At 39.8% G+C, this 144179-nt stretch overlaps 1 protein-coding gene across 2 annotated transcripts; it reads left to right on the forward strand.

The window, feature by feature from the left end:
* The first annotated feature begins 5624 nt into the window (after window positions 1–5624).
* CD47 (CD47 molecule) lies at window positions 5625–92617 on the forward strand. 2 transcript variants are annotated; one of them, XM_055125340.1, is made up of 11 exons: window positions 5625–5816; window positions 21420–21767; window positions 42907–42996; window positions 59185–59292; window positions 61078–61170; window positions 63116–63208; window positions 64751–64843; window positions 70191–70222; window positions 85823–85847; window positions 86640–86672; window positions 88587–92617. In XM_055125340.1, the coding sequence occupies exons 1-11, from the start codon at window positions 5771–5773 to the stop codon at window positions 88589–88591; spliced, it is 966 nt and encodes a 321-aa protein (XP_054981315.1). In that variant the 5' UTR covers window positions 5625–5770; the 3' UTR covers window positions 88592–92617. The 2 variants fall into 2 exon arrangements, with proteins under 2 accessions (XP_054981315.1, XP_054981316.1); XM_055125341.1 differs by lacking the exons at window positions 85823–85847; window positions 86640–86672.
* The last annotated feature ends 51562 nt before the right edge of the window (window positions 92618–144179 follow it).

Consider the following 144179-nt stretch of genomic DNA (forward strand, 5'->3'; position numbering starts at 1 on the left):
ATATGGCTTATAGGCGGACAACAATAAGGCTTGACTTCAATTACACCCATACCTCCAACAGAAGCACTTGGTCGCTTTACAGAGCTTAGGGTCAGGCCAGGCTCTTTGCCATCCGTTACCAGAACAAGTAGATGTAAATCCCAGGGTCTGTTAGGAATTCACCACAGGGTCTCTTCGGGATTTATACTGCCAGTGCAGATGATTGCTCTTACATTTGGGGGTTCTGACTCTTACAAGCTTTTAACTCTTTCTTGGTCCAACAGGGTGTGGATGATGTTTTCTTAGATTATAAAATATTATAGCAGATTATAACAAATAACATAAACCAGTACATAACATTGCTAGTACAAAGTGCCTGATTGGAAGTTACCCAGGATTACATGGGTCAGCATGTTTAAAATATAAGTATTCAGCCCAAGAAGAAAAAAAGGTATTTGGAGACATCAAGGAGAGCGAAAATATTTATTTACAATAATCAGACTGATGAATAATAAACCCAAACTTCGAACTCAGTAATGCTAAGAACCTCTGATCTGTCAGATTGTTTCAGGGTTAGTTCGATAGCTCAGTTCATAGATTCATAGTCCAGTTCCCTTTACTGCTGGATATTTTTCTCACACTTGAAGTTTCATCTGACTTTAGTAAATGATAGTGCCCTTGAGAGGTTTATTTACTTGTCCGTTCATTCTTTGAACAATCATGAGTTGACTATCTAGTATACATCAAGCAATAGGACATTCCTTAAGTCTGATGTACATTTAACAGAAAGATCGTCAGATAAGCAAATGATTTTAATAATAGCTGGTAAGTGAATGAAACGAACAGGGTGAGAGACTGTCTGAGTTCATCATGTCAACCATGACCATCCATGGTAACTCACAGTTCCAGAAGGCCGAATCTAAACATTGGACTTGGGAGTCTCCCAGTGGACAGTTCCACAATGAAATTGACCACATCCTATTTAATCGACGGTTTTGCCTGACCGATGTTGCTGTTGCCCCAAAATTCCAAGTGGGATCAGACCACCATCTCCTTCCTGCAAAATGCTACTTCACAGAGCAGAGAGAAAGGTCTGCAAAGTTTAAGTTTAAAGAGAGAACTCCCAGAATGACCACCAACTGGGAGCACGTTGGCACTACTGCGGCAACGTGGGAATATGCCATCATTGACAACATCAACGAGGAATATGATCAATTCAGCACCTCCATGACTGCATGAAGAATGCCGAGAGTGAGAAAGCCACAAACAGATGCCCATCTTCGGAAACTCTCGAGCTTATATGCCAACATGGTTTGCCATGAGCCTCAGGCAACCACAAGCTAATATTTGAGCTCTCAAAGCTGTGCAGAGAAGCGATAAAGGAAGACCTCAAAGAGAGAAGAGCATCATTGTTGGCCGATGCGGCAGAAGCTGAGAAAAGTATTTGCAACACTCGCCTGTCCTTTGCCAACTACAAGACCAAGATGACCGCCCTCTGACGTCTTGATGGATCTATCACATCTTCCAGAAGGGCAATGGAGAGGATTATACATGACTTCTAGTTGGATCTCTTCAACAGCCACATCCACCTGCCTGCATACAAAACTCCACAGGATGGATATGTCTGTCATTCCCAACGTCCTCCCTTCCGAAATCCAACATGCCATTTTGTCGGTAAAGACGTATACAGCACCCGGTCCTTACAAGGTCAGACCTGAACACCTGAAGAATCTGCTTCCAGTACTCGTCAATATACTGGCTTGGCTCTTCTCATGCTACTTGTCTGAAAGCAATCTTCTGTATCAGTGGAAAACCAGCAGGACCATTCTGTTGTACAAGAAGGGAGACATCCACAACATTGGCAAATATTGCCCAATCTGCCTGTTGTCTGTCATTTACAAGTTGTTCACTCGAGTCATCCTGAATAGAATAGGCAGAACACTAGACAAAGGACAACCATGCGAGCAAGCTGGGTTCCAAAAAGGATTCAGCACGATCGACCATATCCACACAGTGACCAAACTCACTGATGTTTCTCGAGAGTTCAAGATGCCACTCTGTCTAACATTCATTGACTTAAAGAAGGCCTTCGATTCTGTTGAGACTGAAGTGGTCATTGAAGCCCTAGCCAAACAGGGCATTCAAACTCAGTACATCAAGATCCTCCGCGAGCAGTATTACGGATTCACCACTAGGATCTCACTATTCTACAAGGAAATGATCATTGATGTAAAGAGAAGATTTCACCAAAACTCTTCAGTGCCACCATCGAGAATGTCATGCGATGACTGGAATGGGTAGGAATGGGAGTGAAAATAGTCGGTTGGCAACTACATCACCTCCACTTCGCTGATGATATTGTTCTAATAACACCAAACATTGGCCAAGCAGCACAAATGCTGGCTGACTTCGACCACGAGTATGGAAAGGTCAGACTGGAACTGAATCTCAACAAAACAATGCTCATAAAAAACGAACTAGTCTCTGACGTTCCATTTGCTCTCAATGGAACGAACATCTCTGAATGCAGCAGCTATGTGTACCTGGGTCGAGAACTCAATATGAGGAAATACTTGGCGCTAGAACTGCACAGAAGGAAGAGAGCAGCATGGAACGCCTTCAAGAGCGTCGAAGAAGTGTTTAAGAGGACAAAGAACTTCTGGCTCCGGGCACATATTTTCAACTCCACTGTTCTTTCTGCACTAACATTCGCCTCAGAGACCTGGTCCCTATGAAAATAGGATGAGAATGCTATTTGAATATTCCAAAGAGGAATCGAAAGAGCTATGCTTGGAGTATCATGTTTTACTCAAGTGAGAGAAGGAATCCAGAGTTCCGACATCCGTCGATGATCAAGAATCAGGGATGCATGCAAGTGGAAGCAAACATAAACAAATGGGACTACATCAAACTAAGAAGCTTCTGCACTTCAAAAGAAACTGTGACCAAAATACAGAAAGCGCCCACAGAATTGGAAAGAATATTTCCCAATCCTATCTGATAAGGGATTAATATCAAGGACATACAAGACACTAGTAGAATTGTATAAGAAAAAAACCTCCAACCCTATCAAAAAATGGGGAGAAGAAATGAACAGAAATTTCCTCAAAAAAGAAATACAAATGGCCAAAAGACACATGAAAAAATGCTCCACATTGCTAGTCATCAGGGAGATACAAATCAAAACAACAATGAGATATCATCTCACACCAGAGCCCTTCTAGCTTTGATCCCCAGCATCCCATAGGTTCCCTGAGCACTGTGAGAAATGATCCCTGAATGTAGTAGAGCCAGGAGTAAGCCCTGAGCACTGGGTGTGATCCCAAAACCAAAAAGAAAATAAAAGAAAGAAAAAGTGAAGAGAATAAAATAAATGAACATGAATAAGACACTAGTGGGAGAAATGAGAAGTGGGCGTCACATATAACCATGGGCAGAGTCCTCATTATCCTTTTCTAATTTATACTATTTAAAATATATATTACTCCCTCATAGTCCACCCCAAAAACTTAAAGGTAAGAGAGTTCAAGAATCCAATTAAAAACTTTTGGAAATTTTAAAAGAGAAACACAAACATAAGGTGGTTAGTGGAAGAAGGTACCCAAGGTTAACACGAAGGTAAGGTAAAACCTTGAGAGTTTTCACTGAGCCAAGCCCCCGCGATAGGCGTTGCCTTATCCCACAATCAAAACATATCCTAGCCAGATCCCCATCCTAGCCAGATTCCCAAGAATAGAGGGGTCACCCAGATAGCCTCTTACTCACCTAATTTAAGCCTAGTCCATTTTCCACACAAAGCTACTTAAGTTCACAGTCTCAGCAGCTCCCAGTATAAATCGGAGCACCACTAGATCTCTGTCTCTGAAGATGGGGAGAGCCCTTCCCAATCACTCTTCAGCTTTGGGGGGGTCGGTTGGTCTCAGGGACAGCTGACAGCCTTTTATAGACAGCCAGCTGCTCTGTGATACACAATGTCCCAAACTCTCAAAGTCTGGTGGATGATTCTTTTGTATCCATATAAGCAGCAGTTGGAGGAGAATCGATCAGTTCCTTTGGTGGCCTGAGGGTGTCAAGGCTGCCATTCAAATCACTGCCACCATAATGATTAACCATTGTTTTAGTGCATATATCTGCCAGGCAATTGCTTTACTTTCTTTCTTTTTTCCTTTCTTTGTTTTAATCATTAAAAAACAATCAAGTTTCACACTCGAGCAATGTTTGCTTCAAATCACATCAACATATTTATTAGCTCCCTTTAGCGCAACAGGAAGTCTTGGAAGAGGGGCTGCTTAAGATAACGCTCTGATTTTAAGGAATTGATGATGCTTTGGGGAAGAGGTTTACATGAAAAACAATTATAGGGGGAAAGTTACATAGTACATAAAGCACTACTTCAGTGTCACAGAGTGGCAATTTTACTTCCTGGATTTTATTACTGTGGGGATGGGGTGTAATAAAGGAGACACCGCGGGTAGAGATTCGGAAGTGAGATATTGGAGCGGGAAACTGGCTTGCTTTTCTGGCAGGTAACAGAAAAACAACCAAGGGGGTGGACAGGATGCCTACTCCATTAGAGTGGCCGCCAGACCCTGACTTTTTGACAAGAGAGTCCATCATTTAGGATAAATGTTAAAGGTGGTTTTAAAAGGGCTTTTGCTGCGGGATGAAAGATGTGGCCCGGGTGATTGAGTGAGATATTCAAAGGTCTTGTCCGTGCTGTGGCTCGGAGCCACATTTTAAACCCGGTTTTCAAGGGGGCTGACCCCAAACAGCCCCCAGGGCTGCCCACGGTAAGGTCGCAAATTAGGCTTTTCGGAAAGGCTGTCTTGGGGGTGGAGAAAGGGCTGATCTTTGCACCCAAGCCCGACATCGCGGTGGGGAGGGGGCGGGAGTCCCCTTCTCAAAATGTTTGCTCTCTCGGATGGAACTTGTTTGTTTCGCCCTGTGCAAAGAAGGCAAACACGCAAAGCCACCGGCGGGAAAGTGGAACCGAAACTCGGCGTCAGCCCGGGAAACGGCGGTTGCAGCCTGGAGAGCGCGGGGGGGGGGGGGGGGGGCCTCCCGGTGCCAGGCGCGCTGAAGCCGGGTGCGACCGGGTGGGCCGCGCAGACCTCGGCTGAAAGCCCGGGGGGCTCCGCGCAGCGCTAGAGGGGGAAGGGGAGAGACGCCCCCAAGCGGTGTGCTGGGGTGTAGTGGGGGTGGGGTGGGGGGCAATCGGAAGAGGTGAGAGGCGGGCGAACGGCGCGCGGGCAAGGTCGGAGCCCCGGGAGGAGCGAGATCGTTATAGGGAGGTGATGGCGGGGGAAGAGGTACGGGGGGGCGTGAGGCGCGCCTGGCGGGGATCCTCAGGCGTGAGCGCGGGGCGTGCAAGGCTACCGGAGAGGACGGGCGAAGGCCAGGAGAGGGGCAGGTGCGGGGAGGTCTGCAGTGAGCGTGGGGACACACACTCCGCCTCCTGGAGGCGTGGGGGTTGAGGGGCGCGCCCCCTCCCATTCCCGACCCTGGGGGGGCTGGCCCGCACTCCGGGCCGAGCAGGCGGGCGCGGGCCCCGGAGCCCGGGAGCTGGGAGGGCGCGGCGTCAACCGCGGCGGCGGCGGGGCGGGCGCGAGGGCGCGTGCGCGCTTGCGCGGGCGGGGTGACGGGAGCGCGCGTGCGCGCCGCCGGCCAGCCGGGGCGTCTGGTGCTGCTTGTGACGGGCGGCGGCGGCGGCGGCGTTCGGGGCTGCTGGCTGCCGAAGGCTGCTCCAGACACCTGCGGCGGCGGCGGTGGCGACCCCGCGGCGGGCGCAGAGATGTGGCCCCTGCTGGCGGCGCTGTTGTTGGGTTCGGCGTGCTGCGGTGAGTGTCCCCGCTCCCGGCGCTGCGGCTGCGGACTGGCCGCCCCCGCGGGCCCCCGAGGGCGCCTTCTCCCTCGCCGGGAGCCCCGAGCAGGGACGCGGGCGGGCCTCGGGGGCAGCCGGGCGCCCTCTTCCCTTCCTTTCCTTCCTCTTTCCCCTCCCCGGGGGCGAGGACGGGGCTCCTCTCCGTCCCCCTCCGCGATCCCCTCCGGACGCACACCCCGAGAAGCCTTCCTAGCCGCGCACCCCTGCGCACCCACCAAGCCGAGGCGGGAGAGGCGCGACGGGCGCGGAGGGCTGCCAGTTGTCGGGGACCTCCTTTCCTTTGCACCCCTCTTCTGCCTCCGTGCTTTGGCGGGGGGGTGTTGGGAGGGGATGAAGGCGGGAGAGTGGGAGGGCCCGGGCCTCTCGGCGATGGAAGTGCGCATTTTGGCCAAGTCTGCAAGACACGGTCTCTCCGGCGAGCCCTCGCACTGGCATATAGAAGTTAAGGACACAATGAAGTTTGATTTCCAACGCAGCGTTGGATCAGAGAATCTCTTGCCCCTCCTTCTCTGGGGCCCGAAAAATACGCTTCCTAGAAACTCTCCAGCTCTCCCCCGCCCCCGCCCATCAACCACTTTAATACGTTATGAATTGTGCGTTAAGCCTCCCCCCCCCCCCCACTTTATTTGGGAACACCGATGTGAAAGATGGAAAAAAAAAACAGATTTCGCGTGAAAATGAAGAGGATTTGATGTCTTGACGCCCAAGGCGCGTTCCCCCCCCCTTGTCCCCCTCCAGCTTCCACCTCCGCCCCCCCCCCCCCAGCTCTGGGAATCCATTTCGCTTGTTTAAAACGTGTGCTTCATCTGTAGAAACTGAGGAACAGCAGTGTTTACGGCTTCACAGCGCCGGGGATGCTGAATATCCACAGCGCCCTTTTGAACTTTTTGTAACGTTTAGAATTGAGTTTGAATAACAGTGACAGGCTGTTGTTTCATTAAATACAGAATGCCAAATTGATTAGGTTTTAAATTGATGATCATAAAGCCTTCCGACTTCTAGCTACATTCAAGATGCCCTTAAGCCACTTTTCCCACTCTGAAACATCTGGTGTGGCGGAGCTGTTGATAGTCATTATTTCTGTTACCTAAAGGGTTGGTGTTAGGTAAGGTAATGTTTCCTGTCATTGTTTTTAAGGGCTTGTATCCATTACTATCATTGTAGGTGAAAAAAAGAAAAAAGAGGATGCCTCCAGAAACCTGTTGTATGTTAAGAAAGCCTTCATTGCCCATTTGTAATTAAAAAATTCACCGATTCAGACTATCGGTATCAAATTGAGTCTGAAGAGCGAGAAAGTGTAAAAACCTGTACAGTTTCAAAAAACAGGGAGCCTATTTTCAAGTGGATGAGAAAGAACTGCTGGAATGGCACTTTAGGGGATAGGAATTCTATTAGGCCTCCTTTAGTAACATTTAAGATCATGTGTAATTAGCATTCATTTACATAAAATATTAATGCGCCCAAATCCCTACAGAAACATAGGATTCCGAATTTATGGCATGTTATTGTGCTTAGTAATAACCTGAAGAGACAAGAAAATAGAAGCACTATATATTTGAGTTGTATGAAGTGTTGACTATAACAGTGTTTGTGCTAAGAGATAATACGTTTTTTTGTCTTCTTCATATGTCACTTTAAAAGGACATGAGTGGACAAATATTAACAGTCTCAAAACACAAGTAATCATAAACCAAGGTATTTGGTAGACTATTTAGAATGTTGAATAAGAAAAGTAAGTTGTGGATTTGTATGTTTATTTGGATAGAAGTTTAATTTTGCTTTCAGTTGAATTGTAATGATTCATGATTTTAAAAGAATTCATGTACTGTTAAGCCACTAGAGTTTCAGTTGCCCTTTGTAGTAAAAGAGGTTATCTAAAATTTCCCTTCCATCTAATAAACACTGGCGAACTGCAGCCTCCTGTGTTGTTTTACAAGATGCAGAAGAGATACTATGCTCCTTTCAGCCATCTCCCCCCCAATATGTCTAATTATACCTTGTTTAAAAGCCCATCAACAGTCTCACTGGTTTCACTAACTGGTAAATGAAACCTTGCTCAAATCAGGACCATGAGTGATATGAACTGCCTTTTCAGTGGCTGAATGGTATTTCTTTGTTCAGAATGAGCTTGAAGAATCAAGAGTACAGATGATTAAATTAAAAACATTTTTTGCTTACTTAAGTGAAAATCTTTTATTTTTTTCTAAAGATTTAACTGCTTTTAAACCTAAGTTGCCATTTTTAAGCGATTAAATGTCTATTTGAAAGTACTAATTTATGGACCTCCCCAGAAGTCTAGAGGCAGTATGTTAGAACACTACACTAAACGTCTGCCATTAAGGACACTTGCTCATGCTGTCATCTGTATTTTGGCAGATGTTTTATCTTTGCCACTGAGTTGCTAATAGAGATTTGAAAGGGCAGGTTCTAAAATGAAAGATAGATGTTTTCCACCAATTTGATTACTATTCTAAACTCAAAATAATCATAATGGTATCACAACAAAGTGTGATTCCTTAATGTTATTCAACTCTAGGTATTTAAAAAAATATGTTGAAAAAAATATGTTGAAGTTCCTTCTATGACATAATTTTCAGGTAATCATCTTACCCATCTTGTAGGTTTTTACTGGCATAGCTCTTTATACAGATAAAAAATGTGTTTTTTTTTGTATCTTCCTTCTTAGCCAAATATAATGCACTCTTGGGTTGACATAAAGCTACTTTCACATTGTGTACTAGGGAAGATATTTCTTCTGTGATAAGAGAGCAAGAAAAATAGTATAAGGTCAATTTTGCTAAACTCATTGCAGTACTAAAGTAAAAAAAATATGAAGCCCTCAGGGAATTTGATTCTGATATACCTAGACTCAGACAGCAAACCTGACTTCTCCCCACCATTTTATCTGCCTACCTGGAGTTGAAACAGGAATTAGAAAATTGGAAATTACACATTCTTCTGAATATTTTATTCCATACCAGTGGAGTAGTGGTATAACACTCAGAATCTGGTCAACTTCAAGACATGAGTTTTAGATTAGAATAAATGCATAATTAAAAACATCACATGCTCTGGTTTAAAGGCAAGGAAAAGCATTTGGCAAGAGCAGGGTTTCTCCAAATTACTTTTTCCGTCCCAAGGAACTGTGAACGTATGTGCTGCTCTGAGCACTTTATAAACCCTCTTTGGCATATGGACAAGTTTTAGACTGTATGCATCTTAATAACTTAAAGTATGTAGAGATATGGATGTTTTTAATCCTTTGTTGGTACTAGATATCATTTAAGAACCTAAGACCATGATTTATCTTCACTTTATATAATATATAGATATATATATCTATATATATCTTAAGAATGCATTATATTAGACTAAGAAGGAAGATACAATAAACCATGATTATTATTATAACTAATATATTCATTATATATTATTATAATATTCTTATTACTGAATTAAGACTGTCTTACCCCGTGTAATTCTTGGTCAACTAATTCCATTCTTAGAAGGCTATTTTCAATCTAGTGGAGGAGAGACATTTTCTTTGAATCCAAGCTAAACTATATGTGGACATTCCACTTCATACCCTCTAGCACTGATTTGGTATCGTTGAAGAGACAACTGAACAAATGATCTTTGTTGTCTTGAATTCTAACCCAATCCAGTTGAGATTTCAGTTCTTTATATCAGAGCCTTGGTCTGATGGCAAAAGCTGGTAGAATTCATTTCTGGAAGCTGATTTTACTCATGAGCTTTGCTTCATTTACCTTAGTGCCTGCTGGGTTTCATACCCCTTTCCAGAACATCCATTCCAAGCAGATAATTAACTTCCTACTCTACTGCAAAAAAAAAAAAATGGTGATTTGAGGTGTGGACTTTATCAGACTTCCCTCCCACCTCTGCTAAATTTATCTAAGATACCTAAGCAACCTTCATCGCATTCCCCTTCCTCACCTCATTTCAAGAGAACACCCATTCGTCTTTCTAAGGAAAGGACCACATGTCTATGGCTCTTTTAACTTTCATCATTTTGCAGGCCTGCCCAATTAGCATCATTCCTTGGATCTTTCTCTCCTTATTGGCTCTTTTCAGCTTAACTTGCAGACATACTCAAGTTTTATTCCAAAGTAAAAACAAGCAAATAAGGAGAACCAAAAAAAAATATCTTGCCCTTGTCCTTGCCTTCACACTCAACTGTTTTTTGCACTGCCAAATTTATTGTAAGAGAATTATTGCCTTTTCTTTCTTCCCTCCCATCATCACCCAAATGCAACCTGACTTTTGATCCCATTAGTCTATTGACATTGCTACAGCAATGAAACTAATGATGTAATTTTCAATATAGAGGTTGTTTTTACCTATCCTACTTAACATCTATTTTGTTAATAATAAGACCTTTCTTGGTATTGGCCATGTTCTTTACTGCCTCATCTATTTCTCTCACTTCTTTTTCTTACTATCTTTGCTTCTCTTTAAAATTTGCTTCATGAATATTTTTGTTCTTCAATCTATTCTTCTCTGGTACCCATTCTGTTTGTAAGGATTCTCTGGGAAAAGTTGCTCATGTTCATAATTTCAGTGACCAGCTGTATTTTACACACACATATACGCGTCCCTGGTATCTACTGGACCTCTCTATGTCATTGTACTGTAGGCCTTTAAATATAAAAGTCCCTACTAAATGTCTTTCCTATTGTTAATCACTAGCATAACTACTTATACATACATATAAACTTAAGTAGCAACTCAGATTCTTCCTCCCTCTTCTTCGTTTCCACAGCTGACTGATAACTGGTTTTATCTCTTTGATTTCTTCATGACTGTAATTTTGGGGCTTTTAATTTATCTAGTTTTCATTTATCTAGACTGTTACAATGATTTCTCAATGGATTTCGGTACTCATTTCCTCCCCTGCCCACAGTTTACCCTTTACACTACATTATTAATTTTTAAAATGCAAATAAATCTGAGTGGTTTACTTTTGTTTATGTTTTCAAGTCCAAACTCCAAAGAAAGATATTCCAGGAAGCATTTATAATATTCTAAATCCTTTTTTTCTAGCCTTTTCTCTGGAGTTTGTTCATATGGTTTATCTTTTATTGTTTGGCAATTTAAAAAATTCCTTTAAAAATTCAAAATATCTACTTAAAGAGTATATAAGCTGTAGAGCTAGAACAATACAGTATCTGACATTTAAAATTCTCTAAATTTACCAGAATGGAGATAATAAAGGAAGACTCAGTTAGCTTGAAAATTAAGAGTTCCTATTTTATGGCTGGAGAGGTAGAGCAATGGTCAGGATAAGACTGACCTTGTATATATGTGGTTAACTTCAGTTTGACTCCTGGCACTGCGTATGATCCCCTGAGCATTGCCAGTGGTAATCACTGAGCATTTTCAGGTGGGATCCAAAAAACAAACAAAAAACCAAATCCTCATAATTGTTATCCCTGCTGCATTTTACATTTCTTAGTTATATTACTACTTCTTTTGATTTCTTTTTCTTTTATAGAAGTCCCTGTAGTATTTCCCAGAGGGTTGGTTGGGTGGCAAATTGCTTTAACTATTGCCTGTTGGAAAATATCTTTATTCTGTCTTCGAATATGATAGATAATGTTGCTGGGTATAGTATTCCTATTGGGAGATGTTTTTCATTCTGTACTGTGTGTGTATTGTGCCACTCCTTCTGACTAGAACTTCTGTTAAGAAATATGATCATCTTATAGAGAGTTCTTGTTTGTGACTGTTTTTCTCTTGAATGCTTTAAGGATTTCTATCTTTAATTTTGGCCATTTTGTGTTTTTTTGCCAGGGCAGAGGGAGGAAGTGGGGGGAGGGGGGAAGGAGCACACTCATTGGTGCTCAAAACTTATTCCTGGTTCTGCATTCAGGAATCTCCTGACAAACTCAGGTTACCATATAAGGTACCAGGATTGAACGATTGGCCGAGTGCAAGGCAAGCACCTTACCTGCTGTACTATCTCTCTGTGCACCCCTCTCCTTTTTTTTTTTTTTTTTTTTTTGCATTTTAACTTGTAAGGTGTGCATCTGTTTTATTTCGTTTGAACTTCCTTGAGATTCTTGGGTATGGCATCTAACTTTCTCAATTTGGGAAATTTCTTAGCTACTATTCAAATAAAAATTCTACCCCTGGGATATACAGTAACCAGTGAAAAACAGCCATGAAATTCTGCCAACAGAAATGAATCTCAATACGGGAGAGGAGGAAGTGAATTAGATAAATTCTTGGAGCAGTGGGGGAGGAATAACTGCACTTTGGCTGAGTATGGTGCAGTATCATTGTATGCCCCCAAATACTGATACAGTTGTAAATCATAAAACCTCCATATGGGGGTTAGGTGAGAAAAGAATATTTTCTCTTTCCTTTCTGGAAACCCTGTGATGTTATGTTTTAGCTCTTAATGCTGTCTCATTTAGCTTCTGTTGTCTTTATTCTTAATTATTTCCTCTTTTTTGTTGTCCTTTTTGAATGGTTTCTGTTTAGTCTAGAGCTCACTGATTAAATTGTTGGCTTCCCCCATCAGCTATCAAGCCCTTTCTGTTGTATTTTTAAGTGTTTTCTGCTTTATGATTTTGTCTGGATTTTCCTCAACATTTTTCTTTGCAGTCGCATGGTCTTACTCAAGTTCTTTTCCATAGATCTAGTCATTTCAGTGAGTATCACTAGGATTGTTGTTTGGAAGTTATCTTTGTGTTGCTTGCAGAGCTCTTTTGTGTTAGAAATTTCTCTGCTGTCTTCTTTATCCACTGATGTGGACGAGTTTCTGTCTCCATTTTTTGTATATGGTGCCCCCTATCAACCTAGACAGGCTTCAGGGATTAGAGTTTGATTGGGCCTGTGTGGTGGATAGGGCCTGTGTGCCATGTCCAAGAGGGCCTGGACAATGGCCTGGGACCCAGGGCCTGCAGTGCCCAGCAGCCACTGTATGACAGTTGGTCCCCCCTGTCCCCCCCCCCCCCCCACCTGACTATGGCTGCTGTTCTGGTGGTGACCAGCTGTGCACTCTAGAACTGGTGGGAAATATCACAGGCAGTGGGACCTTGGGAAATGCTTTGGCAGATCCACTGGATACTTGCTGTCTGTAGGAATTTGGTTTGCTTACTCGAAATCAGATGTGGAGTGCCAGGTGCCAGATCTATTTATCTGTCAAAAATAAACATACTTGATTGTTATCTCTCTGACTCCAGTAGCTCAACTAAATAATACCGGTGGGTGGAGCTACAAGTAGAGTCTGTTGTTGTGGGTATTGAGATTCAATGTGGCATCTACTTCTAGGTTTGCACGAGATCATCTAGATGGCATCTGCCAGCTGGTTGACCTCTGTTCACATCCTATAGTTTCTAGCCTTCCATTCTGGTGTTGTGAGTATAGAATGCTAGGATTGGGTTGCTGGGTATTAAGTGCATCCAGCCTGCTTTGCACTGTAAAGTTCTGTTTCCAGTGTCTCTGTCCCTCACTTGAAAGCTGTTTGTCAGGTCAGTTTCTCTTTGCTTAATCCAGTTCTTGGTATGGTTTTCGACCTCACTGGAGAAGGTAAGCACAAAAACTTATACTCAGCCCCATGGTTTCACCTGGCGAATCCTTTTCTTCTAGCTATTCATATTTTTTAAAGCTCCTCCATACATATTTCTTGCCCTGTCAATAAAATAATCCTTTTTCTTATTACTAATCTTTGAAGGAAAAATTTAAACATTATGGTAATTACTGGTAAAATTACATATTTATTTTTTGTATTTACAAAGATTTAAAAAAAATTTAATTACAGTTTAGTTAATATGGTTACAATGGTGTTTGACTTTGTAGTATTGATAGACAGTTACTAAATATCACCATTACCAATGTGCCATGACCCTCCATTACTGCCCTTAGGTAACCTCTGGTCTAATATTCATTCCCCAAGTTTCTATCTCCGTTTATTGATAAATTTTGTAATTCAAGGCCAGGGATTTGTCATGTTTGATGCTATCTATTACAGTATTTTATGCCTCTACATTTCATAGATGTGTGAGATAACCTGGTATTTGTTCCTTTTCCTCCAATACATATAATCATTTAATTCTTGAGGTACTCCATCCAGACTACAACTGACTTGATAAGAGATTTTTCCATTAAAATATGTAGCTTTATGATTCCATATCAGGTGTATAGAACTGAGAAGCAGTGGGGGATTTTTTTTTAAAGAAAAGGAATATAAACGTCTCTGATTTTTTTCATAATTTCCCCCCATTTTTATTCTTCAACATTTTTTATAGTCCTAACAGTGTATTCAGTTATACTTGCTATATCATGTATTTATCCATGGGATACCAAATGAAAACATTGTCCTGGATTGTCGTGGTCCTAACTGAAAGATTAATTAAGTAAAACAGTTACAGAACTTGAAAGTAAACACAGGCAAAACACATGAACCAGAAGGCAGTGGGAGCAATAAATAGAGTGAATGCGATTTGGTAGTGATAGATAGGAAATGAAACAGTATTGAATGGCTCAGCCATGCTTTAGCAGGAAGTAAATGTTAGCAAATACTGTAGCTACCATTTTTGAGTTTTTTGCTTAAATATGTGAAAGGAATTATAAGAAGGAAATCATGTTCATTATTTTATTAAATCCTAATAAATCTCTGTGAAGTATATGCTGTCACTTCATACTTCATTAACAAGTAAACTGAAGGGACGTGCCAAAGGTTCCATAGCAAGAAAGCTCTATGTCTTCAAACATAGTGATCATCTATGGAACCATTGAGGAACACACACACCTTCAGACTGGGGATCAGCAGATGCAGACTTGGCATTGAGGACATTTGGGTACTCATGGATTCTAAGAAGGTTATTATGATTGAAACTGAGTTTGGAAATGATAGTAGGTGGGACAGAGCAGTATCCTGAAGGACCATCTTGTATTGCATGCTAATTTACTTAGAATTTAGCCTGGGCCCACCTCCTGTGGCTGCTCCCTTGTGGACTCTTTGGCCCAGATAGAAATTCTGAAGTTTCTGTACTGTGTGGCTGTATGACATCTTCTAAGCAATAAACCGCTTAATAAATTCTTAGACATGGGCTTAGCAATCCTCTGATTAGATATATATAATAACTTTACATAACTTCTAGATCTATTGATTTTAATATTTCAACTTTGTTATTGAATCAGTATTAGTTCTAAAATGGTATCAACAGTTGTGACTTTTTTCTACATTAAAAAAATTATGTAACTTAAAAAAAAAGAATTTAGTCTGAAAAAAGGATGGGGTGTTAAAATAGTGTACATTTGCATTTAGAACAGTTATTTTGGAAACTGTAAAATACATTGGGACTGAAATGGGGAAATGATGAGTTTGAAGGCACGGAGGATACATATTTCAAGGAAGAAATGATGAATAGCTAATTCATTCATAAAATATATAAGAATGCCTTGGTTAAGTTTATCAAGAATTCTCCGTGGACTGCATGATTCTGGGCTGCATGATTCTTGGTCCAGACCTGGTTGACTGGAAAATGATAAAAACTTTAGGGGAGTGAGTGAGGATTTGGGAAGAGAATAAGGAAAGGGTAAAAAAGTTTTTGGACATAATCATTTTGAAGTAATTATGTTCAATGGAAACGTACAGCCAGCAGTTGGCTTTCCAAGTTTCTACTTAAGTAGACAGGGGAGCACCATTTAAATAAAAAGTATACAGGTAATTAAAAGCATAGGATAAGGGAAAATCATCACCCAGGGATAGGACTGAGGGCAAGAGAGCGTGCTGGATATGAAGACCTTGTTACTGTTATTGTTACTGTTTTTGGTATATCGAATATGCCACAGGTAGCTTGCCAGGCTCTGCTGTGCAGGCAAGATACTGTTGGTAGCATGCTGAGCTCTCTGAGAGGCACAGATGAATCAAACCCGGGTCGGCTGTGTGCAAGGCAAACACCCTACCCACCGTGCTATTGCTTCAGCCCATGAAGCCCTTAACATCACTAATACAGATTGTGAGTTAGGAATAGATTCTAATAAAGAAAGAAAGTTGGAATGGAGTGGGCACAGAGTTGAAGGAATTTCAGAATCAGGAAGTTTCATTGAGGCCAAGGGATGAGAGCAGAAATAAGCTGGCCCTTCGCTCAAGAACTATAGACCTACCCTAGAGGAGGGAAGACAGAGTGAAGCACGCACATCACTTTACATCAGGGATTGTTGGTGACTTTGACAAGAGCTAATGTGAGATATATAATTAGGTGAGAGAGAGATGGGGTCAGAGGGCAGAGATATAATTACTGAATAGGAGTGAAGAAATGCATCTTGATTTTTACATTTTGATTTTTTCCATTAGGATGCCAGGGCGGAATAGCATTTAAAAATACTTTTCCAAAAGAAAAAAACCCAACAACAACAAAAATACCAAACCACCCTATATGAGGGCCAGAGAGAGAGAGGTGCATGTGGTCTAGCCTGGTTAGATCCCTAGCAATATCGATGGGTTTCCAAGCACCACCAGGGTCAATCCCTGAGTCAGGAGTACACTGAGCCTTGAGCACAGCTTCCTGTGGCCCCTACATGAAGCAGAATAAAAACCAAAGATGAAAACAAACCAAAGAATAAAAACCAAGGATGAAAACAAGCCCATGTGAATGGAGACATTTTCAGAAATTGAATTTATAACGGGGAAAGTCTTTGAGATTGGTGGGTATTGGGACAGAAAGGGAGACATTCTGAGATGAATTCTGAAAAAGAGGAACTGAGGGTGGAGGAGGTTTGCATAGCTTTTAAAAGTACAAATAGGGACTATTGGAAGCCTCTGACTCCTGAGCTGAAGTTCTCAATTAGAATTAAGGCAAAGAGATCTTTGGGGAGTATAGAATAAAGTACATCAAGATCCTCCATGAGCTGTATTACGGATTCATCACCAGGATCTCACCATTCTACAAGGAAGTGATCATCGACATAAAGAGGGGTTTGGCAGGGTGATACCATTTCACCGAAACTCTTCAGTGCCACCCTCAAGAACATCATGTGATGACTGGAATGGGAAGGAATGCGAGTGAAGATAGTTGGTCGGCAACTACAACATCTCCACTTCACTGATGACATCGTTCTCATAACACCAAACATTAGCCAATTGGCACAAATGCTGGCTGACTTTGACCAAGAGTGTGGAAAGGTTGAACTGCAGCTGAATGTCACCAAAACAATGTTCATGAAAAACAAACTAGTCCTGGGGCTGGAGTGATAGCACAGCGGGTAGGGCATTTGCCTTGCATGCGGCCGACTCGGGTTTAATTCCTACCATCCAGTATGGTCCCCTGAGCATGGCCAGGAATAATTCCTGAGTGCATGAGCCAGGAGTAACCCCTGTGCATCGCTGGGTTTGACCCAAAAACAAAAACAAACAGACAAAAACGAACTAGTCCCTGATGTTCCATTTGCTCAGTGGAATGAACATCTCTGAATGCAGCAGCTATGTGTACCTGGGTCGTGAACTCAACATGAGGACCGGCTTGCACCAGAACTGCACAGGAGGAAGAGAGCAGAGTGGAACGCCTTCAAGAGCGTCAAAGAAGTGGTTAAGAGGACGAAGAACCTCCAGGTCTGGGTACATCTTTTCTGCTCCACCGTTCTTCTTGCACTAACATACATCCTATGAAAACAGGATGAGAACGCTATTCGGGTATCTCAAAGAGGAATGGAAAGAGCTATGCTTGGAGTATCATGTTTCACTCAAGTGAGAGAAGGAATCCAGAGTTCTGACCTCCATCAACGGTCAAGAATCAGGGATGCTGTCTATTTGCCAGGGTGTCAAAAATTAGATGGGCCGGATACATAATTCGATTCAGAGACGACCACTGGACTAGAGCTGTTACTGACTGGATTCCACAGGATGTCAAAAGACCATGTCGCTGCCCACCTACAAGATGGTCAGACTTATTCGTCAAAACCCTGAATGAACTGTTTGAGGCTCTTCGTGTTCCTGGAATGAGCAGATACCATTGGGCTACACTCACACGCAACAGGGATGAATGGAGATGTTGCTGGTGCCCACTCGAGCAAATTGAAGATCAACAGGATGACCAGTGACAAGTGATACAAGTGATACAATAAAATTGCAGAAGTGTAGTCACATAAGAGCTCTTACAAAGGGGAGATTTTTTTGTTGGTTTGGGACCACACCCCTTGTTGCTTAAGATTGTCCCCAGCTCTGCGCTCAGAAATCATTCCGGGCTATGTTCTGAGGACTATATGAGATGCCATGGGTTGAACCTGGCTTGGCAGTGTGTCAGGCAAGTGCCTTATCCACTGTACTCTCTCTGGTCCTAGGAGAGAACATTTAAATGGAATTTATGAAAAAGTTAAGATCGAAGTTCTGGATGGGTGGGACTGTTAGTACTCTTTTATTATGTAGCAGTGAAAAATTGCTCTGACATCTATCGGACTGATTACTCTGCTGCACATTCTTTTTGTGTTTAGTTCATACAGTAAGAAAAAGTAGAGGGCTGGAGAGATAGTACAGGAATAAGGCCTTTTATGGGGCTGGCCCTGGTATGATCCCTGATACCAGATGATCTCTTGAGCACCACACAGAGCTATCCTAGCACAGGACGGGGAGTTGCCCTTGAGAGCTATTGGGTATGTCCCACCCCTCCCCCAAAGTTGGCATCACCCCGCAAAATGAGAGTTAGAGGCTTCCAGAATAACTTCTCCATTTTTCATCATTGTTTCCCCACATCCTATTGCAGTGTTTCAGATCAGGTAATACCTGTTGCATTTTAAAATTTCTGAGTGGAATTTGTTATGCTATGTGTAGCTGCTTTCAGGACTGTGGTATAAAATGCTTTAAGTCAGTATTTTATATTCATAGAAATTGTTAGGGTCAATATTTTTGACATAAATAATTTTTTCATTTGATTTGTTGATTTAACTCTTAACATAACCATATTTTTCTATTCCTACCTGATTTAGACTACTGTAGATCTGTATTGATTATTAGACTCAGGATTTCTTTATTCATGTTATTATCTGTATTCCTTTGCTTGTTCTCTATATGTTAATCTTTAATTCACTTTACTCTCTTAATAGATGTCAGTGTGCAAAAGAGAAAATCCAAATCAGATGATTTTGCTAATTAGTAGTTTTTAGTAAATGTTTATAGAGAATAAAGTTAAAGTTGTTAACAGTGATGGGAGTCACTTTCCAACTCTATTTGTGAGAGTTGAGGCGACACTCAGCAGCGCTAGTGCTAGAACTTACTTTTGGCAGTGCTCAGTGCATCTGCAGTGCATGAATTGAACTGGGGTTAGCCATATGCTAGACAGGTGCCTTAACCCATGTAATATCTCTCTGGCCCCATATATATATGTATGTATATATATATGTGTGTATTTTAAGACATGATTTTTACAAGGTAAGATTTTTGACTCAATTATAAAATGAACATGTTTAAAAGATTTCATTCATTAGCAAGCAAACCAGCAAGTTGGTAAAACCTTGATTTTAAAGGAAAATAAGAATAGACTCATTGTAGGCAGTAAGGAATACTGAAATGAATTTCCTAATGTATATAGAATTGGTTAGTATCCTCAGGGCAATAAAATGTAAAGTTTTTGAAATCCTCTCTTCTACCTGGTAGGAATCAATTGGAGAACAAACCTCTTTTGTATTTCTGTGGACAAGAATAATTTGTATTATCATCCATTTTTCTGTAACTTATGAAATTATAAAATATACAAGAAACCACAGGCCCTTGTAGAATTAGATATTCCCAAAGCTTCTGTGAGACAATGTCTACTACATACAAAGAGCATCTAATAATCTTTTTCCATTTTGAAATCATTCATGATATTTCTAATTTCTTAAGTCCAGCATTGTAGTATGTGGTTTTTTTTTTTTTGTCTTTGTACCTATTCAGTACTTTTTTTCTCAGGGGAAATACTTCATATCCCCAAGATTTTGAAGAATGCAACTGGAAATCCAGGTTTTGCCCAGGGCTTCCTAATATTTGGATGGTTAGAAATGTAGAGACTGGGAAGAGTAAAATTTGGTTAGCTGCAAGCAATTTCACAGAAATAGAGTAATTTGGGCCTGCCAGGCAAAGTAGATACAGATCATTAAAATTATACATTATCTAGTTCTTAATAGTATCACCCTGCCAATTTATAGCATAGAATGAGAAAGCATTTGCCTTTATATATTTTTTTCTTTTGATGCTCACCACAGTTCCATGAAGTTGCCCAGTCTTCAGTTTTGATCCTCTTAGAGAGAGTAAACCAACGTTTAGAAAAGCTAAGGGAATTGCTTAAGGTTGCATACTGAAAAGTAACGGACAGAATTAGTACTTAGGCTTTCTAAATGTTGTCCAGCTCAAATCCTGCAAACTGTCCTAGCATTCAATTCAGTGGTGATTTACTGAATAACAATTATGTCCCTAGAGTAATAGCATCCTCTGCCCCTGAGGAATTTAATTTCCAGTTTATATAGAAGAAATCTTAGAGTTGATATTTAACTTTTTATTATATTAATAAAATATTATTTTAATATATAATAATAAATCTATTGTCTAGATTTTTTAAATGAAAAGCCAACTAGCTTAGGTGATTAATATCAGCATAGAAAGTTGATTGTTGATTGGAGAAAATGGAACACAACTACAGTATTTTTCACATTCATGCCCATTTTAACTAATAGATGAGTGGTTGCAGTTACTTTTCCAACCTTAGGGGAGTTGATAGAATGTATCCTACTATCAACAAAAACTGATCATTGTTGCCTCTGATTACTTAGGTTTATTTTAAGTGGCTTGATGATTCTAGGAGAAAGAAATACCTTTAATTCTTTGAAATTTGGAACATTAAAATTTGGACATTGTTGTACTGTAGTTTCAGAAAAATGTGGGTGTGGATAATACCTTTCCATTGTATATATAATCATTCATTATTCTTGCATATGAAATGTATTACTGACTGCACTTTCTGGGGAGATAGCCCCAGAGCCTGTTTTTTTTTTTCCTTAGTATTCTTAGATGTTCCATTCTAATGGAAAGATGTGATGTGATTCATTGGATTTAGTTATATATTAAGGCACAGTAGAACCAGCATCTACTTTAGTAATGCAACATAAAGGTAGAGGTAAATTTTATTCGGTTTAGTAACTTCTCTTAGGGGAAAATGTATGGAGGGATAGTCTAAATAGGATACTGGGTTTGATTTCTTGTTCAGCATTTCCCATGACACGAACAGTATGAATTTTGTATAAATTTAATATAAAGGTAATTACTTCAAAGCTTTCAAAGCCAGATCCTAAACCTTCATGTTTCAGCAAGGTTGCTGAATTTATTCCCAAGATGCTTAGCACTGTATACTTTTTGTATTGAGGATGAATAAGGAAAAGTTTCATTGTTTATTAGCTGTAGAGGTTAGTATTAAAGTAATTTACTTCTCTTTTTCACTTGCCAGTTTTACTTATAGTTGCATTGCCAACTTAATCAAAGCTCTGGCCTGTAGCTTATAAAGATTTGTAACATATGTAAAATCTTACAAATTTCCTTAATGAAATATTTTTCTCTTTTTTTCAGGTTCAGGTCAGCTGATATTTAATACAACAAAATCAATAGAGTATACCATTTGTAATGAAACTGTTGTCATCCCTTGCATTGTTACTAATCTGGAGCCAAAGGACATTGTTGAGATATATGTAAAATGGAAATATAAAGGAAAACACGTTTTGAGTTTTGATGGATCTAACCAGAAGACTGATACCTACACTGGATTTCAGAGTGCAAAAATCTCACAACCAGATCTGCTGAATGGGATTGCCTCTTTGACGTTGGATAGGAAAGAGGCCGTTGTGGGAAACTACACTTGTGAAGTAACAGAATTAGCCAGAGAAGGTGAAACAACCATAGAACTAAAGTATCGTGTTGGTAAGTCTTCCATAAAAACTGCCCTTTCCTCTTTTCCTTACAGCACCCTAGGCCATTGGAAAGGAAACAAAATGAAGCTAGAAACTCCTTTGAATCAAAAAGGAGGCCCTTAATAATAAAAGTTCATGTAATGTTTAGCAGATTAAAGATTTCATATTTTATCTTGTATGTTTTTCTCCATTGCCTACTTGCCATCCTTTGTTGTTTAGTTTGTATACTGTGTGTTCTTGAACTTAAGGCCTAAGGACATATCTTTGGGAATAAATGGGGTCATCTGAGTCTCCTGGGATCATCTACTCTGCATTTCTGTTTGCTGCCATAAAAAGTATTCTTTGATGTTACTTTTCCAGCATTCCACTCTCTTTTTTAACCTTACACTTTGAACAAGGGCTGGTAAGTCTGTGCAATGCCCCTCTGGGAAGAATAGATTGAAGGAGAATTGGGAGATTAAAAATCAGGTCATCATAGATGATTCATTGAGATTTTCTGTGCTTATTAACCTTCAGTATGCTTTTCTGTGACCAGTATGGGGTGTGGGGGGGCATAGGGATCCAGTTAAATCTATTTGAATTCTACTTTATTAGAGCAGCATAATCCTGCCCTGTTCCACAAATTAATTGGTGAATTGCATAAAGCTGTAAAGTGAGCTGAAGTAAACATCCTCTTTCCCTCCCTCCCTCCCTCCCTCCCTCCCTCCCTCCCTCCTTCCCTCCCTCCCTTCCTTCCTTCCTTCCTTCCTTCCTTCCTTCCTTCCTTCCTTCCTTCCTTCCTTCCTTCCTTCCTTCCTTCCTTCCTTCCTTCCTTCCTTCCTTTTCTTCTCCCTCCCTCACTTCCCTACCACCCTCCCTTTCCTTCTCTCCATGTCTCTCCCTCCTGCCCTCTGCCTCCCTCTCTGTGCCAGATGATTTCTTCAACCACATGCAATTGCACTCTGATTTTCTATTTTGAAAGCTCTATTTAGAATCACCATACATATTACTGATCTCAGGATTACACCACACTTTCAGATCCTCTGCTTTAGATGAAACAAGAAAAGTTAAATTGCATTGACTATTTACCATCTATTCTTGTAGTGCTCAGTGTTATGTAATGTCTCTTACTGGATAGAAGATGGGGTATTTAGTTTGATGGAATACCTTGACATTGCTTAGGATTAGGACTCAGGATATCCAAGTTATTTTTCTTATTCTGCAATTCAAGTATTCGCTTATATGATCTTGAGAAGCTGCTTCTCTAAGTTACCTCTTCTCTAAAATGGGGATGAAAATAGAGCTCTTCATTTATGCATTCTACTGCCTAATGAGTATCAAATGAGATCCTTTGTGAACAAGTTCCCTGAAAACCAGAGTGCTTTGCAAATGTTAGTTTTGTTCCTTGGGTGTTTATTTAATGAAGTGCAATATGAAGTTGCAGAAACTGGCTAGGGGTATTGTACAAGGTATTCTTGAGCGGTGATGTGTGGGGAGAGATGATTTAGAGTAGACTGTCAGAATTTTAAAGGTTTATTTGCTCTGAAATCTTTTGTACATTGTATCTTTTCTTAATTTGATATTAATTGGGAATTAGGAACTTTTTATTTAGTGTACCTTTCAGCAGGGGTCTAATCATTCAGTCATCTGCACTGAGTAACTAGAATCAGATCATCTAATTGTTGATTATAGTTCCTTGTTGAAATTTTTCTGAGGGAATGTACAGTTCCATGGGAATGAAAAACAAGATATGGGAGAGTAATAATTTTGGAATATAGTATAGGTCACTGAAAGGTAAACTAATAAACTCAATATATGAGATAAGGCCAGTAGGTAGAATAAAGATGGATGGAAAAGGAATACCAGTACCTAAGATAAAAACAGAATTTAAATTTCATGTGTGTTTTTTTTTCTGTATTTTCAAAGTACCAGGTAAAAATATGAGTAGTGCTAACCTTTTTATCCATTAGAATCAGAAAATATTATTTTGTTATGGAGGAAGTAGAAAATTCTACCACAAGTTTCAGACATTTGTTTTTACCTTTTGCACCACTTTCATTTTTTGAAATAATAGTAGACTCACACAGTTACAGAAGTAGAAAAAAGAGATGGTATGTACTTTCACTTCTTTCTCGCCAGTGGTTTCTTCTTATGTAATTCTAGTACAGTATCAAGACCAATTATTTGACAATAGCAGTATGCATATATGTATATAATTGCCATCACAGTCAAATACAGAACTGTTTCATTAAAGATTGCCCTCATGCTATATCCAGTTAGTTATGCTACTTGCTATCCCTAACCTGGAAAATGCTATTTCTATTCCATATCCAGAATTTTGTCATTTTGCAATGTTATGTAAGTATATAACCCTTTGAGATTTTTTTTTTTTTATTCGGAGCTGTACCCCTGAGATTGTTGCTTGTATCAAGAGCTCTTTCTCCTCCTTCACAACTGAGCAGTATTAAGTACTATGGGTGTATCACAGTGTTCATCTATTGTGAATATTTTCATTGTTTCCAGTTTGGGTATATTTAAGTGAAACTGCTACAGTGATACACAGGTTTTTATGTGGACTTTAGCTACCTCCATGATCTATTTCTTTCTTCAGACATTTAGTATTGTCACTATTTTGCACCTATACTTTGAAAAATTGAGGTCATGTTGCTTTTCAATATTTCATTTATTTAGCTTTTTGGGTCACACCTGGCTGTGCTCAGAGGTTCCTTCTAACTCTGAATTCAGGAAAGACTCATGACTGTTCAAGGGGGACCATAGAGGATTCTGGAATTGAACCTGGGATGGCCTTGTGCAGGGCAAGCACCCTACCTGCTGTACTATCCCTTTAGCCCTCAACATTGTATTTTATTTTAGGAGTAAGGTTCATAACTCTTCAAATGTATGCTGCCATACCATATCCACCACCAAAGTGCCAATATTCCTGCAACCTCCATAGTTTCCCACTCGACTCTATCCTATGATCCCAACCCTTCGCCCCAAGTCTTGTAAATTCAGAATCAGAATCTGTTTTGTTTCGGTTTGGTCTCTGTCTATGCTTTGGATCTTTATATCCCACATATGATTGAAATCATGTAATATTTATCTTCTTCTGACTCACTTTGTTTAGTTTAATCCTCTCCTATTCTGTTCTTTCTTTTTTTTTTGATAGCTGAGTAGCATTCTATTTTATATCTATATATCTAATACCAATTCTCTCATCTGTCACTGCCCATGTGGATTGTTTCCAAAGTGTGGTTATTGTAATATTTATGCAATGAATACTGGCATGCATATCTTAATGAATTAACATTCTTCAAAAAAGATGCCCATGAGTGGGATTGCTATATAATATATTCTATTTTTCATTTATTGAAAAGTCTGTAGCCTGGTTTTCATAGGGGTTGGACCAGCTGACATTCCTATGAAGAGTTGATGCGAACTTTTCTCCTCAGTTTCTGGCCAGTTTGATTTATGCCATTTTCACATGCATGAGGTGATGCCCCATTGTGGTCTTTGATTTTCATTTCACACATAATTGTTGATAATGGGATTTTTTTCCTTGTGTCTGTTGGATATCTGTATGTCTTGTTTTAGTTTGTTTAGCTCTTTTGCATATTTTTAATTGGAATTTTTAGTGTTACTGAGTTGGATGAGTTTTGTTATATGTATGAGAATATTTTATCTCTTTCACTCAAATGTCTAGATTTTCATTGTAGTGATAGTTTCTTTCACAGTGCAGAAACCTTTCAGTTTGATTTGTTTCCATTTGTTTAATTTTACTTGTGTTTTCATACATTTGGAGTGGAGTTCCAAGGACATTCCTGAGGCTATCATTGTTGAGCACATAAACATATTTTCTTCTATGTGCTTTAGGGTTTCAGGTCTGACTTCCAAGTCTTTAACATTTATTTATTTTTATAAGCACAGCGGGTAGGGTGTATGCCTTGCACACGGCCAACCTAGGTTCGATTCCTTTGTCCCTCTCTGAGAGCCTGGCAAGCTACCAACAGTATTCGGCCCAAACGGCAGAGCCTGGCAAGCTCCCTGTGGAGTATTCTATATGCCAAAAACAGTAACAACAAGTCCCACAATGGAGATATTACTGGTGCCCGCTCAAGCAAATCGATGAACAATGGGATGACAGTGCGACATCGAGATGGTAGAAGACAGTGTTTTGATTTTATTCTTTTGTATGTGACCATCCAGTTTCCCAATACCATTTATGGGAGAGATTTTTTCCTTTCTCCACTGTTTGCTCTTATGTTCTTTTTTTTTTTTTTGAATATTTACTGCATTTGTATGGCTTTCTTTCTCTAAGCTTATTACTATCCTGTTGGTCTATGTGTCTCTTATTTCTTTTGATAACAAGCTGTTTTGATTACTACTAGTTTATAATATAGTTTGTAGTTCAGACTGTGCTATCACTCTGGACTGGATTGATAGCACAGCGGGTAGGGCATTTGCCTTGCACACCACCAACCTGGGTTCAATTCCTCTGTCCCTCCTGGAGAACCTGGCAAGCTACCAAGAGTATTCCGCCGCATGGCAGAGCCTGGCAAGCTACCTGTGGCGAATTCGATATGCCAAAAACTGTAACAAGTCTCACAATGGAGATGTTACTGGTGCCCGCTCCAGCAAATAGATGAGCAACGGGATGACAGTGCTACAGTGCTGATAGTGTAGCTTGAAGTTGGGGAATATGATAACTCCACTTCTTTTTTCTCAGAATTCCTCTTTGATTCTATTTTTCATGGTTCCATATAAATTAAGCAATAATTACACTGTTTCCTTAAAAAAATGCCTTTGGGATTTTTATCAGGATTGTTTCCCCTGTATCTGAACATTGCTTTGGTAAAACAGCCATTCTAATAATGACACTTCCAGTCTATGAACACAGTATATTTTTCCCTTTCTTTATGTCTTTATTTTGCTACCAGTGACTTAACATTTTTTATATATAGGTCTTTTCCTTCAGTTTTTATTTTAATGTAGGGGTACTGCTATTTATTCATCCATTGATTAAGCTGATTGCATTGGGCATGAACTCCGCATTACTTTTTTATATTCAGAATATTAATTTTACTTTATTATTATTATTTTTTAATCACTGTGAAATAGTTCAAAGTTTTTTTGTTTGAGTTTCAGTTATACAATGATCGACCACCCAACCCTTCACCAGTACACATTCTACCAACAATGTCCCCGTATCCATATCCGCCCTCCCTGTTTCACCCCTTCTTCCTACCCCCTGCCTCTGTGGCAGACAATCTCCCCCACACTCTCTTTTGTGTTGCTTGTTATGATTAGGAGAAGATGTCCAGTGGCCACAAGAGCAGCCTTGTGCTCCTGGAATTCTAAAATTTAGATAATTAGAGTCTGGAGAAATCTCTGCAGCAAGTTGCTTGGTTTGGAGATTCTTTTGTGTGTCTCTGGATCGTGGCCGTTAAGGAGCTTAAGTAGCAGCCGGGGGCAGTTCCCTTCACTTTTTAAGTTTATTTTTAGGTACTTAATTCTGTGATGACATTGTAAATGCAGTTGTTTTCTTTTTTTTGCTTTTTGGGTCACACCTGGCGATGCACAGGGGTTACTCCTGGCTCTGCACTCAGGAATTACCCCTGGCCGTGCTCAGGGGACCATATGGGATGCTGGGATTTGAACCCGGGTCGGCCTCGTGCAAGGCAAACGCCCTACCCGCTGTGCTATCTCTCCAGCCCCTGCAGTTGTTTTCTTTGTGTTTTCTTCTAGTTGTTTCCATGTACAAATGATGTCTATTCTGTGTATTGATTTTGTAGCTGTGGCTTTTCTGATTTATTCTTTCTAATTAAAGAAATCTTTTGGGGGGGCTTCCCTAGAAGTGTTCAGGGTCTCTCAGCCATTCTTGTAATGATACTAAGCCGGTCAGGCTTGTTTAATGCTAGGACCCAGGGATGTGGCACTGCTCACATATGGTGGCGCTGGAGGCAGCCTGATCTTCCCGGTGGTCCTCGCCCGCCTCCAGGACTACATCTGGTGATATTCATGTCTAGTTTTCTTTTTAGTAGAAACTTTAGGGTATTCTCTTTATATGTGATTGGCATGTCATGCTGAACTTAATCATTTTCAAATTTGTTTTCACTTTATTAGCTGAATTGCTGGGGAGGACTTTAAATGCTGTGTTTATAGTGGTGAGACTAAATATCCTTGTCTTGTACCTGATTTAAAGAAAAAACATTGTTTTTTTTTCACTGCTGAGTATGATGATGTTAGCTCTGGTTTTGTCATATATGACTTTATTATGTTTCCCCCCTCTGTTTCCTTTTTATTGAGTTTTTGTGATAAAAGGATGTGGAATGTCAGGTTTTTTTCTGTATGTATATGTATAATATGAATTTTATCTTTCCTTTTGTTGATGTGTTCTATTATATTGATTGATAATTTATGTAGAAGTGAGCTTGGTATAAATTACACTTTGCACTGCTGTATGATCCCTATAATGCCCTTTTTATTTGTTTTGCTAAGACTTTATTCATGATTTTTGCATTTTGTTCAGTAGTTGTATAAATCTGTGTTTTACTTTTCTGTGTGATGTCCTTATCTACTTTTGCTATTAGAGTAATTTCAGACAAAGAATGGGTTTAGAAGTATTCTGTCTTTTGCAATTTTCTGAAAGAGTTTAAGAATCAGTTTTTTTTTTGGTTTTGTTTACTTATTTACTTATTTTTTGCTTTTTGGGTCACACCAACAATGCAGAGGGGTTACTCCTGGCTCATGCACTCAGGAATTACTCCTGGTGGTGCTCAGGGGACGATATGGGATGCTGGAAATTGAACACGGGTTGGCCGAGTGCAAGGCAAATGTCCTACCCACTGTGCTCTCACTCCAGCCCCTCGAGAATCAGTTTTAAGTCATCTTTGAAGGCTTACGGAAAGAAACTCACCATTGAAACCATTTAGTCCTGGGGTTTTGTTTTTGGGTCAACAGTACTCTTTCAGTTTCATTTTTCATAATTGTTTTGTTTTGGTTTTCTTTTTCCTCCTGATTGAGTTTTAGAAGGTTGTATGATTCTAATAATTTTTCCATTTCTCCTCACTTATCAAATTTGTTAGTTCTCTTTCATTTCTGATTATTAGAGCTTTCTCTTTTTTTCAATCATTATTTGTGAACCTAGCTAATAATTTATAATATTTTTCTTATTTCAAAGAATCAGCTGTTGTTCTCATTGGTTTTAATTGTTATATTTTTTTTTCACTCTGATTTTTACATTTACTTCCTTCTACTCACTTTTCATTCAAATGTTAGGTTTGATTGATATTTGTATCTTGATGTAGGCCTGTATGGCTATAAACTTTCCTCTTGCCATTGCTTTTGCTGCATTGCAAAAGTTCTGAAATCTCCTATTTTTTTGTTTATTTACAGGTCAGGTTTTTTTCTCTTTTGATTTCTAGTAGTAGAATTTTGTTTAGTCTCCACATACCTGAAATACTTTTGCATCCTTTTTATAATTGATTTTTAATTTTATACCATTGTGATCAGAAAAGAATCTTTATATATAATTTCCATTGTCATGAACATTTGTTTTATATCACAGTATGTAGTCTAGCCTCAAGAATTTTGCATATTGCACCCCTCCCTTTTTGCACTCCTTTTTTGTGATTTAAAAAAAAGATACCCAGATCCTCTGCAGAAAAAGTTAATTGAAAGATGATTCTTCTATGGAATACAAATTTGTTGTGATAGTGATCCTGTGTACTTTGTGAATTTAGGTAGTTGAAGCCAGTTTTTATTATGTTGTGCTTTTTAATTTTCAAGTGTAGCTATATGTGAAGAAAAGAAATTCCATCATAGAGAACTCCTCTTAGTAGATATTAAGTAAGGTTGGTCATTCTTGGTTTTTCTCTGCAAAGCTCTCAGACTTAAATGTGCAGATTATTTACTACGAGATGCAGTTTTATATACCTTGATAGTGTTTCCAGGAAATGTGGTAGCTTGTTCCTTGGTCCCTGTTCTCTCTGAGGGAGATGCATTCACTCAGGAGACAAATGGTAGAGTAGTGAGAGAAATTTCTTTCAGTAAGGTGTGGCAAGCTTGAGACTGGGTAGCCCCACTGAACGGGTTTGATCTGACCATTGCTTTTCTTTGTACCCAGTATTGGGTGTTCCTATCATTTCACACTGATGCACCAATCTGTAAGCTTCCTGTTTTGTTTTTTATTTTGTGTTCTTAGACCTTAAGATTCCACACCCCAGGGTGTCTTGGTTCTAGGCAGTTTCCCTGTCAGTGTCAGCGTTCTGGACAGCCCTGGGCAATCCCCTGTGATTACATAAACCTCCCACTCTTGCTCATGTCTGACTAACTGCCTACTCTAACAGAAGGAGCACAGGACTTGAATTTTAAAAGACTTTTCTATGCGTCACTGTTTTTCTAGTTTAAGAAGACTTGAATAAAGTAATTCTAGCTACTGAGTTTTATATCTATAAAATAGGGGCACTATTCTTTGATCACAGGATTGTTTGAGATGTAAATAGTACGTGACTTACTTAACAAAGATATATTGAAGGCCATGCAACTCGGCAATAGAACACCTATCTTGCACATGTGAAGCCCTACGTTGGATCTTCTGCAACACACAAACACACACACACACAGAGAGAGAGAGAGAGAGAGAGAGAGAGAGAGAGAGAGAGAGTTGGATGCTTATTATGTGCCAGAGACTGCTAAACATTATTGATTCACCAATGAGTAAAATGTGATTTATGCATTCAAGGAACTGATAGCAATACAAATATGACTAGTATAATAACCTAACATATGTTTGATCACATGCCAGATAGTTTCTGTACAGTGTATTGGTTTTACCATTTAATAGTGAGAAAGCAAGACATATTTAGGATATTTTTTCAGTGCCAGTGTTATGGTAGGACTTTAATTTTAATCTATCTCTAAAACCTAGTATTTTTTCCACAATAATATATGGTCTCTGTGAAAATATTTTCCAAACAACCAAATTCTAAGTCTTAATTACCATAGTTACACAGTTTTTAATTAATATTTTATAGTAGTGATATAAAGCTTAAAAGTTTAAGCTTTTACTATCAGTGTTTTGTTCTAAAAGTTCAGTTCAACTGAACTCTCCAACTGAGAGTTTCCATTTCTATCATTATCAACACATATACATGTGTGTGTGTGTTCATAATATTCACAGGTATTGCAGGGCACTTGTGTTATTTTTATAGTGCCAAGTAATAAATAACCACATATGTTATGGCTTAAAACAATACTGCTTTCAATTCACAGTTTTGCAGGTCACCATTTTTGTTTTGATATGGACTGCTTTCTCCACTCAGGCTTACACCGCTAAAACAAGACTTTGTACACTGGTGAAGGGAGGGTGTTGGAACATTGTATTACTGAAGTCCGATCATGAACAAGTTGGTAAATGTGTATATCACTGTGATTCAATTAAAAAATAATTTAAAGAATAATCAAAAAATAAATAAATAAAACAAGACTTTGGCTATCCTGGGTCCTCCTCAGCAGTTTGTGGTTCTGTTCTGAGCTCAGGTGATCCTAGCAGGACTCAGTTACAGGGGATGGCAAGACAGCTCCCTGTGTCTTTGCTGGATGTCTGGTAAGGACTTCTCTTAACTCCTGGTGGTTTCTTCTGTTCCTTGTTACACTTCTATATTTAAGGATCTTCTATATTTAAAGCCAGCAACCAAAATTTCTCTTGTTGAATCCTTTCATGTGTTTAATTTATTTTGTCCAGAAGATCCTCCATCTTTGTAAGGGTTTACTTGATTAGGTCAGTCCCTTATTTCCCTAGGACAACCTCACTTTCTCAAAGTTAACCGATTTTAAAATTTTTAAAAATTTATTTTATTTTTTTTTTTTTTATTATATGGAATCACCATGAAATCACCAGTTACAAAGCTTTCTTGATTGAGTTTCGGTCATGCAATGATCGAATACCCATCCCTCCACCAGTGTACATTTTCCACTACCAATTTTCCCCATATTTCCCCAGCCACCTCCACCCCATCTCACCCCATCCCTTTATGGCAGACAACTTCCTTCTTACTTTCTCTCTACTTTTAGGCCTTATGGTTTGCAACACAGATACTGAGAGGCCATCATGTTTGGTCCTTTATTTACTTTCAGCACACATCTCCTATCCCAAGGGATCCCTCCAAATATCATTGTAAAGTCAACTGTTTGGCTTAGTTATATCACCAAAACCTCTAACGCTTCATTTAACAGCATAGTGATAGGAATGAAATCTGTCTTATTCACAGGAATAATCCCTCAAAAGAAGAAATATAAAAGGCTGGATGCAATGGGAAGGAATTTCTTGGGGGGTGGGGAAGCAGTGCAAAATCTTATTATCATTACATAACTGTATATTATAGCCTGGTCAAGTTGACATATCAAAAATCCATTATAATTCTGAGATAGCGAATAAAAAAATTGGCAAATTGGCTTGGATTTAGTCTTGTAAAGTTGTTGTGATCTTCTTTTGTGGAAATGGGTATTCTCTGAGTTTGTAGAAGTGTCCCATACTTGTGTTTGAATGAAAGGCATACTTAATTGACACAGATGGTGTTCTCTACTGGGGGGCCAGGGAAGCAGGGTTAGGCCACAGGTCACAGTAGTGCTCAGGGCTTAACTTTTGGCTCTGTGCTCAAGGATCACTCCTTGCAGCGTTTAAAGGACCATTTGTAGCACCTATTCTGACTGGGATCTTCCACATGCAAGACAAGTGTCTTATCCACTGTATTACTTGCCTTCAATTTTTCATCTTACACTTGTTCACCCATCTTACACTTGTTTACCCATCTTACACTTGTTTATTTTATTCATATTATCCAGTTTTATACACAATGAAAAGAAAAATGAATTCCAGGGTTTGAATCACACTTGGGACTGGACGTTCATTCATAGACCACACTTTCTCAACATCATTCTTTGACTTCTCACTGATGAATTTTCTTAGAAACTGCTCTACTAAATCAGGTATTGGCGAAGAGTGTTCAAAAGCTTGTGAGCCATAGCTTAGATGATTAAGAGTGTGAATATCCTTTGAAATCAACCCAAATGCTTTGTAATCTAGAAGTGGAAAAATGTCTGATGCTGTTCTTAGTTCATTTTAAACTTAATTTCTTTTGTTTTTGTTTTTGGGCCATACCTGGCAGTGCTCAGGGTTTACTCCTGGCTCTGCCCTCATTCCTTACGGGCTCGGGGGACCATATGGGATGCTGGGGATCGAACCTGGGTCTGCTACATGCAAGACATGTGCCCTACCCGCTATACTCCCACTTAGGCTCATTAATTTATTTTCTTACTACCATCAAGATTCAGATTAGAATGACATATTCTAACGGTATTATTATCTCCCTGCCCCCTCAGGAAGTAGGAATTAAAGTCATTTGATACTACTTCCCTAACGAATTAGTAGCTTAGTGGGCAGATGAGAAGTTTAAACACTGGTTAACCCCTCACTCCTACATTTCATTTGGTTCCTAAAATGTCCAGTGATCCTCAAGGCATTAACAAATTACAGCAAGGAAAACTTGACCATGTCAATAAGGAGGGAGGGAAAGTGAATTCTAATGGAACTCTGAAGACATGATTTGGGTGCAGTGGGATGGGGACAATTTCCAAAACAGTGCTCAGGGATCACGGCGTCCTTCCCAATAATACTCGCTCAGCAGTGAAGGCTGGATGGTTCAGTGTTTGCACCTGGTGATGTTGTGCTTCTAACAGCCCCTGTACTGGGAGCCACTGAGGCAACACCTGACAGGCTTATGGGAACCAGGGCCACAGTGGCAGGACTTCGGAAGCCATAAAATGCTAGGGTTTAAGTCCAAGGTCTTATGCATGCCATTCATGAGCTTCAGCACACTAAACTTTTTCTCCAGCTTCTGATGGAGTGATTTGCAACCTTAAGAATCATGGACCACCCTCTGCCATACACACTCTCTCTCTCTCTCTCTCTCTCTCTTTCTCTCTTTCTCTCTCTCTCTGTCTCTCTCTCTGTCTCTCTGTCTCTCTCTCTGTCTCTCTGTCTCTCTCTCTCTCTCTCTCTCTCTCTCTCTCTCTCTCTCTCTCTCTCTCTCTCTCTCTCTTAGCATAGGAACATATTAAAACCCTGGAGTGGAAGCTGAGTATGGAGGGTTGTGATGTGTGAACAGATCCTCCGGATGATTCTGAGATGCTCTAGTAAATCCCTTAAACAGAAAGAACTCTTTTTTTTTTTTAATAATGTAGGAGTACTTCTGTTTGTTCAGCCACTAATTAAGCTGATTGAATTGGGCATGAACTCCACATGAACCTGGGCTGCTGAGTGGGTGGCAATCTGGGGAGGGACAGCCTGGGTCCTCTGCCGCCAAGCAGCCTGGAGATTTTGTCTTGGAACCCGCATTACCTGGGCCTTGCTTGTGGAAGCTCTTGGTCACCGAGATTCCATCTGGAGTAGGCGGGGAGACTGTGCCTGCTCCCGACAGAAAATACTCTTGTTCTGTAATCTCAACCTCTTCCTGCTCTTTAAATGACTCATTTTCCCATAGAGATTTAGTCATCTAGTGGTGATCTAGTCCCTCTCAGCATCTAAAATGAACTATCTCTGCTACCCCCTCGGGTTATTCAGACGTTCAGCATAATAAGGCACTAAAGTCTCAGCGGATCTTTTAAAAAAATTATTGGTTTGTATTTTTTTCTTTTGTGGGGAGGGGGAACATGTAGTGGTGCTCAGGGCTTAATCCTGGATGTGCACTCAGGAATCATGCCTGGTGCAGTTCCATGGACCGTATGTGATGTCAGGGATCAAACTCTGGGCGGCTGCATGTAAGGCATGCCCTCTGTTCTATTGTTCTGGTCTTCTCAGAGGATCTTAATCTGTTGTCAGGTGCTGCCAGATTTTTCTTAAGTTAGGCCAAAACTTGATTCTGCAACTTCTTAGTTGCTAGGAGAGATATAGTGTTTTTTTTTTGAAGTTTAATCTTCTCCAGGGTATAAATCCTTGTTTTTTCCATTATTCATGGTTTCAGCAACTCTGTTCTAGTCACTATACTTTGGAAAGGACATCATACATATGTTGTGTCTTTTAGTATGATTAGTAAAACGATTCTAGACTACATATGTGGACCTTACCTTCCTGCTTCTCCTAATTGCTGCTATAAATTTTGACAGACTTTGCTTCTATGTTCTATTATTCCCTTATCTGCCAAAGATTTTGAATAATTGTCTTTTTCATAATCTCCAGTCCCTTGTTATTGCTTTTGAAATAAAATACAGACTCTGAGCAAATTGTTTAGATCCAGCATGATCTTTCCTCAGTATATTCTTTTCATTTCATCACTAAATTCTAGTCACTGTGGCCACCGTTTATTTGGTTACTTGAACTTAGTTCTTTCCAGTTTATTGGCCTGTTTTTTCTTATCCAAGACTCAGGTCCATTTTCTCTTCCTAGAGACCTTTCCTTAGTCCCCATAAATGTTTTTGCTCAACTCCTCCCCTCCTGAAGTTTGTGGCTTCACCTGCCTTGTTATCTTTTGGACATTAATTATCAAGAAAAGTACTATACTAGTGCTGGACTTCGAACTAATGTTATATAATAAGTTAAAAATGAGCAGGCAGACCAGAGTCTAAACATATCACCTAAGATTGTTTTGCTATGAAGATGACAGTGAAAGTACATTTCATTGGCAGCTCATTTTGGATTTTGTTTTTTGTTTTTGGTGATGCTTAAACATCACCAAAGTGAAATGAAACCCAGGGTCTTAACACATGCAGAGCAGGTGCTTTACCACTAAGCTGTTCTCTGGCTCCCTGTTAGCTCTTCATGAACATGAGATCAGTTACGAGCTGTATTTTCAAGATAGAGTCCATAGGATTTGCTACCAGAACACATATGAGGTATCAGAGAAACTAAGGAGTCAAGAGTGACTCAATGATATTAGGCCTGAGCACCTGGAAGAAGGGCTACCACCACAGAAATGGGGAAAAGATCTGTAAGGGAGGAGGGTGGGGTACCAGGAGTCAGTTTGAACATGCAAGTCTAGATCCTTAATTCATGGTGCCTTATTTCCTCACTGTTAATGAGGGGTTAATGACTAGTCTGATAATATTTTTTGGAATTTGAGAAGTTAATGTGTGTAACTTAAAATAATGAAGAAGTGGACAAAGAAAAATAAGATGATTAAGAATAATTATTAGATCATCATAATATTAGATCATTATAATTAGATCATAAAGCTTATACCAAATCCTTGGGGCATTAGATGTGAAAATCCAAGCATAATTCACAAAGCTTTTTCCTGTTAGAATTTTTAGATCAACTTGAAATGTATTTTCTTTGGTTTAGGGAGATTCTTAGTAATATGATTAGAAATTAAGGTATTGATTCAGAATAACAAAATATTTATCTCTAGGGGAAGATCTGTAGCCACAAGAGCACCAAAAAATTCTTCTTTTCATTCATTCACTAAACTGTTATGAATATTGTAACCTTCAATAGCAAAACCTATTGATTTCAAATCTATAATTCTGTCTTATATATGATTCTTATATCTTATGTAGTTATATTCTGGGATTACTGTGACTGTTTCTGAGGGTTTAACTTTGGAAGTTGAGCATAATATGAAAGTTAAAGTTTTTAACACTAGGTATTTTACATTGACAGTAGAGGGGCAGAGTAGTGAAGAGTTTTTTTTTTTCAAACATGAGATACATATTGATGGATATTCATTTCAAGTCTGGCTTTTACATAAAATAGTGGAATTATTAATTTTATATAATTCCCACTATACTTAACCAATACTAGGTAGCTGAGCCATTCTCTCTTTGAGTGACATTAAAAAAGTTCTGACATCTTAATATACACTGAGTGTCCATAGAGTAAAGTGAGTTCTTTTTCTAAAAAATGATTTTATTAGATAATAGTGAGATAAACAGTTCATCCATTTATAAGCGAATTTCATGACTTCATTCTTCCTTGTGGCTGTATAGTATTATATTGTGTAGATGTATGATAGTTTCTTCATCCGGTCATCTGTTCTCAGACACTTGGGTTGTTTCCGGATTCTGGCTATTGTGAATAGTGCTGCAATGAACGTAGAAGTGCAAATGGTATATTTGCTGTGTGTTTTTTTGGCCCACGGAGTATATTCCCAGAAGTGCAATTGCTGGGTCATAGGAAGGGCAATTTCTAGTTCTTTGAGGAATTCCTGTATTGTTTTCCAAAAAATCGGAACCAGTCAGTATTCCCACCAGTAATGAAAGATAGTCCCTTTCTATCATTCTAACAAAGTTCCAGCACTATTTGTTCTTCAAGGTGTGAGCCAGTCTGTGTTGTATGAGATAATATCTCATTCAGATGATATCTCATTGTTGTTTTGAATTTGCATCTGTCTGATGATTAATAATGTAGAGAATTTTTTCATGTGCCTTTTGGTCATTTGTATTTTTTCTTTGAGGAAGTTTCTGTTCATTTCTTCTTCCCACTTTCTCCCCATGGGATAGGATTTTTTTTCTTGTAAAGTTCTACCAGTGCCTTATATATCTTTGATATTAACCCCTTATCAGATGGGTATTGGGTAAATAATTTTTCCCTTTCTGTGACCTGGCTTTATATCTTAGTTATTGTTTCTTTTGAGGTGCAGAAGCTTCCTAGTTTTATGTAGTCCCATTTATTTTGCATCTACTTTATTGGTCAGTGGTGTTTGTTCTTTGAAGATGCCTTTAGCTTCAGTGTCATGGAGGACTCTTTTCTTCATGAATCTTATAGATTCAGTTCTAATATTGAGGTCTTTAATTCATATTGATTTGACTTTCATGCATAGTGTTAGTAAGAGGTCTGAGTTTATTTTTTGTAGGTAGCTGCCCAGTTTTCCCAGCACCACTTGTTAAGAGGCTTCTCTTCTTCTGCTTCATATTACTTGCTTCTTTATCAAAGATAAAGTGATTATATTTTTGAGGATCTGTGCAAGGATAGTCAACTCTATTAGTGAGTTCTATTAGTTGAGTTCAACTTACATTAGTTTGTGGATCTGTCTTTATTCCAATACCATGTTTTAAAAATTGCTACTGCTTTGTAGTACAGTTTTGAAGTTGGGGAAGGTGATGCCTCCCATCTTCTTTTTCCCAAGGATTGCTTTATTTATTCATGGGGGAGGGGGTGGTTATCGTTCCATATGAGTTTCAAATTGTTTGATCTATTTCTTTGAAAAATGTAATGGGTATCTTTATTGGGACAGTATTGAATCTATATATTGCTTTGGGGAGTATTGCAATTTTGATGATGATACTCCTTCCAATCTATGAGCAGGGGATGTATCTTCATCGCTTCATGTCCTCGTATTTCTTGAAGTAGTGGGTTTTGTAGTCTTCTTCTACAGGTTCTTCACCTCTTTAGTTAAGCTGATTTCGAGGGATTTGATTTTCTGAGGCACAATTATGAATGGGATTTTTTTTAATCTTTCTTTACATTATTTGTATATAGGAAAGCTATGGATTTTGGTTTTTTTTTATCTAGCCTTTTTGCTCTATAAATCTATTATTTGTAAGGAGCTTTTTATTTTAAGAGTCTTTAGTTTCTAAGTGGGCTGGAGTGATAGCACAGTGGTAGGGCGTTTGCCTTGCACGCAGCCGACATGGGTTCAATTCCTCCACCCCTCTCGGAGAGCCTGGCAAGCTACCAAGAGTACCTCGCCCGCATGGCAGAAACTGGCAAGCTACCCATGGCATATTCAATATGCCAAAAACAGTAACAAGTCTCAAAATGGAGACGTTGCTGGTGCCCGCTCCATATGAGCAATGGGATGACAGTGACAGTTACAGTTTCTAAGTATCATGCAGATAGTGAATGCTTGACTTCTTCCTTTCCTATCTGGACACTGTTAATATCTTTTTCTTACCTAATTGCTATGGCAAGTACTTCTAGTCCTGTACTGAATAGTAGTGGTGACAGTGGGCAGCCCCGTCTTGTGCCTGATCTTAGAGGGAAGTCTTTTAATTTTACCCCATTCAGGATAATGTTTGCTGTGGGCTTGTGTAGATGACTTTGACTGTATTGAGGAAAGCTCCTTTAGCTCTCATTTTGTTGAGAGTTTTTATCATGAATGGGTGCTGGATCTTGTCAAATGCTTTTTCTGCATCAGTTTATATGATCATGTAGGTTTTACTTTTTCTTTTATTGATAGGTATATTATGCAGATTGATTTATGATTGTTAAATCATCCTACTTGGTCATGGTTTATGATCTTTTTGATGAGTTGTTGGATTCTATTGCTAGGATTTTGTTGAGGATCTTTTCATCTGTGTTCATTGGGGATATTGACTTGTAACTATCTTTTTTTGTGATCTCTGTCTTTTTTTGGTATTAGGGTGATATTTGCCTCCTAGAAACTGTTTGGGTGGGGGGAAGAAACTGGGAGTGTTTCTGTTTTATCCAGGCAACAACAGAAGATGGATAAAGATCTCAAAAATAGCTCAAGGGCGGGCAAAAGAACTATGAGATGAATTCTAGAGGAACAACATAGGAATCATTCGAGTCCCAAAGGATCAGGGAGGCAACCCCAGAGAGGTAGTAACAGTTAAAGACATCATTGCTGAAAAGTTCCCAGAGCTGGAGAACACAGTCATCCCAGATCTAAGAAGCCCAAAGGGTACCAGCCAAAAGAGACCCTAATAAAAAGACTCTTAGGACATATCCTAATCAGAACAGTGAATACCATATAGAGACACAGTACTGCAAGAAGCAAGATCAAAGATGGAAATTCATATACAATGGTACACCCCTTACATTTGCAGCAGATTTATCAGATGAAACCTTTGAGCCAGAAAACAGTGGTGGGAAATAGTGAAAACAAAAAACAATTAAATGAATTCTTCCCCAAGAATACTTTACCTGGCTAAACTCTTCAGATTTGAAGGAACGATACACAACTTCATGGATAAACAACAGTTCAGGAACTTTATAGACTCAAACTAACTTTAAAAGAACTAAAGGGGTACTATAAGGCAAGAGAAGTCCTACAAAAACAATAGACTTCTACAGAAAGATGCCACAAAACTCCATGACATTAGTCTCTCTCAGTATCAGTGCACCAATTAAGTGACACATAATGGCAAAATGGATGAAAAAAATGGACCCCAACATTCTGCTGACTACAAGAAACACATTTGAATAGTCAGAGCAAATACAGACTCAAAGCCAAAGTCTGTAAAACAGTTCTTGAAGCAAACAACTCCTTCAGTAAGGCCAGGGTGGCCACACTGGTATATGATGGCATAGACTTAAGGCTGAAATGGTTAGAAGGAACAGCGAAGGCCATTTCTTAATAATCAAGAAACATATACATCGGGAAGAAATTACACTCTTAAACATCTATGCGCCCAATGACAGTTGCATGCAGCAGCAATTGCATGACTTTGTCTTTCCTAAGGACCAAATAATACTCCATGTTCCATATATCCAGTATCTGTTCTGGGTACTTGGGTTTTCATATGTTGGCTATTGTGAATAGTGCTGCAGTAAGCATAGGAGTGGAGTGTCTTTCCTGTGTTATGTTTTTGGGTCCTTGGAGTATTTTCTGAGGAGTGGAATTGCTGGGTTCCTTTTTTTTTTTGTGAATATCCTTATTGTCTTCCTAGAAGGATGAACCAGTTGAGAGTCCCATTAGCTTTGAAGGAGGGTCCTCCCCCCACGCCAACACTATTGTGTTTGATAATACCATAGTGCTAGTCTCTATGGTACAAGGTGACATGTCATTGTTGTTTTGATTTATATTTCATTTATGCTTAGTAATATAAAGCATTTTTTCATATGCCTTTTGGCCATTCGTATTTCTCCATTGGGGAAGTTTCTGTTCATCCTTTTTCCCATTTTTGACGGCCTTGGATGTTTTTTCATGCAGAGTTCTATCAGTGCTTTATATACATATATATATATATATATATATATATATAATATGACTTGTATGTCTGTCATCCCATTGCTCATCGATTTGTTCGAGCGGGCACCAGTAACATCTCTCATTGAAAGACTTACTGTTACTGTTTTTGGCATATCAAATTTGCCATGGGTAGCTTGCCAGGCTCTGCCGTGCGGGCTCGATACTCTCAGTAGCTTGCCGGGCTCTCTGAGAGGGGTGGAGGAATCGAACTTGGGTTGGCCGCGTGAAAGGCGAAAGCCCAATCGCTGTGCTATCGCTCATACAAGTAAAAAAAAAAAAGACTTGTATGTATGTATTTAAATTTTTTATTGAATCACAGTGAGAATACACTGTTACAAGGTGGTTCATTATTGTAGTTATATAATGTTCTGATACCCATCACTTCACCAGAGAATGTACATTTTCCGTCACCAATGTCCTCAGTTCCCCCCGCCCTTTCTCTCCCTCTCTCTCTCTCTCTCTGCCCATCCCCCTTTTGGGCATTATGATTTGCAAGACATACTGAAAGGTTATATGTGATAACCTTTATGTGTGTGTGTGTGTGTGTGTGTGTTTGTGTATAGTCCCTTTACCTACTTTCAACACTCAGTTCTTATCCAGAGTGATCATTTCTAACTATTATTGCCACATAGTGGCAATAATTATTGTGGCAATAATTATTGGCAACTATCATTGGCATCCCTTTTGTATCCTATTAACCCTTTATTGGATGAGTGGCTGGCTAGTCTGTGTCTATTTTTGTATTGGTCATCATGTTCTTTGAGGTGTGGCAGCTTCTTAAGTTAATATTGAGTCCCATATATTTTTCTTTGCTTCCACTTGCATTGTCAATGGTATTTCATCCTTAAAAATGTCTCTAGCTTCTATTGAGTTCTGGCTATGTTTCCTCTGTGTACCTTATGAATTCAAATTTGATATTGAAGCTTTGGCTACAGGGGGATGTATTTTTTCATATGAATTTTAGGGGTGTTTCATCTATTTTTTTGGAAAACATTATAGATACCCTAATGGGAATTACATTGAATGTGCATAATACTTGGGGGAAGGTGGAGAAGAATATTGTCATTTTGATGTTAATCCTTTCAATCCATTATGGGTGTTTTTCCATTTTCCATGTCCTTTTATTTCTTTAAATAGTGTTTTATAGTTTTCTTTGTATAGGTCTTTTACCTCTTTAGTTAAGCCAATTCCTAGCTTCTCGATTTTCTGAGTCACAGTTGTGGAAGGGGTTGTTTTTTAATTTTTCTGTTCTAACTCATTATTTGCATACAGGAAAGCCATGGACTTTTACTTGCTGATTTTGTAGCCTGTCATTACTGTATAGATCTATTGATTCTAGGGATGGGTTTTGGTTTTTTGTTTTGTTTTGTTAAACCTTGGGGTTTTCTAAATAATATCATATTATCTGCAAATAGTGAAAGCTTGACTTGTTTCCTAATTCTTGCCTAATCACTATGGGTAGGTTCTTCTAGTACTATCTTTAACAGAAGTGGTGAGAATGGGCAATCTTATCTTGTGCCTGATCTTAGATGGAAAGCTTTTAGTTTTTTTTCCCATTGAATATAATGTTTACTGCAGGAATTAAACATTATACAGTCAACATTATGGCTTTGACTGTGCTGAGGAAAGCGCCTGCAGTTCCCATTTTTTTAAGCTGCCATATCACCCCCAGATCAGGAGCCCAGGAAAACGTCTACAAGGCTTCATTCAGATGACTGGGCTCCGTCCCATCCCATTTCCCTATACTCAGAATGTGTGTATTGTGGCTGCCACCACCACAGGCAAGACCCTAACTCAGCCCAGGCTCTGCCCATGCTATGCCGCCCCATCCCCCAATCTGAGAACTCAAAGCTTTGTGGTAAAGCGTTGAAGCCCTTTTTCTTTACTAAGTTTGTTATATGTCACAACTGTCCTTCTGGATTGGATGCTGTGTTGTATTGGGGTAACAGTTGAGGATACTGGGAAAATCGAGATTGTAAATTAAAGTTGGGTTTAAACCTAGGCATGGCAACAGTGAAGCCTGTCTCAGCTTCTATGCCATACTCCCTTTTTACAAATGACAGGCTAGATAACATGTAATGGAAAATATTTAAACAAATTTGTTTTGTCATCTGTTAGTAATTTTGATGGTGATAGCCTTAATTATTTTTATATTTTATATCCATAGTAAAACAATGTTGATCATTCATTAGCAGGACTTAAAAGACTCTTATTAAATATTAATTGTGTTTTTTTTTCCAGTGTCTTGGTTTTCTCCAAATGAAAATATTGTAATTGTGATTTTCCCAATTTTGGCCATACTTCTATCCTGGGGACAATTTGGTATTGTGAGTAAGTATTTATATTTTTATTTGTATTTAGTAATTAAATATTTGCTTTTTTTGACTGATATTATTAAAGTACTTCGGTAATATTTAAAGTGTGATAATGTTATAAAGAAGGTCTATATGGTCTTAAAATGCTTCCTGAAATGTATGATACCTCTTAAAATTTTCTATAATCCACTTTTAATTACTACAATGTCTTTAGCCTCATAAGAATAAAGATTTCTACTAGTACCTCAAACTCATGGATTTGCAGAGCACTTAAATACATAGTATTCCTTTGGTAAGAGTTAATCACGGTGTTAAAATAGGACTCTATAATTTGGGACAGTACAACTTCTGTCTTCCCATTTGAACTTTCCCGTATGCATGAGTTCATCTCTGGGCTTGCACTCAGTCTGAATCAGGTTTTGTCTTCCATATCATGTGTCTCTGCAGCCTCTAAGCCAGGAGAGAGTTGTTTTCTTTGATCATGTTTTTCTGCAATAACCATGTGACTGGACTTCTCAGAGTAGATTTTTTAAAAAAGTTTTTTAATGAATTGCCGTGAGATACAGTTACAAACTTTCAAACTTTCGTGATTGCATTTCAGTCATACAGTGATCGAGTACCCATCCCTCCACCAGTGTCCATTCTCCACCACCAATGTTCAGTGTTCCTACAGTCCCTCCCACTCCCCCAGCCCCTGCCTGCCTCAGTGGCAGGCATATTCCCTTTCACTCTCTCTCCTTTTGGGTGTTATGGTTCACATATAGGTACTAAGTGGCCATCATGTTTGGTACATAGTCTATTTTCAGCACACATCTTCCATCCTGAATGAGCCCTCCAAGCATCATTTACTTGGTGGTCTCTTCTCTATCTTCTCAGAAGAGATCTTAGGACTGTTATCAGGCTGAATGTCAACCTTGGGTATACAGTTGAATTGTCACTATTAGGTAAAGTAGTAATACACATTCTCATACCAATTTGGTGGCAGAAATTGTTCAAGTTAGTGAATTTTTGAGTTTGTTCATCTCTTTATGGCTCACTTAAATAGGCAGTCGATGATGGCCCCTGAACATTTTTGTATAAGGAAAGAGATAAATAAAGCTGATTTCAATTACTGTTTGATTCTGCAACCTTCAGAAATGTGAACACTACCAAATTTTGTAGTAAATTGACCTAGTGTGTGTGTTTTACTTAGGAGTTTAACACCTATATTCTAATGTATAAAAATGGAAGGACCATGCCTACATCTAAGTTCTACTCACTTAGAACCTGCTTTGTGATTTTAATGCAGTTTTAAGGTTTTTTTCTGAAAGGTTAAAAAAGTGTGGGGAAGGCTAACAATGGTAATTGTGAAGCATTTCATAATTCTTACTTTCAGAACAGTACCTAGACTTTCTGGGGGAAATTTTCATAGAATTTTGTTTACCCTTGTTTATCAGGAAAGTAACAGATGTATAACTGAAAGGTCTTCACTAATGCTAGGGAAAGCTGTTAACCGCATCTGAGCCTTGAAGTCTACATGAAGTGATTTGACTAGGAAGTTGCCTTTTATTTTTCAGATCATAAATTATTTCAGAGTAGCATGATATTTTGTATTTGGAATGATTGAAGTGTGCAAATCATGCCATTACTACCAAGCTCTTTCTCTACTCAGTAAAGCAGAATTGAGTTTGTTCAACACCAGACTTTTTAAAAAATAAAATAAGCTTTATAGATGTTTTCTGCCTTAAAAAAGGTAGTACTTTATACAATGTAAAAAATTATAAAGAATTTTTAAAAAATGAAATAAAATTGGTGTGTTCTGGTGAATTTTATGCTTGAACTTTTCTCTTTTATTTGGTGCATCTTGTTTTCTTTCTTAAAATTGAAAACCATAATAGACCCATGTAGCTTACTTACTTTTGCTTCCTGATTTTACAGTCATATTTTCAGAAATCTTTTTATAGCTGTCTATGCTTTATTTTTGTAAATCGAGTATAATTTATTTCACTCTCATCTTGTTGTATATTAAGGTTATTTTTTTAATACTATGAAAGTCACCTTTTAGAAGTGACTTTAGGATATTTCATATCTTTAGGATATGAAAGACTGAAAAATGCAGAGATATTTTAAGGATACATAGTGCCAGAATGCTTTCCAGAAACATTATATCAGGTACTGCAGATGAGAACTTCTTTTACTACCAATGCTGGCACCACTGTAATTCAAAAATCTTTGTTAATTTGGTGGGTGAAAAACATCATCTTTTAATTTCCCCTTTTGTGTTAGTGAGGCATTGAATGTTATCTTTTTCCCATTGATTTCCTAATTGCTCAACTTTATGTTTGTATCATCACTTTTTTTTATTGAATATGGGATACAGTTACAAACTGTCATGATTAAGTTTCAGTCATACAATGATGCCCACCACCAATGTTCACAGTATCCCTTCTGACACCTCCACCCCATCGCACCCCTGCCTCTGTGGCAGGTACATTCTTTCTTTCTCCCTACTTTTGGGCATTATGGTTTGCAATACAGATACTAAGAGGCCATCATGTTTGGTCCTTAATCTACTTTCAGCATGAGCGATCCCTCCAGTCATCATTGATTTAGTGCTCCCTTCTCCATCTCAACTGCCTTTTCTCCCAGGACATGAGGCTGGTTTCCAAACCATAGAGCAATCCTCCTGGCCCTTATCTCTACTGTCCTTAGGTGTTAGTCTCATGTCTCATATTATATTTCTTTATATTCAACAAATGAGTGCAGTCATTCTATGTCTGTCCCTCCCTTTCCAATTTTACTTAGCATGATAACTCTCCTTTGTTCATCCACTTTTATGTAAATTTCATGATTTCATCTTTTTCTAACACTGCATAGTATTCCATTGTGTAGATGTACCAAAGTTTCTTTAACCAGTCATCTGTTCTCTGGCATTCAGGTATTTCCCAGATTCTGGCTATTATGAACAATGTTGCAATAAACATACAAGTGCAGATGTCATTTCTGCTTTTTTTTTTTTTTTTTTTTGCATCTCTGGATGTATTCCCAGAAATGGTATTGCTAGTTCATATGGGAGTCAGTTTCTAGTTTTTGGAGGAATGTCCATATTGTTTTCCAAAGGCTGGACCAGTCAGAATTCCCACCAACAGTGAATGAGAGTCCCTTTCTCCCCATATCCACACCAGCACTGGTTGTTCTTGTTCTTTTTGATGTGTGCCAGTTTCTGTGGTGTATGATGATATGTAATTGTTGTTTTGATTTGCATCTTCCTGATGATTAGTAACATAGAGCATTTTTTATGTGCCTTTTGACCATTTGAATTTCTGTTTTGAGGAAGTTCTTGTTCATTTCTTCTCCAAATTTTTTGATGGGGTTGGAGGTTTTTTTTTCTTGTAAAGTTCTACCAATGTCTTGTATATCCTGGATATTAAGCCCCTATCTGCTGGATATTGGGTAAATAATTTTTCCCATTACGTGGGTTCTTTCTGTATGGTCACTTTTTCTTTCAAGGTGCAGAAGCTTCTTAGTTTAATGCAATCCCATTTGTTTATGTTTGTTTCCACTTGGTCAGTGGTGTTTCATCCTCGAAGATGCCTTTAGCTTCAGTATCATGGAGGATTCTGCCTATGTTTCCCTCTATGTACCTTTTGGATTCAGGTCTGATATTGAAATCTTTAATTCATTTTGATCTGACTTTTGTGCTTTGCATTAGACAGAGGTCTGTGTTCATTTTTTGTATGTAGCTGCCCAGTTTTTCCAGGCGCCACTTGTTGAAGAGGCTTTACTTGCTCCACTTAACATTTCTTGTTCCTTCATCAAAGATTAAGTGATCATATACTTGAGAGTCTGTGTCAGAATATTCAACTCTGTTGAATGTTATTTTTAATACTTGTTTTTACTGGTCCTATTCTAAAGATCATACTTCAGAGCCTAAAGAAACAATTTGGTGGCGATTTCTTAATTTAGACTCATCTTAGAACAAATAGAGTTGCGTGTGTGTGTGTGTGTGTGTGTGTGTGTGTGTAGGTTGTCCTTATATATTTGATTCAGTCAAGGTTCACATTTACAGATATTTATTATACCTAATATTTGTTTAATTCTTGCTTTATATGATGGGCACTGTACAAAGTACTCGAAATGTGAAGTTTACTTTGAGAATTCTACTTCCATGAAAACTGTAAACATTTATTAAGGTAAAACCATATCTGGATACCCACATTGAGTAGATTAAACTTAGTGATAGAGCAAAATATTGACCTACTTTGCTTATTCAACAAATACCTATTCACAGGGTTCCTGTTGGTTTCTAAGCATTGAACATTGGTCCATATATAAGCTCTAGATATGCAAGTAAAATATATATTTCCCGTGGCTTTTTAACACTCCCATTTCCTTTAAGACATATAAATGAACATGTTTCATGCATTCTGCCTTATCTTTGACATAGACAAGCATCTGAATCTACTTTGCTTTGGTATCCTTTATATAAAGTCTGCTTATGGTGGGGCAGGGGGAGGGGCAGGTGTTCCATAAAGCAGAAAACTGTTTTTCACTTGTTGAATTAAAAAATATTTTTTTCTTTTTTTGGCTTTTTGAGTCACACCTGGTGATGCAGAGGGGTTACTCCTGGCTCTGCACTCAGGAATTACTCCTGGCGGTGCTCAGGGGACCGTATGGGATGCTGGGAATTGAACCCAGGTTGGCCGCATGCAAGGCAAATATCCTACCCACTGTACTATCGCTCCAGCCCCCTAGTTTTACTTGTTTAATTATCTGTCTTTTAGAGGGTGGCCTCCTTTGGTCCCCAAAGTATAAATAACAACTCAGACTGATGACTTTTATTTTCTAGATTTCTAGTTCCCTTAAACTTTTCTTAATAGTATTTGTATCTGTATTTGATCACAGTGAGTGGTGTGGGAGTCTAGCTGTGCATGTCAGTCTTTTTGGTGGTCTTTGATAACAACCTGAACCTCCCCTCAGCTAAAATTCAGTGAAAACAGAGAGTTATTCTTCCTTTTAAGTAACATGTCTCTATTCCATAGCTGTAAGTTGAACTCAATCTCATGATGCCTGCCATTCATCCTTCAGCCCAAGGAGGCTTCTGAATTCCCAGGATTTGGTGAACCTTGCCACATTTTAAAGAGAGATGCCCCTTAGAAGAGACCTTCATCTTTAATGTTACAACTTTTTTGGGGGGTTGGGGGGCACATTCAGCAGTACTCAGGGTTCTATGCTTGGGGATCATTTCTGGCTGTTTTCAGGAGAGCATGTGGGGTGCTAGTGCTGGGGATCAAATCCAGGTTGGCTGCATGCAAGGTTGGCCTGCAGTACTCTCACTCTGGCCCCTAATGTACCAAAGTTTAAGCAAGAGTATTGTGCTGTCAGGAGACTGACACCCAAGGACAGGAGGTACAAGGGCTGGGGGATTGTCCCATAGATGGAAGACAGCTTCATGAGCGGAGGGGAGAAAGCAGATGGAATAGAGAAGGGATCACTAAGAAAATGATGGCTGGAGGAACCAGTTGGGATGGGAGATGCATGCCGAAAGTAGATAATGGACCAAACATGATGACCTCTCAGTGTCTGCGTTGCAAGCTTTAATGCCCAAAAGTAGAGAGAGAGTCTAGGGAATATTGTCTGCCATAGAGGCAGGGGGAGGGTGGGAAAGGGGGGGTATACCAGGGATATTGTTGGTGGGGAATGTGCACTGGTGGAGGGATGGGTGTTTCATCATTGTGAGATTGTAACCTAAACATGAAAGCTTGTAACTATCTCACGGTGATTCAATAAACTTTAAAAAATTAAAAAAAAAATAGTTTTGTGCTGAGTAGCAACTAAGAGATTACTCAGATCACTTAGCCATAAACAACGAACAAATCTCTAAGCACTTTGCTTTGCTATGTAAACAATACCGACTCATGGTTTCCTCTCTGCTATTAAATTACTGACTGATTTTCAATGGAGAGTTCTCAGCAAACTTTCAATTGAACTGCCATATGACCCACTTTGGGCATCTACCCCTAGAACATAAAAACACTCTCTTAAAAGTACATAAGCACACCAGTAGTCATTGCTGCACTCAGTACAATAGCTAAGATATAGACCTTGCTGTCCAGTAACACCATCCACAGATAAATGGGTTATGAAGATGTGGTATATATACACAATGGAATACTATGCAGCTCCAAGGAATGAAGAAATCATGCAATTTGCTACAACTTGATTGAAACTTCCAAACTGCAACAGATTGGAAGATCTGTTGAGTGAAGTAAGCTAAAAGAGGAAGGGCAAACACAGAATGATCTCTCTTATCTATGGTATATGGAACACTGGATGAGGAAATGTAGTAAAAGATGGGTGCCTAGATCACTCCTGATCCCAGTGTATAGAGATGAGAAAGGCAGAGAAGGAAAAAAACCAAGTGGGGAAGAAGAGAACGAGAAGTAATGGGTAAACAGGCATCAGGACTTAAGTTATACCAGTGGCATGTGTGAGTAATATAGCCATATATCCAAAACACAGATTCAGCAAAACTGGAAACACGAGGCTTAAGCATAAACCAAAATTTTTTATGTGCTTGTCAAGTTGACAGGCTGGAGTAGAGTAGAGTGGGAGTGGGGTACCGAGGGAATCTGGGAACACTGGTGGAGGGAAGCTGACAGTGATGGTGGGCCTGGTAAATAATCATATGCCCAAAATGCAACTTTAAGTAACTTTGTAAATCACAGTTCTTTAATAAAAATAAATTACTGACTGGTTTTCAAGGTTTTTCCAATGCAAGAGGTACTTTCCATCATTTAGATCAGTGATATCTCATTTCAAGTGCTGGCCATTAAGACCAATAGTTCCTGAAGGATTAAGGTTCAACTTCCTGTCAAGAGCTGGTTAGGGGCTGGAGCAATAGTATGGCGAGTAGGGCATTTGCCTTTCATGTGGCCGACCCAAGTTAGATTCCCAGCATCCCATATGGTCCGCTGAGTACCTCCAGGAGTAATTCCTGAGTGCAAAGCCAGGAATAACCCCTGTGCATCTCCAGGTGTGACCCAAAAAGCCAAAAAAAAAAAAAAAAGAAAAGAAAAGTAGCTGGCTAACAGGAGCTGGAGCTATAGTATAGCAGGTAGGGCATTTGCCTTGCACTCAGCCCACTGGGATTTGATCCCCATACATCCCATACAGACCCATGAGCACCACCAGGAGTAATTCCTGAGTGCAGAGCCAGAAGTAACCCCTGGACAGTGCTGGGTGTGACACAAAAAGCAAAACAAAAAAGAACAAAAAACACGTGGCTAACATTCTGAACTTAGGTAGGCTGTCTGTTCTTACTGTCCTTCCATCAGACTTTTGTCTGCAGAGTCCTCACTTTAAGCAGAACAGAGTGACCGTAAACTTCATCCTGTAAGTCTGTAATTTCATAATAAACATGGAAAATTACTCTTTCTCTATGACCTGTATAATGATTGTCAAAACATTAGATTTCTCTTACTGGCAGTAATAGCTATATTAGGAAATGGAAATATAGTAAAACATATCCAATGCACTATAATGAAAACACTTCAGATTAAGGTATTTAGTACTTTGAATATTCTTTGCCTTATTTTCATACACATTTGGTTGAATACAGAACAAGCAACTTTCCTATGGCTAGTTATGTAGTAATTTGTGGACTGAAGAGAGAGGAGTGGATTTGCACCTTAGGCAATTATACAGGTCATGTAATATTAGGAAACTAAAAATTAAACTGTGTTTTGGAGGATCTAATGTAATTAATGAAATTATGAAAACTGAAATTCATGTGTATCTGAATCAAGAAAATTGTGGTTGATTTCAAATTTGTACATTCTCCGCATCTTTCGTGCTCTTTTTTGGGGGGTTGAACACTATCCAGTGATGTTTGGGGGGTTCTTCTGGCTCTGCACTCAGAAATTATTCCTGGCCATGGTTGGGGACCATATAGGATGCAAGGGATTGAACTGGAGTTGGCAACACATAAAGCTAGTGTCCTGTCCACTGACTCTCTCTCTCTGTCTTCGTCTCTCTCTGTCTCTTTCTCTGTCTCTGTGTTTCTCTCTTGTTTTTTGTTTGTTTTTTGGGGGGCCACACCTGGCAGTGCTCAGGGCTTACTCCTAGCTCTGTACTTAGGGATCACACATGGCAGTGCTCAGGGACTGTAGGTGATGCCAGGGATTGAACCCAGGTGCACAGTGCATGCCTTACCCTCTGTACTATTTCTCTGGTCCCATCTTTCATTTTCTTTTCTTTATAGTCTGTGCTCAAGATTATTCCCCAACTATTTTTTGGTAACTACCCAGGGCATTTGATTAGATGAGGACTTCTTAGTCTTTTTCCACACTCCTGAACACAGAGCTGGGAGTCGTCCCCAAGCACTGCTTGATGTGGCCCAAACCACCATCCCTGAAATTACCTCTACTTATGACCCTTTTTCTACTGATGACCCAATAATTTTGCATGATCCTAGTTATTTAGGTATAAAAATAGGTATAAAAATCATCTGTTGATAATAAATTTATTTGAAAACAGATTTTAAATAATTTAAATGACTCCATATGGGATTGTAACTAATAGCAATACATTTTAAGCTGGACATTAGATGTACCTGTGCATAGTATTGTTAGGTAATTCAAGGGGAAAAAACTCTCCCATCTCAACAGCCTTGAATCCTAAGTTCTTGAGTCTAGTCATGAGGACAGGCTTACTTTTACAGTAATTACACCAGGAGAGGCTGTTACAATGAGGGGAGGGGAGGAGTGGGAATTTCTCTATAAAGTAGAAAAAGTATTCTGTAGAAGTGAGCACATATACACATATAGTAACTTGCACCAGGAAATTTCTATCCAAGAAATATTGTCACAGTAACCATTACAGAGAATCATCCTGGTTGATGACCTCTGTTAACAAACAGCACTTTGTTGTTTAGTTTATCTGAATTCTGTTTTGTAATCTTGAACTTCCAATACTTTCCCTTGGTCTTTTCATCTTTCGTTATTTAATATGTTTGTGCACTGATTTTATTATAGGAGTAACTGAACAAAACTGTTACTCAGCAGTATACTTTTTATTGTAGAATTATATTTATCTTCCATTTAACCCTTTTCAAATTTCACATTCCAACTTCCTGTGTATACTCTGCGGTTAAGACTACTAGACCAGGGAACCAAGGCAAGGAAATTTGTACTTTAATCTTTTATATTCGAAGTCCTTGCAGAACAAAGCCTATGTTCTTTTATTCCTGGGTACTTTAGACTGGTATTGTGATTTCTAGCTGTTATTCATTTTGACAAAGTTTTTCATCAGAACAAGTCAGATAGAACATAGAGGTTTAATCACATTATTTTACTTGCCTTTTAGCAAGTATTCAGTTAATAATTGGCATTAATATTCATTTTTCTCTAGCATAAGTTTAGAAAGTAATTTTTATTGTTTTTTAATGGGCATACTAAATATTTTTAAATAGTAATTTAAATTTAAGTAATTGAAAATTTGAAATTATAATTTCATCTTTAAAGTTAGCAGATGTGCTTTATTCTTGTGTCAAAGACAATGCTGAACTGCAGTTCAACAGATACTAAAATAATCCTAAAGTTAGTTTCCTAAAGTTTCAGAAAATGGTACTATAATAATCAAATGGAATACATTCTCACTTTGATTTATTCTTGATGCATTCTCCCTCATGGATTAGCCCTTCTTTCTCATCATTCACTGACAGATTACTTAGTAAAGGTCTATTTAAATATTTTGTCTTTGGGCAAGCAGTGAATTCTTAGTTACTTGATTTTTGTTGAATAAATTGTAGTCTGTATTGACTTTTATTAGTTTGTCAACCCCCTCTTTGGGTTATCATAAAACTAATCTGATATATTTTATTTCCAAGGTGAACCTTGAAGTTTACAATTTTACTAGATTTCATCAGCCACAACCTGCATTCTTTCTTTTACATGCTTTTTATCAGTCATGAGTGACAAGAAACCCTTACTCGAATCTATTCAAGTCGTAGATGTTTCTTCTGGTGGCTAGCAAGATTCATTACTTCTTCATCTCATGATTATGAAAAGTTAAATACATAAGTGAGTCTCTTAGGCTAGAGGGGTCCCATATAAAGATATGGGACTTACTTAACTGGGAGCGAGTAATACGTCCTTTTATTCCTGGCTCCTCCCTAAATGAAACATATTTACTCACTCGTTCGAATATGAGAGCGTTGAAACAGGAGCATTTGTCTTTATTCAGGACAGCATTTAAAAGAGAGTGTCATGTAATGGATACTTAGTTATTGTTGGATAAGATCTACTTGTACTTTGATATATTTGCTATAATTTGAACTAATAAAAGGTCTGCCAGTGTTTTGATCTTATTTAATTTTGCAACAAATCGCCAAACTGTCTTCAAAGTACTATTTTGTATTGTTAAACTTAGAAGCAACTCCACAAGCCACATCCTAAAATTAAATCTTAAGATAACTATGAGCCTTTCATGATTGTGGTCATCAATCATGCATGTGGTCTCAGCTCTTCCTTTGTGGAAAATAATGTTGATAATTGGAAAGATAAGCTACTTGTGAGGCCAGGGGGATCTATAGGGATTCTCTTTGCCCTCCTCAATTGAGTTGCAAGCCCAAAATTATAATTAAAAATATGTATAAAATATATATGATTATAATTAAAAATATGTATAAAATGTATTATCTTTCATTTTGTGTATTGATTTTCGTACTTATAGTTGAAGGAACTTTTTTTTTTTTTTTTTTTTTTGCTTTTTGGGTCACACCCGGCAATGCACAGGGGTCATTCCTGGCTCATGCACTCAGGAATTACCCCTGGCGGTGCTCAGGGGGACCATATGGGATGCTGGGATTCGAACCCGGGTCGGCCGCGTGCAAGGCAAACGCCCTACCCGCTGTGCTATCTCTCCAGCCCCTGAAGGAACTTTTTTAAAGAATCAGTATATTTAGTTATGTAGATTATTTGACAAGCATACCAAAAATTATGCCAGGAAATATGATGAATCTAGTGTTAAGACACATTAATTATTTTTATCTCAGTGGAAAGTGTTTGGAAAGTTTTGGTAAATTTAATAAGACCAAGTATTCTTATTTAAAGACAAGAGAAGATAACCTGTTAAAGATGTTTGAAATTATTGGCTTTGTGGCTTCATCATCCAGTTCACAACCATGTAGTTACATTTTTTTAAAAAAAGAAAACTGACAGGGCTGGAGATACAGTATGGTAGTTCTGGTGTTTGTCCTTCATGTGGCTGACCTTGGCTGGATCCCTGGCACTGCATAGGTCCTCTGAGCCCCCCACTAGGTCTGAGTCCTGAGCACTGCCAGGTGTGACCCCCCAAAATAAAAACATATTGACACTGGGTTTACCACCAAAAAGCTGCTCTCTCACCTTGCTGAGACATGCTAACATGTTTACTCTGCAAGCAAAAGAATTAAATCTAAAGAAGCTACTTAAAAAAGGTTCACTGACAAACCAAATATGAATATACTCTTTTATTGTCTAAGGACATATTCTTTTTATTGCCTAAGGCCATTTAAATGGATCCCAGTAATTCAGATGTTTACTTTATTAAAGGAAGAATTTGGGTAGCTTTGTAAAGATGTTGTGATTAAAGCCAAACAACAGCAGTGTATCTTATATATAAGCAAGGGTTTCAAATACAGCGATTCTATGGTAAAACAGTACCAACAGTAGTATTTTGTGGCATATATATGTGTGTGTGTGTAATTTTTTTTTTTTTGCTACTGTTTGGCATTATTTATTCTCCTGTATTCCTTTCTAAGCCTTGAAGTGGTTGAGTTTTATATCAGTTGAAAATGGTATAAACCAGCCTTTTGGCATGAACTTCTACTGTACTTTAAGGTGAATTCTTGCTGCCTGATCTCATAGCACTTTTTTGTACTGAATTAAACCTTAAAGAGTCTTCTATGAATGTTTGATTGATTGTGAGGTACATTTGAAACAGCTTCTATTTTATAATCCTTTTGCAGAACTTTCAAGTTCTATTTAGATAACAATATACCTGGGATTAAAATGGAAAGCCTGACATGTGTCTCGAGAAAGTTTCTTTTTCTATTTGTGTCTCTGCCTTTTGTCACACATACACTGACTTTTATCCTACGCTGTTTTGAGCCTAGAAAATAGGAAAGCTCTGAAAACCTGTGCCCTGTAAGAAGGCAGAAACCTTACTGAGTCAGAGTCATGTTGGTTCCAAGGGTGAATGGGTTGTATGAAAATTTGGGGGAACTTGCCATATGGTTCTTAGTCCTTTCTGATAAATGTAAATTTCAGCTTAGTTTCACCATCAGTTACCACTTTAACCCTTCATCTCCCATGAAGAAAAATTAGGTGAGAATGTAGTCTAAAATATGAGTAAGTGGAGATCTTAAAGCTCTTTTGGTGCCTGTTACAGCATGAATAGCATAGCTCTAGATTATAATGTAACTCAGTTACCTTTGGTGTAGGCTTCATAATGACCATTTATTTTTGTTTTACTCATTGAGCTATCATTCTTCCCCCCACCCACCTTCCCTTCTCTTTGCTGCTGCTAGTGTGATAGCCAGGGATCATATGTTTGGTTGTGGTGATTGTACCAAGCTCCCAGGGCATTCAGTTGTGCTCTCACACATTTTGGTTGTAGCTGCTGTGGTGCTCATATATATGCTCACCAGGTGTGGCACTGCCTTTCCACAGCATGCAGACACCATTGTGTACAGTGCTTGCCAGGGGTCACCCACACACTAGTTGGGGGACTTACCCACATCCGACTGTGTGTCACTGCCCAGGGTCACAGTCAGCAGAGCTTCTAGCACCGTGTTCCCTGCAAATGAGTGGGACCAGGGAGTGAACTCACAATCTCACACTTGAGAGACAGGTGTTTTTTAGCTGCTGAACCATCCCCTGGGCCAAGGAAAGTATTTTTCTTAAAACATTTTTAAAATGTTATTTTTGTGGGCCTATTTTTGTTAATAACACCAAACATTAGCCAAGTGGCACGAATGATGGCTGACTTCGACTGACCGTGAGTGTGGAAAGGTCAGACTGCAGCTGAATTTCACGAAGACAATGTTCATGAGAAACGGACTAGTTCCTGATGTTCCTTTTTCTCTCAACGGAATGAATATCTCCAAATGCAGCAGTTATGTGCACCTAGGTCGAGAACTCAACATGACAAATGACCTGGCACCTGACTTCACAGGAGGAAGAGAGGAGCATGGAAGGCCATTAAGAGCGTTGAAGAAGTGGTTAAGAGGACGAAGAACCTCTGGCTCTGGGCACATCTTTTCGACTCCACCATTCTTTCTGCACTAACATACGCCTCAGAGACAAGGGCCCTAGGAAAACAGGACGTGAACACTATTTGGGTATCCCAAAGAGGAATCAAAAGAGCTGTGCTTGGAGTATCACATTTCACTCAAATGAGAGAAGGAATCCGGAGTTCCAACCTCCAGCGATGATCAAGAATCAGGGACACTGTCTCGTTTGCCAAGGCATTGAAAATCAGATGGGCTGGACATGTAGTGCGATTTGGAGACAACCACTGGACTAGAGCCGTTACCTATTGGATTCCAAGGGACGTCAAAAGAACGCCTGTCCACCCACCTTCTTCATCAAGAATCTGGATGAACGGTTGAGGCTCTTCCTGTTCCTGGAGTGAGTAGATGCCATTGGGCTACTCTAGCAAGCGACAGGTACGAATGGAGACCTTACTGGCGCCCGCTTGAGCAAATGCATGAGGAATGGGATGATAAGTAATACAGTGATACAAGTGATTTTTGTGGGGGTTCACTGGTGGTGCTGAGGGACCCCGAGGGCCCTGCCTGAAAGTATTGGAGGCAATCCAGGACCTGGGACAGAGCCCTGGGTTCCCTTGTGCTCTCCTAATTGAGCCATATTCCCAGTATCCACCCCCTTTCTTTTCATTTTAGTTGAAGCCAATAAATCTTATGTATAATTTTGTCATGATTTAGAAATACAGTTTTTAAGGGCAGTTGTCCGCTGAGTCCTGTCATGGAGAAACACAGCAGTATTTCAATATGCATTCTGCCTTGCTGCTCACTCTGATTTTAGATTTACTTTTAACAACTTTCCTGGTAGAATTAAATTTGGTATGAACTAAAATAGAACCCCCAAAGTGAATATAAGAAAGGTTAGTCTTTCATAGAAGGGCTGTACTCATTTGTGGAGTATACAATAACATCACATGAGGCTGACAGCCAAGGACAGTAGATAAAAGGGCCAGGAGGATTACCCCATAGCTGGAAGCCTGTGTAGTGAGCAGAGGGGAAAAGACAGATGGAATAAAGAAGGGATCACTAAGAAAATGATGGCTGGAGGAATCAGTCGGGATGGAGATGTGTGCCGAAAGTAGGTAATGGACCAAACCTGATGACCTCTCAGTGTCTGTGTTGCAAGCCATAATGCCCAAAAGTAGAGAGAGAGTATGGGGAATATTGTCTGCCATGGAGGCAGGGGGAGGGTGGGAAAGGGGGGGGGTATACCGGGGATATTGGTGGTGGGGAATGTGCATTGGTGGAGGGATGGGTGTTTCATCATTGTGTGATTGTAACCCAAACATGAAAGCTTATAACTATCTCACGGTGATTCAATGCAACTTAAAAGAAAAGAGGTCAAACTTTTAGGCTTATGTGCTGAATCAGTGCTTCTCATTTTTTTCCCTTCCATGGTGTTCCCCTTCCAAATATTTATTTTCTGTGACCTCCCCCCATCCTACAAGTTAGACTCTTAGTGTCATGCTATGCCTTATGTTTACATTTTCATTTTTGTCCTCCTGGATGTTGTGGGGCCCCACAGAAGGCTATCTGGTACCAAGTACCCAGTTGTGAAGTGCTAAGTTACTTTAGTCTTTCAGGGAAGGAACATGATAGTTGGCAATACAGGTGGTATCAAAATCAGTAGCATGAATGGGCCGGAGTGATAGTACAGCAGGCAGGGTGCTTGACCTGGATGCGGACCACCCAAGGTTGTGAGCCCAGCAACCTGTATTATTCCCTTAGCCCTGCCAGGAGTGATTCCTGAATGCAGAGTAAAATCCAAAGTGCGCACACCCCATAACCAACTTTGTGGCTTTGGGTGAGCATAATAACCATGTCTGTGAGCAGCACCACCAGGCGTACCCCTTCCCACCCTGAGCGAACACAGTAGCATGTATGTTGAGTTCCCCTGAGTATTTATAGTTTATTTGCAGGCACTTATTTTTATTGAGCATGAAAAATGTTTTTCCTCATTAAGGTCTCAAGAGGGTCTGTTGTGGCCAGATAGACTAGGCACATGCTTTGCATGCAGAAGGCTCCTGTTTGAATCCTGGCATCACAGGGTCTGTTGCGCATTACTGGATTTGACCCCTGAGTACAGAGCTGTGTGCCCCTTTTTGAAAAATACACATATTTATGATGCTTTACAAATTTTATGTGAAGCAGATAAAAGTTCTCTCTGACAGCCATTTATTTCTTAATAGCAGTATGTATCTTAATTGTAAAGTAGAGGCAGTTTTTTTCCTCCAGACATTTGATAGGGTCTTGAAACATTTGAGTGATTCAACCACTGGATTGTTACTGAAAACCAATGCAGGGACTACGAATGCTAACAGGTATTCTATAATGCAAGAGCAGCACCCCAGCAAAGATTTATCTGGCTCCAGATGTTAATAAGCCTCAGTTGAGAACGAACAATATGACATAGTGTTAGTAGCTCCGTGGTAAAGTGCCTGATTTGCAAGTTTGAGACCATGAGTTTGATTCCCTCAATAACCCACACACACTAAGCATAATCCCAGCAATGCTACCAGTTGGAGTCCAAAACTACAACTATGCAAATGCTGTAACCAACAGTGTGGCCTGTGGTGAGTACAGGAATCAAGTATGTGAGCATCACAACTGGTTGCAATCTTTAGTCATTGCAATAACAAAAAAGAGAGAGGAAGGGAAATTTGAAAATAGGTCATCAAACACCCCAAACATATATAACATATTTAACATCCTTGTTTGTACTGCCGTGACACTATTATCCACTGACATTACGATAGAGATTAGAGATGACTTAAACTGATAGTAAGATTTGTTCCTCAAGAGTTATTCAATAATATACTAAGTTATCAATTTACTTCTGTACTTTTTTAAATTACATAAATGACTTCACTTCTTGTGCTTGAGTTCATATAATTCTGTATTGTTGTTTTCTTCTAGCACTTAAGTATAAATCCAGTCATCCAAGGGAGAAAACCATTCTTTTATTTGTTGCTGGACTACTTCTTACTATAATTGTCGTCGTTGGAGCCATCCTTTTCGTCCCAGGTAAGATGTATACAGTTACTGTGGTGGAAGATTGATGCATTTAAGAGCTTGCCTGGTTGGATGGTAGGAAGGAGTGATTGGGTTCCTAAGGCCCTGGTAACAAATGCCTGCAAACTAGGTGTCGTAAAACAGTAGAAAACTTCCTACTGTATTGTAGACCTTAAGTCTTCAGTAGAGTTGCCATCAGGGCCATTCCCTCTCCTGAGAGTCTAAGGGTGAATCAGTTCCATGCCTCTGGGAGCTTCTGTTCTTAGCTGGCCATTTTGGCAGCTCCTTGGCTTGTGATAGTGTGACTCCAGTCTTTCCTTCCATAATCTCATTGCCTCTTCTTCCTTCTGATTCGGGGCCAAGTCTCCTGCTCCCTTTTATGGTCCCAGTGCATAAAGAACAGAAAAACAAACAAACCACTCAAAGATAGTAACTTACTCATAGTTTTTGCTTTTTAACATAATATAATATATAATTTGTACTCCCTTATCATATAAATTGATACAGATTACAGGGATTAGAAAAATAGATCTTTGGGATACCATTGAACTCCTTACAAAGGTGACCTTCAGTAATTAAGAAATGGAAGAGGGGTGGAGGAACGTTGACACTATAGTATGGTAGATATGATGTAGCAACATAATTATTTACACCACTAGAGCATAAATATTTACACCACTGTAGTTTGTTTATTCTTTGTGGTTCTGGGAAGAGAACCCAGAGTCTCGAACTTACAAAGCAAGTACCACCTCCACCAGCATGCACCACACACACACACACACACACACACACACACACACACACACACACACACATACACACCCTACACAGAAATAGGACTTACTGGAAAACACCTCTGTTTGAAATACCATTTGCATCAGGAGGGTAGGAACAGGAATGGGAAATGAGGGGAGCACATGGAAGCACAGGTAGAGATGAGCTGTGCTCCAACTGCAGGACGTAGAATGCCATTGTTATTTGGCACAGAATACAGTAGAAAGTATCATATTCGGGAATATGCACTTACAGCCCTCTCTGCAACTGGAGTTAATAAGGGCATGTGCTAAAAAGAGAGAAATTCAGAAGACAGCTTTAAAGAATAACCCTTTTGACTTTGCATATTGTAAATGAAGAGAACAGAAAAGATGTTCTGTCAACTCTAGATTTCCAGTTTCTCATCTGGATATCTAGAGTTTGGAAGCTATGAACCTAATCAGACAGCAGAAACAGTTTAAAGTTTTAGACAATTTAAAGTTTTAGCAGGTAGAGATTAAGATACTGATATTTCAGTAATTTAAGTTTGACTTTAAATCATAAGAGTGTCACCACTTATTTTGCGTGAAACTTTGAGAAAGAACAGGCACACCTTAGATATGTCATGGGCCTGGGACCCTATTGTCACAATAAAGAAAATATCACAGCAAGTCAGTTATGTGCACTATTTTACAATGCGTACTAAAGTTGTATTTGTGCAGTAACATTATGTTTGGGGAAAAAATTGTATTTGCCTTAATTAAAAAACATTTATCCTAACTATCATCACGTGCTGTTGGAGAAAAGGCACAGATAAACTTGCTTAGCATAGGGTTACACAGACCTTCAAGTTGTAAAAAAATGCAATATTTATGAAATGCAATAAAATAAATTGTGGTAAGATGAGGCATATCTTCATTCATCTTTAATACTTTCATAGTTTGTAAGATTAATATTAATACATTTAATAAATTAAGTATTTTCACTTTCTGTAGAATCAGAAATATATAGAAAACCATTTTGATTATTTTTACTTACAAACAGGTGAATATTCAACGAAAAATGCTTCTGGACTTGGTTTAATTGTAATTCCCGCAGCGATACTAATACTACTTCAGTACTGTGTTTTAATGTTAGGTGAGTATCTATGGCAATAGTATGATTTTGTACACGTTCTAAGATTTAAATATAGCATTGTGGGGTCAGAGACATAGTCCAGTGCGTAAGGCATGTGCCTTGCATTCAGCCGACCTGCATTCAGTTCCCTCCCCAGCCTGCAGGATCCCTGAATGCAGAGCCAGGAGTTAGCCCTGAGCACTGCTGGGTTGTGGTCCAAAAACGTATTTTAAAAATAAGCATTGTTAGGGACTATGGAGTTAATACTGGAAATAAGATTCTTGCACACAGCTGACCTCAGTTTGATCCTCATGACTGCAAGCTCCCCTGTAGTCTCTGAGTACAGTTCTGGGGACCCCGAAGCCACACCAGCAGGTATGGCCACATAGTGGGGCTGAGCAGCTCTGCATCTTGGTCCTTGCATTAAATTACGGGCCCTGAGGTCTCTTGATTGTTGCCTGGATGCCCCTCCCCTAATCAAAAGGAGCACTGTTAGCTAAAACATGTTTTTTTTATATAATAAAAGTTTATTGGGGCTGGAGTGATAGCACAGCGGGTAGGGTGTTTGCCTTGCACGCGGCCGACCCGGGTTCAAATCCCAGCATTCCATATGGTCCCCTGAGCACCGCCAGGGGTGATTCCTGAGTGCATGAGCCAGGAGTGACCCCAGTGCATTGCTGGGTGTGACCCAAAAAGCAAAAAAAAAAAAAAAAAGTTTATTAAAAGATTTCCCTAAACTGTTCTTAGTGGCATTTTCCCCTTGGATTAACTGTAAATTAGCTTGTTTTCAAGGCGTGCATTTGTTTTATAAAAAGTCATCTTCAGTGTTGGAGCAATAACACAGTGGATAAGGCATTTGCCTTGCACGCAGCTGACCTGGTTTAGATTCCCAGCATCTCATATGGTCCCCTGAGCATTGCCAGGAGAAATTCCTGAGTGCAGAGTCAGGAGTAACCCCTGAGCATCGCTGGGTATGACCCCAAAAAAGCAAAATAAATAAATAAATAAAAAAGTGATGTTTATTTGTGTTATTTAGTAGATTTGTTTCTATATGATTTCTTAATTATTTTAATGTTCATATTTAAATTTTAATTTTTTTCAATTTTCTTTTGGTAGCCACTCGGCAATGGTCAGGGTCCTGGCTTTGTCCTCTGGGATCAAGGAACCGTTTGTGGTGCTAGGGATCAAACCCCGGTCTGTTGCTTGCTTGGCAAATGCCCTGCCCATTCCACCCTCATTTCAGATTTTTAAATTATGTTAAACATGATCTTTTACTATGCTAATATGCCTTTCTGTTGAAAAAAATTAAGAAAAAATAGTTCTACAAGTAGGGTTATAAATCATAAATAATGAAAATGTTATTTCAGTTATTGGTAAATTTTACCATTTTTGTTTAAACATCCAGTCTATAATTGGTATCACTTTCAATGTATTTTGGGAGTAAACTATTAACATATCTTTCATTTAAGAGTATCTTTATCTTTTTGTTCATTTAACTCAGGGCCTTAGAGCCTATATCTGTTGCTGTTCATCAGAAAGTTGTTCATTCATTATTAGACAGCAGATCTAGATGTACAAGATAGAGGTTATTATGTTTACAATGGCATGTTTGCTAATTGACTCCCTCCACTAAAACAATTCTATGTGGTGCACTAAAGCCATGTTTAATAGTCATTCATAGTATAAAGCACAAAAATTTGGTAAAAGCAACATTGTCCCAAGATTTTGTCTTAAAACTTCCTGTCCAGCTCAGCTCACTGTAAAACTAAAGGATGGCTAAATATACAAATCTGGAACTAACTTCTATAGGAAGGTAAGATTCAGATCACTTGGGAAGTATCTGCTGCCTGACAGTGAATTATAAAATACTGTAAGGCCATATATAGGTTAGTATTCTCGATTGTAGAAGATGAGTTTGGGATGATTACTTCCTAATTACTCTCACTGTGCGTTTTCCTTTCTCCAGCTATTGGAATAACCTCCTTTACCATTGCCATATTGATCCTTCAGATGCTGGGCTATGTGCTCGCTTTGGTTGGACTAAGCCTCTGCGTCTCAGGTAAAGGTCATACTGTTCTTCAGGACAGGATATTTTTCTCTCTCTTTGCTTTTATCTTTCTCTGATTTTAAATTCATCAACTTTATTATTTTTAGAGCTGTCTTAGGTTCCTAGCAAAATCGACTGGGAAGCACATATCCCCCCCAACACAACACACACACACACACACACACACACACCCCTCTACTATACAATCTTTTCCACTATCCACATCCTCCCCCAGATTAAAACATTTGTTACAAATAATAATTAATATATCATTTTCATTCGTAGTCCATGATTTACATTACTGTTCACTTGATGCTGTACATTGTAATTATCACATGTATATAGCTTCATGGATCAGAGACATAATATCATACAAAAAATTAACTAAAAATACTAAAATACTAAAACACTAAAAATGTTCTATGTTTTAACTATTCATCTACTCTTCTTAAGCCTCTGATCAGTTTAAAGTTTTTAGAGCTTTGTATGTTTCAAAATGCCTTGTATTTGGAGTCATACTACCTTTTCTTACAAACTTATTTTTTTTTACACAGTAACATGAATTTAAGGTTGTTTTGTGTCTTTTTACGGCTTTTTTTTTAAAGCACTGAATAATACTATATTATGGGTATTTACTCTACTCTTTATGTAACAAATGAGAGGACTATCTTGGCTGCTTTTGATTTTCATATTTGAAAAAAAGTATTGTAAACACCCATATACATGTTTTGTGTAGACATAGTACTACTGCTAGATTGTATATTAAAATATGTTTAGTTTATAACAAGTTGCCAGAATTTTCACAGTAGTTGTACCATTTCACATTCCATTAATCAATGAATGGAAGTTCCTGTTTCTTCACATTTTTGCCAACTTTTGTTGTTAGGAGCTTTTCTTCTCTAACTCTGATTTTTCTATACTGAGAGTATATTTTTATATTAGAGAAAATTATATAAAATACTTAAAACTATGATTAAAATAATTATTTTCCATGTTGTTATGAGAATTGGGCTTTCTATAAATTGTTCTAGCTGCAAAACTGCCATGTCTACATTTCTGTACAAACTTTTGAAACCATCAGACTCTATGACCAGAAAGATAGCACAGGGGTTAAGGTAGGTACTTGCCTTGTTATGGTCAACTCTTGTTTGACCACTACTACCATATGTAGTCCCCCAAGTACCCAGGGGAGATTTCTTGAGCACAGAGCCAGCAATAATTGAGTGCTGTCGAGTATAGTGCAAAGAACCTCATCCCCCCTAGGAAAAAGTCATCAGCTTCCAGTGATTGGAGCTTTAGAATTTGTTAGACACTTTTACATATATTACAAATGTTTTACATATTTGGCAAGTTGTGGTGAAATCCTTTTTCTTTTAATGACTGGAGTCATTTTGCTTATTGAATTAAAGACAAACATATAAAGACAAATATTTTGGTTTTTATCATTCTAAGTTTATTTACTTAAAATGTATTGCTTTTATATTCTTGTTAGTGATTTTGGAAAATAGTGCTACCTTGGAGATTTGTAATAAACAATTTCACTTCTTTTCACAGAGTGCACCCCAGTGCATGGCCCACTTCTGATTACAGGTTTGGGTATTATAGCTCTAGCAGAATTACTTGGATTAGTATATATGAAATTTGTTGGTAAGTCAACCCTATATTTTATTAACCTTTTCTAAGAATTTCTGATAAATAACTTTGAAATGGTTTTGGATGATTCTTTAGTTAAGAACCAAAGTTTATATTAGTAACTCCAAAATGAGAAGACATAGTGAATGCTACTATTTCTTTATATAAACAAGTCTCAAAATGGATACGTTACTGGTGCCCGCTTGAGCAAATCTGTGAACGAAAGGACGACAGTGTTACAGTGCAAATTAAATTAGAAGTCATTGGGGATAATAAAGGGGGAATAGAGTCATATGATCAATGAAAAGTTAAACTATTCACTAGGTTTAAAATAAATGGCTTGGGGCTGGAGAGATAGCACAGCGGGTAGGGCATTTGCCTTGCACGTGGCCGACCTGGGTTCAAATCCCAGCATCCCATATGGTCCCCTGAGCATGGCCAGGGGTAATTCCTGAGTGCAGAGCCAGGAGTAACCCCTGTGCATCGCCAGGTGTGACCCAAAAAGAAAAAAAAATGGCTTTATGTTTTACATACAGATTTTGTACTAAGTAAAAGGAGAGATTATTGAAGTTTATTTTAATAAATAAAATAAATAAATTTTATTTTATTTTAATAAAATAAAAATTAATTATTTTTAATTGCACCATTGTTTCTATGATAGAACTTCTGAACAAGTTACCAAAATTATTTTTATAGTAGCACTTTTTATTATAGTGTCACTTAATATTTTATTTGTTAAGTAAAACAAACTCTTAAACATATTTTAAATTAGTGGAGGTAAAATAAATCAGTATTTTTGCTTTTCTTTAGGTATGAAAAATGTGCTTCTGAAAATTAATATAAACCTTGAATTATTATAAATTAAATAATTTCCCAGAAACTGTATAGTGCTTTCAAAGAAATATTACATTCAGTTCTCAATATGTTTTTACTGATTATGGTTTAATTCTATTAAATATTTTTGTCCCTCTTGAATACTTATGAAGTAAATAATTAAAATGCCTTAGTAAAATCTACCTATTCTTAGTTTATGTAAAGCTCACCGGTCAGTTGTTTTCTCACTGGAATGTTCTTAGTTCATGACTCAAAGCCTATCAAATACAATTTAGGGCTTCTAAAGTAGAATAGTATTCAGTTAGTAGCAACTATGGGCATCACATTATGAATGCTGATACATATTCTATTTTTGTCTAGTCTTCTAATCACCATTTGCTTGGTTCTTGAAGATGGCACTTCTAATTATGTTGCTCCCTGTGAATGTTTGAGAACAGTGTGTGACCTTCAGTATCCATACAAAGTGATGCAGTATTAGGTGTCTTTGACTGATGGTCATATCTTGCTTCTTTTTAATCCCCTTATTATCTGAGTTATCCTTCTTGTATTTCCATGCTCCACATGCCTTCCACATCGAACAAATCATGATGTCACTACAGTTGCCAGTAGTAAGTCTAGAGCTGCTGATTCAGGTGGAAATAGACATAGTTTAGCACTGCCCTTTTGACCTTGTTCTGCTCTCCATTGCTTACTATATAAGAAGCCTGTCAAACCAAGATCATTACAGTGTCCTCACATTAAAGTCAGATCAAAGAGAAATCCTGAAATGTTCTCAAAGTTATTTTTCCTTTTCAGTCATTTAACATATATATATAACATATATATTAACTTTAAATACTAATATATCTTTAACATATACGTAAGTTAAGTATTTAGTCCAGTTGTGTTGACATTTTAAGAATATTCTAAATTAACTTTTCAAATCAACTTGTCAGAATACAGAGAAACACCTTCGGTCAGTTGAAAGGGAAGAAGAGAAAAGGTACAGGAAAGTTGCTCTATAGATAATGTGGTAGACTAGGAAAATTAATGTGTTTTTGTTAGATAACGGAATGTTTACATTGAATATATGTAACATTAAGGTTGCAGATTTTAGCTTTTATGTAGAAAGTAAAAATTGTGTTTCCAAAATACTTTTTACTCCATTGCAGATGTTCTGTTTTGGAAATAGCTACTGATTGTCTTCACTGAACTGCAATAACATCTCAGATAATAAAAAGTAATAATACTCAAACTATCTCTTTAAGAATAAACTAATGTCCCAGTGAGAATATTAACAGACTATTCATTATTTTCCAAGTTTAAATTTGCAGCCTTAATTGTTACTGTAAAGAGTTAGATTGCAACTTTCATTCTTTATGGCCCTTTAAAAAGACAATACTGGATTTCTTTGTAGTTTATTTTTTACTGAAAACATCTAAGATTTTAAAAATAAATTGGGTTTGGAACAGTGACTCTAAAACATGATAGATGATTCAGAGGGACTCTTAACTGGTCTGGAGAGATAACAGAGGTGTTAAAGCTCTTGCCTTGCATGTGGGTGACCCCTCAAGCAAAAAATTGAACACCCCAGCACAGATCCCCAAGCCATGCTGAGTGTGAACAAAAACAACAGTGGAGTGGGGTGGGGGGTGGGGGGTGTTGAGGGCAATTATAATAAAACTCAGTACTTTGTGTTTACCTTTTGCCTACAGTATTTATGTTATTATAGAATTCTACATTCTTATGCTTATTTTCAAAACTATTAGTACTTGTTCAGCATAAGAATGTAAAATCCTATAATATATTTATAAAAATCAATCTAACAGAAATCATATTTACAGTATTTAAAATATTTTAGAATGACTTTGAATATATTGACATTTTATAGATACGCGATTCAGTGATATTTTCTTGTCTCATGATGGGGACAAACGAATCTTATTGAAAGATTCATCTTTCTCCCTTATGTTGGCTGTCAGTGCTTTAAGTTCATGGTAGCAGCAGATGAATTAGAATCACGTTTTTGTCACATCGGTCATAGGCCCATAGAAGAGGAATAATTCAAGCAAAATTAATTTCTTCATTGTTTAGTTTAATAACATTGGGGGATCATAGCTGACTGGTGTCCTTTTGATTCACTATTTTTTAATAGATCTTTATAGATCTTTTCTATTTTTCATTCCAGAATGAACTAGCCAAGCATGACATTCTTTGGACCTGAGAATTAGAATCTAAAACTATTTTTCAAAAAACTATTCTTCAAAAAATATAATGAGCATAGGAAAACAAACAAACAGTGACTTGGCAATTCTCAATACTCATCCTAAAAAGGCTTTTAAGATTCAGTGCCTAAAGATAGTATGGCATTAGGGTGCATTCGTGGGTTCTCTTTGCAGCACCTCATGGTCCCCCAGTCATCTCTGGCAGGTGCAGCCGTGGTGGTTTCCAGCACTGTCAGGTGATTCTTGTATCAGATCCTGACATTCAGGGCCCAAGCAGCATCCTGGAGCCTTTTCATTGAACCGTCAACCCACTTGGTCAGAGATCACCGATGAGGGCTCCAGGTCTCCTCAGCCTCACTTGGAAGCTTCCTCTCCCCCATATTAACCAAATAAATGAGTTGAAGTTTCTCTGATCCTCTCCATTCTGAATCAGAAATTAAAGTAGCTAGTCAGGTCTCTTTTTTCTTGGTAGAAAAAATGATATGGGCTATGAGTTTGTGGAGGTAGATTGCATGTTGACCAAACTATTATAATGATCCCTAGATAACTTCTATAGTTTGGCTTAATTTGAGAGAACTTTGAATGTGATTTCATTCATATTCCCTACCCATTTTATCCATGTAAGTATACAAAATGGTTTCCTACATATTTGGTTTTAAGGACCAGACACTTCTCAGGAGTTTCCAGTAAAGGGAGATTTATTTCAAAGCATCAGACACTAACAGATAGGAACTTAAGAGTAACACAACTGGGTCTCCCAGAAAACAGCACAATAAGTTTTTAAGGAACTGTAAGGACACAATATATTAAGCACTGAGTCTTCATGTGGCCCTCTCAGTGGCAAGAATCTTTTCCTCTTAGTTTTTCCCTTTTCAGGTCCTTTCCTCCTAGGCAGCTAATTTAGCTTCTTCTGTGCATTATTACTTCAAGATTTCATTTACATCTTCTCAGGGATAGCTTTTCTTACCTGTAGCATAAAGCTTTGCATTTCCCCATCCTTACTTTCTTTGTCACCTTTCCTTTCCTGTCAGCACTTTTCCAGATTGGTTTTGTTTTACCTCTTCATACTTGCCAGAAATGTTTCTGGCAAATCACTTGCCATTTTCTCTGCTTGAGGCAACCCTTGGGTTAGGTTGCATCTTAGTTTCCCATCAGCTTTGGATGCTGGATAGAGTCAATGGCGAGGAATCTTAATAAACAAGTAACAATACACCACAGCAGCTCTGGAACCTGCCTTTATCTGCTTGTAAGAGAATCCAGGGCTCCCACCCAGTCCAGAGGCCAGTGCATTTCACTGTACTATCCAGTGGTGTATGCACCCCCTGCATATTGATTCACATGTTGTTGGTTGATGGTTTTGTGGGGGGTAGAACTCTTGATTCTATATTTAAGTCTTATTTTCTTCTTGGCTACTCTGGAACTCTTTTTGTTTGTTTTTGTTTTTGTTTTTGTAAAAAAAGTCTCTCTTCCCTTCACACCTAGAACAACTCCTTTCCCTTTTGTCACTATCTTCCCATTATATTCCTTCATCTTCTGTAACTTGTTTATTCATAAGAAGTCAAAAGCATAACTCAGATGAACGCTAAGGAATAGATAGAGAATGGCTTTTCTCTGGCTAATTCGAGCTACCTACCAATTTAATTCTTTAAATTTGGCGTGATCTCTGAATATTTTCTTTAGTTTGTCTATCTGGAGCCTAAAAGACTAGATAGATAGAAGAAGTTAGAAGACTGGGGCCAGAGAGTTGGCTCAATTGACTAAGTGAACGCTTTGAATGTGGGAGGCCCAGGTGCCATCCTCTGGACCCGCATTGTCCCCTGAGTACTGCCAGGGTGGACACCTGAGCACAGAGCAACAAGTAGCCACCAAGCACTGCTTCCAGATGTAGCACAAATGTCCTTCCCTTATGTAATACCTAGAAGAAACTAGGCTACAAAAATGAGCTAAGCATAGGTCATGAACCCACAGTGTCATAGAAGTGACACTGTGGATTGAGGAGGAAGAGATAAAGACTATGGTGGAGATAAGGAGAAAATAACACTTGCCCCGTTCTGCCACAAACCTAAAAATTACACTTGAGTGACTGATTGAGAAGGGCTATATTGCATGCAAAAGTGAGAGAATTGGTATATTATTTAATGTTGGTGATTATTAGCATTTTATGCTATTGATGCATGTAATCAGAATTTTTGTATTTTTATAAAATAACTCTCAGTGGAGTTTTTGATACCTCTAGCATTAGCCCTGATTGTTTTATCTTAAAATGGAATACTATATTGCATTAGTTTTTCTTATTTATTAACTCTTTTGTTTTATTATACCAGCTTCCAATCAGAAAACTATACAACCTCCTAGGGTAAGTTAAAATTTCTTAATGAATTGGGAATGATCATTTGATTGTTTAGACTGAAAAATGGTAATTGAAATATTGAGTTGAACTGTTTTTTTTATTGTACTATTAATTTGCATTGAAGTTATTTTGTGACCTGTGCATGAATAGATTTAATTGTATTTTAAAATTAGTGTTTGTTTCCTTAGTAGCAATGCTATAGAATAAATGATTACTTAAGATTTTGTTGACTTCTGATACCCATAACAGGAAAGCTTATGTGTAGGAATGATGGTTATTATCTCTACCGAAGGAAGCTGGTTCTTACAGATAGCTGCATCTATTGATATATTTGATGTGCATACATAACATGATATTGTGTGCTCAAGAATAACAGATTGATGTAAATTGACATCATTACATTAATAAGTATAAAATTGCTAGAAATATATTTTCTGAACTGTAATTAATTTTCTTTTGTCCCTGATATTATAAGCAGTTTTTCTTCCTCCAAAGTACATTGTAGTTTCCATTATACAGTTTCCTAAACTCCCCTCACCCCCTCATGGATGGTTTTAGACCATGTTCTATGTATAATCTGGACCTGACCTCATATAAGTAGGGCAAAGAGAGACCAGGGGAAAAGGGAAAACCATTCCATATTACCAGTTGTGGTCTAATAACAAAGGAGAGTACATAGAGGCTTTATGTTGGCCATATGACAAGTTGTTATCCCTCTCTACCTCCAAAACCATAAAAGTTTACCAAGAGATTTTTACCTGACAGGGTTGCCTTTTCTTTTCTTTTTTGTTCTTGAAGATAATATAGATTTATAACAATAATAAATTTCAGGCACGCAGCTTCAGGTATGGCCACAGTATACCTGAAGATCTATTACTATTATCTATTAAAAATCTGTTTACCATTCATCAACAATATATCCCTTCTGTTTATTCTGCCGCCACCCCAAACCTCTCTTTAGAAACCACCAGTGTGTTGTAAGAGTCATGAGGATTTGTTAGATTTGTTTGTCCATTTGCTCTGTTTCTTTATATTGAACATGAATGAAATCCTACTGTATTTACCTTTCTCCTGACTTCACATACTATAATCTCAGGGTCTATCCATGTTGTTGAAAATGGCAAGTTTCAAATTTTTCATAACCGAGCAGCATTTCCTTGTTACTTGCCACAGCTTCTTTATCTTTAACAGGAGGAGGTAAAATCTTACTGGTTTTTAATTTTATTTCCTGAGAAAGAGCAATGAAGAAATCTCTACAGGTGTCTTGTATAGTTTGTCTTATTTGGTGAAACACTTATTTAGATCCTCTGCCCATTTTTAAATTGGATTGTATTTTTGTTGTTCTCAAGTTATATGGCTTATTTACATATTTTGTATATTAATCCCTTTTAGGATTTGTTTGTAAATATCTATTCAGTAGCCTTTTTTGTCTTAATAACACACTGTGCAGAACTAGAGTCCTATCTCTTTATTTTTCTTTTTGTTTACATTGCTGGTAGAAATCAGTCCACAAAGGCATCAAGACTTATGGGTAAAGCTTGTCACCTCTGTTTTCTTCTGTGCATTTTACGGCTTCAAGTCTTAAGTTCAAATCATTGATGCATTTTGAATTTTTAAATTAAAAAAAATGTATTTTCTCCTCCCCATGCCCCCACATGCTGCAGTCATGACAAGCCACACTGGGGATCGTACATCAGGTTGGGGTGTTATACCCTAGCACTGGTGATTTCAGAGGCTGCACTGCTTCATGATGGTTCTTGCACATGAAACTCACCAGAGGTCACACTCTGTAGTTGTTGGTCCTTGTGCATATTCTGGTTGTTAGTTACTTGCCAGGAGTCACTCTTACGTCTGTGCAAAGACGTGTACACATCTTTCAGTGTTGTTCTAACTACCAGGCTTTGGTGCAGCTGAGAATCATTTTCAGTGCCAGACAGGGGTCCAAGTCAGCAGACTACAGGGCTTAAGGAACAAAGGTGCTTGGATCAAGTTTGGAACATGTGACAGCACCAGAGATTGAACTCAAGACCTCATGTTTGTAATGCAGGTGTTCTAAACCACTGAGCTATTCCCCAGAGTCCCTTAATTAATTTTTTGTAGATGGTGTGAGATTATTAGCCATTTTCATTCTTTTGCATTGTGTAACCAGTTTTCCTAGCACTGTTCTTGAAAAGATTTTCTCTCTCATTGTGTGTTATTGGCCGTGTTGTCATAAATTAGTTGCCTATACATACAGGGCTGGAGCCATAGCACAGTGGGCAGGGCGTTTGCTTGCATGAGGGGAGCTGGGTTTGATTCCGCTACCCCTCTCGGAGAGCCCGGCAAGCTACCGAGAGTATCTCGCCCCCATGGCAGAGCCTCACAAGCTATCCATATCGTATTCGATATGCCAAAAATAGTAACAACAAGTCTCACAATTGAGATGTTACTGATGCCTGTTCTACCAAATCGATGAACAATGGGATGACAGTGATACATACAGAGGTATTATTTTTTTCTAGGCTTGTGATTCTATACCATAATCCATTTGCCTGTTAATATTCCAGCAACAGCTTTGTCTTATTTGAAGTTAGGAAACTTGATACTTCATTTTTGGTCTTTTTTTCCCTTAAGAATTATTTGACTGAAGGATTTTCATGGTTCTGCACAAATTTTAGAATTTTGGGGCATTTTGTGTGTGTGTGTGTGTGTGTGTGTGTGTGTGTGTGTGTGTGTGTGTGTGTAGAATGTCATTGGTCTTAATAAGGGTTGCACTAAGTTTGTGTATTTGGTAATATGCCCATTTTAACAATTGTGATCTTAAAGTCTTTATTTTGTGTCATCTTCCATTTCTTTCCAGTGTATAGGTTTTTCACTTTGTTAAACTTATGCCTAAGTATTATATATTCATATTGCAATTATGAATGATATTTTACTTCATTTCCCTTTCAACTAGTTTATTGTATCTAGAGCAAAAGTGCCTATAATTTTGTACATTGACTTTGCAGCCTAAAGCTTCCTTTATTTGTTTTTTTATATCCAGTAGGTCTTAGTGGTCCTTAGAATTTTCAGTGTATAATATTATGCCATGCTCATGTAGTAACAGTTATATTTCTTTTCTCCCAAAAATTTTATTTTATTTTATTTATTTATTTTTTGCTTTTTGGGTCACACCTGGCTGCATGTTTCCCCAAAATCTCTCCAGCCCACAGAGAGACAACAGTGGAAAGCGCTCCTAATTGAGTGGGTTTTGTGAGCAGTCCCGACCTGAGAATAAAACTGGTGCGGTTAGAAAGGAGGTTCAAGACAACACATGCTGATCAAGAGCATCTTTATTATCAGTCATGCTGGTTTTATACCTTTCTTAGCAGGGGGTTGGTACATGAGTTGTCAATCATCAGGGAAGTGTCTTTTCAGACCAAATAAGGAAAAGTTCGGGGTGTTCTTTGGTGGGCTACAATATTCTCTAAGAGTTGGTTGAGAAATAGTGGGGAGGGGGAAGAGCAGTCACGTAGACAAGGGTTTATCTGGCAGGAACATCTGTCAGGAACGTACAAGGTTTCGTAAGCTAGGGTATGGCTTTTAGTGTAAAGGAAGGTATTTTACTCTACGGGCCCTGAGGGTCTCGTGGTTAATTGTCCTGGGCTACTTTTACTTCTTGAGTTTAGCTATTTCCTTTGTCACAAGGACATCTGTGCCTCCGGTTATGCAGACGCTGGTAATGGAATTTTCCGGTTAGTACAGAGTAAAGGTTGGGGGTTTCCCTTTTGTTCAGGGTCCTAAACAGTCCCCAACACCCGGCGATGCATAGCGATTACTCTTGGCTCTGCATTCACAAATACTCCTGGCTGTGCTCGGGGAACCATATGGGATGCTGGGAATCAAATGCGGGTCGTCTGCATGCAAGGCAAATGCCCTACCCGCTGTGCTATAGCTCCAGCAACCCCCCACCCTCACCAATTCTATTTTATTAAAACACCGTTGAGTTATAACTTGTTAAAACTTCATAACTCATGGTTCATTTTTGTTGGATTTTTGACATACAGTGTTCCATCACCAGTCCCACCACCATTGTCAACTTCTCTATCAGTGTTCCCAAGTCCCCTCTCCTAACCCCAGCCCTAGTCTGACATCTTGACAGGCATCTTTTATGTTTGTTTATTGAAGTTTGGGTTTCGTGATTTCAGTGTTTTTGACTCTGTATTTTGGATATTTACCTCCATCATCCCATACCACCACCGATGTAGCTGAACTCCCTTTACCCCTGCCCCCATTGCTTCTCACCTATCTCTTCCCTCCCCCTTCACTCTGTTTCCTTCCTTCTCCTTCCTATACTCTGGGCCCAAGGATGATATGGGAATAATACATTTAAACCATTGTATTTCCTTATCCAGTGACTAAATACCCCACAAATAAGTGATACCATCCTGTGTTTGTTCTTCTGGCCTACTTCATTTAGCAGGATATCCTCTGTTCCATCTGTGTTGCAACCAATGGCCTGATTTCATCATGCCTCACAGTTACCTAGTATTCCACTGTGTATATAACCACAACTTCATGATCCACGGATTTGATGTTGGACATCTAGGATGATTCCAAATCTTAGCTGTTGTACTGAGTGCTGCAATGAATAATGGTGTTAATATATTCCTTTGAATGGATGTTTTTCTGTCCTGGGCATCTGTGCCCAAAAGTGAAATGTCTGGGTCACACGGCAGCACAATTTTAAGTTTATTGAGAACCTTCCATACCATTTTCCATAGGGGTTGGACCAGACAAGGTTCCCAGCAGCAGTGGGAAGTACTGATCTGCATTGGTGGGGATGTGGTGAAAATGGAACTCTCGTCCACTGCTGGAGGGGGTGTTGTCTGTTTCTGCATTCCAAGTTGAATATATTTTATATATTTTATTGGCCTGATTTCTTTTACCAGAACTTCCATTACTTTGTTAAAAAAATAGTGATAAGAGTGCTCATTCTTGTCTTGACTCTGATCTTAGAGAAGAGCCTTCAATTTTTCACTCTTGAGTATGACATTAGCTATAGGCTAATGTTTTAAGACCTTAAGTTATGTTTACATATACATGACCTTATGTTTTAAGTATTTTCTTTGTCTGCCCACATTGATTTTTATTATTAATAGATGCTGAATCTTATTGAATATTTTTCTGCATCTGTATGGATGATCCTATCTTTTTAATGTGATATATCTTATTTTTTACATATGCTGAACCATATTTGGATTAATGGAATAAATCCCACTTGATCTTCTTGTGTGGTCCTTTTAATGTGTTGTTGAATATAGTTTGCTGATATTTTATTGGGAATTTTTGTATCATTGTTCACCAGAGATTAATTAGTAAATTTTTTTTATCATATATGTATAGGGACAGTGGAAGGTGTCTGGGTGTGGTACAAATTTTGCCTTTGGTATGATTTGTAAAAAGAATTCAGGTCTATTCCCTACACCTTTTTTTTCCTTTAGAGTTATAGAAGGATATATGATGGACCTTTTCTAAATGTTTGGTAGAATTCAGCACTGAAGATGTCTGGACTGGTGCTAGACATTTAAGTTTGAAGGAAAGTGTCTGTTTCTTTGTTATTGGTCACTGTCACTGTCATCCCATTGCTCATCGACTTGCTCGAGCGGGCACCAATAACATCTCCATTGTGAGACTTGTTACTGTTTTTGGCATATCAAATATGCCATGGGTAGCTTGCCAGGCTCTGCCTTGTGGGCTAGATACTCTCGGTAGCTTGTCAGGCTCTCTGAGAGGAGCAGAAGAATCAAACCCAGTTTGGCCTCATGCAAGGCTTACCTGCTGTGCTGTTGCTCCAATCCTTGTTATTGATATGTTGATATTTTCTTATTCTTCTTGATTTAATCTAGGAGAGGATATGGTTCAAGAAACTAAACCGTTTCCTATAGGTTTTCCAGTTTGTTGGTGTACAGATATAGTTGTGTGTTTGTGGTGATACTGATTTGCAAGATTTTACATGTTTTAGTGGTAGATTTCACACATCTCCAAAACATGTTAGTTATTCCTCTGTATCCAAACCCAAATGCTAATATCCTTTTATAACCATCCACTGAACCTTTCATCATTTTCCCCTGACCTTTTGTCAATCTAAGTTTCTATAGTCAGAGATCAAGTATGTGTTTTGGTTTTATCTATTCCCTTACTTTGTGTCTTAGTTTCTTTTGATGAAATGCCTGTGCATGGTACTGGTGTAACTTCTTTAATTTGGGGTTTGGGGTTTTTGTTTTGGTTGGCAGCTGCACACAGAGGTGCTCAGGTCTTTTTCCTGGATCTGCATTCAGGGATTCCTCCTGGAAGTGCTCAGGGAACTGTATGGGTTTCCAGAGATCAGGGGTTAAGCCCAGATTGGCTCTGTGCAAGTCAAGAGCCCACCTTTCGGTAGTATCTCTCTGGCCTTATTTCTGATATTTTGATTTTCTCTTTTGGGTCAAGGAGCATACCTGGAAGTGCCCAGGGCCTCTTTTTGCCTCAGGAGTGACCCATAATGTTCTTAAGGGGACCATATGTGGTTCCAGAGATTGAACCAGGGTTGACTGCATAAAACACAGAGACCTTCCAACCCTGTACTATGTCTTTAATCCCTTTTATTTTTTTCTTAATGAGTTTAGCTAAAGTTGATTCAATTTTGTTATTTTTCAAAAACAGCTCTTCAGTTTATTGTCCTTTTTATAGTTTCTTTGGGTTCTTTTTATTCATTTCTCCTTGGACTTACTACTTTTTTCTTTTTTTTTCCTTTTTTGTTTTTTGGGGGGGGTCACACCGGGCAATGCACAGGGGTTACTCCTGGTTCTTCACTCAGGAATTACCCCTGGCAGTGCTCAGGGGACCATAAGGGATGCTGGGAATCAAACATGGGTCGGCCATGTGCAAGGCAAACTTCCTACCTACTGTGCTATTGCTCCAGCTCCTACTTTTTTCTATTGAATGTAGATTTTTATTTGTCATTTTCTTTTATTTCTTCCCTTAACTGTAAAGTTATGTTGTTCATTTGAGTGTAGTTGAACAAGATAAGCCTGCATTGCTATAAACTGCCTTTATGGAATGCTTCTGTTATACCTCAGAGCTTGTTGGACACATTTCAAACAGTTTCCTTTTGAGGCACAGCAAGATGCCAGTGAGACCTGAGTAGATCCCACTCACCCCAGGAATAGAGCAGTGCCCCCTCCTAGACATCTCATTGCAGATTCCAGTAGATGGTCCCCAAGGTGATGTGGGGCGTGGTGATCTCTGCAGTACAGGATGCTGGTCTGTGTTGAAAGCCAAGGCGATGGCTGTTTCCTTTCACTTTCACATCTTCGTGTTGTTGGTTGTTTAGCTTCAAAATGGAAGTAAGTTGATGGGATTTTGTGAGAAAAGTCAGAAGACAAAAAAATATGCATTGGATGGTTTCACCAACTTGATCAGTAGAAGGATACAAAATTGATGAACAGACAAAATAGAAATAAACTTGTGGGTATTGACAGCAGATCTAAGTTTACCCTAAGGGGAAGGGCATCACCAAAAAAAAATAGTGGCAGGCTTTCTTTGTATAAAAGCTAAACTAAAATATTTAAAGCAGAAAAATGCCTTATAAGAACTGGACATTCTCTTCCTGGCTTTAATATGTTCAGCCAGTATGACCTAATGCCCATATGCCAGTCAAATGAAAGTATTTCATTTTGTTAATAGCAGATTAGCAAGCATGTATGTATATATACACAAACTTCCATTTTTCTTTTTTACCAAGTCTAATACCAGCAAGTTTTAAAAATGATAAAACTTCCATCCCATTGTGTTTTCCCTTTTGCCTGGTTTTGCATATCATGGCCTTTGAAAGCGGCCCCTCTTCCTGCCTGCTTCTCAGGAGTATCAGTCTGGGGTACTCAGCTTCTTAGTGTTGGCCACCTGGTTTGCATGGCTACAAAAGAAGCATGATTGGACCAGATGTAGTATCTACACTAACTGGGGCATATTTACAGGTCTCGCTCAAAGGGGACGGTCCATCTGATTATTCTGCTAAATTTTTACCGATGAGAAACTCTAGTAAATGACCCTAGACTCCTTAGGCGGTTACTATGGGGATTGTTTAGAAATTCAACTGTTACTCCTTCATTACTTGGGTGACTTATTTCAAGGGAAAGCCTGGCAGTAAGTCATTTCAGGTGCAATGGACCCCACTCTTTCTCTACACCCAGTTCACTGTACTTCCTGAAGGGTCATTTACCAAGGTCTGCCAGGTGGATCCAGATGTTCTCTAACATATCTCAGCCCAAGAAGCATCTACTCATGGCTCATGCATGATTTAACACTCATCTTACCAGTATCTAAGTCATGGGTTTAATTTCTTTATAACTTCCCAGTTGTCAGCACAGATGGTTATCCATCAAGATCCATGAGTTAGTAGCAGCCAGATTTCCCCACCCACTCACCTCTGGGTAAAATGTTCTCTGCATTCTACTAGGAACAATTGCTCTGTGTGATATATCAGGTCTGTGCTGTTCTAAAGCTGGAGCCCAAACTCCTAGGACATTCTCCCTTCTCTTATCTCAACCTCAGTGCCCATCCTATGCCATCCTGAGTCATAGGGACACTTAACTTAATGAGGGCCCTGCTTGAAGGATGCCCATAAAGTGCAAACTGCTTCTTTCTGTATTTTTGCCTTCTTAAAGGCAACGTGGTGCTCTGATCTCACTCCCATGTGTCTGCTTTCTGTACTAGGTGGCATAAGGCTATCACTAGGCTGGGCATGGAATAAAAGACCAAAGGTTTGCACTGTTACACTGTTAGAAGTTGTTAGAACTTTGTTAGAAGTTGGGTTTTGTAGATAATAAATTTGTATGTGTCAGTCATAGCTTCTGGGAGAATTCACATCTTAGTCAACCCAATGATAAAATGAAACCAAAAAACTACCGTGCATGTGCCTTGAATTTTCTGTGGATTTGCCATCTGTTCACTCTTCCACAGAAGTTCAAGGAAAGTCTTGTGTATTCTGCAGCATACCTGAATCTGCACACACACACACACACACACACATACACATACACACACATGCACACACACACACGAACACAACTTATTTTCTCTTGGGGGGTAATTTCATACCCTTACATTGTAAAGAAATTTCTTATCACTTTATTCTTTCTATTAAATTTAACATAACAAATAAACCTAAGTAAATTAAAGTGTTCTGTTTTGATTCATTCAGATTTGAGGAAAGCTCATCAAAAATAACTAGCAGTTTAAAAACAGAATATTTATAGGAAAAAAGAAAAAGACATAGGATGATCTTTCTCATGTGTGTAACATTTTTGGAGGAGGGCCACATTCAGAAATGTCCAGGGCTTATCCCTGTCTGTACTCTAAGGGTTGTTCTCCTCAGGCCTAGTGGACCGTATAGGGTGCTAGTGGTCAAACCCAGGCTAGCCACATGCAAGGGAGGCTTCCTTCTTGTTCTTATCACTCCAGCCTCTCACAGGTGGGACTTAGAGGTACCACATCAACGTAGCAACAGAGGTTCCAGTGCAACACAAAGGGACAACTGATCCACACAATTGAGTTGGGGTGAGGGCGGTTGAAAGGGCATTGGGGTCCTTGGCAGAGGACATCAGTACACAGGTGTTGGGTGATGTTGGAATTAAGTTGCCTGGGTAACCATCATTAACTGTTGTAAATCTTAGAACATCATTTGATTTTTAAAGTTCCAGTACCCAAATATCATGTATGTTTGCAAAAGGAAAAGATGACTTGGAGCTCTGGAGATGGCCCAGTGACATAACGCATTATTCTTTCATTTCAAGACATGTGACATAGAACCTATATGAAAAGAATACCGGCTTAATTGAGAAGCTCTCTTGCTCCTATCTCTGGAAATAAATTTAAGAAACTCTCATGCTCCTATCCCTGAAAATGAATTTTATAGATAATGTATTTGTAACTGCAAGCTTACTCGCTTGCACTTTTCAACAAATGAACTCACTTTCTCAATTGCAAGTAGAAGAGTTTCTGTATCAGTATTCTTTATTTGCTGATGAGAAAAATGTTGAGGGGTGCTCACGCGCATGTTGCTGGTAGTCAGGATAAAAATTCACATTCAGCTGTTCAAATTAGTGCTTTCTTTTACTACGTCTTGATTCTTTAAACAATGGTCTAGGGCATTCTAGGTGATAGATCAGCAGCAAAGTTCCTGTCTTGGGACCAGAGAATTAGGACAGTGGGTTGGGCACTTGTCTTACACATGGCCAGCCTAGGGCTTGATCCCTCACATTCCATATGGTTCCTTAAGCACTGCCAGATGGGATCCCTGAACACAGTGCCAGCAGTCAGCCCTGAACGCTGTTGAGTGGGACACCCCTCCAGCATGTGCCCGGCTGAGCCCCAGAAGCTCTACTCTTGGGGACCCCTGAATGCTACAATGGATGTGTAGTCTCTCTCTCTCCCCTTTCCCTCCCTCTCTCTCCCTCTCTTTCTCCCTCTTTTTCTTCCCCGGCTCAGTCCCAGAAGCTCTGCTGTTGGGGACCCCTGAATGCTACAATGGATGTGTAGTCTCTCTCTCTCTCACTCTCTCTCCCTCCTCCCTTTTCCTCGCTCTCTCTTCCTTTCTCCCTCTTTTTCTCCTCCTCCTTCTCTCTCTCCCTTTCTCCCTTTCTCAAACCTTTCTCCCTCTCTCCATACCCATTGATTGATGCTCAGAGGTTATTTCTGCCTCTGCACTCAGGAATAATTCCTGACAGTACACAGGGACCACATGGGATACCAGGGATTGAACCCAGGTCAGCTGTGTGCAAGGCATGAGCCCTACCTGCTGTACTATTGCTCCGGGCCCTGTGCACAATTTCTGACCCATCCCAACCTGGTAAGCATCTTGTCTTGGCGTTCAGCCCCCTGGTGACATGGTGCTGTAGTACTGCAGCAACTGTTGCAAGCACTACAAACTGCACAAGCTCCCCAGTTCAAAGAATGCTACCCCTGATGAGCTCATGTGCAAGCACTAACTGAGGTGTATTACCCCAGTGAGCACCGTAACTCTGAAAAGATGGAAACCCTGTGATAAGGAGTGCAGGCCAGCAAGTGCTTTCACTAGATTGATGATGAGTAGTACTGCAACTGATAACTAAGTACGACTCCACAGAACACTGTAACCAGATGTGCATGTGCCATCTTAGGCATGTACATGATCCCTGGATGTCACAGTAATCACCAACAACATGAATGGAAGGCAACAGGGGAAATAATAATTAAAAAGAAAATGTCTTAAAAAGAGTTATTGGAGTCAGGGGATGTTGGCCACATCCTGAGGTGCTCAGTGCTCCTGATTCTGTGCTCAGAGATCACTCCTCGTGGGGCTTGTGGAAGCATAAGTGATAACTGGGATTGAACCTGAGTTGGCCACGTACAGCTACAACTAAGACAGGTACCCTACCCACTCTGCTATCTCTCTGGCCTTAGACTTGTTTTTTTAATTAAATACATGATCACTGTCATCTCGTTGCTCATCGATTTGTTCGAGTGGGCACCAGTAACGTCTCTCATTGAGAGACTTATTGTTACTGTTTTTGGCATATCCAATATGCATGGGTAGCTTGCCAGGCTCTGCCGCAAGAGCTCAATACTCTCGGTAGCTTGCCGGGCTCTCTGAGAGGGGCGGAGGAATCGAATTCGGGTCGGCCTCGTGAAAGGTGAACGCCCAACCGCTGTGCTATCGCTCCAGCCCCAAATACATGATAAAAACAAAAAAGTTATTTTTTAATAGGATTCACCCTCAGTGTTGCCAGGGGTCAAATTCAGGATCACCCAGGTGCTAGGCATATCATTTGAGCACTCTCTGGGCTCCAAATTGTCTTTTTATGTGTTTGTTTAAGCCATTGTTTGCATGAAAGGTAAAGAAGATCCTTTGATTATAATTTCTTAATAGTAGCAGATCTAAGAAACATATCCTTTCAACAGAGAAAACCAAATTAAATAAACCTATATCAATATCCACAAATGCATGCAAACACATTGACTGATTCAAAAATCTCATAGCCTTTATTCTAAAACTTAAGGCAGGCAATTAAGTGTTCATGTAAGTAACCAAAGACTTTTACTACTAACAACCTGAATCTTAGAAACTATCCTCCAGCCTCCTCCCATACCCACCTTAGTTCCATGGACAATATTTTGGTTCTTGTTGCTTGTTTACTTTTCAATGACCAATTAGATTTACAATTTAAAACAGCAAAGGAATTTAAGTTTTGTCCTAAGGGCTTCAGGATAATTGCTATTTAAAGACTTTTTTTTTTTTCATCACTTTCCCAGGCAAGCTATTTCTTAGAATACTAACTGGGCTTTGTCTCCAATGTTTGGACCATAATTTGTAGCAATTTTATTTCTTACTTTTTCAAAACAGTACACTAAGGTCTTTAATTGTTCTTTGAGCTTTTTTTTTAAGTAGGGCCACTCCCATTGGTCCTCAGGACCAAGCAATGACCAGAGAGTGAATGAATTCAGGCTGCTAGGCATGTGCTCTCCCACCTGACCCTCATCCTTGGTCTCTTCTCCCTGCTTTTTAACCTGTTGGTGTCAGCTGGCTAACTGGGAATCAGTGTACCCACCCATGACTGCAGCCAGCCTCCTGCAGCAAACGTTTCTTTGTTCGCCTGCCACAAGACACTATGTACAATTTCTCAAGTGAGCACAATAAAGAAGCTCCATTCTTGTGACAGCTCATAAGCATCTGACATCAGGGCTACATGCAGACATTTCTCTGCACAACAAGGATTGCCTCCTCCCATGCCTCTTGTCCAAAGTCAGGGAACTTGCTCAGGAATTGTTTATTACCCAGACTTATATAAAAGTTGATGACCAGCACAGATGTCCATTGATGTCTCTTTTCCAAAGCCTGTTTCTTCAGTCTCCGGGTGGCTCACCTAGTCACAACCTAGGTGTGATGGGAAACTGGTTCCCATATCAGGAGAGACTGATGACAAAGATAGACCACTGCATATTTCAGGTGGCAGTTTGGGGCACCTGCAAGATAAGCTTGCAGCAGTTTTTCTTGCTGCTCCTCAAATACTCAGTACTTACAGGAAGCTTTTCACTGGGTTCAATCACATTCATCCTCAGCATGGTCTTAGTAAGATATTTTGTCTCAGAAATATGTCTATGAATGGTTTGTGGAGTGAGAAGGAGACCAGTGAAATATGTGAGAGTGGGACCTTTTTAAAAATCAATTATTATACCCTTACACCTTATAAATAAGCACTGGGGTTTACAAAGTTGTTAATGACGATTTGTTCCATACATTCAATAAACCAACACAAATCCCACCACCATCGCATCTTCCCTCCACCATTATCTCCAATTTTCTCAACCACCCCTTAAAGCCTGCCCCCATAGCAGGCCCTCAATAATTTATTTTATATTGCTTGTTATAATCTGCTAAAAGAATGATCAAAAAATGTTTCCTTATAAGATAATTAGTGAAGATTATGTTTCTCACCATGGAGCTATTAAACCCTTGCATAAGAAGTTTCTAAGATGTTGTTACAAGTTAAGCCTTTTGTGTTGATATTTTTTAATTGAGATTGGATGTCTTCTCATTACATCCTATCCATTCTGGTGTGCTAATCCTGGTTTATCAGTGTTATAGAATTTGAAGTGTCAATCCAGGAAGTTCAAAGTTTTTAAGAAAGTGGTAGAACTGGAGTTAAATTTTTAACTGGATGGTGATTGGGGGCATATACGTGACTGCTAGGACTTCTGAAAGTACAGGGAGATGGAGTGGGGGTGAAGGTAGCCCATCCTCAACTCCCTGAGAGCCTACAGATTTCAGTGACAAAACCCACGTGCCCGAGTTTTTCAGCACATTAAATTTCTGGATGAGGCTTGTCCAGAGCAGTGGAGTTTGGCTGTAAGATTGGCTGTAAGATGGCAGAGATTGTGGAGTGTGGAGGTTTTCAGCTGCCAAGACTCTGTGCAGGTGCTGGGCTTACCTGTCCCTTAGGGGTCTCCTGGATGACTCAGCCTTGTATGTCATCCAGAAGAATCTCTGCAACTTGTTGTTCTCTCTCAAGATTTATTTATGAGTCTCTGCATCATGGCCTGTGACAGAGCTTACATGGCACTGGAGGTGGGCATGACTCTGGAGTGGGACCCTTCATTGCCCAGGTTCAGCTCCCCTGTGGTCTTCCCCACAACATGGGGGATATTTTAAAAGAACTCCATGGCTGCCTAAAACTGCTTGTCAGATATAACTTTATTCATACTCTACTTTTCCTATATATGTGTACTTCTTAGAAAATATTTTCTTCATTTTCTTTTTAAGTTTTTTGCATTTCATTTATTTATTGAATCATAGTGAGATGCATAGTTACAAGGTTGTTCATGATTGGGTTTCAGTCATTTAATGTTCCAACATCTATCTCTTCATATCATCTATTCATGAATTTCCCACTACCAGTCCCCCAGTTTCCCTCCGGCCTCACCCCACCCCCTCTATGGCAGGAACTTTTCTCTGTTCTCTGTCTTTGTCTGTCTGTCTGTCTGTCTCTCTTTCTCCCCCTTTTTAGAAATTTTAACTTACAAATTAGGTACAGTAATTAGCAACAAAATAAAATAGAACAGGTGTAACAGTATACAATAAAAGTATGCAAATATGGTCTTTCTCAAGATATCTTATTGTACTTAATATTTTCAGAGTGTGAATGAGTAGATGTTACTGAAACTATTAAGTGTGAACAGAAAGGACTACTGTATCTTGAATACTTTTGTAAAGGACTACTGTATCTTGAGCCTTTGTAAACTATCTAAGAAAATTCCAAACAAAAGCAAATTTCAGAGAGAAAAGAAGAGGGATAGGTGAGACAAATGGTTTTCTAAAGATCACCTTTATGAATAGAAGCATTATGGTGGCTGGTCTACAAACTGTTCTATGGAAAGAAGATCTTCAAGGAAAAATATTGTACTCATCTCCCTTTGAAGGATTAGTGAGGGCTCCATCTAGAATATCAGAAGCAAGACTCCTCTCTCTGGAAAGAAGTGGAGATCACATATGTCCTAAGTCCAGTAAGCTTCAACTGATAGGCCAGAAGTCCAGGTGGCAGCACCAGAGGGACAGTGACTTGCCACTGCTGTGTATTCTGAAATATTGGTGCTTTGGGAACATTGATCACACAGGCCAGCAATCTTCACCGTGCCTCTTTCAGAGATAATCCAGCTGTTGGGCCTTTAAATCTTAACACATTTCCTTTCCTTGTATCAGAGTTTGATTTGCATGACTTTTTGATTCTGCTTTGCTCACCTCTCTTGTGTAACAATATTACTAATATTTTGTAGTGTTGCTATTTATGTTGCATGCTAATGATTTTTAAAAGTTAGGATTAATTGAACTGAAAGAGACAGAATGGTGTAGGGAGTTCTTATAGAAAAATGTATATTGAGAAGAATAATAGCTATTATTGCACTATAAGTAGATTTGGCAAGCTTTGCTTTTTTAATCTTTGCAGTCCTGTTTTTTAAGACTATAAGGTTTACTACTTGCTATATAGTTTGAATATTAATGTTTATAGTTTTTAATACAAAAAGATATGATATAAATTTCTATTATGTAAATATATCTTAAATGTTTTCCAGAAAGCTGTAGAGGAACCCCTTAATGGTATGTGATTATTACACACTTACATATTCTTCTTAATTCAGTACCAGATCATAATTTGAACTGGCCCCCAAAGTAGTAAGAATGCCTTAGGAAAAATCTTGGCCCTTTTTTTTTTAAATTAAGCTTATCTTGAGTGTTCGATAATTAAGAGTATTGGCCTTTGTAATTTTCACACCTCTGAGAAAAATATGCTCTTTTTTTTATGTTACACTAGTAGTTTGCACTCAGCCAAGTGATCTTTGGCTGAGGGGACCATTGCTTCTTATGTGACCTTTTTTTTTCTTTCTTTGGTCACACCTGGCGATGTACAGGGGTTACTCCTGGCTTTGCACTCAGAAATTACTCCTGGTGATGCTTAGGGGACCATATGGGATGCTGGGTATCAAACCCGGGTCGGCCGCCTTTAAGGCTAACGCTCTACCCAATGTGCCATTGCATTTAGCCCCACCATTGCCTTTTATAATGACCAAGATGAATTTAACACCTCTCAATAGAGAGGGATCCTAAACAGTTTCATGTGCTGATATGTAAATTTTCAAGACAAGCTATTGCCACAGAGTAAGATCTAAACATCTTACTGCCACTGAATCTTAGTCTATATTTTTAGCTGACTTTTAAGTTTCTTCCGTGGCATATACACAGCAAGGCTTTTGTGGTCAATTTATAGTCTGAAATTTAACTTGGCTTTATAGTTGTAGAATAGTTGTCATGATATTAGTGCATAATTATTTAGAGGTATTTCTAATCGTGTGGCCTTACTAACTGTCTGCTTGGCTTGTTACTAATTCTTAGCATTTAAAGAACCAAAAGGAATGATGAATGAAGGTAAGTACCAAATGTACATACAATAATAATAGATGGTTAGATTATGGACATTGAAAAGAAAAATGGACTCTTAAATTTATTTTTTAAATAAAAGTATTTGAATACAAGTAACTACATAAAAGCAACACTGTCAAGTCATAAAAGTATACTTCTAAGCATAAATATTAAAACTTGCGAAGCTAGTCATATAAAATCTGTAGAATGTATCACTAATAGAATTCCCATCATACTGCAAAGAAAAATTATAGCCTGTGAAAAACATTTTCTAGATGCAGTGGCTGCTGATTGTAATATTCAAATGCTGTTTAATAAGATTCTTAGATAATCTGGCCCAAATCTTTATCATGTTGACAGAGTTTCTTTTGTGCTTCTATTGGTTGTTCTAGTCAACCCAAAGGGACTTAATATCTCTGCTTTTCCTAACAGAAACTTGACTATAACCTTTTAGGAAAGGATTTTTAAGAAAAGAAATATTTAATTACTCCTGCATTTGCTTCTTTATTTTAGACTCAGGGCTTATAGCTCTTGGTTTTTTATCAGATATTTCAAAGGCATTTTATTGTTTTGTAAAGATAAATTAGTCTGAGATATTGAGTGCTCATAGCATCCATTTTGATTGATTTATTTTCATTTTACTCGATAATATTTAACATGCTGTGATGTTAATTTTGTCAACATTTTAATAGCTGTGTTTTTTATCTTATCAAAATTTCTTTATACCTTTTTATGTACAGTCATTCTTTGATCATGTAAATAGTTCACTTTCTGTTTTACTGTTTTCAAGTCTCTTACGTACCTGCTTTCCTTTACAGCAAAGTGCAACATTTAGCTCAAGAGATTATATTCCTCTGAGTATAATTAATTTTTTCATCAGATTAAAAACATGCCAGTTGTGTATTGCTGGAATACATGCTTAGGCTTGCATTTACACAGGATCATAAAATAAGCCCAAACTTTATATTTCATTTACACAGGATCATAAAATAAACCCAAACTTTATATTTTAGAAATGTATTTTTTAAACTAGCACCTCCCTCTAGAGAAATAACTGTAATTTGTAAGAAAAATAGTGCATTAAAAAGGGAAAAATATTTATTAAAAAGGTGAAATTATGGTATAATTCTTCCATGTTGACACACTGGTATTCTTTTTTGTTTTTGTTTTTGTTTTTTCATTCATTTTCCTCTTGTGATATCATTCTATATGTTACAAAGACACTAATCTCCATTTTCAAAAAAAAAAAGAATAAGTCTGAGCATCTTAAGTGCACCTTCCTTTTTAAATTTCTCTTCTGGAGTATCTTCTAGGAACACTGTATCAGTGTGTGTATAGATAGACAGTATTTTTGTGTTCATAGCACCTAAAGTCTGTGTTGACCTTTGAAATTTCCCTTAATTTTGCTAATATTCATCTTTTCAAAATTCATTAGATTATCATTTTTAGAAGTCTGTGTGGATGTAGCTTTTCTTTGGCAGCTGCTCAAAATGTGTGTCTGCCTTGGCAATCAGTGAGGGTCAGGTCCCTCCGAGGAGCAGTAGCGCTTTTCCCCTTCCACTTGGACCTCATCATCTGTTTATTTCACTGCATTAAGTGAATGCCATAGATATCAAGTGAATGGGAAGGAATATTGTTTTTCGTGTTGAAAACATATACTTCTATTGGCTTTCCCTACGGAACTTCAGCAATTGGAGATACTCAGACTTCGCTGATTTCTGTTCTCATTTGGTTCTCCTTTGCCATTGTTTCTTGCATTTCCCAAAAATAAGCAGACTCTCAACTTTATAAATCTAAGATTAAATACTTTTTTAAAAGATGTACAGCAGAAACAATTCAAGAAAGTTTTAGTGTATCAACTTCTAAATGTATAAGAAGTGACATAAATAGTGATCACATGTTCATTTTTTGGTTTTCCAGAGTAACTGAAGTGATGGACTCTTTTCGGAGATCAGAGAGATGTGAAAGCACTCGTTGTATTTAAGCACCATGGCCTTGATTCACTGTTCGAGAGAAGACAAGAAAAATAATTGGTTTTCATTTGTGTGAGAGAAATAAATCAGTGACCCTTAAATGATTGTTACAGTTAAGTTTTTTTATTCAAAGTATCTGTGATTTAGTTAATAAAAGAACTATGATCTGTAGTGTGTACCCAATTGAGATTCACTTTTTTGTTGTTAATTTTCACTAAATTAGGGTCAAAAGTGGAGTAGGCAACTTCCAAGAATGATGCCTTTTGCATCCAAGGTCCTCTTGACTCTTGTGTTCACCAATTTAAACTGGTTCAAGGGGAAAATGACCTGGCACTAACCTGGTGTTACCCAGAGCTATCTATGAAAATAGTGGCTTTCCACTGAACATTAGCAAACTTGGGTTTGCAGCAGCTCCAGTTGTCTTCGTTGAATAAGGTATCTGCCACCACTGGGTTGAGGACTCAGCGAATAAGCAGGGACGGGTATCTAGTTGGAAACATGTTGTCCTTCATGCAGTGTGGTACTGGTGGAGGCCATGGTCTTCATTCTTGGGGGTTGCTCTTTACCCATTCTTCCTTCAGCTTACGATGTAAGAAGAGATCCTTTTCTGATTTAGGGTAATTTTATTGATTGATGTGTTTTTCTTTTTTTCACACAACTTTAAGCCCTGTCTTGTCCTCCTGTTTTTTTTTTGCTTCTGCTGTACAAGATGTAGCACCTTTTCTCCTCTTTGAACACGGTCCAGTGACACGGTAGCATCGTTGCAGAAAGGAGCCAGAGAACTATGTTCACACTTTTCAGTAAAATAATGATGGTTGTAACATACGTAACTCCCTTCCTCTGATTTGAAGGCACAATCTACAGTGTTTCTTCACTTCTTTTCTGATTCGGGGCATGAAAAAACAAGATTGAGAATTGAACTATCAGTCTCCTGCATGGCAACATAATGTGTGTCACCGTCAGGCCAACAGGCCAGCCCTTGAAAGGGTGGTTTTATTACTGTTGTATCTATGTTGCATGATAAACACTCATCACCTTCCTCCTGTAGTCCTGCCTCGTACTTCCCTTATTCTAAGATGGAAAAGTTTAACAAACCCACACGTTTCCTTCCCCATTAGAAGAAAAATAACATCCTGACAGTTGTGATCGCCTGGAGTACTTTTAGATTTTTAGCACTCGTTTTCCTCCTTTGTGGGTGTGTGTTTGTATGTGCACATGTATAAGATAGGCACATGCATCTTCTGTATGGACAAAAGCGGGGTACCTACAGGAGAGCAAATGTTAATTTCATGCTTTTAGTGAAAACATTTAAAGACAAAGATCTTTATTGGGTGGAATTATATTTGATGCAAATATTTGGTCACTTAAAACTTTTAGGTAATTTGCCAAGCTTTTTGATTGCTCACTTATACCCTCTAAAAATACTAATTATTCTTCCTGTTGTGTAATAAGACATTCATATTTGTAGTTGCATTACTGATAGTTATTTCGTAGTCCACTGGATGTTCTCATGTGCCTCTTTTATGCCAAATTAACTGTCACATTTCATGTTGTGGGACCAAGAGGTTTGCCTGGGCAAACCACAATTTATGATCTGCTGATGCCTCTCAGAAAACTGAACACATTATGAAGACAGCTCTTTAAAAAAAAAAATAGGAAAACTTTTTTTCTTCCCTAAAGGTGTTGCTGTCCAAAAATATTAATAGGTGTAGAGGGAGCTGTGTTTCTTTATACAAATGTGATGGTTTCTGTTGCTCTTTTTCTTCGGAAGGTATTTCTATTTTACTAATATAATTTGTTATTTTAGAAACCAATTTTAATGAAAGGAGGAAAAAGCAGATGCACTTGAAAAATTCCAAATTTTTATTCTCTATTAGGAAAAAGTCAGGTCTGAAAGTCTTTATAGTACAAACTTTTTAATGAACTGAAAAATTATACCTTTTAATATGTAGTAAATTCATTTATTTAAAGTTCAGTCTTGGAACTGCTCCATCCCTTATATTCTCTTAATGCTGCCTCTCTTTAGAGGCATTCACTGCCCCAGATGACACTTTGAGGTAGCAGGAGAAATGCCAAATTAAATCAACTCTTGCTCTTACAAGTTGTCAGCTTCTCTGAAAAAGGGACCACAGCAATAGGAGCTCTCTTGCTTGAGCCTCCTTGGGGCCAGTCCATTCTTTTGAAATCAAATTTGTTATGGCTCCCAATTTTCTGTTACACCAAATTAAGACTGCTAAGAATTTTTTGAGCATCATATACATAATTTCCCAATCTACTTTTCTTCTCACTAATTCCTTTTTTTCCCATGACTGTTCCATTTTGTAAGTTGTTACAGTTTCAGAGTGATGCCATTGCTAATTTTTACAGCAAACTTTAATTCTTTCTTGGTCAGATCAAAATATTCCACTCATTTAAAACATCTTCTAGCCCTTTCTCCTTCACTGGCTCTCCTTTGTAACTTGATACCATCTGCTAGGTCCTTCTTTCATCTTTTACCTTGCTTAGAATTTATTGTGTCTCTCCTTAGAAATTTTGTCGGTCTTGCTTCTCCCTCTTGCTTTTAAAACTCCACCTTTGCAAGAGCTTTCTCTTAACTGCAGTATTTTGCATACATTAGCCATTCAGTACAGAAGTTTGAAGATTGAGAGCTGTATGTAAATTTCCCACTATTTTTAATAAGGTGAGCTAGAATTAATTCCTTCCTTCCTCCTCCCCCTTCCTCCCTCCCTCCTTCTCTCCCTCCCTCCCTCCCTCCTTCCTTCCTCCTTCCTTCCTTCCTTCCTTCCTTCCTTCCTTCCTTCCTTCCTTCCTTCCTTCCTTCCTTCCTTCCTTCCCTCTTTCCCTCCCCCTCCCTTCTTCCCTCCCTCCCCACCTCTTTCCTTTCCTCTTTCCTTCCTTCCCCCAAAAATCTTAATGGGTGGTTATAATTTTCACCTGAAAATTTCAGATTCATTCTGCTTCAACTTCTTGAGAATGTCAGAAATAAAATGGGACTATCCCATTGTGTTCTTCTCAGAATTCTGTAGTAAATTTAGTTAAATGACCCATCAAATTAAATTTAAGTTAATAAAGTTCAAAAAGGGATGTTTATACCATTCATCTCATTAATAATAATTTGAGTCTGCATCACCTTCTAGATTTCTCTTGTCCTGAATTGGGTATTCACAAGTGGAGATACTGTAGTGTATATACAGAAATGCTGTTTATTTGCCGTCCTTAGAAACTGAAGAAATGATTGTTAGGCATCCTTTTTCTTTTTTATTGTGTTTTATTTGCAAATTTGTTTAGAATAGTTGATTTTACATGTGTCATATTTTGAAAATCACTAACTGTCATCACCCACTGCGGGTCCTTTGTTATGTCATTTAAAATGGCTAATAGGAATAATCCAGGTAACTTTAAAAAGGCAGTAAACTGGAAGTTGTCCTGCCTTTGGCCTTTGACAGCTCTTAACATTTTAAGATCAACTTTCCCCATTAAATTTAGCCTTTTGAAAAAAAGAGAGCATTTATAATAAGATTCTCCATAAGGCAACATCCGTGGAATCTTAACAATGTTGTTATCATGGTTGGAGAGAGAGGTGAAACTTTTTTTTTTATTAGATGGAGCATTATTTACAGAAAGCCATTGTTGAGTATTAGATATCATGTCATATAAATATCCATTAACCATTCTAAATAAAGAAAACTCCAGTGTTGCTATGTGCAAGATCCTCTCTTGGGGGCTTTTTTTCCATAGCAATTAAAGGTGTGCTATTTGTCAGTAGCCATTTTTTGCAGTGATTTAAAGACCAAAGTTGTTTTACAGCTGTGTTACCGTTAAAGGTTTATTTTATATGTATTAAATCAATTTATCACTGTTTGAAGCTTTGAATATCTGCAATCTTTGCCAAGGTACTTTTTTATTTAAAAAAAACAACATAACTTTGTAAATATTACCCTGTAATATTATATATACTTAATAAAACATTTTAAGCTATTTTGTTGGGTTATTTCTATTGCTTTATCAGCAGGCCACAAGCAAATTTCTGAGAGATTTTACTAATAGATCTTCAGAATGTATTTTAGGCAACAATGCAAAAGATGACTTAAGTATTAATTTATAAATTCTTTTAAAATTATAATACTCAATAAGCAAGTTTATTATTAAGGCAGAGTTTTAATTAAAAATTTTCAGGCGTGGGGGCTAGAGATGATTCAGTTGGTAAGGCACTTGACTTGCATGCAGCAGGCCTGGGTTCAATCCCTGGCACCACATACGGTCGGTCCCCTGAGCCCCATAAGGAGTGATAACTGAGCACAATGCCAAAAATAAGCACTGAGCACAAACAGGTTTAGCCCAACCCCACTCCGGTTGGAGGCAGTTAAGTTTAGTGTTGTTTATTTTCCCCATGGTACAGTGAAAACATCACAGAGTCAGGCTGACCTTCCTTCCTCGTATACTAGTGACTAGGGAGGACCTTCGCAGGGCTCTTAGTGTGTGTCTCAGTTAGTGTTTCCTTTTAGCTATAGAATCAGATGAGCATCTTCCACCACTGAATAGATTTGGGGCTTGGGGGTGTGGGGTGGGACGTTACACACCACAGTGCTCCGGTTCTACTCTTGGCACAGTAGTAATAGGGTGTAAGCCCCCAACAGTGCTCTTGAGGACCTTGGAGAGGACAAACCATGATGGTGCTAAGGACCACATCCTGGGCAACTGCATGAAAAGTGTGTGCTCCACCCCTTGAGCCATTTCTCCACTGGTTCTGTAATTTAATTGACTCGGGACTATTTTGCTTGCAAAGAAAACCTAAAAAAAAAATGCAATTTCTGAACTTCAAAGTGTCATAAGGACCTACCGTCCAGCTCTCAGTTTCACCCGACACGTTGGGTTGAATGATGGCAAACGGCTGACTGCAGTCCTGAGCCCACCTCCCAGGTTCTAGATGAATAGAGGGGACAGAACCGAGCACATGTCTCTTTCTCAGTAAGCCCATCCACCCCAGACTGGACTGCACTGCTGCTTCTAGGTCGTGGGCCACACTGAGGCCAGTGTCATCATTTGCGCCTGAAATAGACGCTGTGGGCGCCAGGGGTGTGTATGTGTGGGTGGGGAGGATGTGCCTGAAGCAAAATTAGGGGGTTGTTGAGAAGATGTTACTAGACATAGGCTCAGGATGCATAATCCGCGCTGTGTTCCTTGCAGGTACGTACTCTGGGAGTCTGTATTATATGTGTGATTGTACAGCATTTGAGCAGAAAATAATATTTGGCAGCAAAATGCCATCTCGTTTTTTACCTCATAGGCAATTTAATTTTTATGCATTTATGAGGACTTTCTCATTCACAGCAGGAGTAACTAATGGAGTTCAGAAAGCATTTAATGGCCTACCTCCTGCACTGAGAGCTGCTCTGTAGCACAGAACTCGACTCAACCTGATTAGAACTCCCACAGAGGGGTAGGCTTCCAAATGCAACAGGATCTCCGTTTTTGTTACAGCACTTTTACAACTCAAGGCCTGAGGTTTGACAGCTTTAGGAAATAATAGAGTAAGGTAACACTCTCTGGGAAGGACATGATTTCACCACGAGCTCAAGGATTTAAGGAGCGCTGGCAATGAGATCCTGCTGGCAATCTACACACCCAGCGTTTGGGTCTTTTGTGTTTTGGTTTTGCTTATATAAGCTTCATACTCAAGCAGCCGTCCATCAAATCAGAGGGAAGTGAAGTATTTTACCCTAAGTCATGGATAATTGGTCTGATTACTTAGCGCTGCAGATAGCACTACGAATGACATAGATGTAATAGTGATTTAATGATTAGAACTCCACTTATTTAGCAATCGTTTATAGTTATTTGACTCGAAGGCAACTGCTCTTCAGCTTTGATGTTAGTCCGTTGTAGAAGACCGGATCTGTTTCCAGTTTGGATGAAGAGAAATGGCTTGGTAAGGAGTCCAATTTGGAGAGAAATTATTTCAAGTCTGAAAACTACAATTTTGAATTAATTTTGATGCTAGTGATGCCAGTGAGGTCCCGGGTGACTTGTGTGATGCCGGGAGGAGAGAGGCCACAGCCTCTGGAAGGGAATCTGCCTCTCTCTCCTCTCCACCTCTGGCACTCAGGGACAGTTGGGGAAATCTAGGACTGGTAAGACTGCTGTGGACCTTGCACTCTGCAGGAGGATAGGTGAGCCTGAGACTTCGCCCAAGCCGTTTGGGACCCTGCTTTTCCCTCACAGAAAAAGAATTTCAGGAGGAGATGAGAAGTAAAGTATTACAGATTTTGTTTGGAAGTTCTGAGGAAGGGAAAGGGAAAGAAAGGCGCTTGAGAGAATGCAGGCATCTCAAGAATGGTGGCGGGGGGAGCCCCAGTACACATCCCAGTATTAAAGTGTGAAAGTGCTCCTCTCCAGGAGAGAGTCAGATTACACATGTGCTCGGGCACCACGTGCACTTGGCAGCAACGCATGGGCACAGGCAGCACATGCGCCCCGACAGGGTATGTGTGCACTTCCTTTGTTCAAGTTGGCTTTTATGAGTTTCTCCACAGCTGTCCCACAAGGGGCCTTCTACCTGGGTGTCTGTTGTTAGGGTGGTTGCCAAGGGGGTAGAGTTGGGAGTAGTTAATGGTTGGTCGTCTTTGGTGTTCCTTTCCTGACCTTTATTCCTGCAGGAGCTTCTCTCCAAGAAAGGGAAGAGGGTTCCAGCCTTCTCTGGGTCCGTGCTGGCACCAGGTGAAGGTCTCTCAGGTCTTAGCTCCTGAGTGCATGGAGTGATTTTTTTAGCAGCCTTAGGGCTAATTTGCTTTATCACTTTCCAAAAACTTATGCCAAGGCTGGAAGTGGAGTTGCTGCTTCCCTGCCTGCCTGCCTCCCTGCTTCATTCGTTTTGTAGACTTGTGAAACTTGCTCTTGGTCTTATAGAAGTTGCAATATCATGGCATGGCACGGGGCTCTGGGAGGCTCCCCTTAAAATAATCTGGATGTTTTCCTCATCCCACACTTCCTCCCATGTGAAACATAACCATTTGTTATTGTTACTCTCTGTTATGGAAACACTGCATTGAATATTGATATTCCTTTCACTATAAGAGATCCATGACCAAAAAATTAGGGGGTGGCTTGTAGTATATTAATCCCCCCTAGATGGAAATGTTAATAATGATCTTGAGCACAGGCCTTCCCCAAGAAAGACAACTATTGCTTTGCTTTCTAATTTTCTTTGGGTTTCCTATGAAATCCATATAAGTCAAGCTGACAGCAACGTATAAACTTATCAACTACCCGAACGAATGGATTGTGCGTGAAGCTTAAGCATATTTGTTTAACACCCAGTTTTCTATGGAAGTGCCCTACTTATTTTTGAAGAAATAGTCATTTAGCTTTTTAGATCACACATTTTTTTTTAGAATTGGGGGGACATAAAGTGTAATAAGCTGCATTAGGGGTAAGGTGAAACATGTTCATAATATTCATTGTGTCTGCAGCAGATTCTGTGAGGAAAGTATATGCTTCAGCTAAGGGCAACTGGAAAGTCCTGGTACCTTTGTCATCCCCTGCTTGCCCTCTTTCCCAGCAGGTATCTGAATAGCTGCCCCACTGCCATGGAGAGCAGGTGGCTTGCCTCCAGCCCACCTCCCAGGCAGCTCATTCCAGGAATACTTCTCACCAGGGAGTTGCCACCCCTGCTCAACCTGTCATTTTTAGAATGTAATGTTCATAAGCCTCACTTTTGCAATTTAAAGGATGCATATATTTGGTTACCCAACGAAACCTTTGTGGCATGTTATCAAGTGTTCAAGTCTCACTGTTGAATTGCTTAAGTATACCTCTTTGAATTTTAAAAAGGTTACTGTCCTGGATTCTGTAGAGTCCAAGTCACCTCACACATTTACTTACCTCCCTACCGAGATGTCAACAGGCCGATAACAGTAAATAATACAAAATATACTCTGGCAGGCAGGGGAAGGATTGGATCGGGGCGGGGGGTGGAATACTGGGGATTTTGGTGGTGGAAAATATGCACTGGTGAAAGGATGGATGTTTGATCATTGTATGACCTAAGCTCAAACAGGAAAGCTTTATCTCATGGTAAGAAAAAAAAGAGGGGGGAGGGGAATAATAATAATCACTGTATCACTGTCCTCCCAATGCTCATCGATTTGCTCGAGCGGGCACCAGTAATGTTTCCATTGTGAGATTTCTTGTTACTGGTTTTGGCATATCAAATACACCACGGGTCGCTTGCCAGGCTCTGCTGTGCGGACGGGATACTCTTGGTAGCTTGCTGGGCTCTCCGAGAGAGACACAGGAATCAAAAACCTAGGTCAGCCATGTGCAAGGCAAATGCCTTACCTGCTGCGCTATCGCTCCAGTGATAATAAAATAAAATTAACATTCTGAATTAAAAAAGTAATGTGGACTTCATGCCCAATTCAATCAGCCTAATCAATGTCTGAATAAATAGCAGTACTCTTACATTTTATATATATATATATATGTATATATATATATATATACACTCTAGATCCAGTGCAGGACTATACATACAAAAACACTTAAGTATCAATGTTCTCGTTTTCATCCTGAGAAAGCTTTCAGAAAAGTATAAAATCTTTATGAATTATTGGATTGCTACATTGTGGGATTACTGGTGCCTGCTCAAGCAAGTCAATGAACAATGGGATGACAGTGCTATAGTACTACGACATTGTGGGGGTATTTATTAATTGCCTGTAAGAATTGTTCTTGAAATTATACTCTTGCCCAATTCAGCTTTTCAGATTATCCACATTTGGTAAAATTCAGCATTATTTTTTTCTTTTTTATGTCTGAGTAAAACCTTGCCTTATTTTTAGAGTAAGCATTCAATATAGTTTCCTATGACTGGAGAGAGAGGACACAGTTAAGGCACTTGGCTTACATCCTCCCAACCCTAGTTCAAATCCCTAGCACTGCCTGGGGTCACTCCTGGGCACAGAGCAGGGAACACACACACACACACACACACAAACACACACACACACACATACACACATAAACACAGTCTCCAGAAAAACATTTGACTGAAGGTGTGACAAATAGTTACTAAATCAGCCTTGGCCTTCCTGGTTAGAAGAATCATTTTTCTTCAGTGAATGGTTAGCCTAGAGTCAATAGCCAAACCAGTTTTGTTTTCCTCAAAGGCAACTGAGATTCTCTAATGTAGAGTCCTCATGTGAAGTGAAGGAAAGATCTCAAAGCAGATTTTTTTGAGTGACTGGGTCCCCTGGGGGGTCCGCCTGGTTTCATTAACATGTGTTAATGAGGCCAGGGATCCCCCCTTGAGCCGGCTCCTTATTTATATGACTCCATTCACTTCCTCAAAGGATTTAAAGTGCTGAGTTTGTGAACAATATCCTTCACCAGAGAAAGAGAGTTTTCCACACTCACAATCTGCCAGCCAGCTCGGGTGGCTCTGTCCAGGGAGGGCAGAACAAGGGTGGGTAAATGTCCACTCCAGGGCTTTTCTCACAGTAGCCCCGCTTAGAGGTCACGAGATTAATTTGTTCAGATAAAGAACCCTTCTGTGTACCTCTCCTGAATCAAAGCCACCCCATTAATGGTCACAATATGCAGAGAAGGAATTTCTACTTTTAAAAAAAATCTGAGTCAACACATTCCTCGTGCCTGGAGGACATCCAAGTGACCCTAGCAGTGGCATCCTTGTGGAGAAAAACCTGTCCTGAGTTCTACCTTCTCTGACCCTCTTGGGTATTTTTATTCTTCAAATGGGAGATAAAAATAAGGGTGGTGGCTCCCAGTGAGGCGAAAGAGCAGCATGAGTTCTTCAAAAGTCTCAGGGCTGTAATAGATTTTTTTTTAAGCCATTGCTAAATGTAACTTAGAGTTTCAAAGGGCTTTTATAAAATGAAATCTTTGCAAGCAATAGTAAAGAAACCTAGAACAACCTCAGGGGTGGTGGTTAGAGGCCTGTCAGGGATTTAAATCTAATTATTAGCCTGGAAGTAAAGAAGAGGAAGAATCGGCCAAGTGTCAGCCTGGAAAACAGTAATAACCATGTTCAGCAGCCCCGTCATTAGTGCCTGAAAGGAGAGTTCGGCACGTTTTTCTCACCCTTCAAAGCAGGCCACAGAGGCATAGGTGTTTCTGATAACAGTTTCTGTTTCCCACGATGCTTCTTGCGCTTCCAGATATTATTTCCTCTGAGCCCCCACCCCCATGACCCCAGGATTAACACCCCCATCCAGGCTCTTAACTACTGAGCACAGACTGAACACTCAGTGCCCACACCGCCCTCGTCCCTGCCTCCTCCCAAGGTGAGACCGTGTGCGCACAGCCGCACGCCTCCATGCCTCTAGGTCTCCATCTGTGAAATGAAGATTAAATGTGAAGATTAAATGACCTAATGCATGTGGAGTACTTAGCACAGTGCCTGGCGGATAGAAACATCCAGGAAGTGGAGGCTATTTCTCTCTTTCCTTTCATTACACATGGGCTGAGGAGGAAATAACTTAGCATGACAGTCTAGAGATGAGCATAATGTAGACGAGAATAAGTGTTTTCCCGTGTTGGGTTATTGCCAAAGAAGTAAGTAATACCTAAAATGACTGGGTGTATAAAATGATATGACAACCTCAGCTATGCTGCAGACAAGTTCAATCCATGCACAATATTCTTGTTAGGATGCTGTCTGCTTCCCTTTCTGAAAACTGGACAGGAGCTGACATTAGAGATAGTCATGGGGTAATCCTAGGATGCAGGAAGAAGGAAAGGAAAGGAGTTCTTCTTTATATCTCAAGATGGTTCTTTGGAAGCCCTTTTCTGTCCTCATTATTCAGTTCATCCTTTTGTGTCAGTGGCTGATCTTCAAGACTTTTATAAATGTGTTAAGTGCAGACTCCAATCACTCTAGGTAGAATACAGTGAAGAATTTAGATTAATAACCAACAGGCTTTAGGTTAATAACCAACAGAAACTAAATCCAAATGCATGGGGATTGAAGATGGATATTGAAGGTATAAACATATTATTTCATAATTGAAAAATAGAGGGGTATGGAAAGGTTTAGATTATACTGTAATCTGTCCTCTCTTCTCTAAAATGAATAGTTTTTTTTTCTGTCTTCCTATATAGCTGTAAAAAACAACAAAGGCCTTTAAAGACATGCTATAAAGCTTGCTACAAGTGGTGAGGAGAGGGCGGTTAGGATAGAGAGGGACCACTATGACAATGATAGTTGGAAATGATCACTCTGGATAAGAACTGAGTGCTGAAAGGAGGTAAAGTGATAGACATGATAGCCTTTCAATACCTGTGTTACAAACCATAATGCCCAAAAGGAAAAAAAGAGGGAGAGAGAAGAAAAGTGCCTGCTATAGTGGAGTACTTGTGTGGGGGGTGGTCAGTGGTAGAAGGGAAACTGGGGACATTGGTGGTGGGAAATGTATACTGGTGAAGGGACAGGTGTAGGAACATTACATGACTAAATTCCAACCATGAACAACTTTGTAACTATCTCCTGGTTATTCCATTTTTAAAAATTTAAAAAAGACATGCTTGGAATTAGTAGCTTCTGATTGCTTCTTCGCCTACACTCATGATAGTGGATGGTGTTGGGTTCAAGAGGGAAACAAATGCCAAATGGGGTTATCTGTCCTCAGTCCTTTTATGGGAGTGCAGGAACTTGCTTTAAAGAGTGTTTGACAGAAGGCTTGAATTTAATTTAAAGTCCTCATTCTCTACTGAAACTTTAATGCTTATAATGTTAATTACTTTCCATAAAGAAGAAAGCTGCACTTCTGTGCCAGTGTTTTCCTTCCTGACCCCTCAATAGGCCAAAGATATGTAGTAAATATGTAGTAGATATGTCACAGCCCATTGAAAGATACTTCGTTGTTTATGTGTGCTGGGTGTTGAGAAATGCAATGAACTATACTGTTGTCTTGGCTTGGTGTGTGTCCCCCTCCATCTCTGAGGGAACAGAAACTTATGTGAGAGCCTATCATAGTAATGTAATTATATCAAAAAAGTAGGCATTTGTGCTCTTTATTAGAAACATCACTATTCTGTGCTGCCAAATGCAGAGAATTTTATAGACACCCCCACTCATTTCTTCCTCCGAACCAATCCCTTGTTTCTGCCTAAAATAAGAGTACAATGTGAATTGTGTCATTATCAGTGAATTTTCAGTAAGAAGGATGTTGTGAGCAGTGAAAAGTATAAATAAATTTGTTCTACACTGAAATTAACTTTGGAACCAGGAAGATAAACACAGCACAGGTAATTACATCCAAGACAGATTAACAAGAATGTTGTTCAATGAAAAGAAAAAAATTAGCAGCATTAATGAAAATTTAGCAATTTCTCAGTGGGACTAATAAATAAATAAATATCTCTATATGTCTAATTAAAAGCAAGACCTAATTATATCTGCTTCTTACTGAGCTTCTTAAATCAAGAGAGTCTGTGTTAAATGAGAAAAAAAATCAACTCAGGACATCTTGTCATCTGTGTTTAATCAAGATTTCTATCTCATATAAGCTTTCAAGGCAGGTAGTAGCAAGGGTATATTTAGAAGTCCCATGTGAATTTCCATGGCTTCCAGTTTTCAGGTCTTTGGATCATCAGTTTGGCTATAAGCAACTCCTACAAGTTTTGACTGTAAAGCCACTTTTCCTATTTTGATGAAAAGATGCCAGCGTAGGCTAATAGCTGGAGCTACAGCTAAAATTATTAGTATGTAATTTTCTTTTTTTTTCTGGTAAGAAAAGTGATATAGAAATGCTCAGCAAAGCATCTCCCTTTTGCTTCTTTTCAGCTCAATTACCTGCCCTGGTCCACACATCCTGGTAAAATGCATTAAAGATCAGGTTTGGGGTCAAAGAAAGATTGGGATGGCCTGCATCGCTTGGTCTAAATACTTCTCAGGTGATTTTTCTAAGTTTTTTTCTCTCCATCCAAGAGACTAAAAAAAAAAAAAAATTGAATGATTCCCCCAGACCTCTCTTCCCTGGTTGCAAGGGGGTGGGAACAAGTAGGATAGAAGTCTCCTATAGGCACCTGGGCACCTGGGGAGTTCTCAGTGGGGGGCTGGATTGGTGCAAATGGAGAGCCCCTGGGTGCTATGTAGTCTCCCCAAGTCATAAGTTTTGCCTTAACTGAATCTTTTGTTGCCTCATGTCCCTTCACTCAACTCAGGACTGGTGAAAAGACAAGTAAAATAATTGCCACATACTTCACAATTCTTGGAAGAAAGATGCTGTGACATGTTAATCAAAGTTCCTTCTTGCTTCCTTATTAAGTATGCAAGCCTCCTTCTTTCCTCGTTCATCCCACAACTCTTTTTTCGTCTCTCACGGAGTTCTCATCACTCACTGGCACTTAACCCAGGGAGATCACATTATCAGCAGCTCCTTCCTGAGTGCTTGCTCTGCACCAGGCAAAGGCCTAGGAACAGCGTGGGAGGACCAGGCAGACACCATCGTTTCCAGCTGGGCATGTAATTTAGTAACTCTTATTTTTTCCAGAGTTTTGACCCCTGCATTGTGACATGCATAGGAGAAGGAAAGAGAAAATAACAATCACACCTTCCAAAACTGTTTTCAGGACAACATAAGATAAAGAGTATAAAAGGGTTCAGTGGAATACAACTAGGAGGCACAATAAATGATGCTTCCTTCATCCCCACCTTCTTAGGCCAAAACAAAATTTTAAATCCATCTCCATTTCTTAAAAATTGAGGATGGGAGAGACCCAAGCTGTGCTTAGGTGCCCATAACTACTCTTAGTGATTCTCAGGCTTATCAGCTCAATGCTATGACCTGAGAATGCAGCTGCTCACCACACGTTACTGGTGCCCGCTTGAGGAAATCGATGAACAACAGGACGACAGTGATACAGTGATACATTGCTATTTTGCCAAGGACCAAACCCAGGGTCTCCATGATGTGAAGTTTCCACTCTAGAACTGATCGGCCTTGATTTGAAACAAATAATGTAGCCAAAGTAGCTCAGTATTAGAGCTAGAGCATTAGACTGAAAGAAATAGCTATTTGGACATTGCACTCAACCAAGTTGGATTCGATCCCAAGCACCGCAAATAGTCCCCTAAGCATCGCCAGGAGTGATTCCAGAATGCAAGCCATAAGTACGCCCTGAACACTGCTGGGTGTCACCCCCAAGAACAAAACAAAACAAAAATATAAAGAGTAGATCACAAGTTAAGAGATTGAAGGGTAAGCAATTCTTCAGCCATGCTTTCCCTGACCTGATCAGACGTTTTATTTCATCAGGAGACGCAAATCTTTTTTTTTTTTTTTCCAATTTCTGTCATACCCTTTCACTGTCATGGCTCTGAAGATCAGAGCATGAGAAAAGTATTTTTATTTATTTATTTATTTATTTATTTATTTATTTATTTATTTATTAATCACCATGAGATACAGTTATAGACTTCCAAACTTTTATGCATATGTGTCAGTCGTACAATGATCGAGTACCTATCCTCCCACCAGTACCCATTCTCTACCACCAGTGTTCCCAGTATCCCTCCCACCACCCCTATCCCACCCCTCACCCCGCCGCTGTGGCTGGTAGATTCCCTTTTACTCTCTCTCTCCCTCTCTCCCTCCCCCTCTCTCTCTCTCTCTCCTCTCTCTCCCTCTCTCTCTCTCTCTCCCTCTCCCTCTCTCTCTCCTTTAAGGTGTTGTGGTCTGCAATGCAAGTTTTAGGTGGCCATCATGTTCGGTCTATAGTCTACTTTTGGTACACATCTCCCATCCCAAGCGGGTCCTCTAAGCATCCTTTACTTGTTGGTCCCTTCTCCATCTGAGCTGCCTTTTGCCCCAGCATGGAGACATAAATGTTTTACCCTAGTGAAGCCAAAGTCACATTCCTGGATAAAAGAACTCCACAGAAACTGTTGGAAATTCTTGTAAATGTGTTCCCCCGGCCTCCCCACATGTTGGATTTGCCTGATGTGACCCAGTAAGCTCCCAGAGCCCAGGGCCAGCCCAAACCTTGGTTATAAATATAGACCCTTTCCCAGGCGGAGCTCTGATGAGTTCTCACATCTGCAGGAACTTGAGAGTATTCTAAATTTCCCTCATATTAGTTTGCCCTCTAGCTGCTCCTAGTTCCCCCAGGGCCCAGCTACGAAGTCCAGCATTTCAGCAATTTAATGCCCATTTATCCTCCCGGAGTCCAGAGGGGCTGAGAGCACATGGTGTAGGCAGGGGCAGCGCAGGAGGGACTGGGCAGGAGGCCTAGTGTCTCATCCTTTTGCCCTCACTGATGAGCTGTGAGCCAGGAGAAGTCGCTGGGCCTTTCTGCATGGCAGTTTCTTCATGTGTAAAATGAGGGCCTCGGCCTTGCCGCCCTTTCTCCCAGGAAGTCACTTGGGACAATAAGAAAGTGTGTTGCCTTTAACATTCCACCCAGAGAGAAGTCACGAGAAGCAGCAGCCAGTACCCTCAGCTCTGGCCTCAAGGTCACTCACATCGCTTTTTAAAAAATATTTGTATTTTATTGAATCACTGTGAGATAGTTACAAGCTTTCATGTTTGGGTTACAATCATACAATGATCGAACACCCATCCCTCCACCAGTGCACATTCCCCACCACCAATAACTCTGGTATACCCCCCCTTTCCCACCCTCCCCCTGCCTCCATGGCAGACAATATTCCCCATACTATCTCTCTACTTTTGGGCATTAGGGTTTGCAGTACAGATACTGACAGATTCTCATGTTTGGTCCATTATCTACTTTCAGTACACATCTCCATCCCAACCGATTCCTCCAGCCATCATTTTCTTAGCAATCCCTTCTCTATCCCAGCTGCCTTGTCCCCTCCGCTCATGAGGCAGGCTTCCAGCTATGGAGCAGTCTTTCTGGCCCTTGTATCTACTGTCCTTGGGTATCAGCCTCATATTATGCTATTTTATACTCCACAATTGAGTGCAGTCCTTCTATGTCTGTCCCTCTCTTTCTAACACATTTCACTTAGCATGATACTCTCCATGTCTATCCATTTATAAGCAAATTTCATGACTTCATCTCTCCAACAGCTGCAAAATATTCTATTGTGTAAATGTACCAAAGTGTCTTTAACCAGTCATCTGTTCTAGGACACTTGGGTTCTTTCCAGATTTTGACTATTGTGAACAATGCTGCAATGAACATATAGGTACAGATGTCATTTCTACTATGTTGGGGTTTTTTTTTTTTTTTGCATCCTCGGGATATATTCCCAGAAGTGGAATTGTGGGGTCATATGGAAGCTCAATTTCTAGTTTTTGAAAGACTGTCCATATTGTTTTCGAGAAAGGCTGGACCAGTCTCCCACCAACAGTGAAAGAGCATCCCTTTTTTCCCCCCATCCATGCCAGTGCTGGTTGTTTTTGTTCTTTTGAATGTGAAGGTCATTCACATCTCTGCCCAGTCCGCAAGACCTAAGACTCCAGTCAAGGTCAAAGACAGGAAGGAGCTTCCCAGTCACGGCATAAGGTGAGTAACCTGAAATGCCAACTGTGGAATCATTTGGCAGGACTCCTTCAGCATTCAGAATGTGATGATGCAGAAGGTGGGATGCAAAATAGACCACAGACAAATGGATTTTATTTGGTGTACCCAAAGTTTTAAATAATGTGTGCACCATTAAAAAAATACCACCCCCCAAAAAAGGGGGGGAGAGTATCTATTTTTTTTAAAAGCTGCATTTCTCGGTTCTTTAAATAAGAAAAGTCGAGCAGGCCATGTGTATCCATAACCCCCATTCCCCCTGCTGAGGACACAGCTGTTCTCCTGTGGCTGAGGCATGCACGCCCCAGTGCTCTGCTGCTCCTCCCGTGCTTGCTACATGAGCCTGAATTTTAGAACTTTGCTGATAGTAGAGAAACCATTTCTCTGTGCTAGGGAACAGTAAGAAAAAAAAAGCAAATGCCCAGAGACCACTTATGTGACCAGCAAATAGAGCAAGCGCCTTTGTGGAAGTGAGACGCACAGCTGTATCTAGCCTGCAAAACCTTAGCATGTCCCACACTCATTTACGTCACCTCCTACTTCTTCCAGGTACTTTATTTCTTGCCCTCACTGTGGAATAATTGGAGGAGGATGGGAATCTGCATATGAACTCCCTCAATAATCTGTGACTTCTACCCAGCCTTTCCTTCTCCAAAATTACCCAAAGCTCTTCAAGCTTGCCTGACACTTTCTGTTGGCAGGAGATCTGTTACCTTGAGTCCTTGCTTGCTTCATCACCTGCCGCATTTTAAACAAATCTCTTGTCCATCAGTTTTCAGGCAAGTAGGAATTGGGAAATAGTCTTTAGCTTGTTGACTGAAGCAGGTTATCTCTTACGATCTTTTCTGTATTTGACTGGGATGTAGACGTTCAAGCTCAGGCAGGTAAGAAGCTTGCTCGGAAGGGGGAATTCTGGAATATACAAGCCTAGAGTTGGCTCGGGAACATTTCCTAGCTCCTTCCCCGGAGAAGGCAAGGTGCCCTTCCCAATTCTCCCAGCACTCCTGCAATATGCAGACACAGGAGCTTTCACGCTGGGAACAGTCCAGCTCCCCCCCCCCCGCCTCTCCCTGTATCACCCCCATCTAGCAGATGGGACAGTGCAGGACAGGAGCCAGCTGGTGTCTGTGTGCGGCGGCCTGCTGCCTGCAGGATGGCCACTACCGTCCACTGCCAGCCAAGGCTGATCACGAAGATCTGCACCCTGGAGTCAGCAGAGCTGCTGGCCGGCCGCGAGTGGGCAAGGATGGACCAGAAGCTCTTTGTTTGTTTTTGCCTTGGCTGCCCAGAGCCACCTGGTTCCCAGCAGGAAGGCCATGGGGGGAAAGAGTAAACACTTACCCCATCTCTGAAATGGAACTGGACCTGCTCTGCGAGGGTGGAGAGGATAATATGATGTGGGGAGAGTTTACAATCATCTCGGAAAAGGAGCCATTCCCAGTATTGGCCTTGATGGAACAGAAGCACGGTCCTAGGTGTGTGTGGGGGGGCAGGTGTTGTCTGTCTGTCTGTCTGTCTAGGATGGGGGTGGCTGTTGCTTTTCTGTCACACTGCCTCACTCTTTGGTGGGAGATTGGGTGGGTGAGCATGGTTCAAAGGACTGGAGCATGTGCTTTGCATGTAGGAGACCCAGATTTGATCCCTAGCATCGCATGGGTCTTGAAGTACTGCCCCTGAGCACCATGAGGTGTGGCCCCCACTTTTAAAAAGGTACTCATTTATGAGCACCTATTATGCATTAGATATTCAGACCAAGGATTTCCCCAGCATCTGTGGCTCAGGCAAATGCTTTGCAGAAGAACTTGTGTGCTGAGCATGAATGAGCTCGATCTGGAGAAACTCCTGAGAAAGTTCAGAGGCATCAGTGTCTGGAATGCTAACTCAGCTACAAAAGCAGCCAATTCACCTGCTACAGACTGAGCATGTATCTCCCCCATGTTCCCTCCTCCCCTACCATTTTACAAGGTGAACCGCTTATCCAATGTGCTGGTATTTGCAGGCCAGGTCATTGGGAGGTGTTTCTTTTTAGATTAGATAACAAGTATAGAATGTGATGGGATTCAATGTATTATGGAATGAGAAAAGTTGAATCTGAAAACCAAGAAGTGATTCTCACCAGATCCCCAACCCCAGGCACCTTTTCTTTTGGACTCCTTAGCCTCTAGAACCGTGGAAAGTAAAAGTTTGTTAAGTCTCCCGAACCCTGGCATTTTCTTGTGGCAATTATATGGACAAACTCTATTCTTTGTCCATATAATTACCAAATTAATACTTTGCAAAAGAGCCAACCAACCATAGGTACCAGTCAAAGGAATGGATGAAAAACTTACACCCCTTTTCTATGCCGAGAGACCTCTGGGAACCTCCCTGGTTTTCAGGAAAATGGCACAAACTTGCACTTCCACAATGTTCTAGCACTGTGTGTCATTTCATGTAAATCTCACAACACTCAACAGTGGGTTTCTCCAGACCTATTTTATCCATGAATCATTGAGGCTCAGCGAGGATAAGAGCATACCCCAGGTCACCCAGATGGCAATTAATACAGTAAAGCTTCACCCCACTTATTGTTGGCTTAATGCTCTACTTCTGTTTTCAGCAGCTGTGGCCAGGAAGTCTGTGCTGAAGAAATTCGTTTTGGTCTAACTGTTGAATTCACCTTGATCTTTGGAAGATCCAAACCTGGCTATTTGAAGCATATACCTTGCTTACTTCTTATGTCAATAACTTCTTCCTGACAACTGACATACATTTTCTGGTGATAAGACCAGATTAACCTACTTCAACTTGATGGCCAGACTCTGACAAACCAGAAAATAAAAAATATATAAGGATCAAAAGCCAGTTACACTGAACATAGTATTTTCTTTTAGGAAAACCTAGGACCCTACAACCAGATATTTACTGTAGCTCCAGAAGAAATTCCTCCTTGATTCTAAGATATATGGTTTAGATCCATTGAAATCAGGATTTGCTGAAAATTAAATGTGCAATTTAGTGTGGTGCAGTCTTCTCTTTTTCTTCCCCAACTCAACTGAGCATTGACCTTCAAATCAGAACTCAGAAGCTGCAATTCAAACAATCGTGTGTTGTAAAGCCAATGGCATATTAGAAAGAGAAGTTCAAAAAGAGAGTAAGAGAGTAAAAGATCCAAGTTATAATAAAAAAATCAACCTGAAAAACAGCTATTAATTTTTATATCTCCATAACTAGTGTGCAATATAATTTCAATACATGTTTGTTAAAAAAGACAAATATTTTAAAAAATAAACTATATATTTTTCATTAAGTGAATTTTTATATTCTAAAGTAGAGTACATAGTAAACAGATTCTTCCAATCTTGAGCGTCAGCATTTCCAACTCCTGTTCCACCTTGCTTTTCCCCCTCACTGCCTCCCAGCCACACATCTGCAACTCCCTGAAGCCAAGGCATTTCCTAGTAAACTTTCTTTGTGTACTGGTAATGGACAAAGACTATCATTTTTGTAAACAGTAAGATATCAGAAAGTATCTTGTCTGAGCGCCTGACTGTCTTACCCGGGGCTCCTGGAGGGCGTGGGCTCCAGCCTCCCTCCCCACCCCGAGCAGAGCTCCTGTGGCCAAAGACCTCTGGAGCTTAGCCACAACCATGCTCAAGGCCCCTCTTGACACATTCTGACGAGAATCACGCATGAAGGTACCGGCAGAGGAACCTTGGTGTATGGGACCCGGGGCTGAGATCTCCAAGCCTGCTCAGATCGGGACTGGGCCTCCTCCGCCCAGATTTCCCATTTCCCAGTAGCTAGGCAGTCACACCCAGGGACTGCCCCCGGTGCCATGTAATCCCACCAATGGCTCACATCCAGAGACTTAAAACCAAGTTCATCTTATAACCTAATTCACCCTTGGGAGAACCTGGCAAGCTACCAAGAGTTTCCTGCCCACATGAGAGAGCCTCACAAACCCCCCATGTTGTATTCATATGCCAAAACCAGTAACAATGCTGGGTCTCATTCACTTGACCCTAAAAGAGCCTCCAATGCAGCATCATTGGGAAGGACGAGTAAAGAGAGGCTTCTGAAATCTCAGGGCTAGGATGAGTGGAGACGTTACTGAGACCACTCAAGAAATTTGACGATCAATGGGATGATGATGATGATGATGATGATGATGATGATGATGAAAGATATCATTATCCTCCCTCAAATAATCAGCACTAGTACTAAGTTATGGACTAGAGCGATAGCACAGCAGGTAGGGCATTTGCCTTGCACACGGCCAACCCGGGTTTTATTCCTCCATCCCTCTCGGAGAGCCTGGCAAGTTATCGAGAGTATCCTGCCCACACAGCAGAGCCTGGCAAGCTACCCATGGCGTATTTGATATGTCAAAAACTGTTCTGTCCCGAGGGACTAGTCAATGTGGGTAATTGGGAGAGGGTGCACGAGTGGTAGAAAGAAGAACGGGAGCAAGACAAGGCTTTGATAAAGCAAGAAAGCAAAAGCAAAAAGCTCTTTATTTCTCTCAAGCTAGTTTTTATAATTGATTACATGAGGAAGTAAGCAAAATGGGGAAGTAACAATACACGCACATTTTCAGTGACACAGGGTGCAATCCCTAACAGTGGGTGCATGACAGTTATCTCGGGCGTTGCTCAGAAACTTTACACAATGTGTTCTAACATTTTCCCGAGAAGAGGTTAATTTCTTAATGTAAGGACATTTTTCCAAAAAAGGTTCATCCCTAATTGCAGGTCAGGCAATACTGACATTTTGGCTCCCGGCAAAAAATAGTAACAAGTCTCACAATGGAGATGTTCTGGTGCCCCCTCGACCAAATCAATGAACAATGGGATGATAGTGCTACAGTACTAATTTATTTATGTCTTCTAGTATCCATTTAAAATTGACAATTTTCTGACAATCCTATTAATGGTCTCTCTGTCTCTGTCTCTCTGTCTCTGTCTCTGTCTATCTCTTTCTGTTTGGGGGCCATCCTCTGCAGTGCTCAAGGTTTACTCGTGGCTTCTCTCTTCTCTGTGTTCAGGAACACTGGGTTTCTTTCTCTTTTTGTGTGTGGTATTTGATTTGTCCCAGGGTTCAAATAAGGCCACTCCTTTATCTTACTTGTTGTTGAAGGGCCCAAGTCTCTTTAGTAGAATTTCACATAGTTTTGCAACCCCAAACTGGTGGTATTTAAAATGATTCCTTTTCTCCAATATTTGCTACAAAACAGTAATTAGTGTTGGGGATTGGTGTATACTTGGTGTGGATATACTTCCATCAGCAGCTATAAAATGCTTCCTTGATTCTCTTTGGATATTTATTAGCTATTTACGATGATTACTGAGGCCATAACCAGCACTTTGGAAATGACTACTCACCTTTACTAAAACTCACCTTTACTAAAAAGTATATTCTTAAATATACTTTAAGAATCTGAGATATTGCTACCATTTAAGTTTTAGTTACTTTTGATTGCCAAGAAGAATAATGGTGTTCCTTGAGTTGAACCAAACAACAGGAGGTTCTCATTTAGTCTTTGGCAGTAATATAAAAGCTCCATTCCTAGCCAGTTGGGCAACCAGACCTTCTGAAACCAGGCAAAGTGTGTTTCAGTTCAGTCAGAAGCAGCAGCAGAAAGGGGGTGATAGGGAGTATAGGAATCACTCTAACAAGATTTTGACTTACAGTGGTGTGAAGTGTATCACTAGAATACTTGAATATACACATAATCACGGAGCAGGGCTTCCATCGAACACCAGTTTCAGAATCAGGTTTGAACCCCATCATCAGCATGGTACTTACACCTTCCACTACTTTGAGCACGGTAAAGGACTTGTGACATTTGAGCAATGGGTCCTCCCCTCTGCCCACACAATCCACATCTCTATCGGTTATAAGAGTCCGCTTATGTTCCCTCATTCATCCATCATGTTAGGGCTCGTTTTCCAAATGGAAACTCAAATTGTGTTCACACTGAACAATAAGAGAAATAGGGTCCTCATAGGGGTTCAGGGCAAAGAACCAAGTGTATGTACTGACCCAGAAATTTCAGCTGTGCCTGAAGCTGCTATATGGACTAGTCATTATTAGTATACCTCAGTGTGATTCCTTTTTGCCTTCTTCAACTTCTCTTTCAGTAAGTAAAAGCTTTACTGTGCTTCACTCTTAAATAACTATGAGTGAGACAGGCATTGGAAGACGCAATACACCTAGAAGTCCTCAAATATTGTTGGCCAATGTCTAAATTTTTATCATAATCAAGACCATGCAAACATGTAGTTGAATAGGTGTGTGGGCTGTGCTATACAGAGATATGCAGAAACACATCCATAATCATTCACAGTAAAATTTCACATTTTCATCCTGTAATCTTTGTGTGTTCTGAGATATTTGGCTTTTTTTTTTCTATTCTATTCTTTCATTTAAAAAAGTATGGCTGTGACCCACTAAACTGATTTCAAAACCCACGAATGGTTTTATAATTTTCATCTTGTAAACTGCAGCGAACTCTGAAGGTAGAGATGTAAAAGCATCACAAAAAATTCCTGGGACAGAGACGGGAGCCAAACTAAACAATTGAAACAGGAAGATCCTGGAGTCTCATTACACTGTGAATTTGATGAGAAATCAAAAAGAATATCTGTCACATTATGGGGCATGGCTATTTCTACCCTAAATGGTCAGACAGTCCTTTGGTTGTAATTTGTGCTCAGGTGCATGGGGGAGTAAATCTATCAGGGAGATAGAACCCCACCAGCCCCTGAGCGCCTCCTGAGAGCTGGCTCTCCTTTTGTTGCTGTGATGGATCTGCACTTCCGAACAATAACCATCCATCACATGCACCCAGTTCTATTTTTCTAGCTCAGCAGGCCATGCTGTGCTCTCTGGAGCCACAAAGGGGAGAAAATATTCCCTCCAACACTCTTACATGATGAATTCTTTCACCTCTACATAAAGCCCTGTTTGCAGGGCTGGGTTTTGTGACTATTTGAATGTCCCAACTATGACAGGAGAACTGGGTTGAGGAGCAAAAATGCTGCTGCTACAGCCAACACATTGCTTTATATTTTTCACCTCTTTCTTTAGAGAGTTCCAGGAGGTAGGCCTGGGGAGAGGGCAAGGAGAAAAAGAAAGCCCACACATTATCAATAAGCTTACCCTGGAGATTAAGTCACTTTCTCACATGGTATTTTCACAACATAAATTTTTTACACATTCTGCTTAGATCTGAAGATATTTGGGCAGAAATCAAATTTCCCTCGGGCTTTTATTCAGCACTACCCTTTAACATACACACACACACACACACTCTCACACAAGCACATACAAACACAAACAAAGTGATCTTTATGTTAGAGCTAATTTCCTACTTACTAGAAACAGAAGGGTATTTTTTTTCCAGAATATGATCAACTTACAGGTGTTGGTGTATGAGTTTAATAATATCTTTGGTAACTAGGAAGGAAGAAAATATTCCATGAATCATGAAAAACCTGAAAAGATTATTCTGATGTTTGTTTATCTTGAAGTAAATTTGCAGGGAAATAAAATCACTGGCTGCTAAAACTGCACACTCACTTCTTTTGTATGAATTAATTATATTTAACTGCTCTGTAATGTCCTGATTAATTATTTCCTGTTCCAGTCGGTTGATTGTGCATTTTTGATACGAAACCTGCATCGTGATGAGAATCTTGGAAGTATTTCTCATCTTGCTTGAGGCCCCCGTAGAGCTGATCTGAGCAGCTAGCTTCAAAGGAGGCCTGTGTCTTCATCAACACCCAGGAGGGCCGTGTCAGCCAAGCAGTGCCAGGGCAAGTGTATTTCTGCCCCAGGGCACAGCATCACTACTTATGTGTAGGTGGCAGTGAGCTGGAGAACTTAATCTTTCCCCTTTATGGAAAATATTGGACCCTGCACAAATACTGGATGCCTTGTCTGCGGCCAGCAGGCTTTCCGATGTGTACTGACTGAGTTTTGGGGCTCTGTTCCAGGCAGGTCCTAGAAACAGAAAATGCTGAGAGTATCAGTTTCTCGTTCCTTGGATCACAAATCAGTATGTAAAACAACACCCATGTATTATCTTACAGTTTAGGCGAGTCAGAAGTCTTTAAATCAAGATTTCGGCAGGGCCATTTCTTGTGGAGACCAGGTGAAAATCTAGTTTCTTGGCTTTTCCAGTTTTTATTTATTTATTTTATTTAAAATTTATTAAAATTTATTAAAAATTTTATACAAAAATTTATTAAAAATTTTTTCAATTTATTGAATCACCGTGAGAACAGTTACAAAGCTTTCAGGTTTAAGTCTCCATCATACAATGATCAAACACCCATCCCTTCACCATTGCACATTTTCCACCACCAAGAACCCCAGTATACCTCCCATCCTCCCCCTCCCCCTGCCTCTGTGGCAGATGATTTCCACTTTACTCTCTCTCTACTTTGAGTACATTCAATATTTCAAAAAAAGACCCGCAATTATTATTTGGAATTTCCTCCCACAACAATCAGACCTACCAAATAGGCATCATTAGATAATTTGTTTTCTGTTGCTGATTATGAAGAGCATATGAACTGGACAACCACATGCAAAAGAATGGACTTAGACCTCGACCTGACACCATGCACAAAAATCAGATCAAAATGGATAAAATATCTCAACATCAGACTACAATCCATAAAGTACATCAAAGACAAGGTCGGCAAAACCCTCCATGATATTGAAGCTACAGGTATCTTCAAAGATGACACGCAACTGACCAACCAAGTGGAAACAGAGATAAACAAAGGGAGTATATTAAACTAAGAAGCTTCTGCACCACAAAAGTTACAGTGACCAAAATACAAAGGAAATCTACAGAATTGGAAAGGATATTCACTCAATAGCTATCCGATAAGGGGTTGATATCAAGGGTATATAAAGCACTGGCTGAACTCTACAAGAAGAAAATACCCAACCCCATCAGAAAATGGGGCAAAGAAATGAACAGAAACTTTTCTAAGGAAGAGATATGAATGGCCAAAAGGCACATGAAAAAATGTTCTGCATCACTAATCATCAGGGAGATGCAGATCAAAACAACTGAGATACCACCTCACACCACAGAGAATGGCACACATCCATAAGAACAAAAGCAACCGCTGTTGGAGAGGATGTGGGGAGAAAGGGACACTTCTTTTTTTTTTTGCTTTTTTGGGTCACACCCAGCGATGCTCAGGGGTTACTCCTGGCTTTGCACTCAGGAATTACTCCTGGCGGTGTTTGGGGGACCATATGGGATGCTAGGGATCGAACCCGGGTCGGCCGCGTGCAAGGCAAATGCCCTACCCGCTGTGCTATCGATCCGGCCCCAGAAAGGGACACTTCTACACTGCTGGTGGGAATGCCGACTGGTTCAGCCCTTTTGGAAATAATATGGACGCTTCTCAAAAAATTAGAAATTGAGCTTCCATTTGATCCAGAAATACCACTTCTGGCAATATGTCCCGGAGAAACAAAAAGGTATAGTCTAAATGACATCTGCACTTATATGTTCATCGTGGCACTCTTTATAATAGCCAGAATCTGGAAAAAAAGTGCCCGAGAACAGATGACTGGTTAAAGAAACTTTGGTACATCTATACAATGGAATACTATACAGCTGTAAGAAAAGATGAAGTCATGAACTTTGCATATAAGTGGATCAACATGGAAAGTATCATGCTAAGTGAAATGAGTCAGAAAGAGAGGGACAGACATAGAAAGATTGCACTCATCTGTGGAATATAGAATAACAGAGTAGGAGACTAACACCCAATAATAGCAGTATATAATACAAGGAGGTTGGCTACATGGCTTGGAAGCTGGCCTCACACACTGGAGGAAAGGCAGCCCGGATAGAGAAGGGAACACCAAGTAAAATGTGCTTGGGGACCCCACTCGAGAAGAGAGAAGCGTGCTAAAAGTAGACTAGAGACTGAACACGATGGCCACTCAACACCCCTATCACAAACCACAACACCCAAAAAGAGAGAGAACAAAATGGAATACCTTGCTACAGAGGCAGGATGGGGTAGGGGGAGGACGGGATTGGAGGGTGGGAGGAATACTGGGTTCATTGGTGGTGGAGAATGGACACTGGTGGAGGGATGGGTTCTCAAACATTGTATGAGGGAAACACAAGCACAAAGATGGGTAAATTTGTAACTGTAAAAAATAAATTAATTAATTAAATAAATATTGAAAAAAAATGAAGAGCATATGATGTTGCACGGCCACAGCAGCCGAAAAATTTTGAAATTCTGATATTTTAGTAATTAAGTCTGGAGGGATTTCTGCCAAAAGCCGCTGGGTTCCTAGGTTGGTTTGTACCTCTGGGATCATGGCTGTTAAGCAGCTCGATAAGTAGCCGAAGTAGCCATTCGAGGGTGGCAACTTGGGGTCTCGTTGGGGTGGGGGAGAAGGGCCAGTTCCACCCCCATCGGCTTTTCCAGTTTTTAGTCCACAGTCCTTGGCTACTGTCCCTACCCTCCAATGTCAAACCCAGCAATGTTCAATCTCTTTCTTCCTCTTGCTTGTGCCATTACAACCCTTTCTCTCACTTTCCTGCCTCCCTAGTCCCCTTATAAGCATTTGGATATCCTTCATAATAATCTCCCCTCTGGACATTCTAAATCCTGTAACTCCCTTGCCATATAAAGTACAGATCTTTAAATTGTCCTGGGACAAGGTCATTATTCTACCTTCTCCATGAAGGATTTATTCAGACTGAGAAGAGGTTGGTGTAAGTCAGGCCTGAGGCTGGACATGAAAACAGGGGATTTCACTGGTCCAAGCTCACAGAGCAGAAGGCAAGTTCGAGTCTGACCAAGGTGACTTCGGTCAAACCCCCATGTCAACCTACTCTTTATCTGATAAGAAGTTGCTTTTCACTCAGCTGACCTGCAAATCACACATGAAACTGTTATTATAATGACCCAGGAGACAAGATTAGTTTGAAAATGTGGACAAGAATGAGGATAATAGAAAAATGTTATAAGAACCATGGATGATGGTGCCCCTAAAGTTAAATTACTAGAATCAACAGGAAGAGTTTTTTTTTTAACTGATGGAATGAAGGAGTTACTCAAGCTACAGTTGCCATTTTCATACTTCAGGCAAGAGTACGAATACTACAGCAAGGTCCAGGGAGGTCAGGCCCATCTAGAGCCCCTTTCCCTGACAAACCAGAGACGTACATCAGACCAAGAGCCAGAGGTCCTTAAATCCCAGGTCATGTATCTGTTCTTTCTGCTGATTCCAGTCTTACCATGAAACCCAGGGATAATTGGGCTTCCCAGGGAGCCCCCCCTATGTGGGGAGAGGATGGGCTGTCAATCTCTGGTCTGCGTGACAGATCAACTTGGTGTCTCACAGAAAATTAACAAACTGGCATGCAGGCTTGCATATATTAATGCCTGGGGAGATTAGTTAGCATGAGTCAGCACCTCAGAGCTGTCAATCTCTGGTCTGCGTGACAGATATATACGCTAATTTCTGGGAGAAATTAGCAAACAGCTCTGCTGCTTTATATTTATTAATTAAGGCTCTAAGAGTTTTGTGAGCATAAGTATCTGACTCTGCTCAGCTGAGGGGCCCCTCCCTCACCTGCTCCCTACCCCCCACTGCATTTCTTTAACCCTCATTCTGGCCCTGCACATCTGCAAGGGCACGTTGACACAGAACACTTCAGGAAAGGTGCCCCTGGAGTTGTGCGGCCCTGCCCTGAGTAATTCCCAAGTATCCTTCAGGTTTACTTACAGAAACACTTGCAGCCAAAACGCATCTCAAAGGTCAGAGCGCCAGGTTCTATGTGCAAGACTGCAACTTCATTCTCCAGTAACACCAAGACCCCTGAGCACCTCTGGGAATAGTCTTGGTGACTCTTCTCCAGATTGAAATAGCACTCTGGGTCCCAGCATCAAACCATTAGGTCTACACACCTGGACCCCTCACTCTGCAATGCTGGGGAGGCCCCACGACATGTTAGAAGTCATTTCTTCTTGGAAACCTGCTCATTGCCCCCCAGGGTTTTTCAAACACTCCTCTTTTATGCTCCAAGGATCCTGCACTTGCCCCTCTTGCCTTGACCCTCTTTTGACATCTGTATCGCCATCCAAGGGGGCTAGGTTTGCTTTACAGATCTTTGGTGCCCAGGATCTAACAGAACATAGACACAAACAAGGCGCCCAGGATGCTGAGTCAATAGCTATTGGCCAGAGAAATCACTGGATGCTGTGCTGACCTCTGCTCGTGCCTTCTTTTCAATCCCTAGTGAGTGAAAAGTGGATGCTAACACACCAAAAGATTCCAGAGTAGATACTGTAAATTAAGGGAAAGGTCACATTGGCGATAAGCGAGAATGCCTTTGTGGAGTTAGCAGGAGGCTGTCTTCCCAGGAGCAATGGAGAGACAGCCCATTAGGACCGACTGTGACAGCACAAAGCTGCAACAGTGACAGGTCAGCAATGAAGCATTGCTAACAAACAGCCGGACGTTTCTATTTGAATGTCCTGACATTACTGAGACTCAACAAGTCCCTAAGCAAGGCCAGAGCCTTTTGAATCTCCACTGCCAAGTGTTCCTCTTTGGGGGTGTTTCCCAGGATGTTGACATTGGAATCACTTAAGATTCCTCTTTCTTTAAAGTTCACACCAATTAATAAACCAACAACCCATTTGGGCTTTTGCCAGACGGTTGCCTTTATTCTGAGTCCATTCAGTTATGCACGGGGGCAACTGAAGCCGTGGCCAGTGGCCAGACTGTCCAGACTGGCCTTATCTCTTATTACCTAATTCTGTGCCTTGAATCCTTTGCTTTCTTTTTTGTCCTTTACTTTTTGGTTTTGTTTTCTTATATGGGCCACACCCATGGGTGTTCAGGGCTTACTCCTGACTATGTGTTCAGAGATCACTTGGGCAAGGCCTGGAGAGACTGTTTATGCTTGGGATTGAACCCAGGTCAGCTGCATTCAATACACGCTCCCTATTCACTGTACTACCTCTCCAGCACACCTAGCATTGTTTTTTAATTTCCTCTGCCCCTCTCGGAGAGCCTGGCAAGTTACCAGCAGTATCTTGCCCCCACAACAGAGCCTGGCAAGCTACCTGTGGTGTATTTGATATGCCAAAACCAGTAACAATAAGTCTCATAAAGGAGACGTTACTGGTGCCCGCTCGAGCAAATCGATGAGCAATGGGATGACAGCGATACAGTGATAGAGTGTTCGATTTTATTTTGTTTGGAGCCACACCCAACAGAGCTCAGTGATTACTCCTGTTTTGTGCTCAAGGAATCATTCTTTGCAGTCAGAGACCATATGTGGTGCCAGGGCTCAATCAAACTTGGGTTGGCTGTGTGCAAATCAAAGCACTATATTTTTGGCCCATGATTTCTTTTAAAATGCAAACTCACTCGACAACACTGAAAACATGAGCGCCAAACTACAGCCACCACATTTTATAATGTGCCTGTCATGGTGGCAGACCTCAGGGGATGGAGGGGGAGGGGGTGGAGGTGATGGCATAAGAATACTGCTGGAGGGAAGTTGACGCTATCAACAACTTGTAAGTTGTGGTTCTTTGAATAAAAATTGGGAAAAATGAGAGATCTGAAATGATTCAGGCCTCGAATTTCAGATATCAAATACAGAAAAAACCCCAGAAAATTATGGAGTTAGAGAGAGAGTATCCAGGGCCAGGCACTTGCCATGCACACGACCAACTCCAGTTCAGTCCCCAGCACTACATCAGGTCCCCTGAGAACCTCTAGGAGTGACTCCTGAGCACAGAGTCAGGAGTTCATCCTGAGCACTGATGGGCGTAGCCCCAAAACTAAACAAAAAGCAAATTCCAGAGTTGGAGCACAGGGGTGAAGTTGCTTGCCTTTAAACACAGCTGATCTCTATTGGATCCCTGGCAATGTATGTGCAGCAACACATATGAGCACTGCCAGGGATTACTCCTGAGCACAGGGCCAGGAAGAACCCCTGAACAACCTCTGGGTGTGGCTCAAAAAACTGAAAGATTGACTGAAAAGCAAGCACAAAGGTTTGTAAGTCTACAACTGTACCACATGGTGTTTCACTAATAAAATTTTTTTTAAAAACATTTTAAAAAAAGAAACTGAAAGATTGATTTTCAGCATGGCATGGTCCCCAGAGTACCCCCAAGAGGACCTATAACTTGATATAGCCAATGCTGAGATAGTGTTTATAAGCACAGGGTACATGAAACAGAGAAACGCTTGCCCAACTGGTATTGGAAAGAGGGTGGGATGCAAAAGGAAGAGGTAAAGGGCTTCTGCATGGCAAAGCAAACATAAAAACCAATCACTGGCTCAAACTAAGAGACAGCTAACTGCTAACTGAATGGGAAAAGGAATATTTATATTTAACACATCAGATAAAGGTTCGATATCCAGGATATGAAATATTCACAAAGATCATCAATAACAAAAAAAATAAAATGCCCTATCAATAAATGGGGAGAGGAAATAAATAGACACTTCTCAGTGGAAAACAGACCAGTAGGCACATGAAAATATACTCAGCATCATTTATCATCAGATAAATCCAAATCAAGATGACAATTAGATATCATCTCACACTTGTGAGAATGGTACTTATCAAAAATAGTAGAAATAATCTGTGTCGATGGAGATGTGGTTAAAAAGGAATTCTCATCCACTGCGTAGGAATGTAGTCTGTTACAACCTCTGAAATATGGAGAATTCTCAGTAAACTTAGAATTGAATTGCCATATTACCCAGAAGTTCCACTTTTGGGTATCTATCCCCAGGACATAAAAACACTCTCAAAAGGACATAAGCACATCATTATTCATTGATACCCTCAGTACAATAGCTAAGATATGGAATCAATTTGGGTATCCAATAATGATGAATGGATAAATGGAGTATGAAGATGTGATATGTACACAATGGAATACTATTGAGCTGCAAGGAATGATGAAATCATGTAATTTGCTGCAACCTGGTTGGAATTGGAAGATATCATGTTGAGTAAAGTAAGCCAGAAAAAGAAAGAAAAACACAGGATGATCATACTGGTTCGTGGAATATAGATTACTGGATAAGGAAATGTATTGCAGTAAAAGGGAGATGCCTAGATCACTCTTGACCCTAGTGTTTAGAAGAACAGAGAAGGAAAGAAATCAAGGGGGAAAAAGAGAACAAGAAGCAGCTGGTAAACAGACATTGGGCTTCAGTTATACCAGTGATATGAGTGAGAGGTATAATCACGTATCCAAATCACAGATTCAACAAAACTGAAAACATGAAACCTAAAAGTCAACCACTGAAACTTTGCAATGTGCCTGTCAAATTGATAGGTAGGCCTGGAGTGGGGGTTGTGATGGGGAAGGAATCTGGTTACACTGGTAGAGGGATTGGTGTTAAATTATTGTATGCCCAAAACTATCAGTAACTTTGTAAATCATGGCTCTTTAATAAAAATTAAAAACAACAACAAAAGGAAGAGGTAAGGATTGGAAAAGTAAAGGAGAATATTCAATTCACAATAGCAAGAATCTGGAAGCAAGCAACCCAAATGCCCAAGGACAGATGGACTGGATAAAGAAATGATGGTATATCTATAAAATGGAATATTATGCAACAATTAGAAAAAAGGAAGTCATGAAATATGCTGATACATGGATAAATATGGAGAGTATCATGCTGAGTGAAATGAGTCAGAGGGGGAGAGACAGACATAAAATGATCACACTCACTTATGGGATATAAAAAAACATAGTATGTGAATAATACTGAAAGACAATAGAAACAAAGGCCAGGAGGACTGGTCCTTAGTAGGAAGATTGTCACAAGCAGTAGGGGAGGATGGTAGGACTGAGGGACCACAATGACAATAGTGGAAGATGATCATTCTGGAAAAGAACTGGGTGCTGAAAGGAGATAAAGTGATAGGCATGGTATGCTTTCAGGAACAGTGTTGCAAAGCACAGAGGAATAAAGAAAGAGAGAAGGAAGGAAAGAAGGAAGGAAGGAAGGAAGGAAGGAAGGAAGGAAGGAAGGAAGGAAGGAAGGAAGGAAGGAAGGAAGGAAGGAAGGAAGGAAGGAAGGGGGAAGGAAGGAAGGAAGGAAGGAAGGAAGGAAGGAAGGAAGGAAGGAAGGAAGGAAGGAAGGAAGGAAGGAAGGAAGGAAGGAAGGAAGGAAGGAAGGAAGGAGTCTGCCATCTGAGGCAGGCTGCAGCAAGAAAACTCGGACATGATGGATGGAAGTGGACAAAGATAAAGAGATGGGTGCTTGAACATTGTACAAATAAAATTCAATCTTGAACAACTTTCTATCTCACAATAATTCAATTTTTAAAAAAAGAAAGCCGGGGAAGGGAAAGAATATTCAAGGAAGACTTGTGGGATGAGAAGACCCTGAATTGAGTCCTGCAGAAGGAGGAGTTGGCTGAGCAAGGAGGTGGAAAGAGACCCAGGGCAGATGGCACAGCCCAGCAGACACTGTGACAGAAAATCAAGTATGCAGTAGAGGTACAGAAAGTCAGCTGTGAACAGGGCAGGGCTAGGGGATTGGTAGGCCACACTGGCAGGCTCTTCTTTTGCAGGTGGTTGTTAGCTGGGGCCAATAGGGTGTGGACATTTCTTGGGTCATGGTTGCCACTATGTCTGGGAGGGCTTTCTTTCTGTTTTTTAAAATTATATCTTTCTCCTCCTCCTCCTCCTCCTCCTCCTCCTCCTCCTCCTCCTCCTCCTCCTCCTCCTCCTCCTCTTCTTCCTCTTCTTCTTCTTCTTCTTCTTCTTCTTCTTCTTCTTCTTCTTCTTCTTCTTCTTCTTCTTCTTCTTCTTCTTCTTCTTCTTCTTCTTCTTCTTCTTCTTCTTCTTCTTCTTCTTCTTCTTCTTCTTCTTCTTCTTCTTCTTCTCCTCCTCCTCCTCCTCCTCCTCCTCCTCCTCCTCCTGCTTTCCTTCCCCCTCCTCTTCCTACTGCTTCTCCTCCTCCTGCTTCTCCTCCTCCTGCTCCTCCTCCTTCTTTGATAGTCTGCTACTTGATAATCTTATTTGATAGTCTGTGTATAAGGATACTGAATATCCTACAGTGAATTTGGATAGTACTGTAGCACTGTCATCCTGTTGTTCATTGATTTTGCTTGAGTGGGCATCAGTAACATCTCCATTGTGAGATTTGTTGTTACGGTTTTTGGCATATTAAATATGCCACGCGTAGCTTGCCAAGCTCTGCCGTTCGGGCGGAATACTCTGCATAGCTTGCCGGGCTTTCTGAGAGGGACAGAGGAATCGAACCCCCGCGTGCAAGGCAAACACCCTATCCGCGTGCTATCACTCCAGCCCAATCCCAAACAATAGGGAATTTTCTTTCACTTCCAAACTTTCAAAAGAAACCAGTCCCTGTGAGGGAAACTTGCTGATGTTCTCAGGAATCCACCAAAGAGGGCTGAATAGGGAAATGAGGAGATGAGCGGGCTGCCATTGACGTGGAGCTGCAGAACGTGACTTTTGGAAAGAGGGGCGTGGAGATGAAGAAAACTTAGGAGTCCAGTGCAGAAAAGGTGTGAAGAGGACATGAAGATCTGAGTCTGCAAGGCAGGAGGGAAAGAGGGAGAGGATAATAGAAGGCAAAGTTGAGATATTTAAATAGAAACTGTAGAATTTTTATTAGGGTGTATCAATTTTTTGCAAGGTGTTTTAAAAACTTTTATTTTAGGCACAGTGGTTACAATGTTGCTAATGGCAGGGTTTCATGAATAAAACATTGCAGTGCCACACCCTCCGCTAGAGTGTCAGCTTCCGTCCCCTGTGTCCCAGGGTCTCCTTTCCTCGTTGTTTTTCCCCATCCCTCCCACTTGTAAACTTCCCACTGAAAACCAATTCTCAGTTTCTATTGCCTTCTAGCATTTAAAAATTTTCTTTTCCATGATTCTTTATATCTGACATATGAGGAAAATCATGCAAACTGTTCTTTTTATTGTTTCCCCCCATACCCATCTCAATAGTCCTAAATTCCCCTTGATAGTAATTTTTTTTTCTGGATCTCAGTTTGATTTGTTTTCTGTTTGGTTTGGTTTTTTTTTTTTTTTTTGGTTTGGAGACCACATCCAGCGATGCTCCTGGCTCTGTACTCAGGGATCATTCCTGGTGGTGCTCAGGGTGCTGGGGATAAACTTGGGTGAACCAAGTACAAGGCAAGAACTTTACCTGCTGAACTAACTCTCTGGCTCTTATTTAATTTTTCCTTTTTTTTTTACCAAAGTACCATTGGTTCAGAGTATGGCTTTATAAACAGCATTGCTAATCAACATCTATATACACTGTATTGGGTTCACTACTAATGAATTTACATGTGAATAATAGTACATTCATATTTCCAACCCATGGTATTTGTAAAATTATTAAGAGACTAACTAGATTTTAATCTTATATAGGACACGTTGCATTGAGTACCCTGTGAGAAAGCAAAGCCTAAATGCCTGCTAGTTGATTCAAGCCTACTAGCACTCAAAGGACACTGTAAACCTCATAATCTCTAAGCAGAGTATTTTCAAACATACTAACAGAAGGGGATTTCCACAGGTGCACAGTCTGAAGCCTGGAAAATGACCAGTCTCACGCTAAATGGATAAGATGCTTATCATTTAGTGTCATTTCACAAAATTTAGTCCCCCTAATTAAAGGCTAAAGGAAACCCTTGACCTTAAAATAATGGGCTTTGTTTGCAAATGGATTATTGTATAAAAGAAGAATATGACTCAGGTGCTCAGGATCAGGCCTCTTTTATCACATGGAACTGTGCTGTTCTTGTAAAAGAAACAGCTGGACAAAACAAAGCATTAAAATTGTTTAGACACTATGACTGGAGTAGATGAACTCGTGGCCTTTGAAAGAAGAATCTAATCTCAGAAAGGAAGTATTCTATTTTAAAAACTGTTTTCTTTGTTATGTTACCTAGTGTGGCATGACATATCCTCCCTAGGTAGATATTTCCACTAGCTCATGTTTGGTTGTAAAAATAAATAACTTTGTTTCCGTTTGCAGGGAAGAATAAAATTTCCAGGACTGTTAATTCTTTCCTTTAGTGACTTCCTGTCAAGAGTTCCCAAGTGTAGGAGTCATCCTGATATCTCAATTTGATAACTCTAAAAGGCAGGGGCCACATCTACCTGTTTCACTGTTAAATCCCCAATAGCTAACACAACTCCTTGCACCTAGTAGGTGCCCTGCAAATATTATACTTGAAAATAAAAAGGCTTCATTCCAATATGTGAGGGAGACAGCAACAAACAACTAACCACAGCAGTAATCCCTGAAATAAAGTCTTCCAAGGGGAAGAACAAGTGACTATAAAGCATAGTTGACACAATGGTCAATTCTAGGGAGAGGAAAATTGAGAAAGTCTTTTCAACTAAGACCTTAAACTTAAGAAGAATAGCCATTAAGACAGTATGCATGAGGAAGTGGATCTGTGGTTTGTGTGGTGTGTGACAAAGACAAATGTTGTAAATTGAAGATTAGGGAATAAAAGTTATTTTGGTCAGTATCCAGTTCCTGAGTTGAAAAGAGGGCCTGCGTGCTTGGTTCTAAGTCCTTTCTTTCAGCACTGGCTTCTCTTCTGTGAGTTTCTTTATCTGGGTCAATGCAATAGCCAGAGTTCATAAATGGAACTTAAGCTGGATGTGAAGACAGATCAGGCTCAAATGGGGGAGAGAAAAAGGAAGACACACTAGGTGGTGGAAATGATTGGAGCAAAATCAGAGGAGCTAAAAGGCTCATGGGACTCTGGACAGAAAGAAATTTGATTTGTCTGTTTAGGATGGATAGGAGAAATTCAGGAATAAAAGGGGAGAAAACGTTATGGTTAAAAAAAATTAGGTCAAAACATTTGCTAAGGCAGGAACAGATGATGTCACATAAGATCATAAGATTCTCTGATACTGAGTCTGTACACTTAATGTCCTAATTTCACAAAGGAGAATGTTGAGGCACAGAGAAGTGAAAGAACACACCTAAAGCCACATGACATTCAAGTGTCGGGTCCATCAATGCCACATGGATAATGTGAGTCCCCAGTTATCTCCAGTATGGCAGGAGCACAGGGGTGCATGTGCCAGTAAAGTGCCTGTTCTTTTGTGGTACTGCCAGATGCTTTTTAATATGACTTAGGTTCTTTTATTTGGGGGGGGTCATACCTAGTGCTGCTCAAAGCTCCTAGTTCTGAGTTCAGGGATCACTCCTAACAGTGCTTAGGAAACCACATGTGATGTCTGGGGAGCGTGATCTGGGTACTTGCTGTTGTCCTGAGTGTCTTCATGGTTTTTGAACCAGGGGATCTACATTTTTCCTTTGTGACAGCCTTGCAGATTATAATAATGAAGGGGACCACAATAACAGCAATGACTGCTATTTTATAAAGAAAATGAGTCAGCAAGGGGTCTTTAATAGACAAGCTATTGATAGGTACTAATACCACCCCCTTAACTCCTCTCACTCCTCAGTTCTATAGGTCCAGTGATCACCTAGAGTAGGATTCCATCAACTAAGTCTAGGGAAATAGCCTTAGAATGCACATTAGTGCCCTTTAAAAGAATCCAGTGATGGGTTGGAAAGATAGTACAGGGAGTAGGACTCTCGCCTTGCATGCATCTGACTCAAGGTTGATTTACGGTCCCTCGAGACAACCAGGAGTGATTCCTTAGTGCAGAGTAGTGTGTGGTCCAAAACAAATAACAGCAGCAGCAACAACAGCAGCAGCAACAACAACAACAAAGCATCCAGTGAAAGGTAAGACACTTGCTTTATATGTAGTCTACCTCATTTTAAGCCCTGACACTGCATATGGGCCCTGAGCACTGCTAGGTGTCACTCCTCACTCCTCAGTACAGCACTGCACTGTATAGCACTGTCGTCCCGTTGTTCATCGATTTGTTTGAGCGGGCACCAGTAATGTCTCCATCGTGAGACTTGTTGTTACTGTTTTTGGTATATAAAATATGCCACAGGGAGCTTGCCAGGCTCTGCCATGCTGGCAGGATACTCTCAGTAGCTTGCCGGGCTCTCAGAGAAGGACGGAAGAATTAGACCCGGGTTGGCCACATGCAAGGCAAACACCCTATCTGATGTGCTATCGCTCCAATCACACACACCTGCTGTGGTATCGTTCCTAAGTACAAAGCATGGGAAAATTGCTGAGTACTGCTAAAGTGTAGCCTCATAACCAACATAAGTGAATTGATGAAGCTCTTCAATAGCTCCCAATGACCTCAGGTGTAACCCCCTATGTGGTCATGAACTTCACATTTTCAACTCACCTATGCTCACCAGAGACAGATTAAAGAAAATAATCTGTGTAATATAATTTATCTGTGGAAAATTATTTAGTCAACACCCATCTGATAAGGGATTAGTATCAAAGATGCATAATGCAGTGGTAGAACATTTCAAGAAAAAAACCCAACTCCATCAAAAAACGGGTAAAAGAGATTAACAGAAACTTCTTCAAAGGAGAAATACAAGTGGTCAAAATGCTCTACATCACTAACCATCAGGGAAATGCAAAACAAAACAACAATGAGATATCATTTCATGCCACAGAGACTGGCACACATCAAAAAGAACAACAACAACCAAACCAAACAGCAGTGCTGACATGAATTCAAGAAGAAAGGGGCCCTCATTCATTGCTGGTGGGAATGCCTGCTGGTCCAGACTTTTGGGAAGACAATATAGACATTTCTCAAAAAACTAGAGATTGAGCTCCTATATTACCCAGCAATATTGCTCCTGAGAATATACTCTAGACAAGAACTGAGCACTGAAAGGAGGTAAAGTGATATACATGATAAACTTTCAGTAACAGTATTGCAAACTACAATGCCTAAAAGGAGAATATGAAAGAGAGAGAGAGAGAGAGAGAGAGAGAGAGAGAGAGAGAGAAGGTGTCTGTCATAGATGCAGACAAAGGGTGAGGGCAACATGGAAATTGGTAACATCAGTGGCAGAAAATATACACTAGTGAAAGGACGGATGTTGGAACATTGCATGACTGAAACCCAATCATTAATAGCTTTGTAACTGTGTATCTCATAGTAATTCAATCTTTAAAAATCTATCTCTATTCCATTCAAACAATCTCTGAAAAAAGACACCCCCAAATATAGCTGGACACTAAATATAAAGGTTTTGGCTCCATTCTCTCTTTTGTTTGTTTGTTTATTTATTTATTGGTTTTGCAGCCATACCCAGGAATACTCAGGGCTTACTCGTGGCTCTGCACTCAAGGACCATTCCTGGCTATGTTCAGAGGGCCATAATCAGTGCCAGAGATGGAAACAGACTTGGCTATATGTAAAACAAGAACCTTAGTTCCTGAAATATCTCTCCAGCCCTATTTATTTTTGTTCTGTTTTTATTAGGACATCATGATTTACAATACTGTTAATAGCAGTTTTTAGGCATACAATGTTCCACACCCACCACTAGTGTCAACACATACCTCCACCAATGACTCAAATTCCCCTCCTACTTACCTTCCACCCCAAACCTCAGCAAACTTATTTTTAAAAGTGATTATATTTGGGTCACATGCTTATAATAGTGTTGCTGTTTATGACTTTGATGTCCATAGCTACCTCAACACTACCAAAGTGTCCAAGACCTTTGACCATTGTTCTTAGGCTACCACCAGTACAAATCATTATTCTCAACCACCCCATAACCCCTTATTTGAAATTTTCAGTTCTGCAAACCAGGGACACATGTGTGCTATCATTTGTTGCCTTCCACTCCCCTGTCTTATTTTTCTATGCACCACAGAAGAGTGAGGCCATCCAGTATTTGGTCTTTCTCTGATTTATTTTGCTTAACATGAAACTCTCTAGATACACCCAAGTTGAAATAAACTTCATGATTTCATTAATTCTTATGATTTCAGATGAATGATTCCATTGTATATATATCCCAGGATGTATTTAGTTGTTGTTGAACATTTGGGTTGTTTCCTTTGTACAATTGGCTATTTTATTAAGCATTGCCATGAACCTATGTATGCATGCTCATTTTTTGAACACGTATCTTTTTAAATTAATGCTTCTCTTTTTTTTGCTTTTTGGGTAACATCCAGCAATGCTCAGGGGTTACTCCTGGCTCTGCATTCAGGAATTACTCCTGGCAGTAATTACTTCTGGACTCTATGAGATGCCGGGGATCGAACTCAAGTTGCAGAAGTGTCTGTTCATCTCCTCTCCCAGTTTTTGATGGTATTATTAGTAGAACCTTATAAACACAAGTGTTTTTCCATTTCCTGAAAATATCTCGTAATAACCAGAAAAGTATCTCCTCTCATATATACTATATGTATATGTTCTTGAATGTTTAACACACTTTGTGAGATAGGACAAATTGGGGAGCAAGAAGCAGAGCATTGGGTTGTGGTGTGTAACCCTCAGGAGTGTTAAGGCCCCAAGGAATATGCTAGAGGAACAATAGATGATGAATATATGCATAAAATGATATCTGAAGTCTGTGGAAAGGAACTGTGTGAAATAGGAAACCCTAGCTACTACAGAAACTCCACTTGACTGAATTCTGTGCATTTTGGGTTCAGAGCTAAATTACGACAGTAAAAAAATAAACAGCTTTTCCTTCTGCCCTTTGATATTAGAGCTTACCATCTCTTTAAACAAAGGTTGAATAAATATCTATAGAACAAATGACTGTTTATTTCTTTTTAATTATTAACTTACAGAAGTAACATTAGTCTGCAAGAGTATAACTGTTTTTGTTTTAGGAGTAGTGTTACCGCATGACCAAAGTGCCAATAATCTTCCACCACAGTCAACAGTCCATAAGACCTTTCCCTTTCTTAGTTATGTTTGAGTTTTTTCCCCCCCATTGGATATTGTTTGGTTTCTTCCTTAGTTTCTTTGTATCTATGAGTGAAGCCATGCAATATTTTACTTTCTCCTTCTGACACACTTTACTTAGCATGACACTCAAATTTCTCCAGTTATAGAAAAAAGCAGCACTTTGTAATTTTCTTTAACTGGGTAGCATTCTTTTGTGCATATACAGCACAAACTCCTTATCTAGTTATCTGTCATTGGACACTAAGATTGCTCCCAGATTTTTTTAACTTTATTTTATATAGTGGTTCGCGATATGTCGGGGTCCAGCCCCCCAAGAATGCAGCCGAGACAGGAGTTCTGAGGGGCCAACAGCAAGCTTGCGGCTTGAGGGCTGAAGGCAAGTTTATTCTTTCAGCAGGGGGTTTATATACATAGCTAGTCACGTAGGCACTGTTACCTTAGCCCGAGAAGGTTAGTCACAAATTTACGTGGTATGCGGTTGTGTTTAGGAGGGGAAGGCTCGAGAGATTACAGAGGAGGGTCTGTTTTGTCTCCTGTCTGTTCTCACAGCAGTCAGAAGAATTCCTCCTTCTAACACACTACAAGATGCCCCGTACGTCTGAAGGATTCCTCCTTCAGATATACGCTGGTGACATCTCCTCCAAGGACTCCTCCCGGATTCCATGGGTCAATGTACGCGGGAAGCTTTCCAGCTTCCCTGCCAGCTGGCACGTAGGCACAGGGGGTCACAGAAAAGACAGAAAGAAGCAGGCCTCCATATTCTATAGTTCCCTCACATCTCCCCCTTTTTTATTTATTAGTGGCCAGATCTCTTAGTTCCAATTGTAAGCATTTAGAGGACACAAAAAGGGTCCTTAACCTTCTCAGGATAAGAGTTAATGCCAGACAGAGTACAAAACAAAATATTAATAAAACAAGAATTCCAAGCCCAGATCCTAATAGAGAATAAATCCAATGGTTAATATTCAGAAATTGGCTTCTAAGTGATTGAACAATAGTTTTAGCATTTTTTAACAGGTCGGTATTGAGGTGAGGGGCATTTTGAACATTCTTAATTTCCATATGTAATTTAAGTAAATTTAAGGACGAATTTTCATTATGCCAAATACCTTGTAAATGGTTTTTGACTCTATCCCACGAAAATTGAGATCGATTGTAAAAGGCTTGTGTGACACAGATATGGTTATATTCATAATGACAGCGCAAATGTTGTAAGGTTTCAAGGCGCTGTAGCTCGTCCCCTAAAATGTTTACTGTGTCAAACAAGGTGTTTAGTTTTTGCTCTATCTTTATTTGTGTTTGTCTCAAGATGTTCTCATTAAAAATACCAAGTCAGATTATTCCCAAGGTTACTTAGAGCACGAGAAGTATGTACGTGCAGGATGTGTCCTGCTTATCTTGCTGGTAGGTTTTACCTTCAAGGCCCCTCTTTCAAGAGGCCCTCTGCACAGGACTCTCCCAAGCCCCCAGTGCAGGTCATACAAGTTCATTGTCCCACGCTGGTCTCTAGTCTCTAGTCTATGTGCTCCAAGCAATCCCACTACAGTCCCCCCTTTTTTATTTTATTAGGAACGCGCCTCATTTTCTAATTGCAGTTTCCGAATTCTTTTTGCTGAAGTTTTGGCCATAGTTAGAAGCACCCGGAGACAAACACAACTAACAGCGATTAATACAATCAAGATCAAAACAGCAGAAGCAATACCGATAAGAGAATACAGCCAATGAGAAAATGGGGGAAATCGTTGTTTAAGCGCTTGTACAAATGCCTGAGCTTCTTGGACAAATGTTTCATCTAAGGATGGGGCATTATCAGTTTTTGAATGCTTTGGATAGCCCATAACAGAAAAACATTGAAATAAAAATTTTTGTACTTGTGTTACATTTTCCCCAGGCAGGGGTGCTGCCCAGACATAGCCTGAAAAGGTGTCAACTGAAACATGAACATATTTTAAACGGCCAAAGGAAGGCTCATGTGTGACATCCATTACATCCTGTAATTTTTCCATTTCAAAAACAATTACACTTTGCTTTTCTACTTTTCACTGATGATATCTCCATACATTATCTTTCTGACTTAAGACATACATCTATAGTCATCCCACAAGTTTAAATTCACTGAAATTGGTACAACATGATCTCACAAGTTTGGACAGAAGTTGACAATCATCTTATTTAACATGGCAAAACTACTCTGCAGTCACAAACATTATATCGGTTCTTATAGATTTTCAAAAAGTTTTAAAGATACTCACAACTAAAGTTCTTACAACATATATTAACCTGGAGACATCTTTAGAATTCTGATTTCTAGGAACAATTTTTAAGATTAAAACACTCATAGATTACCATGAAACAGTAAGGATTCTACACTGGTGTACAAAATTCTCTGAAGTTCAGGGTTAGGTTGGTACCGTAAATCCCAGACTAAGTCCTCAGGCCAATTCAGCCTGTGCTTCCCCATTTGGGTTCTGTTTTGCTGAGTCTTCTTTAGATTTTCTTGTGACTTCCAGCTGAGATCTGCTCTAGGCTGAAGTTTGGAGTGTTGGAGTCTCAGGTGGTCTGGAGACTGAGCCAGGAGGATGGATTTTACTCCAGATGAGGCCGTAGCAGGATCCAGAATGGATTAGTAGGTCTGTCATCTGTTAAAATATAAGCAGAGACCTTTCCTCCTACAAGGAGGTTTCCCACCCTTTCTTTTTTACAGAGTTGCAAGAGCCAGATACCTAGAAGAGTTAACAAACTAAATTAGCAAGTCTTATCTGCTGAGCAAAAGTGTGATTAGAATTCACTGTTGAGGTTAGGGAGGGTCTGGCAGAGCTTGCTGAGCTGGGAATGCGGCAGTGGGGGGGGGTGGAGGGTGGATCCAGGGAAAATCTCTAGAAACTCCCAAAGTGACAACTGAGATTAACCCCTTATAATCCTGAGCTAAGTAGCTTTAAAGATTTTAGTTACCAGAAGTCTCAGAGATCAAATAAAACACAGGTACAATAAGTTTTTCAACCAATTTTGCAACTCTAGAAAATTATATTTTAACTGAAGCATTATTCTTTGAACCTGTTTTCATAGATCACAATTATTTCAACTCACAAGATTCTCTAGGTCAAATAATTCTAACCCAGTGCAGATATAAATATATACATTGGTATAATAGCATAAGACTTTTGGACCATCAATTTTTGTGAAACATGGTAAAGACTTCTTTGACTTAATTTTGATAGTTTTTGTACTTTAGTTCAAATCATGAGCTTTCTAATTTTAACAATTCTACAATACAAACATGCTTTCAAACACAGAAAGAGCCCTATGGATATATATATATATATTTTTAACCAAACTTTGATAATAGCATAAAAAAAATTTTTGGACTGTCAATGTTTATGGAAACATAAGAAAACTTTATTTATTTTGAGGGTTTCTGTACCTCTGTTGCTTGAAAAACAGCTAAATTCCTCATTAAAATTGACTGAGGCTTGTAAGATAAAGCCTTGCACTCTCTGAATTCTTATTTCACTTTTTAGTTTTCTGGCTCTAGTTCTGTAGCTTTTTCTAGATAGCACAGATACTGGAATTCAAAAGAATTTCAACTGTTAATAACTATTAATGTTCTTCCAATAAGAAATTTAGACTAAAAATTTCAATTTTGTTGTAGGCGCCACATTCTAATCAGAAATCTTTGCTTAACCTGATCTAACAAGTTCCAAAGATACCTAGATCTTATAAATTGCTGGGCTTCATATCACTCTGATCTCCCTCGATTTTTTCTGCCCGGTCTAAGAATTACTGACTTCAAACTAGCTCTAACACTGAGTGTTCCACAGACAGACAAACAGACAGACAGTAAGTTCACTAAAAAACACCACACATACATGTGCACACGTCTGCAGTTGATCTATCAATCTGACCTTTTAGAAATGGCAGGGAGAAAACTGACAGACTGAGAAAGGAAGGAGCAGTCCCCAGGGCAAAATTAAGCCCTGTCGGCCGATTGGGAACATTGCTCCCCGTTTCCCCGCCTGACCAGCCAGTTCCCTGTCTGTTAAAAATGGGTCTAGAAAGCGCTTTTGTTTATATAAGCCGGCAAAACCTTTCCAAAATTGTTGAAACCTAAGGTGGTCAGATGCTAGCATTTTTCTTTCTTGGTCAAGACTAGTTTTGAGGCAGGGAACTAGTATCTTATCAGATTTGGGGATAGGCTACCTTAGTGATATACTTTTATTTCCTGATATTATTAAACACTTAACCACATGATCTTGCATTTTCCTGCCTTCTCTGCTGATAATAAGCAGAACTAAGAGAAAGATAATGAGACAAATACACACACACTAAAGGCACACGTACAAAGCACACTCCTGCACTCGCTCGGACCGGTCCTTCTTTCACACGGGTGCGCACCCACTCACCACATTCACACTGAAATTCCTGAACCTGCCCTACAGATGTCCACATTATCTTTGGTCTTATCCCCCTGACAATGGGGTTGCTGGTAATCTAGAGAGCAAAAAAGCTCTCTCAAATTCAGGATTCCCTTGTAGGGGCTCCTGCATTTTTCTTACTGCATCAATCGGCGTTTTTTCTGCGCCATTCTCTCTATAGTATTCTTTTATCGTTTCCCCGACTTTTTTCCAAGTCTCTATATTCACGGTCCCATCCTTAGGGAACCAGGGGCAAATTTCTCTCACAAAGTCTATGAATCTCACAAGCTGTCCCAACCCGACAGTTATTCCTTTCATTTTTAGAGATGCTTGTAGCATCTGTGCAAATATCGTCTGACTAGACGTTTGCCCCATCTTACCTCAGAACTTTAACTTCCGCGCGCTCACCTCTGAGGGTCCCTGTTCCGGGCGCCACCTGTCGGGGTCCAGCCCCTAAGAATGCAGCCGAGACAGGAGTTCTGAGGGGCCAACAGCAAGCTTGCGGCTTGAGGGCTGAAGGCAAGTTTATTCTTTCAGCAGGGGGTTTATATACATAGCTAGTCACGTAGGCACTGTTACCTTAGCCCGAGAAGGTTAGTCACAAATTTACGTGGTATGCGGTTGTGTTTAGGAGGGGAAGGCTCGAGAGATTACAGAGGAGGGTCTGTTTTGTCTCCTGTCTGTTCTCACAGCAGTCAGAAGAATTCCTCCTTCTAACACACTACAAGATGCCCCGTACGTCTGAAGGATTCCTCCTTCAGATATACGCTGGTGACATCTCCTCCAAGGACTCCTCCCGGATTCCATGGGTCAATGTACGCGGGAAGCTTTCCAGCTTCCCTGCCAGCTGGCACGTAGGCACAGGGGGTCACAGAAAAGACAGAAAGAAGCAGGCCTCCATATTCTATAGTTCCCTCACAGCGATATTTTATTACACTTAATATTTAAACACCAATCCCACCACTATTACACCTTCTCACCACCACATTTCTGGTGTGTCCATCCCAGACCCCAATCCCTGCACCAAAACAGAACTGAAATAATATAATATTTCCCTCTAAGGTTGGTTGCCTCCTACTTTGAATCCCATCAAATGTGAATAGATGCATAGAATGATATCTAGGGTACTCGGAGTATGAGTAGGGTGTGTCTGATGAAGCGTGGCCATGCTGTCCTGAGAAAAGATTCACTCACGAGTAAGGGTTGGCCTGAGTGCGTGGAGAGCAACTGTGAGCAGGGCAGTGGTTGAGTTCTGGAGGGTTTTGGTTGCCAAGGCTGTGTCCCTTGAAGCAGGAAGGGTTCTTACAAAACCCCCTCTGGCTCCCAGATTTTGGCTACAATAAATAGTCCAATGGTGAACTTAGGTGCATAAATCTTTCCAAATCAGTGTTTTTCTGTTCTTGGAATAGACACAAAGAACTAGAATTCCTGAATCATATGGTAGTTCTATTTTTAATATTTAGAAATGTCTTCACACTGTATTCCATAGAAGTTAACTAGCTTAAAATCCTACCAATGGGGATTGATAGGATTGATTCCTCTCCCCACCTGCCATCACATGTTGTTCCTGACCTTTTTAGTATAGATCATTTTCACTGGTATGAAGTGATATTTGATTTTTCTTTTAATTTGCATATTCTTGATAATTTGTGATGATGAGCATTTTTCATGTGCCCACTGGGCATGTGTACGTCTTATTTGGAGAAGAGTCTGTTCAACTCTCTTCCACATTACTTGATGGGGTTCTTCTTATTGTTTTGAGAGTACTTTCTAAATATTAGATACTAGTTCTTTGGCCAGAAGTGTAGTGTATGAGTATTTTTTTCTTCTTCAGTGGACTTTCGGTGTTAGTGATAGTTGCCTTCACAGTGCAGATGCATATAAGTTTGATGTAATTCAATTTGCTTGTTTTTGTTATCTATAGCAATAGGAGTTCATCACTGGATATATCACTGAAGTCAGTAGAAAGGAGTGTTGTACCTGTTTTCTTCAATGTATTTTGTGGAGTCTGGTCTAGCATCCAGTTTTTAATGAATTGTGAGTTAACTGCTGTGCATGGAATAATGGTCTAACTTTAATAGCCAGTTTTCACAGGACTAGAGGGCAAAACAGCATGCTTCAGTTTAGCCTTACTTAGCTCTTTGTTCTTTCTTCCTCTCTCTCTTCTTGTTTCATTTCTCTCTCTCTCTCCCTCCCTCCCTCCCTTCCTTCCTTCTTTCCTTTCTTCATCTTTGTCAACTTCATCCATCAATGTCCCAATTCCCTTCCTGCTCCCACGAACACCCACAGCCTGCCACAGATGGCAGACACTTTCCTTCCTTCCTTCCTTCCTTCCTTCCTTCCTTCCTTCCTTCCTTCCTTCCTTCCTTCCTTCCTTCCTTCCTTCCTTCCTTCCTTCCTTCCTTCCTTCCTTCCTTCCTTCCTTCCTTCCTTCCTCTCTCCCCCTTTCTTACTCATGTTTCACTCTGTAACACTCTTCTCTCATTTCCTGTAAAGTATTACCTAAGGGACTTTCAGGATATCTTTCCTCAGAATAGGAAAATATTTCTTGGCACTAGAGAGATAGGACCATGGGTATGATGCTTTCTTTGCACATGGCCAACCTGGGTTCAATCTCTGGAACTCCATATGATCCCACAAGTTCTACCAGGAGGATCCCTGAGCATAGAGCTATGATAAGCCTTGAGCATAGCTGGATGTGACCAAAAATAAAAAAAATGAAATAACAAAATTATTTTAAATTTTATTTTTATTTTATTTTTTCCTCTATATATGTGGTCTAATCCAGCATTCTTCAACCCATTTACGCCTCCAGACTAGAATCTGTCCTGCATACCTAGCCCACAGATCAACAATTATAACCAAGGTGGTAAATATTTCCACTGCTTTGAATTAGAACTGGTCCACGGACAAATAGTTTAATTAACTGTTGCTTAGTTATAAGATCAAATGGAGAGAGAGAACTATAAGTACAGGAGGTACAAGATAGAATATTTCACTAATTCTAAAAGGAAGATTCTAGAACTAGAAATGCACTGTAGCACTGTTTTATCATTTTGGTTGAGCGGGCACCAGTAGTGTCTCCATTGTGAGACTTGCTACTGTTTTTGGCATATCGAATACGCCATGGGTAGCTTTCCCGGCTCTGTCATTCGGGCGGGATACTCTTGGTAGCTTGCCAGGCTCTCCAAGAGGGATGCAGGAATCAAACTTGGGTTGCAAGGCAAACATTCTACCCGCTGTGCTATATCACTCCAGAACTAGAAATATATTTAAGAAATATGACAAAAATTTGGATTCTTTCTACAAAGCATCTCAAGGAACTGGGAGCTTTCCAGTGATGGAGATACTGATTTAGCATATGTCTGGTAACCTTTTCCCTACCCCACCTCTTCCAATAGTGCTAAGAGCACAGTCTAAAGAGTTGTTTGCATGTTGTTTTTCTGAACACACCTGGAAATAGTTTGACTTAGTTTTGATTTCTTTTTCGTTAAAAATTATTTCTGTGCTTGGTTATTCATCTGCAAAATTAGAATAACAATGTTCAAAATCAATATAGAATTGATAGGCTTAAAAGAGATAATTCATAATATTAGTGAGTTTAAATTAGGTAATTACCTAGCACTGTGTGAAACATAAAACATTTTGGGTCAGAAAGAATACAGTGATCAAGGCATTTGCCTTGCATGAATCCAGTCCAACTTTAATTTTCAGCACTGAATACATCTCATGAGTACTGCCAGGAGTCAACCTTGAGCATAAAGCTAGAACTTACCTCTGAGAGCTAGACCGATAGTACATTGATCTTGCATGCGGCTGACCTGGGTTCCATTCCCAGCATCCCATATGGTCCCCCCTGAGCACCACCAGGAGTAATTCCTGAGTGTAGAGCCAGGAATAACCCCTGAGCATTGCCGTGTGTGACCCAAAAAGAAAAAAAGGAAAAAAAAGGAGGCAAAAAAAAATTACCTTTAAGCACAACAGGGTGTGCCTCCTCCAGATAAGTCCCTAACATTCTAATTATGAATTCAACAACTTATAGTTGGAATTATTTTGAACCATTCAGCCCAGTGTTTACTAGCTGCCTGTCACCCCATGCTGAGTGACAATGCTAAGCTCCTATCACCATGTATTCACCTTTTTCTGACCTTGTCCCCTCTTCCATTTGCCAGAATATTATCTAAACTCAAGATAAGACCAAAACGAATAAATCCAATTCTCCATTCTAGGCACCATAAAACATTTTGACTTTCAAATGGAAGCAGGGTGTTTTCTGATGGGATGCTCTGTCTTGTTTTCTTGAAAAACTTAAAAAAAAATTCATCTTGCATTCTACTGAAGAGCCCTAGTTTGCAGAGCAAGTGAAAGACATTAGGAGGTTCTCTGTTGAGCAATAGAAGAGTGTCAGTTCATAGGAATTTATTGGGTGCTTTCATGAGGCCCCGGGGTCATGGTGTTGGTATTTAACCGTTAGCAAGAATAGCACTGAGAGCAAAGCTGACATATGTAAGAATGAGTGGGCCCTGGCACTGGCTTTTTGTTCTTTCAGAAAGATCAGAGCATATTAATGGGAGCTACTACTAATTCTTCTTCTGCAGCTGCCACCTCAGTCTGAACACACTATCTGTCAGTCCTCCAGGTCTATTTGGTTATAAAAATATAAATTTTAATAGACCCTTCCTTTCCTCCTTCCTGCCCTCTTACTTTCCCTCCTTCCTCTTCTTCCTTCCCTCACACTGCACCCCCTTTTCTTTTTCTTTCTTTCTTTCTTTCTTTCTTTCTTTCTTTCTTTCTTTCTTTCTTTCTTTCTTTCTTTCTTTCTTTCTTTCTTTCTTTCTTTCTTTCTTTCTTTCTTTCTTTCTTTCTTTCTTTCTTTCTTTCTTTCTTCACAACAATAGTTAAGATCCTTGAGTCATGAGCAATAGTACAGCGGGTAGGGTGCTTGCCGTGCACACTTGTGACTTAGGTTCAATCCCTCGCACCCCCATATGGTCACCTGAACCCTACCAGGAGTAATTCCTGAATTCAGAGTCAGGAGTAGGTGTGTACTGCTGGGTACTGCTGGGTGTGGGAGAAAAAGAGTATTTCAGATTCTCAACACAGGCCGGGTAGCACTACAGCACTGTCGTCCCGTTGTTCATCGATTTGCTCAAGCGGGCACCAGTAATGTGTCCATTTTAGAAACTTGTTGTTACTGTTTTGGGCATATCCAATACGCCATGAATAGCTTGCCAGGCTTTGCCGCAGGCGGGATACTCTCGGTAGCTTGCCGGGCTCTTTGAGAGGGACGGAGAAATAGAACCCGGGTTAGCCACATGAAAGGCAAATGCCCTACTGACTGTGCTATTGCTCCAGCCCACACAGGCCAGGTAGTAAGCCATAATGGTCTGATACCTGAGAGAATCCCGGGATGGAAAAAAGACACCAAGTATGAATAAATTAGAAGAAGCTCTGAGAGTGAGAGGAAATTAGACCTAGGATGATTTGGAAGGTGAAAGAAAATCTCCTGAAAAAAATAGTTTTTCTCTGAGACCTGAGAAATGACCAGCGCATTTAAGAGAAACGTTTGCAAAGTAGGGTGTAGAGTCAGGCTTGAAAGGGGGCTAGGGAAGTTCTTCTGAGCTCAGGGAACCAGGTCCCCATTGCCTAAAGCCACAACTTCTCTGGCACTACCTCTCCCTTTCTCTTCTGCCAGATCTCTACTGAGAAGGACTTAGGCTCATGTGACATGCGCCACTAATATTCAGGGGGCCATTGTGCCCCCTGTGGTGTAGGAGATGAACAGCTTTCCCTTCTGGTTGCATGCAGAGAAGTCTCAACTGTGAGAGACTCCTCCTGGCTTGCCCCTGTCTACTCAAGACTTTAAGAGGAAGGATTGAATTGAAACCCAGGGCACTCTAGAATATATGTTCTTCCCCCAGGGTGAGAGGTAGTCTGAAGGCCCCTCACAGAGAGATATTTCTGCCCCAAAAATACCATCTTCAAACAGGTGACTCAAATGCCTCCACCAGAAAAATGGTAATTTCTTAAAAGAGAAGTAGTTCTGCCCCTCAGTTTCCAAAACAAGCGCTGAGCAGATTTTGGAATGTTGGGACTGCTCATGATAAAGGAAAGGAGACCAGAAGCATCTTGAAGTGTCCTTACTGTTTAAATCATGAATACCTTCATATCTTGGGTCTTTAATACCTTATACAAACATCATTTAATAATTTAAGTTTAAGAAGCAAATATTTCTTGGGAGGGCTAGTCTATTAAGTCAATAATACTTAAGAGTGTTTATATTTCAGGTGATATTTTCATAGTTTATGAGAGCAGCTCATAAAACTGTGGGTGCAGTTTGAGATGGAGAAGCTGAGATTACTGTGCTAAATACAAATGTCATGTTCTTAAGAATTTTTTTACCTTGTGTCGGCTCTTCTAACTTATTGTGAAATATTTGGCTTTCTGCAATGTTAGCTTACATTTTCATTGGACATTTGCTCAAAGCATTGCATCTGTATGGAGTTTCTTCTTACCTGGATATGAATTTCACCTTTTCTAGGGCACCTTTGCAGATGTCGTTAATCAGACTTCCCACATGGCATGGTGCTATCTCTATGGTTAAACCTTGATTGCACTAATACTTATTCTAAAATTATTTTTTCCTCGTCTAAATTGTGAATTCTCAGGAAATATAGCACATCAATTTGCGTGTTTTCCACAGGGCCTCGTTCAGTAATAGTACTTAGAAGGGTCTTTAGAAATATTTGAAGATTTGGAATGAAAAAATTCTTTTTAGCCTAGATAATTCTTTAGAAGGAGTTTCTGTATAAATGGCTATAATGAAGAGTTTTTCAGCTCGAGTCATTTTGCAGGATTGCTTTGGACCTGATGACTTTTCTTTGATAGATAAAGAAAAGTAACCCAAATGCTCTTTCCTATCATAAGAGTCATAATTTCAAAAGATAAAACTGTTCCTAGGCGAACATTTTGAATTCTGCACTATGTTCTGAGCCAATTAGAAGCAATTGGATTTATGAATTTTTTATTTTCCTGATTGATTTTCTATTTAGTTTCTCCTGAATAAGTACTTAAAAATCTTTCCATAACATTCACCCTTTTCGTTGATTTCTAGCCCTAGAGAACCAACCTTTCAGCAATTACACAAGCTCTTCACACTTTTTTTTTTTGCATTCCACTTCTTTTAAAGTAGTTTATTGAAATCCTCTCCAGATAAAAACCTTGAAATCATTAAGGAGATCACTGTTCAGAACAACATTTATTCTTCTATTTTTCTTCTTAAAGGAGATGACTGGTGGACAGCTTGGAATAGCAATGAGGTATGGTATTTATCTATAATACCTCGTCCATGATGAATAACTAATTTATTCAAAACCCCATTAAACAGAACATTTCAATCATGAGGGAATGAGATCTCTGATTTGGGTCCTAGTTAATTTAGAAATGGCCTTCTTCCCTGGGGACACTCAGAGTTGCTGAGGCCAGCTGGTGATGGAGCCTGAATTTGAACATTGCAAAGTGAGCAATGTGAGCAAGAGCTTCTAAATTCCTGGTTTAAAATAGCCTGCAAGGTCAGGGGGCCTTGCTTCCATCAATTTTCTCCAGGGATTTCAACACCTGTCCAAGGATCCTCTCTCTGCCATAAGCAATATCACAATTACTCTGAATGGTTTCCATGTCTATAGGGAGTTGGACTTCATCAGAGTTTAGAGCTGTGATAAAGTGCTCAGACTGTGGGAAAACCCTCTTTGACTACAAAATCTTCCTACTTGGCCTTGAAGCCAGCTCATGGCATCCACCATTACTTCTTTACTCAGATATGAAGGGCTATAGGCCCTACTGCTGTAGGTTGTATCTTTCTAGAACACCCAGCTCATAGAATTTATTCAAGGAGATTTTCCCCAGATGAAGTCACAAGGAAAAAGCCCTGAATCCTGACCTCCACCTGAATCCCACTCTCCCCAACCCTCTGCTCAGCCCTCCTCCGCTTTAAAAACAAATAAGGGAGCTGTTAGGATTAAACTGTTAGCAGTCTCCCTATCATTTACCTTATCAGAAGCTCTGGAGTTAACACAGAACAGAATGGAGGCTTTGTGTCATGGATTTAATTGAGTATGTAGCAGCAGGTTCTTACTCCTACTAGGCTATTACAGAACTTCAGCTCCCTGCAAAATCCCTACGACAGTCTCTCACCTAAAATTTTTGGAAGGCTCAAAAAATTTCTTCACATCTGAGCATGACTAAATTGTTCCATTCCCTACATGGGTCTGTTGTGATGCTTCTACTCATTCCCCTTATCTCCCTGCCTTTGTTGCCTTCCCATCCAGGGCACTAAGCCTGCTATGACAGTGGAGATGGGGAAACCCTGAAGTTACCCTGTCTTTGCTACATTTCATCGCGCTAAAAAGGGTAGCAAAGCAAGTGCATTTCTTAAAGCATCATTTATGAAAATAATCTCTGTGTGTATGCTCATAGCCTTCGGTTGCAGTGACCTCAATACGAAGTCAGTAGAGGGCTGAGATAAGAACTCATTTGTGGGAGTGAGAACTAAGGCTTTGATCCCAGTTTGGGTCTTTGACTGCATTTGGCCCTCAGAGATAAATTGTCATTCATAGGCACATGCATTTCTCTGGCAAATTGTTTCTTTGGACAATTCACTAGAGGCATTGATTGACTGAGCTGGCTGGATGCTTTGACATAAACTGAGTCATCTCCCCAGGTCCCATCCTGGTCTACTTATTCAGCCCGTCTCTCAAATACACACTCAGCAAAGAGGCAAAACTTGTAAGGAAATTAATTTATTCTGATCTTCCCCTAAATGAGACATTTGAAAACTTTCAGAGAAAACAACTTTTTTTTCTTTTTGGGGCACACCCAGCGATGCACAGGGGTTGTTCCTGGATCATGCACTCAGGAATTACTCCTGTTGGTGCTCGGGGTACCTCATAGGATGCTGGAAATCGAACCCGGGTCGGCTGCATGCAAGGCAAATGCCCTACCGGCTAAGCTATTTCTCCAGCCCCAGAGAAAACAACTTTGTGTTTTTTAATTTGTTTAAAATTTAATTAATAAAACACATGATTTACAAAGTTACTGATAGTTGAGTTTTAAAGCGTTAGACACAATGTTCAGCCAGCGTCAATCTCAGGCCAGTTCAGTGTCAACTAATACCATCATATTCCCGAGATCCCTCTCATTCTCCCACCCCACGCCCAGCTTGCCACCTTGATTGTACTTTTGAGTCCATGGTTTGGATATATAGCAGGGGTCTCAGGTATAATGAGAAAAAAAGTTTCTAAAGGTAAAACTTGTGTATTTTTTTATGGCTAAGCATTAATAACTAGTCACAAGGAATAAGTGACTATTAGGAAGTGTGGATAAAATGAACTCTCTCTCTCTATCTTTCTCTCCACTTAAAACTATAGAGGAAAAAAAATGAGACCTTTCCCATTTTCTCTCTTTTGGGCTGGTGTAAGACTTTGTCAGTTGTGAAATAAGAAATATTTGTCTCTACCTGGGAAGTAATTACTAAAACCCTTGTAAATTTTTAAAAGATAATACCACAAAGATCATCTTTAAATTATTTTTAAATTAAATTAATATCTGTGAAACAGACCATTGCAAAGGTATTCATGATTGGGTTTCAGTCATTCAATGATCCAACACCCATCCTTCTACCAGTGTACATATCCCACCACCAAAGTCCCCCATTTCCCTCCCACCACCCCTAACACTGCCCCTCCCAACCCCCTGAAAACTGCCTCTATGGCAGACACATTTTTTCTTTCTCTCTTTCTCCTTTTGTGCATTATGATTTGCAATACAGATACTAAGAGGTCATCATGTTTGTCCAGGGCATTCAGTATAGTTACCAGGAAGATAAGGCTGGAGTAACTTTTTTAACTGATTGGCAGCTTTGGAGTGTGACTGCCAAGGCTTCCAGAAGAACAGAGAGGTGAGGGGAGGTAGCCAATCCTGACCCCGAGAAAACTTGGAGATTTCAGTAACAAACCCACATACCCAAATTTTCATCAGATTATATTTCAGTGAGATCCAACCCAAGATGATAGAATCTTGCCAGGGCCATGGTGGCGATTTTGGATTCTGTAAGCAAGCAGCTGCCAGGGCCTCTGCTTGGGTAGGCACTAGTCTGTTCCACCCCTTCTGATTCATCCCAGTCTGTTCAGCCTTGCATGGGTCCAAGATTAATTGCAGCTTTTGATATCTTTTGAGATTTATGGGTCTCTGAAGCAACACCGAAAAAATGAGTTTGTATAGCTGAGCTGGAAATAGTTTGTGGGCAGGACTCCCATATACCTAACTTTTGGTCATTTAATTTCTCAGGAAACTTGGTCCTGAGATGTTGGGGTCTGGCCACAGGCACAGCAGCAATTTTGGGGTATTAGGAAGCCTGAAGTCACCATCAGGCTGCTGAGGCTCTCACCCAGCTGATGCAGGTTGTCCTACTGGCAGCATCACAAAACACCCTCCACACACACACCACCACATCACTAGGAGCATCTTTGTTCTAATTCATTGAGTCTGAGGAACTCTTGGTGGGATCCTGAATGGGTGATTAGTGACCTGAAAGGTCAAATCATGACTAGAAGTTTAGGATGCTCAACACTACACTCTTACCCCACTTCCAGAGAGCTTTAAAAAGGGGCTAGAAATGGAGCTCATAATTGATACGCTTCTACAAAATCGTGGTAGCACAGGTTGGAGAGCTTCCAGGTTGGTTAATAAAACC

Source organism: Sorex araneus, chromosome 2 (genome assembly GCF_027595985.1).
Source record: "Sorex araneus isolate mSorAra2 chromosome 2, mSorAra2.pri, whole genome shotgun sequence".
NCBI classification, from domain to species: domain Eukaryota; kingdom Metazoa; phylum Chordata; class Mammalia; order Eulipotyphla; family Soricidae; genus Sorex; species Sorex araneus.

Bases quoted from the DNA above. Each gene is read 5' to 3' on its own strand.
- CD47 (XM_055125340.1), top strand. From the start codon at position 5,771: ATGTGGCCCCTGCTGGCGGCGCTGTTGTTGGGTTCGGCGTGCTGCG. The intron at 21,768-42,906 runs GTAAGTCTTCCA...TTTTTTTTCCAG, and splicing joins AGAACTAAAGTATCGTGTTG to TGTCTTGGTTTTCTCCAAAT. The intron at 61,171-63,115 runs GTGAGTATCTAT...TCCTTTCTCCAG, and splicing joins GTACTGTGTTTTAATGTTAG to CTATTGGAATAACCTCCTTT.